The sequence below is a fragment of the Castor canadensis genome, chromosome 10 (assembly GCF_047511655.1).
Source record: "Castor canadensis chromosome 10, mCasCan1.hap1v2, whole genome shotgun sequence".
Taxonomy (NCBI): Eukaryota; Metazoa; Chordata; class Mammalia; order Rodentia; family Castoridae; genus Castor; species Castor canadensis.
The window spans coordinates 50,142,651-50,286,829 of NC_133395.1; the positions used below are offsets into that span (position 1 = coordinate 50,142,651).

General features: G+C 33.0%; 1 protein-coding gene and 1 long non-coding RNA gene across 4 annotated transcripts; one reads left to right on the forward strand and one right to left on the reverse strand.

The window, feature by feature from the left end:
- Positions 1–302: 302 nt before the first annotated feature.
- Pcdh17 (protocadherin 17) lies at positions 303–97,490 on the reverse strand. 3 transcript variants are annotated; one of them, XM_074043290.1, is made up of 5 exons: positions 92,415–97,490; positions 59,596–59,654; positions 59,290–59,459; positions 20,158–20,241; positions 303–4,970 (listed from the first exon to the last, which is right to left on the reverse strand). In XM_074043290.1, the coding sequence occupies exons 1-5, from the start codon at positions 94,980–94,982 to the stop codon at positions 4,288–4,290; spliced, it is 3,564 nt and encodes a 1,187-aa protein (XP_073899391.1). In that variant the 5' UTR covers positions 94,983–97,490; the 3' UTR covers positions 303–4,287. The 3 variants fall into 3 exon arrangements, with proteins under 3 accessions (XP_073899391.1, XP_073899390.1, XP_020009985.1); XM_074043289.1 differs by having other exon boundaries at positions 59,290–59,462; XM_020154396.2 differs by lacking the exon at positions 20,158–20,241 and having other exon boundaries at positions 59,290–59,462.
- LOC141411454 (uncharacterized) lies at positions 60,523–90,077 on the forward strand. Its single transcript, XR_012436213.1, has 3 exons — positions 60,523–60,656; positions 66,263–66,420; positions 89,208–90,077. It is a non-coding gene; the product is annotated as an uncharacterized lncRNA (long non-coding RNA).
- Positions 97,491–144,179: the final 46,689 nt, after the last annotated feature.

Consider the following 144,179-nt stretch of genomic DNA (forward strand, 5'->3'; position numbering starts at 1 on the left):
GCAAAATAGTTTCTGCTGGGTATTGCGGGGGGGGGAGCGGGAGGGGGTGGAGTGGGTGGTAAGGGAGGGGGTGGGGGCAGGGGGGAAAAATGAACCAAGCCTTGTATGCACATATGAATAATAAAAGAAAAATGAAAAAAAAAATAAATAAATAAAATGTATAATGATCAAAAAAAAAAAAAACAAAAACAGTGGTAATGTCGCATTCAGTTTTCCAACATAATTATATTCAGGGTTCTTGTGGTATGCAGTGTGCAACATACCAGTTCTGTGTTAATGAACTCAAGAGAAAGCACCACCACTATTAGTAATAGCTTTTATTCTGAGTCCTCATTTTCCAGATAGGTCACATTAAACACAGCCATTAAACAATAGCGTTGAGATAAATCCATACAATGTATGCTGCTTTTGATGTTGTTGTCCTTGTCCACCAATCACTTGGTGCAACTAAGAACCATATGGAGTGATGGGGTTGAAAAATGGGAATAGCTAACCTGCAAAAAGTCAGACTTTAATCAGGTCTCATTCAATTATATTTTGAATCAACACATCCTGATAACCAAAACTCTCATTTGAATTAATGCTCTAAGTGCTGTCTGTTGTCAAAAGATTATAATTAGATAATAATGAGTGGTCATATATCATGCCAGACCTCAGTCTATTTGCTGACCTCAACAACTTCTACTCCATTAGACAACAAACAGCTTTTAACCTGGTTCTAATACAGCATACTGCTCTATTACTACATGACTTTTTATGGTGCCATTTTTTATACTGAGCAGTGTCTAGATCCTTTAAAGGGAAGTCCTGCTTCACAAGATCTCAGTTAATTTTAGAGGAAAGAAAGTCAATTTTCCAAATAGGAATTCAATTAATTTATGGAATATGGCAACAATTTTTGTATGTTACCTGCAATAAGGATAAGGGGATCGGGTTTAGAAACAATGTGAAAGCACTCTTTCAGATTACATATGTCTCATGAATGCTTACTTTGGTGTAGTATAACTAACACTGATACTTATTTTAGCTTTGATTAAAAGATTTCTCATCATTAACATCTCACAAAAGATTATTTTATTAATGATTTTTTATTTTTAGTTCATCAGTAAGAAATTTTTAGAACTTTGGGTTTCTTACTAAAATTTCCATAAATGGATTCTTTTTCTGTGCTTGACATCAGTTAGCTAAGGACCTAAAAGAAAAAGTAGTATCAAACTTTCCATTTTGAATATGTGGGTTTTTTTGAGAGCTTAGTATTTGAAATATTTAAATTAAGACTTTAAAAATCATTCTTAATTATGGTGAAACCCCTTTAAATCTCATTGATTTTGTGCCACTCATTAGAGCAACTGATCCCCAAATGTGGGATTTTGGCATCTCATAGGCTTTCTTGGAAGCCAAGCACCAGAAGTCTGTGATAAAGGCAGTTGCCAGGGAATGAATAAGAAGCAAGATTCCCTCAACTATAAAACCTTAGAGTCCTGACTGCTGAATTACCACCAACTTGTAAATAAATAATCACCACTAAATACAGATAATGTGTTAAACAGCTAACACTAGTAAGTCACTGGTGACAGAGAGCCTAAAGGTAATTCCCTCACATGTTGGCACAACCAATTCTTAGAATCTTATGGTGTTTCTATGTCTTCAGAAACATATAGTAAATTGAACAACTGGTTACGTAGTGTTAAGAATGTTTTAAAAATAAATCCTACTCTCTTTGTTGATTTCATTTACATGTTTTCAATTTTACTGAGTGGTTTTCTGTCTAGTAAGAGAGAGGCAAAACACTTGGAAAGACTAAATGGAAGTCGGTTTCCAATCAAATTTCAATTATCAAGCGAAATGAACCTGTAGTCTCCTGGCAAAAATGACATCATATAACAGAGACAACACATTTCAGATACATAAATTGTCCAAAACATACTCATTTAGGTTTCACATGTACAAGATCCCTTCTTTTCTAATTTAAACATTTATGAATGATACAAACCAAGAATAGAGCTTTGGAAAGGCTGTTACTAGGAACCAAATACAGTTCTCGAGAGAGTAAGGCTGATAGGAGCTGCTCACTCTTCCCTCCCAAAGCACTTTTGCAAGTAAGGTGCAATCTAAAATCTTGATGTCATTTGATGGAAACAATTTCAGTAGAATTTTTTTGAGGTTTGAAATTACAAAAACTTAATTTAGTTCAATGTTTGTTTTTTATTTTGCTTTTGTTTTTAATATAAGGGTCTTATGACATTTATGCTGTTTGTATACTGACTGGGTGGCCAGAAAAGAAGGCACAGAATTCTCCACCAGTTTGCAAATAATGCATTTTTCTTTTGCTCCAGTGCGCAAACAGCTTTTATGTAACTCAGCACCACATTTTGTAAGGTATGGGCTCAAAACTGTTTGCCATGAAGCTATAAAATGTCAATTTTTTTAAATTCTGAAGAAAAATGTCAATCAAGGCATTTTCCCATCTGCTACTACTTCTGCAAGTGCTAATTTTATTATCCTAATTCCTGAAATTAGAGGTTTCTTAGCCTTATATGGAAGTAAGTTTGAAACTTGCTAAATATCACAAGAAAAGGTGCAACCAAACAATGGAATAAAAGGTGTACTGTACTCAAGGGACACCAATAAAAACAGCCAGAGGAGCACTGAGATAAAGGAAAACAGATTTTAAAACCCAGATGTCTTGAAAAGCACTATACAATGAACATGCATTAAAGCATCTGTCATGTTTTTGAAATATAATGGGAACATACATCTGAACCACTAAAGATACTTTTGAGAACCAACCCAATGGCATGATATCTACATAAGCAGAAGCTTTGTCATTGAAAAGAGCATGAAGAAGGTTCAGGTATTGGTACAAATGTAATTCTTGTGATTTAGCATGACTTTAATAAAAGCTTCTACAAGGACTTGCACAGAACCATGACTGATGGAAGTATCTTTTGACCTTTCAGTTAGCTCCATCAGCTCACTCAAACACATTTTGAACAGATTATGTACTGTAGTACTTGGTAGACTATACATTAAACAAGAGACTTTGCTCTGAGGCACTGCTTCCCACACTCCATGGGGAAAAGGAAGCAGGAAAAAACAAAACTCATAGAGTTCGACAGCTACCGAGGCAACACTTGCCATTTACAATATAAGCCCAAATATTTTTGCAACACAACTATATATTAATTTAATAAAATACACAATATAGCTCTTATACACTCAACAATTTGGCTCATATGCACGGAATCTGCAATAAATCAATAAAATATGTCATTTGATGTAAACACATTGAATCTTCTTACATTTGCACATTTAAATGGTCATGTGATTTGTGTATGTCTAAGACATTTTTCACTTTCCTGAGCTATTTTAGTGTCCACAAATGAATAAAACATCATAATCATGTTGATTTTCTCTGAATATTACCACTCATAACCCTTTTTTCAAAGCTTTTCTCTGTCAATTTAAAACAAACTCATCATTATTTATATCTTTGTTGGACACTAAAATGCTAAACAGGCATTTTAAATCTTGAAATTTTCTTCTCCTTTAAATGAAGTGAATTAGTCTATGTGTGTGCAGGACAAAATGGACTATATCTTTTTACATTTAACTTTTATAGGACATGAGGTGTCTTACAAATGACCAAGTTTTTTTGTTGATTTTTTTTTGTTTTTATTTTTGACTAATGATATGGAATGTCCTTTTTGTTTATATGTGTGGCAGGTAACTTTATACAGAAATGTTTACCACAGATATGTGTTAATGTTTGGTGTAGCTTAGACTACTGCAAGGTCTTTTCGGGACTTTCAGTAGAAGCCTGTGATGACTGCTAGAAATCCACCACAGATCACAAATTTTGACCCTGCTTTGTGTGGGGTTTATAGGTAAACAGTTAAGTCAGCATAAATCTCGGAGGACAATCTTAGAGTGATCAGAAATACTTCAATTCGCACAGTGCATACCTTCCTAACAGATTGTCAAAAGGTTACGTGTCTCCTTATCCTCCTTTTTTAATTTTCATTTTCTTCTCTCTCTCTTTTTTCTTTTCTCTTTAAGCATCATTAATTCTGTCCTAATATAAGTTTGGTCAAAACAAAATCATTGTTATTTCTCAAAAAGAAACAGCAGTGAAAAGAACATACTGTGGGCACTTCAGATGTTCACTAAAAGCCTTAAGTAGCATTGGTCTTTCTCCATCCCTGTAAAATGGGTTGTCACCAGAAGTGATCATTTTTAACTCAACAGAAGAGATAAGAAAATGCCAATGCACTTTTTTTTTCCTTCTCATTTTCTTACAGCCACAGGGTCATTCCCTCGGCAGTCCTGCAAAAGCTTATCAATTTCTCTCACAACTTCCTCTGCATCCATGGACTCTCTGCCCAGATCCCTGTTGGGGTGTTCAGGCTGCTCCAGGACAGCACCAATCTCACTGGAATCCCGGCTTGCTCTGGAATGCACATCTGCGAAGACCCTTGCCATCTGATCAGAAGCCATGAAGGGAGGGTCTCTCGGTTGCTTACTGGGTGACAGATATTGACTGTCAGTGGGTAAGTACTGACTGCTTGCTTCGGCCAGGGCTCCAGGTTTTGCTTCACAACCATCCAGGGAACCTTTTGTTGAGGTGCAAGGCTCGATACATGCCTTGGTTGGGCTGCTGGATGCTGAGGGGACCTCTTGGAGGAGAGGGCTCAGGGCACGTTTGGCTTTTAAATAAGGTTTAACATTGGCAATGAGAATAGTGTGCTCTCGTTTGTCTTTTCCAAATGTACAAAAAGTCTTTTTCCCAGTGGGATTCACAGTTTCGTAAGTCTCAGTCTCAACATTAGCTTCAACTGTTGGTACAAAGAGATTTGTGCGATAATCTGCATTTTCAGCCTGATTGGCTGCAGGGAACTGTGGCATCCAACACCTATCAGAATGACCAAGCACTCGGCATTCATCTGTGCAATTAACACACTCTTCTGGTTCTGCAAAACAAAAAAGAAAACAGCAAATACAATCATTAGGGTTTACTTTAAATTTCTACTGAGGTTTTGATCAGCTCTCAGTGGGCTTGCTTGACCTCTGGTCTCTTAATTAAAAAGGAAAAAGAAAACAACATTTAAAACATTTCAGGATGGTTACATAAACCTACTCGTTGAGACAATGGTTTTATTTAAGTTTATTCTCTAGATATTAACGAATTCCCATAGCCTGGGAAGAAGTAAAAACCGGCCATTGGAGAATCATTCTCAGGAGAATAGAGCATTCTTGTAATCCAATCTCTTGGGGCTGTCAGTTAGTCTTTGTTCTGTATAACCCATCCTGGAAACTGTGAACTTGAAAAAGGATTAATTTTTCAAATCAAGTAATGGAGCAAAATGTAGATTCAAATGTTCATAACAAGTCCTAAGCTGCTTTTTTAAAAAAATGTTTTACCCTTATTTTACCTGTAATTGTTATTTTTGTGACAGATGTGAAATAAAAGGTTACCTTTCAAAACCTGCTTTTCCTACTGAGAGTGACAAATAGAGTTTTCTCTCAGAGTATATTATGAATATGCTTGTCAAAGAGAGTACATTCCTCTTGTATTAGATATGTGTATGGATCCTGTAAGCAGTTTTCCTCACTTCAGTTACTTGTTTTTGGTATAAGTAGGTGAAAATGGATTTACTCAACAGGTGTAGTTCAGGATAAAAGACAAATGTGGATTTCCAATTTTAAACAATAATGCTTTCTGTGAGAATTTTTATGTCTTTTCTTTACTAATAGACATATGGAGAATCTGTTTCAAGCACTGTTTAATGATTTCTAGTTTAAAGACTTTAAATAAGGAAGAATAACAGAAATTCTTTCATTATGACAACCACTGCATACTTCCATTGACCCCTGACATTTTTAATAATATCTTTGAATTACATCTTCCCAGTGTTGTTCCTTTCCTCTACAAACCATTGTTTCCATTATGTTTAATGATTCTTTTTAAATCAGAGACTTTTACTTTCAGGAGAGGATATTTACAGTTTACTTCCTTGTGATGGGAATAGAGTTCCCTTCACATTTAGGAGCCTGGGGGATTACCTTTTAATTGTTGTTAGATGATCCCTACATAAATGTATAGTGTCCTGTGCAAGGAAAAAAAAGTCTAAATCAGACATATTTGAAATAGGAAAGAGCTAATTCAATAACATTCTGAAATTTGTACAATTATATCTCAAAGTTACATATAAAATCTGAGGTTATATTTAAAGCCCGTATATAATTCCTTATTAAAAAAATTCACAACCTGTTTTATCTCAAAAAGTTTCAGCCATAAAATAATTTCCTAAGAGACTAAAATGTATTACAAAGTATCAGAATGGTATCTTGACAGGACAAAAAAAAAACTGTGGTATTTCATAGCATACATCTTTTGCCTTGTGAACTGCTTTAAAAAAAAGTATTTAGATAGCTTGCATCTATTTTAATTTGTCATTTTTAAAAAAATATTTTCCTAGGAGAAAACTAAGTATTTACTTTTAAGTTCATTATGTAATACAGGCAAGAATGATGAAAGAAGTCTCAAATTGAATTATGCACCCATAGAATCATACACTATCTCTGACTGAGAAGTCTATTAGAGGGACATGACCCCAACATTTTTAACCAGTCTAGACACATCAAATCTTCTGGGAAGACTTCTTATGTATTTAAATTAGATCTGAGTTTAATTTAAGAAGAAACAAAACGATGTTAGAAATGTTCAATATCAGCTGTCTATTTTCCTTACTTACTCTGAGTGGGAATCATACATATTACCTCTATCTGTATCTGTCAGTAAGTGCCAAAAACAACAAAATCATTTCATTCCATCATTTCTATTCTTCAAAAAGACAATAGAATTCTTTATAGCCTGTTTCACTTGCTAATAATTTTGCATCTTTTTTTTCCCTTAAATACATTTATAACCAATACACTGTCTTTGAAATAAGCCAACATAGTTTTATATTCCAATATTGACTGGCTAGTTGATTGGTCAGTGCTGAATGAATTCAATATGAATTTAAGAAGAGAGAGAAAGAGACTAATGCAGATGTAAGAAAATATAAATCGACCTGAATTTGAAACCACTAACATAAAATGACTGTTTGAACTTCGCTGCTAAAAATCTACAGCTTTTTACTTGACTCCATTATATCACATTCAGGAGAGCAACTTTTGAGTATTGATTATTATACATTACAAGCTGTTCACCTTCTGATTAGACTGTAATTCTGATGCCAGCAGTTCACAGACAGTGAAGAAAATCGAATGGACATTTTTATATAAACAGCAGAAACTATGAGCATGAAGTGAACTATAACTGCCAAGGGTCTAGTTAGAATTTATGAAAGTAGAATCATTTCTGAAAGAACATAAATAAATAGATGAATGGTTAGGTACAAATGAGACATGGGTAATCTATGATAAATGATTAGCTAAACACAAAAAATAGACAAAGAAAGAGGGCAGAAGGAAAAGCAAAGAAAAGGAAAGAGGGAAGGAAGGAGAAAGCAAGGAGATAGAATAAAGCAAGGAAGGAAGCAGGGTAGAAGAAGCAAGAGGGAGAGAAGGGTAAAGGAGAGAAAGGTGAAGGAGAGATAAATGGGTAATTGTTGGAGGGGAAGAAAGGTTGCTACAAAAGCAGCCATTTAAAATAAATGAGTTACACTAAAAGGATTTTGGCCCTGTGTACCTCTTATATATTTTAAAGTACTCTCACAAAGCTACATGCATATAATAAGGAATATTAGTGAGGACTATTTTCTCAAGCCTTATAGATATAAAGGTAGATAATCAAAATGCTCTCTGTACCTTAAAGAGCATGGATCTGAGAACGGATGTGGAATTATAAGCTATAGAAATAAGAAAAAAGCACACCTTCTAAGATAATCACTATTTGCATAGATTTTAGTATTTGTATCAGAAAACAAGTAAAGAAACAGTGAGCAAAGGAAATCAAAACAAAAATAGTTGATCCAATATTCAGTTTTTTCTTCTGCTCCACTCTGAGATTACCAAGACATGATTTGTCCTTATCTTCATCCATATCTCAATACAATGTCGTCACGCTTTCAAATAATGTACCCCTAGCCAATAAAGACGGCATAATCCAAATTATGCAGATGAGAGAAATTGAAAACTAAACATGTATATAATACACAGAAAAAGATTTTGAAGTCCAACAAGTGGAACTCTGGGCAATCTTCATAAGTTTGTCTAATCTCTTAAATGTTTGCTTCTTTAAAATACGATGTGATTGGACATTGGTCACATGATAAGGTGAGAGCACACAAGGGAGGTGTGATGATAGGTAGGTAACCCAAAAAAACAAGATAACACTGGATGTCCTCAATGCAAAGGATCTAATGCAGAAACTTTAAAGCAACAGAGGCCAATAGGAGAAGGGGACCAGGAACTAGAGAAAAGGTTAGTTTGACAAGAAACAATCTAGAATGTAACACATATGTACATGGAAGCAATGCTAGGAATTTCCTGGTATAGCTATCCTTACCTCAACTAGCAAAAACCCTTGGTCCTCCTTATTAATGTTTATACTCTCTCTTCAACAAAATTAGAGATAAGGGCAAACAGTTTCTATTTGGAAGAAAGGGGGTGGGGGGTAGAAGGAGGGGGCATAGAGAAAGGGAGGGGACGGGGGGAAGAGGGGAGTAATGACCCAAACATTGCATCCACATATGAATAAAAGAAATGTAAAAAATACTTTGTGAAAATCAAATAATGCTAATCACTTATTCATTATTAAGATTCATTTATCAACTAGACACGGAAGTGCACACTTATAATGGCAGCACTTGGGTGCCTGAAGCAGAGCAATACAGTTCAAGTCCAGCCTAGGCTATATAGGGAAATCTTGTTCAAAAAATATTTTCTATCCTCCTATTTTTCATCTTATGGTAATACATGCTCAGAAAGAGAAGTATTTAAATATAACAGTCAGCTCAATTTTACATATGAATTTATATGTTTTTTTGCAAAAGATATGAGTCAAAATAACTGTAGAATTACTGTAATAATTTCTTTTCAGCTCAACCATAACCCTCCCATACTCATGTATAGACTTTCATTTGTATATATGTGATAAAATTGCAATTTTTCCAAGACATAATCCAAACATTTTAAAAAGTTTAAATGAATTCCTAAGTATTACTATTAGCACTGCCATAAGAAAAATACAAAGTTCTATATTCATAATATGAGATAACGTAAGTATTTTATTACTTATGTAATACATAAGTAATAAAGTAATAATAAGTAATACTTATATATTACTTATGTTAACAAAATATAATTGTTTACATATTGACAAAGTCATTATATATAAAGGTACATATAGGTATAACTCTTTGGAATTATAAACATCAACAAGTCAGAATGGTGATGGCATGCCTATGATCCCAGCACTCAGGAGACTAAGTCATTAAGGATTGTGAGTTCAAGACCAGCCTGGGCTAAAAATCAAGACCAGGTCTTTAAAAAATAAACCAATAAATGACATTTGAATCTTTCCTTCTTCTCTATAGTCATTGGGATAAAATCTATGACTGGCTCAACAACTTAAGTTCCTTCAGCAGTAGAATATTATATAATTAAAGCACCAAATTATCTTCCCTTACATTAATGGATCTTTAGCATTCTACCACAAAGGTTACTGTAATTTAATTTTTATATTGTGATTCTAATTTTATAATGTCAATGTCATTAAGAACACAAAGGCATTTCAATGTTGGGTGAAAGAGGCCAGCAGCTATCATATGTAAGATTAAAATCTGGTCAAGATATTATTGAAATAAGTAAGAATTAACAAAGATTAATTGAGTCTCTGTCAAACATATTTTAGAAAGCTGGTGAAATCTGTTCATGCTATGATTTCAGGGTGTCCACTATGAAGGAAACATGTTGAGGAACCCATCAAAAAGTTTCTCACTTCAGAGTGAATCTACTACTTTATTCTTTTCTGCCTTGCTCTCAGGTAGGAATTTATCACAAATCAGAATTTTAAACTTATTTTCTCTGTCTTCAAAGCACTATTCAACACCCTCAAGGAAAATACTTGAAACTAATTTGTTACCACTTAGAGAAATGTTAAAAAACATAAAAGGATTTACTATCCTTAGTTTCAAATTTACCTGCTGCCTCAGGAGCTCCCATGCTTCTAACATCTGAAAACATGCATACAGTGTCCAGCATTAGAGTTCCGTACACCCATTTCGGATCTGCCTCTGGTTTGCTTTTTTATACTGAAGAAATAACTGTGTTGTAAAGGTTTGCAAACACAAGTCCGTAAATAAGGGCCTCAGCAAAGAAGTTCTAAAATGATCTGGCCATGGGAGATGAATATTTAGGTTTTCTGTGCCTTATGACTATCAGCAAAATGGTTTTATTTCTGTTTTGTAAACAGTCTTAAATAGGTACAGTGCTCCTCTATTACTCTGGTGGTTGGTACTGTTTTTAACAGCATCTTAAAATTAGAGTTGTTTCCAAGTAGAGACTCTATAAACGGAAGTCCATTTTTTATTTGTTCTCATTTTTCTTTTTTATTTTTAAGTTACCTGTCTTTCACAAATGTAAGCTTTTATAATACCTAATTAGCTGTCTGGAAAAGCAGGCTAGGCACCCATCTCTTTTTATAGCTGATACAAGTTGCTTTGTAGATTAATTCTATAGAATCTAAACTATGTGTCCATCACAAATTATCCACATACTGTGAACCACAATAAGCAAAGACTTTTGACTGGTAGCTCATGCCAGTGGTCTTCTATTGAAAGGTTTTAATAGAGTAACAACAGCTTGTTTTGACTCTTTTTCTTTCACACCACACGCACATGTACGTGTGCACATGCTTCTCTATGAGCACAACAGATTACAATTTATCCAGATATATTCTAACAAGTCAGAGAAAGCTATCAATGTTAAAATCGAAATCTTGTCAGAATACAGTCCAACAAACCTCTAATAAAGTGGGTTTTTCTTTCACTAAGTTGGCATTATTTGCAGCATCCCGTGAAATGACACTTCTCTAACATAAAGAGTTCTTTCTTTTTTTGGCTATGTTGATTATTATTCACTTACTTCCATTGGCCATTAAATAAAACCCTTGTACTTGCTGTGGTGATGGCGTGAGTCATTCCATATAACTGGGGCCTTAATAATCTACATTCATACAAATTGTTTCTAGTTGTGATGTCTGTGCCCCATTTACTAGTTTATTAGATAAAAATAAACCTGGTTTCACTCTATCTGCCTATGAGAGAAGTACAAATTTCACTTCCAAAATTATTTATAAACACAGCACAGCAAAGCTATGTCAAAACCATTTTTCTCATATAGAATAAAAAAGAAAGAATATTATAGTACTACTATTTTATAATGTGCATGTTTATTTTTGCAAGTGTTCATGTGAATTCCTGGTGTTATTTTAGCATTATTTTTAATAACTTTGGTAAATCTATTATGCAGGAAAGAATAAGGACAAGGAAGGAAAAATATGGCATGGAAAATTAATCACTTTTATCTATTGCACAGTTTTTCTCGTGTTTCTCGCTTGCACACCAAGATTATGTTATTTTACTAAACAAGTATCATAAGAGATATGTATATGCATATATATCTGAGGTGAGTTTTTGCTTCTTTGATATTTTAATGCAAGAGGTAAGTATATCTTGTTACAATATGCTCATTTCCTGAGGATGTCTGTTCACACAACAGTGATATAATGAAAAAGTGCAACATATAGAACTCTAGGAACTTAAATTATCTTATAATAATCATCCACAAGGAATGAGAATTTGGAAGCATAGTTTACGAAGAATATGTATGGAAGAAATATACATATTTTAGACGGATGCACTGCTTGCCAATCTGGCACTCAGATTTTATATTAGTTGTGAAATGCCATTCTCTCTGCTTTTGATAAGGCAGAAAGTATGTTTTGAAGAGGAAGTTATTATAATACCATCAAATAGCCAAACCATGGCAGCACTGAAGTACCAATCTTTGAGTGTGCACCTGCATTGCATAATGCTTCTGAATGTATTGCCACAGTTGCATTCAGACACCAGAAACCACTGGCCTATGTCATATTCAAGTGAATCCAATTGTAGCTAGGTATTTCCAGCTGCTTCAGGCATTTGCACTTACTATTCAGCACACCTGCACACCTTCAGGGATGGTTTTAAGTGTGACCTTTTGGACATAGTAAAATACCTCCCAGATTGTCATTTTTGGCATATGTATTGATGACACATAGTACTATGAGATGAAGAAAAGACAAATTGAAATGATATTTATGTTATGGAACAAATGTAAAACAGTATAAGAAAATCTAGTATGGAAGCATTAGATAGATAAAATAGTGAGAATCTAAACTATTCATTAGAAATTTATGGCACAAATATAATTGTGTCCTATGGCACAGTGCACTGAGATTAATATTTAAAATTTAGCTGTCCTCTGACCCCAATTCCATTCCATTGGCCAAGCCATCACCTGGGGCCATGGCAGATGCTTGGAAGGAAACAGGAAATGGGGCTATCTCTTTCCTAACTGGTACCCTGAGGAGACCTGGCACTCAAGCTCAATAGTGTACTAGCAGGACAGAGTTTGTATTTTCTTTAAACAAAGAGCATTCTCATAGAAACTTTCAAAGAGAACAGTACAACCCAATTATCCCAAAAGACTAAAATTCTGTGGGTGTGTTAGTTGTGTGTAGGTCGGGAATTGGATTAGAGAAGTTGCACTCAGTGACTCACTAGGTAAAAAAGCATTAAATATTTTCTTTGTGCCGAGGCATTGGAGGTTGAAAACAGAGATATCTGTTTCAACTTCCAATGTATCAGGCAGGGTTTATGGTAAATGAACCTAGGTCTATCCATCTTTAAGTTCTCTAGTTTGTAAAACTACAAGCAGTTTGCCAAGGAATTTAAGCTTTGAGTGGAAAATAGATTTGAAACCAGGGTAGGGAAAATAATTTTTGAGCAATTACAGCTTGAATTGTGTCACAGGAATATCAAGTAACAGAAATCCAGAGAAAATAGTAGATTTTAATGTTGTAAAAAACTCTGTAGAAGAAATGAAGCTTGATCTGCAATTCAGAGGATGATCAGAGTTTCCATAGGATGGAGAATAGGAAAACTTCTCTCCACATAAAGGGATTAGAAAGAGAAAAAATATTACCACTCAGGAATGAGCATTTCACAGGGATCAGTTTTATAGGTCCAAGAATTTATGCTGCAATGCCCAAAAAATGAACTAACAATGTAAATGAAATTAGCTAGCACCTGTTTTTTGGTTTGCAGTACTGGGCATTGAACCCAGGTACTAAAACATGCTAGGCACCTGCTCCACTACTGAGCAACATCAGCAGCTGATATGTTCTGAATAAAAGACCAAATTTAATGCAGCAGGCAATGGAACACACCCTGTTTGAGCAGGTGATCACATGTCTCAGTCTTGAAATATTTGAGTGCTTAATTGGAATGACTTTGTCCAACAATACAAAGTTGGACATCATTACAAAATTAAGATAAATTAAATGGTAAATTGCATCCAAACCAGCATTATTTCTAGAAACTAATACATCTAGAGTCTTGAAACCTCTGGTAGATACACTAGGACCTGACATCATTCACTGATCCCAAAGCTATTCATTAGAATAGTCAAGATCCCAAATCTTACCTTTTCAGTTATTCCTCTTCTCCTGCACTAAAGAAAGTCTTAATGTGAGTTGGTCTAACTGATAATTTATATTGCTGGTATAAATTCTAAATTTTATAAATCTGCATGAGAAACATACTACTTTTTCCTATTTCTATGTTATTTCTCTTCTCTTTTTCTCTTTCTGTTATTACTAACCAAACTTAACGGTCAGATGTGATCACATATCTCAATTATTAAAGAGTTCTTTTAGAAGACAAGAAAAGACAGAGTTTAAAAGAAAAGAGATCCTTATTTATTTAGGAGAAAAATGATAAACACTTCAACAAAGCAAAGACAGTGACAAAAAATGAGGTAGACTTTGAATATCAGAAATCTTTTAAATTTGGTACTTTATATCATGAAGAACAAATAATTAGATAAAATTACTGAATGGCTTCTCCAAAGTGACTAAGTTCTATTTTAGGTAAATAAAATGTCATAATTTTCCCAATGTACTGCATATTCTAGCATTGTTGCCTAACTTTTATTATTTCTTAATCTGTTTGTCTCATTGAGATTTCTATGCCACTTGAGGCTCATACACCATGACAAACTTTCGTCTTACACATACACATTACTTCAAAACACAAGTATATATACTCAACACACACTTCCAAACTCAAAATACTATGAATTTGAATAAAATGATGTAATCGATGTAATGAACATTTCAATTTAAAAAGTAACAAATCCTATTGGTAATCTAAAATAGAACCAACTATTTCATACAGATTACTTATTGCTGAACCATTCATTTGTGAGCTTGTAGCATCAATTTTTAGAATGACCTCAAGACTTAAAAAAGTTGTGCATAATGGCTCTCCATTGCTGTAGCACATACATTGTATAAAGTTACATACATTCATTGTGTTAAAAACTGTGTTTATATAAAAATTCAAAGTTCTGTATTACTACTGAAGATATTTTAAATTGTAAGATAAATAAATTATATCTGAAATATATGCTACTCAATTTTGGAGTTCAGAAGGTTTTCTCCTTAGAAATTATTTAAATCAATGACACTGTTATTGAAATTGAAAATTTATTTAAATAATTACCTATTTATAATTTTAAATTATGGAAACCAGTAAGTATCCCAAAAGCTTATGCCTCAGCATTTATAGGTTTCTTTCTTCTTTTCTAGGTTTCTTCTTTTGCTCTTTTTTATCTATTATTGTGCTGTATAAAACTAGCTAGCTTTTATATTTTAAGTTAGCTGCTTTTGTATTTTACACCTTATCTGAAAGTTATCAACAATACATAAATTAGTTAATAAGTCTTTATAACTGTAGGTTGTGAAAGAGTTAACTCAGTTTCCAAAAGAACTTGATTTATATGCAGTGAGAAACCTATGCTATGGTGTGCAATAGTTAGTAAAAGCTGTTTGGTTTGCAAGGACAAATTTAAACTCTAGCTACTTAAATAATTCTGTGAATTTCAGACTCAAAACTATGAAAATACACTACTCTTCTTCATCTTCAGCGAAGACGATTTCCTTATGCCATTATTGCCTCTGTTAGCTAACCCCATCTCTGACAATAACACCATTTTCAATGACTTGGATGAATACATCTAAAATTCAAGTCATCCTTCTAGCGAAGTGGTAATCCTGTAAGGGGGGAGGGTCAATAAAAACATACCTATTAAGCCAAACCCTTTGTAGAAGCAAGCAGGAGATTCTTATTAGTATTTTTCTCTTTTGCTTGCTATCTGACTCCTTTAGGGAGATATATCTATTTACCAATTTAAATCCTGCTTTTCATCTTATTTCTAGCATTTTTTAAAATTTCAATTGCTATAGACAAGTAAACAGAATTGCTGTCATTTTTAGCATTCTCAGAAAACAGTTAATTCACAGACAACTAATCCTCGTCTGCTTATTATTTAATATTCAACACCTGTCAATAGGATATGGGAGTCCTAGAGGATGGATTTTTAAGAAACATTTTAATACTTTAATATTTTCAGTGACATCCTAGGCTCCAAAAGCTATTTATTAAACTCAAAAAACTCAGTTCTAGAGATAAAGCTAAGGTTTCAGTTGTTACCTTAAATTAGATAGACATGGTTCCAAATGAACAGATGGGTGCCCTGTTCAGATCAGTATTTCAAAATGCAATCTTTTTTTTTTTTGAAAGAAGTAATGAAATTTTTTTAAGATTTAAAGCAGCAAGAAGTATATGTGAAACTACTCTTCTATAGAAATGATAGCTGAAAGAACACTTACATTACAAAAGTCTAAAAATAAAATTAAGTATCTTTTGTGTGTATGTTTACATGTGCACGCATACTCATATACACACCTAAATGATAATTTACATATTTTTATTAAACTGGCTACCATGAAATGAAACATTTCTGAGGGAATATTAAAATTGAGTGTTGAGAGATAACATCAGAATAAAATATAGGAAGTTTGAACCTTAGTAATTTGGCCTTAATCGCTCTAAAATAAGAAAAACCCTTACCTCTAAGTTGCTGATACTCCCACAAGTTTTGATACAATGATATTAGACAGTCAAATATATATAAAGAATAAGAAAGTGAAAGTAACTGACATTTTAAATAAGTGCTGTTCTAGAATTACTTCCTTCAAATCATTCTGGTCTTAGTACATGTAAGTATGGGATAAGATTATTGGAAGCCAATGTTTTTATTCTGTATGATTGGGTCATCCCAAGAATGAAAATTTAAGCAAAATCAATACATTCAATATATTCATGTTCTAGAGTACGTATACAGAAATATTTCTTATAATGGATTTTACTGGCAATGACAATCTGTTTTTCTACTATCCGCTTTAATATTTTGCAATGATTAAAATACACTGAAGCAACAAAAAAATTGGAAAAAAAATCAGGAAACTCACATATAGCAAGATAAGAGATGTGGCCCTCTGGATTACTCAGCTATGTAATCAAACCAAAGGTCAAAAGGTACTGGAGTTGCCTATTTCTGAGTAGCAGAAAGAAGAATGTGTTTATGGAAACAATTCCACTCGTAAATCATCACACATATCAGAAGGTGACTAAAGTGTTGTTTAAACACTTGCTGATCTTGGAAAGTATTTTCTGTGATTTAACTCTTCATCGACTAAAGCCAAAACAAAGAACAAATAATAATAGTGATGTTCATCCCTATGAGTAATTGTAGCAGAGAAACAAATACAAATATATGAGACCTTACTTTATTTTCAGACTTATCATCTTAATATGATCTAAAATTCATATATTAACAATACAAGGAAAACTCATTAATGTAATCTTTGTTAATTCAGGCATGCTGTATTTAAAGTTTTAAATATGTATGGCTCAGTCCTAGGAAAAAGTGATCTGTTGTTATTGCCAAAGCTACTTTCACATAGCTGTTTATAACTTCCAACATCCTTACAGAAAAAGGATGTAGTACATAGTACTAAGTTTGGTGTTCAAAGCCCTCCATAATCTGGCCTAATAAAACTCTTTAGGCACAGGAAAAAATAACATTCTAACAATTTTACACTTGCTTTCAAGTAAATCTGTTTAAGAGTGTTTAGGACAATCAGAGTAATCTATCTAAACCCTAAAATTCCTTGAGAAATGTAATTACATGAGTTAGTCTGAATGTGAAAACCTATTAAATACTTAGGAAGAATCACAAAGCCTCTGCTCAAAGAAGAGAACAACTTGAATCTGAATGTCCCTCTAATCTTAAATTTGTGACTTAATTTATCAGTTCCAGATGAGTTTATTCCTTAAACTGAAATTACCCAGCATTAAAATCCAATTTCTACCCAGATATAATATAATAGTACAGTATCTGCTTGATTTGGAAAGTTTTTAGTAAAATACATAATATCCATTCATTAAGTAGATAAAAAGTATATATGAGTACAAAGAAAACATATCTAGCTTTTGTCATATTGCAAAATAGAAAAAAGTATCATACTAGGAGTAATTGACAAATAGAAAATTCTTTTCTACTGTTATTATTGAGTCTGGGTGTTTTATTATTAAAAACAAATATATTTGTACATACTATTATGTAAAATTCCAAAAAGAAATGAATTGATAATATTTGTTGATCATTTATTTTAAAAAGTACACATTTTAAATGTATAAATTATCCATCTATTTATTACCAATAAAACATAAAGGTTGTACAGTTATCCCCAATTGGTAGTTATGAGATTAGATCCATGATGCCCTGAAGAAATCAAACTTTGTGGATTTTTCAGTCTCCAATATAAAATGGGGTATTATTTCATAAAACCTATACACATACTCTTGCATGTTTAAATAATCTTTAGATTACCTGTAATACATAAAACAATTTAAATTCTATTTAAATACTGGTTTAATTTATTGCTTAGGTAATAACGACAAGAAAGAAAAAGTCTTATATATATTCAGTACAGATCCAATATTTTTCAGAATATTTTTGATCTGAGGTTAGTTGAATCCATGGATATAGAACCCATGGATATGAGTAAATATATATGCAAAATTTAGAAAAGGATTCCATTCTTTAAGTAAACTTACATAATTGAGCTCTAAGTTGAAGAGTTTTATTACAGTGTATATGCTAATGGAAAATATTTGCAAGCTTCACTATGCTGATTATCTTGATACTTTAAATGAAAAGATGACAAGATAATTTTAAATAATGCATAATTGTCACCAAAGAAATGTAACTAAAAAGGAAGCATGCATATACTCATTTACACCCTTTGTACATGGGATGAAAAAAGAAAATTTCTGTGCTAGATGGAAATGAATGGAAGGAATTTTGACTGAAGCCAAAAATCTTCTAGAACTATTTAGTACGTATTAAGAAAAGGCTGAATCGACTTAACCAGAGCTTTTGATTTTCCTGGTACTCAATCAAAACTCCCAGGTAGCTCAGTGTCTTAAGCTGGTAAATGGCCCTGGTTAAGTAAAAGTGTGTTAAGCACAGGTGTGTTTGTGTGTATGTGAACATGCACCAGTGAGCAGCCATGTACACTTAGGCAGAAAATGAATTTCAGCTCAAGACAGAAATATATTTCAGAACATATGAAATATTGCCTGGAAATTTGCATTCTGAAAGCTAACATTATTCATTGGTATAAACATTACCCTTGAATTTAATTTTTACTAGATTGAAAAATAAAACTCTTCTTCCCAACTGATTATAATTTAACCAAATTAAATACCAGCTATTTAAGGAGAAGGAAGATTTTATATAGGTTGTGCATGTGTTTGTGTGCACACACACTCAACTTTTCACCATACCAGCCAAAAATCAGAGACAGGTATAACTTGTATCACTATAATGTTATCTGCTTAAGGTCTTTCCTTGTATTCCACCTCTGGTTTCCATTCATTTCCATAAAGGAAATAAGGCATCCTTTCCTATTTTTTTATGAATAAAACAACACAAATAAATATAACAATGATATGTAGATTGCTGTCATGTACACATATATTTTCCAACACAGAAACAACTTCAAATAAGCATTTTCTTCAGAGGATTTACTTTCCTTTATGTAGACATCAAACTACTCGGAAAGCAACCAAATCCCTCCATTATATTCCAATCTTTCAGAGACTTGGAATATAAATGCAGACATAGAAAAATATAATATGGTAAACTAAAATTTACCTGAAATAAAGATACTCTTTACTGCTTTTCATTTAATTCACCTAGTTATTTCAAATATTAATGTGTTTTACCAAATTATCTAAATCACATCTGCAGTATATGTAGACATTAGAATGCAATAATGAAATTTATCTAGTTCAGAAAACTTTAATATTGACCTTCATCAGGCTATTATAATTTATATGAATTTGGTTCTGCCCTACCTCTAAGAATCTATGTTAAGATGATGTGTAAAGATCTCAAAAAACCAACATATAAAGCAGCCTTTAATACATTTTCATAAAGGAAATTTATCTAATATGACCTATAGTTGGCTGTCCAAAGAGGTAGACTTGGAGTACCCAGTTTGTCAGGTGAAACAGTTTTATTTCAATAACAGTGGAGCTGTTTGCTGTACACCCACAACTTACAACCAAGAAAAATAACCAACCCCCTCTTTCCTGCACAGCCCAGTCTTCACGCTTTTTCTTCCTTAGCATTTCCTATGTTATTTCTGAAGTGAAATTAGTAAAAGTGGCAAACTTTCTTTATATGAAATGATTAAAAATTGGTCCACTTAAACTCACTTAAAAACAACAAATATGAAAAACCCTGATTTAAGTCAATATTTAGAGTTTAATTTCCACCCTTAACACTACATACTTTTTCCTAAAATCCTAGTAATATCAATGCAAAAGTACCAGAGTAAATCATTCTTTTAAAGAAATAAGGTCTATAAATTCTGCACTGCAAATATATAGTTATATGAGTGCCATTATGTAACAAATAAAATTCGGACCACAGAGAAGAAAGCTAGCAGATGAAGAGATTGCTCACCTTGAGGAAGCAGATCAACAGACTGAAGTCTAGTTGTGATGGTGTGTAGGGTGAGGATAGCAAAGGAAAGCAAAGTCGGGAATGCTTGAAAAATAAAATATTTTTTAGTTAACAAACAGAAAAACCAAGTGGGAAAAAAAGGGCCAACTGAATCATGAATCCTTCTCTATTGATTTTAATATCTACATCAAAATTCCTGAGATTGAAGTTCCTAAAAGATATGATCATTGACATTTTCCCAGATACATAAAATTTAGTTGTACTGCAGGAAAATTATTTTTAGGGAGTTTTCCAGGTTAAATGAGAAGGAAATGATGCCAAGTAACTATATGAATTCCTAGGTCAATGGGAAAAACACTCTTGTCATGATGATGCAATCACTTATTCAAACTGAGATAAACAATGTTCCATAGTAGTGACTAAAAGATGTAAACAAGAAATACACCAAAATTAAAGTCAGAAACAGTCTGTTCTATAATATTCTTGGAGACCAAAGCTACAATGACAACATTTACTACATCTTAGTATTAGTTGCACAATATATGTTGTTTGGGATTCAAAACAATAGACTGTGTAATTTTGCCCTTTAATCAGTTACCTAATATTTTAGAGTGTATTTTAATAATGACTATATGTGTGTGTATGTGTTTGTATTCTGTTTGGTAGCAACTTCCATACTTTTTGCCTGACATGAAAGATGTGTGTAGTACAAAATTAAGGACATGCAATGTATTTTTCACTTTATTATGCTTTTTATGAGCCTCTAACTTAGGTATATTATGAACATGTATAATCGATGTACTTCTTAGACTAAAGAAAAAAAGAAAGCAACATTTTGTTTTGCATCAGTGTTATTGAAATGTGTGGTGAATGTAAGAAGTCAATTGCTGTCTAATAAAGTTCTGCCAAAAAATGCCTGTTGGTGAGCAAATGACACTTCATCTTTAAAATAATCTCATTTTCTAAGTGTCAAGCTTTATTCAACATGTATTGCTTTCCCTTCCCCACCCCAGAATTTAATTGTGCAGGATTCCAGTGTAAAACAGGCTGGAGTAAATACAATAGGCAGTTCAAACATTTTTCTCACTGTTGCCCTACAGATATTCCTTTAATTTCTTTTTCTTTTTTCCCCTGGCTTCATGTTTAATTTGTGTATGTTTCTCTCTTATTCTAAAAGTATACTACCACAACAGATGGGAACACCTGAAAATAAGTCTGCCTCGTACATATGCTTATATTATGTCTATTGTGATATTGAACATAGTAAAGGGAGCGTTAAACATACGGAATATCTGATTAGGGTTAGGAAAAATAATATGTAATTCACATTATTACCATGGTCAACTTAAAAATCTGTAGTTCTTTCCAAAGATATATACAGAAAAATTTATAGTATATGAACTCTGTTTATTCTTATTCTGTTATCAGAGTAATTGTCTTTTCTGCATGTGACGTGGTTCTCTTAAATTTTCAATCCTATCAACAACTAGACATTTCTTTATCTGATAATCATTTTTTATGCAGAAAAGCTATTTACAGACACTTGGTAACAATTCAAATTCAATAGTTATCAATATCTAATGTATTTTTAGATACATTAAAATGTAATAGTTTTAAAATAATATAACTAGAGTTACATAAAGCATAGAACTACTTTAGTCAGAAAAATACATGTTGTCTAAGTTGGAGGAAATCAGCCCTAAGCTGTGCACTAAATTGGATACTGAATCTCCAAAATTAATGTCCACCACCCAGAACATCAGAATATGACCTTACTTAGAAACAGGGTGTTTTCTTACATAATGACATAGGATGAGGTGATGGTGGATTAGGGTTGACTCTAATTCAAAGAGTGATATAAGAAAAGAAAACAGAGACATGACACACATGGAGAACACCATGGGGCCATGAAAGCAGAGAATGGAGGAGGGTGTTCTGATAACCACCAGAAGCTAGGGAGAAGCAAGGAAGAATCTTCCCCTAGAGCCATTGAAGAGTGCATGGCACCTTGATTTCGCACTTCTAGTCTTCAGATTTGTGAGAAAATAGACATCTGTTGTATTAAGCTACACAGTTAGCAGTAGTTGCTACAGCAGCCTAAAGAATCTTATATAGGTTGTCAAAAAAGAAATGTTAAAATATAAAATACCCCCAAAGGGAAGAAACACCTGTTGAGAATGGCAATGGGACAAATTTTTAAAAAATTAGATTCTGGAAAGGTGAAATAATATTGAAATGACAAAATGAAAATGTTATCTTTCGTTTTATAGTCCATAAATTAACAATTTGGCCATAAAGATAAGAACAAAAGCTAAATGGATATCACTGACCATAAGACCTGACAGAAATCATCCAGTAAACATACACATAATTTTTCTGAATGATACCAAATGTTTTGTATTACAGTCTCCAGATTATGATAGCTCATCTTATGATTTTTTTTTACTTTAGGAGTGTACAAAAACAATATGAATTCAGTGGATACCATACTTTAGGTTTTGAATTTTGATCTTTCCTGGACTAGTGATAAACAGTATGATATTCTTGTACTAAGTCACAGTCCCCAGTCAGCCATCTGATCACAAGTGTAAGGTGAACAATAAGTACCTTATAGCTCACTGTGTTCCCAACAGTGATGTTTAGTAGGGTAGGTGAATTAAATGCATGTTTCAATTAATGTTATACTGAACTTTGGGATGCTCATGTAGGATTCCAACTACAATGTAAGTTAAGGAGAATCTATAGAATTTTTTTTCCTAAGGCCTATAAATTAGTGGTTCAGCCTGCTTATTTTCTAAGACTGCTGAGGCTTTTCCTTTCAGCTTGTATTATTGATTTTATGTAGAGCATATCACGTTTTAGGGACAACTTTGCTTAGGATGTTTCCTCATGTACTAGCAGTGATTAAATAAAATTTCTAACTAAAGGTGTGTGTACATATGTGCAAAGCTATGTGGGTTAACAACCAAAAACATCACTTCAAAGAAAACATACTCTATATTTGTAATTATGGCATCATACACATGCATCTTCTTAGTCAGAAACTAAATATGGACAATGTAGAAGGATGACTTAAGTAGAGGATATTCAGCATTCTCTTAAAACAGGCATTTATAACTTTTCTACATTTTGGAAAATGAATGCTTGAACAATAAAGATGTTCCATATTTACACATTTACTGGAGACATTTGACTTCATGGAAAAAAATAATAAGATATATTTTCCTTTAAAAATATGATGCTGAATTTCTGCACAATATATTTCATATTAGCAATTGTTATACATATTACTAGCAAAGACATTTCTAATTTTAAAAATTGCCAAATATTTTCAGTCTGTTGTGGACTGGTTACCAAAAACCTTACATTATTTTATAACTGATATATAATATTCACATGCTCTCAGTAATTGTAGAGCCCAAGAATTGATCTAAGTTATATAATACTCCTCAAAGTATTGAATTTAATGGTATTTTAAAAGCAACAACACTATCTAATATGCAAATGTAAGAAAATAAGTCTTATTGTTTTGTGCTATTGTTCACAGTAGAATGTTTCTGCCATGTTATTTTAGTTTCTTTAAATGAAAAATCAATGCATGCTTTATTGTAGCAGAGCAAATTACCCCTTGTCACTTGCTTCAAACAATGCCTTCCAAGTACCGTGCCCACATCTTAGATCTCAGTGGTTTGAGGGGTAAAAATTTGAGTCACAGAACCAGGCTTTAGAATAGGGAATAGCTATTAAATTAAAATTATTCCTAATATTTGTCTATCAATCATTTTGATGACCCAGAAATATACTGGCAAATTTGATTTAAAAGAAAACAGTTTATATTACAAGAACTATAATCAAAGAAAAAAATGTTCAATGATTTTTGATTTTCTACAGAATTTCTTCTGCCTACTGGGCTGCTTTAGTGAGCAGATTTCGTTATCTGTAATGCCTACCAGAAAGTCATGAAGACATAATAAGCCATATAATCATCATTATCCCTGAAAATGGCTATAAAGAAGAGAGAAATCACTAAAACCCTTTCACTTTGATGTCAAAACAAAATAGCACAATGACAGGTACAGACTGGTTTGTGATTAAATTTCAGACTACAAACCTATATAATTCAATTCACATTCATTTAGTCTAAGATTAGGACAGGTATCTAAGAATGTAAAAATATCTAACAAAGTCATAAATAAGTCTGTGCTAATAAATCTTTAATTTTCTTACTCAACAATAGCAATAACTGTAAAATGAAAAAATTAATCAGAATTTTTATTCTGACAGTATGCACATGTAACTGCTGGGCTGTGCAATCAGAAATGCCGAGCTTATAAGAATTCTACAATTAAAGTGAGTTACTTTCTGAAGTTTACTCATCATTCCAGTTTTAAAATTTAAAATTTCACAAACATAATCAAAATTTTGCTACACAAAACTAAGACCAACATAAAGAGTTTGCCAGGCACTGGTGGCTCACGTCTGTCCTAGCTACTCAGGAGGCAGAGATCAGGAGGAACGTGGTCAGAAGCCAGCCCAGATAAATAGTTTGCGAGACCCTATCTTGAAAAAAACCTTCACAAAAAAAGGTGCAAGAGTGGGGTTGGGGGTGTCTGGTAGAGTAGCTGGAGGTGTAGGCCCTGAGTTCAAGCCCCAGTACCACAAAAAAAAAAAAGCTGAGTTAAATAGACTTCTAATTTAGCTTGCAAAAACATGAAAACATGCTAAATTCATAAGATAGTTGAATTGTGGTAGTCAATAAAGTAGTAAAACTAGCTTGAGATAGTTAATTTGAATTCCTAGCAACATAAAAAATAAAGCATAGTAGGAAGTAGCAGAGAGAAATACTAGATCCCTCCTCCGAGGCGCAGACATGATGATCTGAAGATGTATGAAATGAGTTTGATTTTCTCCAATTTTCTTTTCCCTCCCTTTTCTTCATCTTTTTTCTACATAACACTCTTTCCTACATCCCAAAATTTATTTGATTTTCATTATTATTCCAGTTGGAAAATCCTATCTTGGCTTATTTACTACCTGTAGAAATTCTCTGTGCTCCCAAAATTACCCATACGATTTTCCTTTCTTAAGAAAACTTTCTTTAATGCCAGTCCTGATATAATATTGAATCTAAAAGCAAGTGCTGATTAAATTATATCCTAAGTCATGTGATTTACAAAAATTAACAGGCATCTCAAGTCATAGAGAAAAAAGCACATAAAAATAACTTTGGTGACATAAAACTTGAACAAGACTGAATACACGTATGCACATGTGCACATATATCTCACACACACACACATACACTGGGAGAGACTGAATATACATGCACACACACACACACACACACACACACACACACACACACACACACTTGAGGAGAGAGAGATGCAAGAAAGGCCAGTATAATCTCAGCATCCCTGGCTGTGTCATTTCTAGTAGCTACTTCCTTCTTCCCACCTTTTGAACTCACTATTAGCCCTAAGGGTTCAGGACAAGGCAAAGATAAGGAGAATAGAAAAGTGTTTTGCTAGGAGTCTATGGGTCATTTAAAATCGATGTACGTGGGCCATATACAAGTCAGACATTGCTAGTCTTGACCCATACTGCTGTGAGGGTTTTTTTCTGCTGACTGTAGTATGTAGAAATGAAAATGGAGGCAAGGAGACAGTAGTCAAACCATCCTTTCACTCTAGCTACCTGCTCTGTTTGAGATGAAAATTTCAATCCTGAGAGAAAGATTTTCACAAATACTGAACAAGTGTTTTGCTGTATATTATCCGGGAAGGGCAAGATTGAATTTGACAACCCCCCAAGTTCCACTATAGGTGTTCTATACAACATCTCTAAAGCTCTAAATTAGTTCACTTCCTCATCTGTAAAATGGGGAAGCTGCTCTAGGGTTGCTGTGGGGCCCAAGAGAATGCACATGTGCAAACCGCTCCTTGAAAGCACTCAGTAAATGCTATGGTAAACTTATTCTGTGGTAAGATTGACAATTCAAGAAAAATCCAATGTAATTCAGACAAAAACTCCATTTGAGTGTACACCTTTTGCAAATGAAAGTTCTTTATTTTTGGACCCCAGTTTCAGTATCACAGAGCAAAACACTTGCTATGCACCAACATGCCTAGCATTTTTTCCATTGAGGTGGGGTTTTGTGAACTTTTTTGCCTGTCCTGGCCTGGAACCATGATCCTCCCAATCTCAACCTCCCAAGGAGCTAGGATTGAGTAATCACTGACATGTTTTACAATTTAAAACATGAGAATCAAATACCTCTAACAGGTGTTAGAAAGCCCATAAGTACTCATTTACTATACTCTGTCTTCAGGTATCCTTAAAAGGCAAAATCTGAGAAACACCAGAAAGGTTGATCAACGTTTAGAAAGCATGTCTGATGTGTACTATAGGAATTCTTTTTCCACTCCTCTGTTTATGAAACAACAAACAGGGAAGAAGAAAACACAAGGTAACCCTGTGACAATGTAATTTGATAAACTATGAAAGGTGAGACAATATCGAAATGCATTATGTATGTGCAGGTAGAGGATATGATATGTATAGAAAGCTTTTGAATAATGGGGGATGGGAAAGAAGGGATTGGGACAGTAATGGAGGGGTTGAATGAATCAAAGTAAAGTATACTTACTGTGAGGATATATCGAAAAACCCCTTTGAACAGTGACATAGGAATTAATAATGAAAGACAGGACTTAAAATGGGTACCATGTGTGTAGGGGGTACTTAAGGAGGGGGAAGGTGAATGGAAAAGATGAAGGTGAGAAAATATGGTTAATGGTGTTCACATACATATATGAAACAGAGCAATGAAACCTTCTGCAATTGCTTTAAGTGGGGTAGGGATGAATTGCAGGAGTGGGGGGGAAGTGTGGAAATGACCTAACCAATGTATAAAGTAAGGACATTTGGAATTGTCACAATGAATCCCCTTTGTACAATGAATATATCCTAATAAAAATGAAGGAAAAATAAAGATGATGTTAGATGTTGACTTTGTTATGATTATTAAATTTTCTTAAAATTATTAGCATATAATAGTTGTACAATGGGAGATACACTGTGATATTTACATAAGTGCTATCAATATATTTTAATTAGACTCACTCCCTCCATTGTTCTCCCTGCCCCACTTCTCAGAACAATTTCAACAAGCTTCCTTATCTTATTTTCATACATAAATACAAAATACATCCACCATATTTTCCCTTCTTCACCCTTTCCTTATGCCCTCCCCACTCCCATTGGTCTCACCCTTGGAATGAACCTGCTTTACATTCCCTTCCTTTTTTGTGTATATTGTTAGTCTTAGTCTTATTTTATTACTCTCTTTTATTATTCAACACAGTACATTATGTTATATTATCTTCATACATAGATGAAATGTTTCAATATTTTTCACTCTCTACTTTGATATTTTTAGCAAACTAAATTCCATCTCTAAAAATTCTTTTCTACCAGATCTTATACAGAAGGAGAATAATGAAGGTTTGTTTTTAATCATTTACATTCATTATCTGTACATGTTTTATTGACACTCAATGAAATAGTCACAGAAAGAAGTATGTTATTTACCTTTTAATTGAACTTTATGGAAGGAATCTCATTTTCAGAGTTGCTTGTTTTGAATTTTTCTACTCTACCAAATTCAAGTTTCTATGTACTTAACTGATTTCTCACATACAGAATGAGTTATACTAATATGTGTATATTTTTCCAAAGGTGTTTGGGTGATATTGACACAGCTCTAACAAATAAAGAAAATATCCATTCCCACAACCCAACTTCTTTTATGTCTTAAAACAAACATATCCAGGTAAACTTCTTGATTTGAAGCTATTGTGTAGTTTGAGTATCAAAAGAGATTTAATTACTTGGGAGAGTTTCATGTTTTAGGGATGGGAGGAATGTTGGCTATCACGCAATAAAATGTCTGTTTTCAGATAAAATTAAAGTTAAGAATGATAAAACAAAATTTATTCTCCTGATGTCGGTCCTGGTCTTTCTCCAACATTACATAAGCCAATATGTCACGTTGGTACAGTCACACATAGCAACTTGACCGCACAATGTATTTTCTTAACCAGGGCAATTTTGCAAGTGACAGGGGCTACAATTAATAATCATGCTGGAAAAGAGGTATAAACAAACAGAGATTTTTCTGTTTTTTTTTTTAGATTTGCTTTTTTTTTTATTGTGCTGGGGTACATTACAGCATTTAAAAAAGTTCTTACAATACATCAAATATATAACACTTGAATACAGAGATTTTTCTGAGCAGACCATGGCATATGATAACCTTACCTAAAAGGTAAAGAAATACCAAATCCATCAATAGCCTTTGTTTTGCCTGAAAAGTCATTTTAAGGAAATAAAACAAAACTTTCATTTGGGTCCAAAAAGCTTAACATTTAGGAAGTAATATGAATTTTTAATGTGTTAAATTTGGAAAAAAAAAGTTGTAACTATATTGACTGACTAGTTTCTATCTCTACACATAGAAAACCATGGTAGAAGTGTTCATTGTGTTTACTGGAAACAAGAGGTACTACTCTAAACAAAATGAGTAGGAAAAGCTGTATAAAATATTAAGGAATATATTTTTAAAAAATTATAAAATATAGCAATAAAAATGTATCTTGCAAAGTCTAGTACATAGAGCAGCTAATAAAGAACAACACATTTTAAAAAATAGGTAAAAAGAACTTGGATCCAGAATGAAAATATTAAGTATGCTAAAAGACTGGAAATTAATTACATGAAACAGAAAGGAGAATATAATGTACAAATGTGATGAAAGGATTCTTGTGGCACTCACTGAATAATCAAAGGATGACAGATCAATAATTAACATTATAAATATAGCTAAGAGAATAGTTTCTTGAAAAGTCAGGAGATTAACCAGAAACCTACATCTTTTTTCTAATTTAGGGAAGAAAAAAACAGGAATATGAATTGTTTAACACCTACACGCACACACATACACACATACACACATACAAACTTTAAAAGCACAAATCAATGAAACATAACTAAGTATAAACTTTCTAATGTCTCTTTTGACACATCAATGCCTACAAGGGAATTCATACACATTGCAATAATATAAGCCAAAACGGTTCAGATATACAACAGCTAGTAATTATCTAGGACACTAAAAGATCCTGGCAATAGTTAATCTAATGAATCTCCCATTATCTCTAATAGTTCAGTTTTGTGCCTTGAGCTAAACAGTTGTCAGACTGGAGCTCTGTTTACACATAACTGAATCAGAGTAAGGGAACAAAGATGTCAAGTCTGGTTTAGTTTTTTTTCTTTCAATTTTTAACAAGGAATAGTTAACTGGTATGATATTCTGATTTTTTATGTAATACTAAAGTTCGCCTTCTTTTGCTTCCTCGTGAATATATACTTTATAACCTGAAGGTGACTGCACATGAGTTCTTCAGTTCTGAAAGCTGACTTTGGCTGTATATAAGGTATCCTGATTTTCCTTTCTCTGTGAACCAAATGAATCAGCTTCAGAGTAAGAAGACAATATACTGGAATATTTTTGAACGGGACACAGTATTCAATGGTTTTTGTGTAACAGGTAAATTCATTTCATTATATGGTACTCAAAAGGAGTAATTGAAATTGTGAAAACCACACAGTGCTATCTGGTGTTTTTCAGTGGCAGGAACAGGAACAATGGTCCAAACTGTAATTGATCTCTGTTTTCCAGGAAAAGCAAGACAAAGCAGTAAGATTTTTTATAAACCACGGAAGACTAATATTTGACCTATACTTTTTTTACTTCAAATTATGAATTTATGTACAAGGGATTCTATAGCCTTAATTTTCCTATCTGGTCAGGACATTTTTTCCCCAGAAATATCTCCCACAAATGGTACTTAAATAAATAATACAGGAAGGACGTGGGGTCATTAAAAGTAACTAAACAAAACAAAGAAAAATATTCTGCTGTATATATCTCTCCATATTTATATGTAGAAATGCAACCAATTCAATCAACTCAGAACAGTTTGGAAGCCTATGACAGACAAAATACATCAAAAGTTAAAGTAAAAATCTTACTTGATAAAATGCCTGTGCACAATTTTATGCCAAAATATACTTTGCACTACTTTACCAAGGTTATAGGTGGTCAGTCACAGAATTCAGGTGCTCCACTGTGTGATATGCTCATACATGGAAGTAACTAAAGAATATTTGCGATACTAAACTACGTTTTAGTGTATCTGAAAGAATTATGTAAATGCAAAGTAGAATTATGATCTATTTGATTTCATATAACAAAGACATTTATATTTATTTAATATACATTACCCCAGACTAGGAGATCTGGCCTTGTGTTTTATTTTTGATCCCTTCGAACTTTCATTGTAACCATAAACATAGCCACTTGTGTTTGAGGCTGTAGGATGTTAAACATATGGACAATGTTGTATTTCCTTATTTGTATACAAAAATTTTTTCTTTAATTCCGTAACATCTGACTTTGAAGCTAGGTAAAGTATGTAAAGAGAGTTATTTTTATCCAGGCAGTATGTTTTGGTAACAGTGGATCACAGTTACCTTGCGAGAAACGTGTCGTTTTTAAGTCCAAATTTCAGGTAATACAATAAGAGAGATATTCACATCATGAATATAAAAAGCAGATTCTTAATATCATTTAACCAATATTGCTTGTTTGGAGAGATCATTGCATTATTTTATGTACAAATTTTACACATTAGGTGTAAACATGAACATCAATCCAAAAGCACAACTTTAAAAAATTCTCTAATATCTCTTCAAGAGAGGAGCAAGTCACCTTAGATTTCTAGCATGGAACTCTCATGCACAAATTTGCTGCAACATGGCTACCTGCCTAAAAATAATTTTTTATGAGTAAATAAGGACTACTTTGTATAACCATGGACAAGAAAGAGTGGAAAGCCAGACTAAATCCATGGGGTTTTTCACTTGCTGCAAACAAGCTCATGCACTGAAGGAAGAGTCATCAGAAACCTTAAGCAAATGCTCTAAAGGATAGAAAATTGTCTCCCAAAACATGGACTCCCTACCTTAGAAAAGCACATGGTCACACTTGAAGCAAGAATTTCCTAATAACTTCTTCAAGTCTACTTAACAATCCAAAAAAATTAAGAATTATTTAAAACAAACGAAGTGGGCAATTATCAGTTTGTTGAGAGTGTCAATCACCTGAAGATGTGGGAGGAATTTAAACAGATGAAAAGCATTGCTCACCTTCATATTTGATTCCTTTCTTCTCCTAACAGGCAAAAACTTTAGCAGCTTCCCTGCCATTTAAAAGGAAAAAAGGCTTTTTTCTCATTGTGAATCTCATTTTATAAATCTTTTCTAATCTCTATTGTTATTACTTAAAATGTGTAAAATCTTGTGTCTTGTTCAAAAAAGAGAACCACTAACATCTTTTATCCAGTGAAAGTGATAAAAATAATTTTAATCTTGCCATTAATTCTTTGAAATGTGTAATATTTAACTGTATACAGTTAAGATAGTCTGCAAAGAATTAAATACAAGGCATTTAAAAATAGTCTGATTATTTTCCTCAACTGTTTTTTGTTTGCAAAAAGTATGTATCTGTATTTCTATTTGAAAAAAAAATGTCATTTTCTATTTTGCTGTGGTTCTTTCAATTAATATGGTTTTCTTTCTTTAAATGTTGGGCTAAATGCAATTAACTTATATTAAACTTTAAATCTAGTGTTTTGAATATGTAGAAAGTAAGAATAATTTGACTATCTAAAAATAAAAATTTAAACTATGTTATATACCATCTGCAAATTTTTCTGCCTTTTAGAAAATAATAACCAATATTTTCACCCTAATGTTGTCTATTGAAATTTATAAGTAGCTGGTTTGGATAATCAAGGTAGCAGTTACAAGTAAAATATAAATATCAATTCCTATTTCTAGCTAAGGAGAAGTGTTACAATAATAATAAAAATGATAATCATAATATCACCTATATAGAGTTATAAGGTTTACATAAATATTCATATATATCAACAGACTTGAACTTCATCTCAGAGTCAATTGCTATTAGCTCTGCATTTTAAAAAACATCCAGAATCCAAAGAGCTAAGGGTACTTGCTCTGCATCAGAAGCCTACAAAATTAACCAGAACCCAGGTTTTCTGTTTCATTGTCTTATTGAAACAGCAAGATATACTGGGTACAGCAGAGACTTTAAGTTACAAAGAGTGCTTGCTGAGCTATAATCTATCTCTTTTTTTTTTTACTAAAGTGAGAATAAGAGCTAATTATGAAGACAAGTGATACGGATAAAGGGATCGATAGAGACACAGTAAATTTCAGATATGTATTACCTCACATTGCATCATAAACTTAAATTTGCCCCAATTTCTCAATCCAAAATTTATGTACTCAGAGAAGCTTAATTTTTTGAGGAAGAATGTTAATTGCCAGACTACAAGTTAGTTGATTTCCTTTGAAATAATTGAAAGAAATACACTTATTTCCACTGAAAACACAATTTAACTTTAGAAAACAATCTTCTCCCTCCCTCTCCCTACCTTTTCCTTCCTTTCATCTTTTCCAGTTCTCCCTTCTTTCTTGTCTTCCTCAATTCCCCCTTCTTTCTTCTCTACTTTCTTTTTTCTTTCTTCTATTTTATCTTTAATCTCAAACTTAACTCAAGTGGTGTTATATTTAAACCTGATTTAGTAGGATCCCAAAACCAAGAAGGTAAATTAAATTTGCTAATTGATAGTTGATAATTTAGAAGCAAACTAATCATGATGGTATCCCTCCTTCTTTACAATTACTTAATTTTTTTAATTAGTAAATTATTCAAATACTTGAAGTTATTGTTTTATACCATTGATTCTACAATAGAGAGATGATAGCTCAACCTTCCCTTCTCCATATATTTTATTTTACTGATGCTTTTGGTTTTATTTTTCCCTTTAATGTTGTTAGGGGTCAGAGTACATTGTGGCATTTACAAATGTTCTTACAATGTATCAAATATATCATACTTGAATTCACCCCTTCCACCATTCTCTTTTATCCTCTTTCCCCCCCATATACTTGATTTCAAATCATTTACAAGGAAAACATAATTGTTTTCATTTTTTCAGGTAGTGGAAACTTGTCAAAATTCTAGTCAATTGGATAATTAAGACTTTCGCTTACTGTAACAAAAGTGTGTTCTACTTGGCAGGTACACAGAGCAGCTATCAAGTGGTTAAAATACAAAACATTGAAGTCTATATGGCACAAAAGGCTAGTATCTTCCTCATCCTCCTCAGGGAATTGCACAAACAACTCCTGACCCAGCTCTTTGGGCACAAAGGAGTTGCCACCTAATTCTAATCTTTGATTAATATACTCCAGGATGATACATCTGTACTTCTGCCATGGCCTATATAGAATATCTCTGAGAGCTGGGGAAAAATAGAGTACTAAATTGGAGCAATTATCTACCATATTCTGTAACTGTTTTTTATTTTGTAACAAAATAGAAAAAAAAAAGTTAACATTTTTAAAATAATCAAACACACTGATCTAAGGAGAAAAGACTTCATTTTGAGAGGATGTCAAAAAAGAAAATAAAAATAATAAAAAATAAAATTTACCATTATTCAGTCTTTATAAAAACTGAAAGTAGTATTGGGTGCATTTATTCAATAACACATGAATTCTCACAGATTATATTTTGGGATAAAATTTCCTTTTGACTTCAGAATTTCCTAACAATTTCTGGACCTACACTTTTTATAGATAGTACTATATATGAGAATGCACATTAAGATAGTCCTTCAGAAATCAAAAACTTGAATGTGGTTGATGTGCTCACTGTAGAGGAATGAATATAGTAACCTTAAATTGGCAGAAGTCACTATGGGAAGGGGACTAGGAAGTAGTGAAGAAGTCTGGTAGAGAAAAAAACAACTTGGGTTGTAATATACATATTCATGGGAACAACACAAGGAATCTCTTTGTATAGCTATCTTCAGCTCAAATTAGAAAAAACACTACATTTTTCTTTTTATCTTATATAGTTTTTCTGCAACAAAGTAGAACAGGAGGGCAGAACAGGTTCTGACCAGAGGCATGGGCGGAGGGGACGGGGAAGGTAGCCCAAATAATATGTACACATGTAAGTAAATGTAAAAATGATAAAAATAAATTAATAATATATATATATGAAATCAGAAATAAAAGGTAGCCATTCATTCTTTTCAAAACATTTTCATAGTTATTACTCACTAAATTCTAACCATTACTGTTTATGCTAAGTATGCAAGATCCTGCTGAATAATCTTTATTAGGAAGGAAAATCACTGTGTAGCTATCTTAAACAAGCAGGAATGTCTTATTTTTTTTCTTTTTTCTTATGCAAAATCAGAGAACAGGAAGGCAGAAGAAGTCCTGTCTGGGTGTTGGTACCAGTGGGGTGGGGGGAGGTGGGGAAAGGGTATAGGAGAGCAAATATGGGGCAAATACTGTATACACATGTGTGTAAGTGGAAAAATTATACCTGTTGAAACTATTTCAGGAATGGGGGGAGATGAATTTAAGCATGATATATTTGATATATTGTAAGAACTTTTGTAAATACTACAATGTACCCCCACTTAGCACAATAAGAAAAAAAGAAAAAAAAACAGAATCTTTATAAGAAAATAGTTATTATAATGTTGCATTTATATTTTGTCCTAAAAATTATTACAAGGATAATCCCTGTCAACAGGGAATTTTTAGCAACAAAGACCTTTGGCTGAGAAAACAGCTTAGTACTTATATACTTGGAATAATTTACTCACTTCTTGCTTTCACATCTTGACAACTCAGTCAATATGCAATTTTGCACATCAAATACAACTTTATTTTTTATATAACTTATCTAAAGAGAAGTATAAATTTTTAAACCAGATGTAGTAGTACATTACTATAGTCACAGTATTTGGGAATATAGGGTCAGCCAGGTCAGCATAGTAAGAGCCCATATAGCATATACTTTTCTCTCCATATATATATTCAGATAGTCTAGATATAGTTATCTAGTCTATTTATATCTAGACTATCTGTCTGAATATACACATATAAAATATTTATAAACACATAATACATATATATATATATAGAGAGAGAGAGAGAAAGAGAGAGGGAGAGAGAGAGAGAGAGAGATATTATAAATATCCAAGATGTGTTGCTTAAACTTTGCTTGTATGCGATTCTTTATGTGGTTGGCCTAAAAAGAAAATATTTCATTAAATTCTGCAATGTGGTCTCTGAGATTTATGTGCCTACAATTCATAAATTGGAAGTATCCTTGCAAACTATTTTGATTTTAATTGGTCCCTAAAGACATAACTAGCATAATTTTACAGGAAGAATGGTACTCTAAAAACTTAATAGTTTGTAAAAATTGAGAAGAAATTCAAAATTCATGTAACTGTTTTTTGAAGAATATGCACACTTCAAAAAGATAATAGCAGATTATAAAATGCTTCCAAAGAACATTAAAAATTCCTAATCAATTGAGAAAATGATTACTTGGAATGAAATGTTGTGCAATAATTTAACCACTCATAAAAGATATTTATGTGTAGCTGAAATCATTTGAAATATAAAACCCAAATGATTAAACTATTTGATTACATTTGCCATTGCCAACTATTATACATAAGATCCACGTGAACTCTAACCTTCCTGTAATACCCCAGTAATGTCTTGAAACTTAAAAATAAAATATGAGAGAGTATCGCAGAATTTTTATAGCTCTGAATCTTGAAATTGGATAAATTACTTTAAGGAAGGGATTTTTGGGTCCTAACTCCCACATATACCTAAGAACTTAAATGAACATATAGCATTTTTAAAAAAAATGGTTTACTTCAAATGCTATTTCATTTCACAATGTATTATCACATCAATACGGAAAAAAGCTGATCGGCATTTTAGTGTTAACCTTTTCCACTTCAATGAGAGCTAGCTTCCTTAGCATTCGAAAGCTGGAAATAGGTAAATGTGGAAGTACTGGTAATAGGCAAGACCCTTGAGATGAGTACTCAGAAACTGTGATCCTGCATTCAGGTTGTATCAGGGATTTCTTTTGGGCTATGAGAAATCTGAGAAATTCCAGTGTCTGCTTCTTCAACTGAAGAAATCCTTAAACCTCCTACAAGTATATCTGTGTGTTTATGAGAGAAAGGGACATATAATAATTGGATTTTTGAAAAGTCCAAATAAATATAAATTCAAAGATTTTACCATATAGATAATACTACTGCAAAATGTCTATATGTCTGTGTTCATAATTTGTTTTTCATTGAAATGGTAACTTTGAAAATGAAATTTACTTTTATGAGCTAATCTTGGAAAACAAGCATTTTTCCCTTTCACTTTAAAAGGAAAGGCTTGAAATAGAGGCTGAAAAAAGAAGAGTGTAAGAAACAGAAGAGTAATACTTAATTTAAAATAGATGAATGTTAAAATTAAGGCTAGTTTGTGGATTTCTCTTTTGTTCTGCATTCTGCTAATTCATTTGATTTTGCATCTTTTTGCATTGCTACTTTCAGGGGTGCATCCCATTAACAAGATATAAAATTTAAAAAAGCATTTTAAAACTGTCAGATGGAGCTCTTATAGATATATATATTATATATATAAATTAAATTATAGAAATAGCTGAACTAGCTTATGGTGAATCTTCACTGTTTTAACACGGAGGCTTTAAAATTTTATTTCAATGTGAATGAAATCTAAGAGCAGCAATGTCGCCCCTAGTTTACCTATGACACAATAAAAAGTAAAACTTTAACACAAATAATTAGCTATTGATAAACCAAGATATAATCTAAATTAATAGTCAACTGATATACAGAAATGAAAATTAATAGTGTGTTTTTTGGACATACTTAAGAAATTGAGAATTTCTTGTTACAATAGCATGAAGCTTATTATTCAATGCATGCAAAGCGAAATATCGATGCCTCTATACCAAAAAAAAGACAATGGAGATAAATAACATGAGAAAATGTTATCAGCCAGCACCATGAAACATTATCAAGTTAAAATTATCATTCTGAATTTTATAAGCCTTTTAACATCCTGTTCTCACTGGCATTTATTAAACAATAAGTCTCCTTAAATTGGCTTACTTGTATTAAAGTTTAATAAGCTCAACTATACTTTCAAAAATAGAAAGACACAGTCTTACATGCACTCAAACATAGGTTTGCTTTTATTTCAAAAACATAATTACCTTTATCAGGTGGCATAATAGTAATATGTTTAGTAATTAGCCGAAGGCAAAATATTTAAGGACAATATACTTTCCTATCTGTGGCAAATAAAATTATTCCTGATAGGTCTTTTTATCTATGAATTAAAATTTAAATGATTTTCTTTATCACAGATTACCTTTTAACTACCAATTCTACTTACAAATATACAAGGGAAATATATAAAGATATTTGTAAAGCTATTAAACTTTTAATTGATGTATACATACATGAGTAACAAAAATAGCTTGCATTCTTTAAAAAATTTAAAACATAAATGTTAAACGCTTTAATGTTAAAGAATGGCCACAAGAGAACCAAGCAGACAATATTTGATTTAGCTTCTTACTTTCCATATCTCTATTACAGACATATTTTGGTTTCTCTGTGCAAATACTATTTATCTCCTAATTTAAAAAATCTATCTATCTAAAATCACTGGCCGACTCAAGTAAATTAAACATGTTTCCAACTGTGCCCAGCTCTAGATGTAAAATGATGCACAAGAAGTGGTTCTTATACACGTAGGTCACAACACAGGAGACAGGCGGATCATCCAGAATTTGTCAGGCAGAATGATCAGGGAGGGTTTGGTGGCATGGCTCAGTGGTAGAGCTCATGCAGGCCCTGAATGGTCTGTGAATTGGCGACTTAATGGATATCAGCAGGGCCAAGCATCCTCTGAGGACTTCAGGGAATAAAAAAAAAAAAAAAAAAATCTATCTAGAAGTGTTCCTTTTGCCATCAAACTTTTTACTGTTTTGAATATGGATAAAAATTATATATGATCAATCTACTAAATACTGTCACTAAGTGCTGCAAAATTGTTTATGAACTGAATAAGCGAAGTTTCTTTCAAATAAAAATAGCTTTCTTAATTTCCCTTCTGTTTTATTTCACAAAAGAACAGAATTTTTGTAGAAATAATTAAATGTTTGACCATATTTATTTCATATTTGATTATGGAAAATACTTGAATAATGAATTACTAAGCAATTAGCAAAGAATTATTAGCTTATTAGACTTCCAATAAGCAAAAGTAGATGAAAAACTAATACAGACATTTTTGTAAGGATGTAGTTTTTAACTCAGATGCATGTAACTTAAATGTCTGCAAAATGCTTTCGCCAAAATGTTGATACATTTAAAAACCATACGGATACCATTTTTAAAGGTTATAAAATTACACTGTCAAATAAAGGGCATGAATTTAGCTAGTCAGAGTAATGCAATTAGTGAACATGTTGTGATTACATTGTTGTGAAAAGAATACCTGGCATAAGGCAATGACATCACTCGTATGAACAATATAATAACTGTTTTGTATTATAGGTCATGTATTACACCATATTTTTCTATTTCTGAGAATTTTGGTTTTTTCAGAAGTTATATTCTATGATTATAGCTACACACTAAATATATTATTTTACCTACCAGATACTCATAATTTTGCACAGGTTTACCTTTCCTTTTCAGTTTCACTTACGTAATTTGATAAAACAATATATATTCATTTGTGAATATCTTACTAACAATTTAAATTTTCTAAACTGCTGAATTTAAAAACTGAGTTCATTAAATTATATCTTTACATTCAAATTGACTAAAGACCTTTGAACATAATTCCCTCAACTTTTCATTGCATTAAAGTATTATAGTGTCCTTAAAAAGAATTTGTGAAAACACTTTCTTCCAAATAATGAAAATAATATAATAAAACTCCATTATGAATATGGTTAAGATGCTGGTTGATCTAAAGTTAAAATAGCTGTTTGTGTACATGATTCCTGAAATCAAATTAAAAATGAAATGTAAAATTTTATTATGTTTCCTTCTTTGTATTTCCTTTTTGAAAACTGGGCTGCTTTTGAGCATGGAGATTCTGAGGAATCTATAACTAGTTAATTTTATTCTAATTTTCTATTCCAATTTTTATCAAGAATCCTTATAATATTCATATTCTTTGAGAGAGTAATTTTGTTCCTAATATGGAATACTAAGGACATAATTAGAGATACTATTGTAAGAGATATCTGTAATAGTTTATTATTTGTAAGTGCAATTAGAATAGTCCATTGTTTATAAAAGTAATTATAAAATGTGTACATGTATTTTTTCCCAAAATAGCAACATGCATGCTTCAATAAAGAATTTGTCAACCAAAATTTTGAATACATGCTTAGAGTTGAATATTGAGTTGAAGAAACTTAAGGATAAAGGATTTATTGAAGAAATAATACTCATTGTTACAAGAAAGGCACAAACTATATATTTTTAATGACTATTTTTATGTGCAGTTATAAAAATTCATTGTATTATGTGTGTGTGAACATGTATATATAATATTTTTATGTGTGTATTCTCCTCCTGAGGAAATGGACAAACATATTTACAAATATTTAGGTAAGTTTGGTTATAATCTATGGTATTTTATTTAAAAGAACCTGATATGAATTAATCTTTCAAAAAACAAATTATGAATATCATCAGTAAGGAAATTAGAAATTATGTCATTATTTTCTATAAGGTCCTATACCATCCATTTTCCACCTTTCCCCTTTCTCTCTGAAGTCTTGTCCTACTTCAGACTTATTCTTTGCCCCAGCCATGTGAACTTCATACTTTTTATTCAACATGGAGACAAGTGGGAATCTTGCTGGTGATTTTTTCAGCTTGGAATTCTCTCCCCAAAGAGCTGTTGCCCATACTTTTCCTTATTACTTTCATGGCTGTCTTCCCTCACTACCTTCAAATATTTCCAAGAATGACACATTCTCCATGATGACTCTTGTCTACCCATTTAACAATGTATCTCTCTTATATTATAGCTACTTAGTAAAAACTTATTAAATGAATGAAAATTACTGTTCAGAAATAATTTTCATTATTAACATATTATCATCATCTTAATTATCAGCATCAGCAGTATTACTGAAAATTTGGAAAAGCACAAACAAATTTCCCTTCTAAAGAATCCTTAGTTATTAATATTATCCATGTAAAATAAATCATGGCCTCATCTATAGCAAGAAAATAATTGGTGGAATTTGAGTAGAGGTTGTCACATCAGTCTTACAATGACAAGTTTACAGTTTCTACATATGCAGCATTATGACGTGGTCAACTAAATTAGAAATAACCTAGTTAGGTCTTTCCATTTAAGGATAAGACATTTAACACATGGCCAAGTTGGGGAAGTTCTTTGCTAAAGACATAGATATGCAGCTGGTATTATTACTCAGTTAACATTAGAACTAAATCTACTGATTCTAGATCTATCATTCATTATAATAATGCAGAAAATTTTAAGACTTCTGCTGTGCTCTTGATGATATATCAAAGTACCTCTACAACATGTAGCACTTATGCAAATACTTATCCAACTCTGAAACTGTTAGGCGGCATTTGAAAATCATTATGAAGAAAAGTTTGAATAAAGGATTGCCTTCTTGAAAATATTCACAAACCTTACCGATTTTCTGATGAAAAATTTAATTAATTGCATTAGTATATGTTAAGTAGCAAAAGAAAAATTTTATATTTATAAAACAGTATCTCCCCTAATTTAATTGCCTCACTGACATAACTCTCCCAAGAGGGAAGTCCAAGAGCTCTAAAGATTTTTTTAGATCAAATGGGAAATGGTAGAAGGATGATTTCTTCATCAGAGGAAAAATTTTCCAAGATGCTTGTACTTCATTATACTATGAGTGATCTAATATCAGTTTCTCTCGATATAGTTTATCTTGACTAAATACCTTCACATGAACACAACCATTCTGAAAATGTTTGCCCCCAAGGGAGAGGAAGAGAATCTATCTAGTGTGAGGAGTTAGTCCCTTTGGGGAACTCCTTCTACTGTGTCAGTCTGGACAATGGTGTTAGTGGTGAATGAGAGAACATTTATCTGAAGAGAGTTACTGGCATCCATCCTCTTGTATGGAAAAATATTCCATTATTCCTTGTAGGCATTCATGTTTAAATTGGTGGTCCAATATATTCCCTTTTTTGTTTATTGTAATCATAATATTATGTAATACTTTACTGGATCCAAATGAAAGGCATACTACAAGTCAATAATAAACATATTCATTTTTTATTTTTTTCATTTTGTTAAAAAGAGACGTATTTCATAGCTACTATTTTCATAGTACTTGGAGTTTTTTGTTTTTTTTTTTTAATAGAGTTGCCTTCTTTAATAAGAGAGTAGAAAGCTTGTTACCAAGGGTTAGGAAGCTTAGGGATAAAGGATACAGGGAAAGGATGATCAAAATGCACTAAGTTACAGCTTGATAGATATAAGTTTTGGTGTTCTATTGCACAGCAAGGTGATTATAGATAATGACAATGTACTCTATATATTAAAAAAGCTATAACAAAAGACTCTAAATATTTTCACCACAAGTAAATGGCAAATATTTAAGGAAATAGATATGCTTACTTGGTTTGAACATTACACAATTAATGCATGTATTTAAACATTATATCATTCCATAAACATGTTTGATTCTATGTGTCAATTAAAGAAAGCTTTTTTAAAAATGAAAAAGAATGATCCAAAAGATTCAGTCAAATATACAAATGCAAATTTAAGTCTAATTGAGATTGCATTTCACCTATTGGGTACTTCTAAATTAACATTTCATTCTAAATCCCCTACAAAAACATTATAGGATCCTCCATAAACATCAAGGGTATTGTTCCACACATCTGGGAATGAGTTTCAGCTTTCTCTCTCTAAGTCAATAATGGTATTGTGTGGGTCACTTTTAATTTCTAAAATTCTAGCCATTTATCCTTCTTTTAAAGTTTCAGAAGCATTTTATTTTATACTTGTGAAATATGGAAAATTAAATTACATATAATAATGACAAGTAGAAATGTGAGAATAAAAGTTGACTACCTAAAATTTCATTTTATGAAATCAAATCAGAATTACAAAATATTCCATTTTAGACTATTATAACCACTACTTAATATTCTGGATACATATTAGACATTATTGATTGAGAGTCTAATACCTGCAAAATATCTAATTTTCCACCTAACCCATAGTTTATGTGTTAAGAGGATAGTCCTCACTATGTGCTCATGAGAAAATGCTAGTATTTCAAATAACACAACGATCATAGCAAAAAGATCTGTGACATTCTCGGTTCAAAAAATCCAAATATTCCTTGTTCATTGCAAAAGATGTCAAATTATTTAACCATAGAACCTTCCTGGAGGAAATCATTAAATTTTCATTTAGCATTGGGAATTCAAATACATATTCTTTTACCCTATCTTGTTTAACCTCAATAGCAACTGTAGATTCTATGTTTAAAAAGATATATTGCCTTGCTATTCCAATTCCAGTTTAATATATCATAAATTTCTTCTGTAACTTAAGCATTTTTCTCCTATAGACTTCATATTCAAATAGTTATTTATTTACAAATACTGTTAATTATTTACAAACATTCTCAAATCTTTATCTTCTCATTCACGCTAACCGCCACAAAAACTCTAGTCTTTATCTCTTTATTTGAGGGTTCTTGACTGATGTTGGTCTCCTTCTTATCACCTTTTCCTCTTAAAATTTATTGTGTAGTCATAGAAAATGTTCCCTAAATGATGGCATTAATAATGTTATGCTCCTGTCTGTATATTTTTGGTAGTGTCCTACTGATCATTACAAATGCTCATATTCTCAGGTTATATCCAAGGTTCTACACAGTATGATCTCAGTTTTTCTTCTGCTACAATTAGTAATTTCTTTCAATAAAACTTTCACTTTGGAATAATTTTAAATTTACAGAAATATTTAGAAGATGCTACAGAAGATTCCAACTACTTCATACCTCGTTGGCCCTGTTGTAAACATTTGTATGGCACATTTGCCACAATTAATGAACTAATATGATTCCTCATTATTAACTAAAGTCCATACTCCATTCATATTTCCTATTTTTTACCTTACATTCTCTCTCAGTTTGAGGATACCATCTAGGATCTTAAGTCTTACTTTTTTAACCTATATGGAAGGAATAAAATTCCTTCCTATAACCTCCCACATCTACAGATAAGATCAATTTTTACCTTGTCCAATTTTTTTTGTTTATTTATTTTTTATTATTGTTGTACTTAGGGCACATTGTGACATTTACAAAAGTTCTTAAAATATATCATATTTGAATTCACTCCCTCCATCATTCTCCTTCATCCCTCCTCACCCATTCCTGGAATAGTTTCAACATGTCTCAGTTTACATTTTCATTTCATAAGTACACATATTTCCACTATATTCAGCTTCCTTCACCCTTACTTTATATCCTCCTCCCTCCCACTAGTACCAGCCCCCAGACAGGATCTGTTTCACCTTCTTTTCCATTTTTTTAAAAAAGAGCATTTTGCTCCCTTGTGACATTTCCATGCATATATGTATTATAACTTGAATTGGTTCATCCCCTTTATTTTTCCCCTTTCTACCTTAGTTCCTTTCTTATGGTGCTTTCAACAGGTTTAAGAAGTCTATGTCCATTCTTGTACAGAAAGTACATCACCCATATTCACCTTCTTAACTTCCTTCTTTATCCTCCCTTTACCATTAGTGACTTCCCCTTAGCATAACCTGTTTTTCATAATATTCCTTATATTTTTATTGTGTCTATTTCCTACATATGAGAGAAAACATGCAACTTTTCTTTCTGAACCTTGCTTACTTCACTTAACATGATAGTCTCTAATTGTATCCATTCACCTTCAAACCACTATATATATATATAGTAAGAAAATCTTTAATCCATTCATACTCTGCCCAACTTTTATTGTCAACTCTCATGCATTCATTGACATTCACATGGTATATATAAAATGTTTTTTTGGATAGGTGTGTTTCACTAGCACATCAACAAACTGAATATTTTCCCAACAGCTTTGCTTTTAAATTTTATTTTTTTCATTCTTTTCAGCATTCAGTATTTATGAAATAGTGGTTAGTAAAACATTGTCATGTGTACATGGAACTAATTAGGTTGATAAATAATGTGTTTTGAATACTCTTATGTTAAAAAATGTATGTGACTATCCATTACTATATATTGTTTATACATTTTGTAATTCCAAGAACAAGTTCCTTGCAACCTGATATAGTTTCTAGGCATGATTACAATGTATTTGACAAGCTAATGATATTTTGATGAATGTAGCCTAGGTGCAATTTAAAAAATTAAAAAGCTTTTGCCCTTTAAAATTCAAAAATTAATATATGTACGTACCAAAACCCATGCATTTTTCACATATATGTGTGTGAGTGTAGAGAAAGTGTTTAATAATCAAAATACTGAAAGTCAAAGTTACATCTCATAAAAACAAATCTGAGAGATGATTTATTTCCTAGGTTTTAGGAACCTTGTTTTTAATAATCTCAACACATTACAAAAGGAGCACGCCTGCAGAAATGCAGTGCTAGTATTCTCAGTAAGAAGCAAGAAGGAACCTGAAAAACTCTGGCCTCTAAAGAGTTGTTCCTTTAGTCATTTTTATTTAAAATATACATTCTCCTTAAACCCCATGGGATCTCATATCATGCTCTGAAGAGGTACACTTACCCCTTTCTTTAAAAACTACTAAATAACTTTTCTGTTATTCCTTTTCTTGGTGGTGCTTTATTATCCCTTCTGGCAAATTTTTCATTTCTACCATTATTTTCATAGCATCTCTATTGCTCTAGATGGATCTACCTAAACTGATGGTTTTTGAGATCAGTAAGCATACATGGCTAACTGTACCAGTACTTCACAAATAAATGAACACTACTATCTGGCTATTCAAATATGATTATTTCATTACAAATATGTCCTCTGGTTCAGGTAATATGAAGTACTACTCTGAGTCCTGTGACCTGAGGTTCTATATTGTATTTACTCACAGGATAAGCTTTTATTTTGTTGACTTGTTCCTGTGTTTCATAGTGTCAATTTGATTCATTATTTTCCTGAATGTGTCAGTTTATCACTGGCCCTTTTTTGTATACAATTTACAATTGAATGTTAGGAAATTCAAAATGTGATTTAAATGTATCCATCTTTTTCATTGTCACACTATATTCTAAACATCTGGAGTCACATATTTCAAGCAGAGTCACATGTTTCAAAGTGAACTGTGTCCAGTTTTTACTCTATCACTTCTTTTTTTTACCCATTCTTATTGTATAAGAATGTTGCTGGCCAACATTATCCAATAGCCGAGTGATATTACTAAAACATTTTGGAGGTTCTAAAAACTGAAAAAAATATGAGAACTCTCTCTCACTCAAGAAGTTAAGACCAACCTTTATTCCTCAAATATGATTATCTTAATGTCTCCCTCTTACCTATCATCTAGACTAGTTAGAATATCTTTTTTTGGGAGGGGGGAGGGGCATGGTCTTTCTATGTAGCCCAGGCTGGCCTCAAACTGGAAATCCTTCTGCTTCAGTCTCCTATCTCCTGAATGCTTGGATTACACTATTTATCACAAAGGCTAGTGCCACTGTGAAATAATGAAAAGAACTATGAAATTGAAACTAGACATCCTCAGCTAAAATATGACCTTGGCACATAAAATTTCAGTGACTTTAAATTTGTTAGTTCCTCTTTTCAAAATGGAAGCAGCGATTTACAAAACTGTCAAAAATTATCCATGCTAAGTGAGAAAATTTAGGTAAATATGCATGACGCTGTTGGATCTATAGGAACTGGCATCTCTAGGTTGTAAATATTAATATAATGTCAAGATATCAATTTTTTATCACTCACCCAATGACTTCAGGTTCTCTAAAATCTTCCCCTCATCCAATGTTTTATTCCCTAATAAATCACTGTTTTTCTGTCCTTTTAGTTTAACTAGACATTGAAGACACATTGCAGAATAAGAGAACTCACCCCTTCCCACATGGAGAAGGCGGGCTATCGGGGAAGGCAAGTGAGTAAGATCTTGGTGCTGCTTCAGAGGTTTAGTTGGTGAAGTGAAATGATCTAATGCACCTCTCAAGGAGATTCCTATTTTGCTAATGACAGGACAATAAGGATCATCTGAGGAAACATTGTGGTGATAAAGGAGGGGTGTGGGCAGGAGCAGCACACAGGAAGTGCCATGAAAGGAAGAAACTTCCAGTAGAATTCAGAGGAAGTCACAACTGGAGCTCAGGACAGATGATGAGATGGAGAAGAGAAAGGAAAAGAGAAGAGATCTTTTGTTTCTAACTGGAATGGATAGGTAGAGGATGGTAGGATTATAAAAAGGAAGCCAGCTGGGAAGCACTTGCAATGGAAATGGAGATAAAGTGCTGACAGGTTTGTCAAGGGAGAAAAATGAGCTAAACGGAACTTAATCAATGGCCTTTTTGCTCCATTTTAATTATGCAAAAATTCTGATCAAGAGCTACAGAACTGCAAGATGTCTTAAGAATACAGATGGACTACAATATCTTGCACATTATAGATTCTCAATAAAGTAGAATTAAATTTGTTTATCTAACACATATATGTCTGTGTAGTCTATGACAGTTCTGAGCATAACACTAATGCTAGAACTTTATAAATACAGAATTTTTAAAAGAAAAACAAATTTTATTTATTTCTCCAAACTAGAAGAAGTGCTATTCTGACAAATTTCAGAGTTACTGAATGGAAAAGCAGAACATATATTTAGCATTCTTATATCCAGTTTTTGCCAGTAAATAAAAATTAATAAGATAAGCCTCACAAATGAATGTATTTTTAGGAGTAGTTCTTAAACAAATTGGTCAACAATAATAATAATAATATTAAGTAATTAGATGGCTGTAGGTGACATCGAAGTATGCTTCATAAATTTATTTATGTAGTATAGAGAATCAAATTCAATTCTTTCAAAAGTAACATACCCTATTTTAAATTTAGTTATACTGGTATTACTGTACTATAATTTTCCCCTTAAATATTATCATTGAGACTGTACATAAGAAAAAAAAGGGCAAAAGTGCAAAGAGTGCTAGGGCTAAGAACATTGATGTAGTCAGGTTATTTCAGTTCTTTAAGGCTCAGATTTTCATATCTGCTAAAGATGATAACAATCACATCTTCAGCTGGAGAATGAATTTGCTTAGAAGTACTGGTGCAGTGCTTGACACATAGTAGATGTCCAATAAATGGTTTTTTTTCTTTCAATCCATTATTACTATTACCTGATTTTTTGTTATCTGAATGAATAGGTTCACAGTGTTTGCCATATACTTATAATCTTTTAACATTTTCATTAAAATCACAGTTAAGGTTGGGTTATTCTCTCTCTGCAGAGAAAAAGCAAAGGGAGCCAGGCATGGAGGTGGACATCTATAATCCCAGCATTAGAGAGATTGCGGCAAGAGGAGCATGAGTTGTAGACCAGCCTGGGCAGATAATGAGTTCAAGCCACAGCAAAAGAATGAGACTAGGTCTCTAAAAAAAAAAGTTGCACACACACACAGACAAAATAAAATGGTAAAAAAATAAAATAAAATAAAGTAAATGAAAGGAGAATTGAATATTTAAAATAAGAAGAAAAAAAGAAAAAGGAAAAAAAAACAATTTTATCACCACCAACAAAAAGGAAAGAATGTATTTTGGGTTATACAATCTTTTTCTAGGTTATCTTTATTACTCAGAATAATTTTAATAAAACATGTCCTGGGCACAGTAATTATGGTACAGAAAATTAGAAAGTAGCAAACACACTATTGCACTTTTGAATAACCATTGAGCTCTTTTGCTTTCCATCTGTCTTCTGGTCCATCATTAATTGATCACTATAAAATGTAAATCAGCTCAAGTAACCCCTTTCAAAGTAAAGTTTTGAACTAGAGAATCAGATTTAAATCCTTTAGTATGGCACTCAAGATCCTTCATTATCTGACCTTAACCAGTACCTTCATTCCAGTTTATATCCATTATATTCTACAATACCTGTTCTATAGAATTATTTCTACTGCTTTGATATTCCTGTATTATGCTATGCCTTTCCACATCTCTAATTCCTTGATGATACGAATACCCCACCGTCAAATACTCAGTGTGCCTTTTGTCTGGTAATCCTACTCAACTCTCAAGACCCTATTAAAAGCTCACCTAATTTCTGAAGATATTCTTTATTAATTTCTGCAGAATTAATTTTTACTATAATTATTATATAAATGGCATATACATAGGATAGTATTTATCTAATGAAATCATAGCTAAATAGATAGAGGGTTGATATTCCCAAAGACTAAATACCATGACAGCAAGAAAATCATCTATGTGAGGGCCAAATTGTTGTAAATTAATTTATTCACGTATTTATTAATGCTAATTGTGCCTCTCCCTGAGGAGAGACATAATATAACCTCATGAGTGAATAAAAATTCTTAATTTATATTTCCTAAAATTCAGTCTATTGTCTACTATTTTCTAACAAGGTATTACTTTGTATACATTAAAAATTTCTAAGGATTTCTTGCCATCTTCTCTTAAATCTTCTCTTAAATCTTAAAATATTGCTGGGCAAGGTAAAAGGTCAGCTGTCTATATAAAGACTATCCTATAATAAACATAGTTATTAAAATTAAGAAGGAAATGACTCAGGACAAAGACACAACAAAATAATTTCATTTACCAATATGTCTCAAATACTCAAAGAAAATAAAATCCAAAGCAGACAAATCAATTTCCATGAAATATATATTTTGTTTCAAAACATAATCCTGTATCCTAAAAGTGTTACTCAAAATAATCTTATTTTTGGATTAAACATTTAAATGTGCCTGATATTTGTTATATTGTAAGAACTTTTGTGGATGCCACGATGTACCCCCACTGAGCACAATAACAAAAATTATTTTTAAATAAACGAAGAAAGTTAAATGTGTCAAGATTATTTTCTAGCACCACAGGCAAATGTTAATCATATTAAAACTATTATAGGAGTGAAAGATTGTTTTATATGTATCCATTCTGAAGCAAGACTTCAACTGCATACTGGTATTATGATTTAATAGAACATTGGACAAAATAATCTCTCTTGAAGGAAGCTAATCTTTTCATTATACTGCTATTTGAATCATTATCACCATCATAACTTAGTCTCAAGAAATTAAGGAAGAAAAAGCCATAACATAAAAACTAAATACAAGTCCACATATTTCTTATCCACAATTTAAAAATAGAAAGTATTCATTCGGTGTTAAAAACTGACTTACACTGATGGGGGCTTTTTATATTATTCATTTAGTTCACTCAGTGTGAATATTCAGACTTTTTGCTATAAAAATAAATATGAGTTTTAAGTACTGCCACAGATTTTCAGTAGTATCTTTCTAAGATCTGAAAAATTCTTAATTCTAGAAAACATGTCATTCTAGGAATTGTAAGGGTGTATATTATAGCATCAGCTTTCAACATGTAGTGAGAGCTGTGCTTTAAAAGTAAAGAAGAAATTCATTTAATATGTGAATGCATTTGGTTAGATACATTATAAGTTTATATTTCTTGGTTTTAAACAACTACAAATATGAAATAATAACCAAATCTGTTTTTTACAGATTTGACTAATATCCTTAGTTCCTCTGGGTTTTGTGTTTTTTTTTTTTTTTGCATAGCTGAGTGTCATTTATTTAATAAGTGTTTATGTGAGGAAACAGACTGGTGAACTCTGTTCTGCATGTTACAGAAAAAGTCTGGAGCCACCTGTTACGAGCTCCTGATAATTATTTTTCTTTTATATCCACATTGCTGTACATCTTTTCAAATTTGTTTCTCATTTCCTTGCTTTACAGAAAGTTTGCATTAAAGCTTGCATCCTCAAGCTTCAATGAGTACTTTCTTTAGTTCTGTCCTTCAGACTTTCTTCTCAACTTAATCACCTGCTTTATGGTTCTGATATTCAGTGGCTTCAAATAATCAAAACGTTTTCCATCCAAACATTGCCTTCCTTAGCTATGTTCATTCCTACCTCTACTGACTTTTTTCCAAAATTTTCTGATCACCTTCAAAGGATAGGGAACTTTGTATCTCTAATTTCTGACCATACTTCCATAATAAATCTTAACTCTTCTTATGATAATTAAGAATAATCTATCAATTATATGCTTCCTTGAACCTGATTTTCTTGGAATTCTCTAAAAAATTAACATTGTTTTTTCTTGGCTATCTTTGACTACTGAGACAATAAGCCTTCCTACCTCATCAGCTTCCTTACTGACCTTTCTTGTTGTGACTGATACCTCTTATTCTTCCTTCTTCCTGTCCATTCTCCAAATACATCAAAGTATTCATTATTTCTTAACATTATATGAAATATGAATATACAATGATTGCATTTATTCTGTTTGTTGAGTTTGTTCTATTGCTCCAGGTAAAAATATGTTAAGTTCTAGCTCAAATTTTGTCATATGAAAACTTCTTTGAACAATTAACAGTATTTTATCTTACTTCTTTGAAAACCTCAGGTTCCTCTGCTGATACCCAAATATCAGCATCTTATTTTCCACCTTTTAATTAAAATTTTAATGTTTTATTTCTATTGCTAGACTATAAATTTCTTTAAAATGATTCATGATTCCGGAGAGGGATCATAAAGAAATTTCATCCTCATTGGAATGTTAGGCTCCATGTAAGCAGGAATATTTGTTTCACTTACCCTGCAATGCTTACAGAGCAGTGTCTGGTACATACCAGAAACCCCAAAAATATTTGTTGAACAAACATTCAGCACAACAACTAAGATAGTCCTATGTGTATAATAAATATTATACAAAGTTAATCATTCAAAACGTATTCTTCCAAGTGAATGTTTCTTCCTTCAAAATAGAGTTAAGTTATACTTTTATGCCAATGATGTCAGATCACATATTACAGACTTTTTCAGAATTAGTTTGTGGGCCACTAAATATAACCATTTCAGTATAATTTTGCTTTTGACAAAAACATCATTATCCAGTTAATATATTGCATTTAGCCAATGATGAAATCTGAAAACTCTAGGACACCCATCTAAAGGTGCCCAGATGTTGGAATCACACAGAACATACCGAGTACCTTTCTTTTTTTTTTTGGCAGGTTGAACTATTATTGAATTCTTCATCTACTCAATTTCTACATGTAGGATTCTGTCCAGGTTTTTATTTCTTTTCTTCCACTATTCTGTCTCATCAATTTAAGTTGATTTAAATATAACCCTTTGCCTTTGTGTCTGTGACTTCCAAATGTCTGTGTCTTGACCTCTCTTATTGCCAAACTGCAATTGCCAGCTGACTCTTCTAATGCTTCCGTATAAGTGCTTCAGACATTTCTAAATTAGCTTGTGTAAATCTAAACTCTTCTTTTCACTGAGGTTTTCCCAGCAGAACCTCATCCTGTCTTCATCATATTAGTAAATTGAACTTTTTTCTACTCAGTCATTGAAATCACACTCATATAAGATTTTGCAACGTACCAAGTTTTATACTGCCTTACTCTTTTCTGAATGTTGTCTCAAAGATTTGAAGTTTTTTCTTTTTGTCATTTTTTTCAACTTGCATCTCTGCATCTCTTTTTTAATATTATTATTACTTCTTTCTTTATTTATTTTTTAGGTGGTATTAGGGTAAAACTCCAGACCTTTTACTTGCTAAGCAGTCACACTACCACTTGAGCCATTCTTCCTGCCCTTTTTATGTTGGGTATTTTTTAAATAGGGTTTGGAGAACTATTTGCCTGGGGCTGGATTTGAACTTCAATCCTTCTGATCTCTGCCTCCTGAGTAGCTAGATTTACAGAAATGAGCTACCAGTGCCCCACTTTTTTTCCTAGCACCTCTGAGTGGCAAAGTTTCAATTATATAAAAGTAAGCACTGGTTATTTAGAGAAAATTAGCATATAAATGTTTGAAAATTTTAGCATTTAGTTCATATATGTTATGAAAACTTTAATCAATGCATTAAATAGCTCAAGTGATTTTCGATTTATTTCAACACTTTCTCCTTTAGAACTTCTTAACCCCAAAGCAATTTCAAATGAAATATTAAGCAATCCATGACGACTATATAACAATAGTTGTGTATACCAAAACAAGCTTTTATTTTTTTACTTTGTTTATTTGTTACCTCTTCACTACACTGAGCCTTATCTTCTCCTGCTTGGAATGACTTCCCAAGCTTCGTAATATCCTCCTTGTAGCTTTAGCCATTGTCAGGAAAACATCTCTTTAACTTTAAAATGAAAGTTTGAAATGTTACATCCCAAGCACCTCCAATGATTCTCTAACAGGCTTTACATCACTGGGCTTGTAGCCACCTCCCCAGTCTCACATCTGCCATTCTTAGTCTCACACCTCGCTCATCTGCTCCTAACTGCAACTTTCCATACATTGCTTGAATTCATCTGTGATTTTGGGAGTGTCCTGTCACCCTTCCTTCTCCAACTTCATTCTGCCAAGTGAGAAGAAGGATCAGCTCAGATGTCTCCTACTCCAGAAATCTTCAATCTGTTAAATCTGGGCTTGGTTTTCATTTTCATGACTCCATTATTCCTGTGGACATATGTCTTGCTTTACTCACCTCAAAGTTTATACATTAAATTCTCTGACTACAGTGTGAGTTCTGTGAGGACCCAGTTTGTGCTTAAGCTCATTTTTGTATCCATTGGGACAACTGTCATTTATTAAAAGGAAAATGAGTGAGTGAATAAATGAATACAAGAAAATCACTACTGTAGTTATCATTTTTCAGTGTTTTAAAGAATCAAGGACCAATAGTTGGGAGAAGTTTAGATATTGAGCATACATTGAAGAAATGCATATAACCCTAATGTTTAATGATAAATAATGCAGTTGTATCAATGACTTACATCTGGTATTTTATGTCCTCTTGGAATTTTTATTCAGTATATGGTATGAAATCAGAATCAAGTCATCAAACATGATGAGTCAGAAAGAAATAGAAGATGCTGTATAGATCTGATATGCCTGTTGGAAACTTTCAAGTCTCAGTTGTTATAGGAATTGCATGGTAACATGGAAAGGGCTCTAATGTAGAAAATACCCAGAATGGGTATTACCTCTGCCGCTAACTTGAAGACTTTTCAATTTGTTTATCTTATCTCCTATAAAATGGAGGAGATATACTCCATGCTTTCTTCTTACTGTAATGTTGTGTAATATGGCCTTCAAAATGAAAGAGAACCACTAGTACTGCAACATTCTCTCAAAGTAAAAAAATAGTGTTGGCAGGATATTTTAGACCTATTAACATTTCTTTCTTTTTTTTTTACATTTCCTAGTTAACAGGTGAGCTGAGAATAATTCTGAATGTTTGTAGTGCATAGGCACACTCCTAATTTCCTAAAAGTGTTTTGAATATTAGTAGAGGATTTTGCCTACAATGTCAAATTCTCTGGTTTCATGGGAATATTTGAGCAGTAATATAATTCAAGGCAGAGGAGGGTGCTCTTTGAGACTTTGGAAAATAATGGCTCCATATGCCTAAGTGGAATGTTTAGGAAAAGCCATTGCTATGCTTATTAAAAGAGGAAATTCTCAAAACCACATTGAGTCTCCAGTAAATCATTCAACACTTGTTAGGAAGTTTCACAATGAGCAACAAATGTGAGGGTGATAAAAATTATTCTCATGATGCCAGCTGCTGAGTTCTAGAAACAGATGTTTGCACATGAGAAAACAGAGATGTCATTGAAACTTTAAAAAATTCAGTGAACTATGGGATTGTTGCAAAGTTTAATGAGCAAAAATAAATTGAAGGTGATAGTAATTTGGTGACTACTTTAGCCAAGAATACGTAAAGCCAGATAATTCTGAAATTCCTAGAAGACAGCATCAGAGTATGAAAATATTGTTATCTAGGTGCTATTTTATTAATACAGTCTAATAAAACCTCACAGGGCTTGGAAATAGAAAGTCCTGGCAAATGATACAATTTCTTAAATGCCACTTATGTGGATTATGTAGCAGTGATGACTTTAAAATTTTGTGTATGTATTTTTTTTCTGAACTTAAATTTTCAACCATTCCATCTCATTCACCATATGTGACAGTAATTTTGAATTTCCTTCCTAAGATAAATTTATTTTTAATAAGTTTATACTGGCATTTCTTTTAAAAGTTAGTTTCAAAAAGCAACTTAAACATAAATCTATTATCTTTAATATATGTAGTTTTCTAGAATGTCTTCAAAAAAGAGGGAAAATAATCCTTAAGGTAATATAGCTTTAAAACTGGAATTAATTATAGCAAACCTAGGTTAATTGGTAGTTTTGTTATTCTGCATTTCCATGGACTTTTTAACAATAAGATTTTACTCAAGTATTCCAATTTGAATTTTTTTTAAAAAACCTAAGATATAATTTTAAAAGAATTTCTAACAGTTGAGAAAGGACAGGGGACCCATAGAATTGAATAGAAAAATAAAAATTTCAAAGTAATTAAATAAAATAGGAAATGAGAAAGACTGAGTGAAACAATTCCTAAGAAGCAGAAAGTTCTGAAATGTAGTCACAAGGAAGAGAATGACACTGTCCCCCCAATAGTTCTTTGATTTGGTGATGTACAGGTTGTCAATAGAAATACAATGAATAATTCTATTCCATCAGCTTCAGGCTTTAGGGACAATTAGGAAGACATTAGAGGATTGGGCTTCCTTAAAATATTGAGAACTTTCACTTGGTCATTAACAAGGATCTCAGAGAAATTGCTGGTAAACATTTATGAAGATGCATGTTTGTTACTCAGAAACTAATGGAGACTAACTGAGTTTTAGGGAACACTTTTTAAATCTTTTGAGATGGAGAAATTATTGCTAATAATCAGTGTCATTTCCAAAGCTTCTAGTAACAGAAATTCAAAGATAAAGTATTTCTTTAAAGGAGTCAAAGTATGAGGAAAATTTTGATTCAAAAATAGTAAGTTAGCTTCTAAAACATGAGTTTTATTCTCTTTTTCCCAAAATAACATTATGTGTATTTTATTATGTATTTATTATGTGTGTTTTAGTTCTTGATATGTCAGCTTTCTTATTCTAAATTATAAAATCAGTAAAATAAAGGCAAATGTATTTTGAACAACTTTCTGTGCCATTTTTGATAAATAAGTGGCTTAATAAGAATATACATATTTATTTTTCTTATTAAATAATGTGCTATTAAAAAGTTTTGGATTGCTTATCTACCCATTTTCCTATCTACCTACCTACTTATAATATTTGACAAGAGACAAAGGGAATATGGAGAAAAATCTAAATGTCTAATGCAGAAACAGGGCAGAAAAATGAAATCAGATGGAACTAAGCACATTCTTTGAGGATTTTTTTTCATCATACTAAAAGAAACTAAAACAGCCTCTTTTCTACTAGGGGCTTTATTAACATAAAATCCTTACAGCTATCTTCAGCTGCAGTGCAGTACATCACACCTTCAATTAGCTGCTGAAGCCTTTCAAATGTTTTTGCTAAAAAATGGGCAATACATACTAGTTACTATGTCTTTCAAATTATTAAGCTGATGGTAGCAAAAATACAGAAATATCAGGAAAAAAATTAAGTCCATAAAAGAGGAGAAACAAAGTAATATTTCAGGTAATAAAATAAAATCTCAAGCAGAGAAAGTAACTTTGAAAAAGTGTGGATTAATTTTGAATTTTCAGTATTTATAAATTTAAAATTTTTTATTTAGACAGAAATATTAATTTTCAAATTGATACCTCTGAAATGGAAAAATGGAAAAAAATACAAATAAAATAACACAAAAATATAAAAATATATGTTATTTATTTTTTATTGAAATCTGCATAAGACACTATTACAAACTTTAGTAAAAGACAACAAACAGGCTTCCTTTTATTTAGCTCTTAGCTTCTTTCTCCTAAGAAGAAATTTACTTATGTTTTTAGAAATCTTGGAAAATAATAAAAATTAGGATTCAGTGTTTGATACCTACATGAAACGATTATGTGGATCTGAAGGCGTGTGTTTTGTTGTTGGTTTATTTTGTTTATGATTTCTAATTCTACTTTCACTAATTATGACTATACAAAATTTTTTTTAAAGTATTTAGACCTATTAAATGAGAATAAGAGTACTTACCTCTCTGTAAATACTATGAAAATTAAATGGATAATATATTTTAAATACTAAGCAAAGTACAGGGAATACTTGGTTGTTCAATCAATGTATCTGAGCTATTTTTATTTTCTCCCCTTTGGTTTGCGTACATCAACTCAGGTTTTAACTTACTCTTTAATGAACACTTGATATCTTGTCACAGGAATAACTCAAATGTCTATGTGAGCAAATTATTTGAAGACAAAGTTGTATAAAAAAGGCACAGGTTTTGTCCATACTTAAAACTAGGATTAAGTTTCTACTTGCTATGACAGTTAACAAGCTATTAAATTTTAATAAGCTGTACTTTCTCATATGTAAGATAAAAATGAAAATTTAAGATATTGCAGGCTCGATAGCTGATGTTGGAATGAAGTTTACACTGTGGATGGCGATTAGTGAGAACTCAACAAGTTCTAATCCTCTTCTCTGAATCTAGATAGGTATTCAGAAAAGCATAGATACATAGATAGAGAAAAGGCAGACAGACAGACCAAGAAGATAGATTACAGATGATAGAAAGAGATAACCAAATAGATAAGTGATAAGAAGACAGATGACAGAGCTAATGAGAGGTGAAAGAGAGAGAAGTTTAGAGAGATAAAAACAAAGAAAGATCTCCCATCTCTACTATTTACATATGATTACTTCAAGGCAGTATTCAATATTTTCTTTTTTGACATTCCTAAATAAATTATACCTTTCCATATATATATTTGAAATATTTAATACTTATTTATAAAATTAATGATTAAATGAAATAAATAGATAAATCTCTCAAGTAAAATATTATTACAGGTAACTTTTAGAATTTTTTTTAAATTGAAGTTAGTTTTTCTTTTCTACATAACTCATAGATTATGTAATTCTAGCATTCAGAGTCATAATAGTTTTTGTATATTTATTAATAGAGATGTGCACAAACTACTTGCTTTAAATGAGACATTTGTATTGGCATCCTCATTGCTAAACCAGCAATTATGTCATATGTAATACCAATTAAAACATATACCAACTTTGGCCTTCATTTAAGAATGACAGTCACTTTCCAAAGATACTATCTTTTGATATCAAAATTGATAAATAGCTTTTTTTTTACAACTTACATCTTAACACGCGATAAATGAGATTTTGTTAGTTCTACAGGGGAAAATACATCAAATACATTCCCATCAAATACATGGCTTAGTTAATGGATGAAAAGGAATCAAAGTTAATGTGAACTACAAGGTTTTCAAGATTTTTGTCTGTTGTTTCGTTCTACTAATTAACAAAATTCTTTTTAATGATACAATATATGAAAACTGTTTATGCAGCTTTACAAATACTACAATGAATACTTATCAATCATTTTATGTGTCATACACATAGGTGGGTCAACTTGTAGAGTGATTCACGTATTAAAATCTAACATTCCATTATTTAAAATGTGTCTACAAGGCTTATGTATGTTATAATATCACAGAGGCACACCCATCACTTTGACTAAAATCCATAGTATAGGAACTGTGCACACTGGACAAGTTCTAATTGCTTCTCTTAAAAGTAATTTTTACTATAATATTGCATTGTTAAACAGAAAGTTGTATGGTGAAAGATCACAAAAAATGACAATACTCTAATACACTTAAACAGGGTTTTTGTGAGGACAACCAATCTTAAGTCTCAGAAAACTATAGTGTATAAATATTAATATATATTTCTATACTGAATATATATATGTATGTTTGTTTTAAATGTATGTAAGCAAGTATATCTAGCATATTTACATATATGGGTGAAAGTATGTTTGTTGTCAAATTTAAAAATGATTCAAAAAATTAATAATGCTATACATATTGCTTTATATATGCTAGGACAGACTGCATTATAAAAATTTTCTAAGTATCAGTCAAAAATTGGCCTATAAATTAGGTTTACTTGGATTAATTGTTTCTTAGTTTAGAATATGAAATAAAAAACAAATATATAAAAATACTATTAATATTTTATCAACTGATCTAACACAAATGTAATGCTAAAATATGTTATGTACAATAGTTCTCTAAATTTTTTAAAATATAATGTAAAAAACTTATTCACCATTTGTAAATATTACATATAAGAGCATCTTAATTATCTTTGAATGAATCCTTAGCAGATATTTCATTGTGTTTGATAATGTTGGTATGTTAAAAGTATGAAAATTATTAAAGTCATATTAAATGAGCATATTGAAAAATGACTTAGAAAAACAATATGTGTTTATTTACTCATATATCTTATTACCTCTATAGGACAGACAAGTTCATATTTATTTGATATCTATGAAGATTCAAAAACTATTTTGAATCTAAAATGCAAACTCAAAACAAGCTAACATAGGTAAGAGATACAAAATTCCAGTCAAGTATTTATTTCACCTATCAAGTATTGCGTTTACTAATTTTAATATTGTAAATTAGCATATCAAAATGCACAAATCTAGCAGATACATGCCAGATTTTCCATGTTAGTAAAACCCAAAATAGGAAAGATTAGGCTGATATTCAAGGCTTTCCTGTTTCAATGTGTCTGTGATATTGAATAATTACTTTTCATCTGGGGTAACCATTGGATTTACAGTTTTTTTTTATAAACTATCAATGTTGTAGTCCACCTTGATAAACTTCAACTCTGGTACTAATAGGTTTATAATGATTGCTTAAACTTTACACTTTGTAAGCAGTTAAAGACTTCACTCACCTTGTTCAAGTGGTTGGCTTTTAGTTGAAGTAGTTTTCATCTTGAGTGCCTCCCTAACAGACATGTCACAGCAGGAGCCTTTGTTAGTGTCTTGGTCACTGTCAGCCTGATCACTGTCCCCGTGCCCACTGTCTCTCAGGCTGGCTCTTTCTGGATCCTTAAACGTGGAGCTACTGAAATACATATAAAGAAAAAAAAGAGAAAGTGTTGTCTCTACCAGTTTAAATCTGAAGTGTAGTCTCTTGCAAAGCAATTTTGACACGAATGCAAATGGGGAAGCTGAGAAAGTTATTTAATAGGCCTTACCTTTGAACAAACTGCTGCCTGCTGCCCATGTAATTGGGCTCTGCGGGAAAATTGTCTGTCTGTGAAAGAGAAGGAAAAAAATACGTATAGTTGTACACTGGACAAATCTCCTGCAGAGCAACAAGATTTCCTAGTGGAAAAATGATTAATAATTCAAAAATTCCCTTAATCTTCAGATTTGTACATTTTAATTAAATTGGAAATTGCTGACATGTAATTATGTACTCAGAACAATTAAATGATTCCGGTCCACAAATTACCTGTTAAAGTAAACAATGAGCCTGTCATATCTGGCATTCTCTATTAGTACCAGGATGGATAACACTATCTGTCTTGTTTCATTACTTAGATATTAAGATTGAATATTTGTGGGACGAGTGGGAAATGACCTAATTTTAATTTCTCCAAATTAAAAGTGTGAATTATTTAATAATTCACATTTTTAAACATAATTACATTATCTGCTGGGATTCTAGGCTCTTCTAGATAAAATATCACTTAAAGTTGTCTACTCCTCAATTAAAAGATATGGGTCTTTCCTAAAAATTTTGCTAGAAACACAGACAAGCATGTCACACATGATTAATCTCATCTCTAAATCACCCTCACCTGTACCCCAATCATGGAAATTATGTTCAAACATTCCAATGGAAAAGGCTATCACTTTTTGGTTCTTAAAAATAAAGTAAAATAAAAATAAGAAAAAATTACTTAAAATATCAAGAGTAAAGACATTGAAGAACCAGTCTTTTTGTTGTGGTTGTTTTTACTGCTTCCAAACTGACATGGAGGTCTGCCAAAAAGAACTGAATTCTCCTTGTATCATGGAACAGAGTCTTTTGGGAGAAAGAGACTAGATCTTTCATGGATCTCCCTATACTGTACATTCATACACGTTACTTCTTCTTGCAGCTGACTCAGGGACAAAGCTTCTCCTGTTTTCTGCATCACTTCATATCAGCCCATTATGCTCTGAAGCAGCTATGGGTTAGTACAAGACCATCCAGCCTACAAGTATGGGTGACACAGAGAGCAGGCAATTCATGAGCAGAGGGCCCAAGGTAAGACTTAATGTAGTGCAATATGTGCTTTCTTTATAAATAAGGGTAATATAAAATAAGAGTATTCTCTTTTGCTTTCAATGTAATTTTTTAACTTATTTGGTTTTATGAACTATTACCAGGGTAAAAAAGACATGTTAAGAAAAATTACTTATCATGTAAGTTTCATTGCCCACTAGAAGTTTGGGAGCAGGGAAATCCAACACAATTTTTTTTATTTGTAATTTTCTTAGACCAAATGACCTTTATCAACTACATGCAAAAGGAAGATTACCAAAGTGAATTTATTTCTCAGGCCTCACCATCTTTAACTAGTAGTTGGTAACAGACATTTTCATTGACATGTTGTAATAGTGAAGCATATTAACTTTTTTTCCCATAATGACAAACTACCAAATTTTAAGGATAGCAATGTCTTCAAATAAAATTAATAGTACTAATCTACACAAGTGGCAAAAATGTCTGCAAAGGAATTTTGCAATTATTAAAAGTATAATTACTTGGAAACTACTCATACTTATAAAATTTAGTTTATCGTATGGATTGGTTCAAAATTGTATCCCACCTATTAATGCAGTCAGGTAATAGCTAAGTATAAGTGTCTTAAAACACTTGAAGAAAACAGAATCTTGGGTAAAAAAGAGAAAGTAAAATGCAAAGTGAAATTGAAAACTCTAGTTAGAAAATATAGTTGCTAATGTAAATATTCTTGTGATTTTTAAATGGTTTCAAGTATGAATCCCTAATCAGTTAGACACAGGAAGGAAGACTGGCAAAGGTTTTCCTATCATTGTCTTATGAAGGACAATTTCTAAAAATGTTTATGCATTATTAAAGTTTTAAAAAGTTCTAGTAAGAAACAAGCAAGAGAATAAAATACATTTTTCATTTGAATGATGAACTATTAAAGATTATATGTGTGTACAATCATATATGTATGCATCAGAATGTTTGTAGCATACAGTGGTAGTGCTAAAAAGCATTGTTTTAATGAAAATAAAAAAGAAAAGAAAGGAAGAAAAGGAATGATTTGGAAAGAGAAAGAAAAGAAGAAAGATAGAAGCAGAAGAAAAAGCAAGAGAAAAATACAGAGAAAAAGGAGAGAGAGAGTAATAAAAAGATGTGTGCAGGAGGAAGAAGCAGGGCAGGGAAAGGTGAAAATAAATGTAGAAAAAAGAAACAAAGTTGGTCTATGATCATAGAATTTCACAAGGCAAAATTTAAAAGTTTATAAGTTAATCAGTATCTGAATATAAGAAGTTTACTAATGTTATCTGTTCTGTCTCATTAGAGTAGACAAGAATGTCAGAGACTGTGTGAGTGTGTGCATAATTGAAAAATGAGTGAAATAATGTTCATGAAATAGTATTAATGTACAATAATATATGAATATATGAATGAAATTTTATTTAGTCTTTAACAAAGTTACAACTAATTCACTATAAAAACTACACTGGTTAAATATAAAAAGTAACATTTTCATTATCTAGGCTACATGGGTGTCTGAAATTTTATTTAAAATAATCTAACAATATTTGCATGGAAAAATGAATGGAGATAAAAAAGCTATGTGTATCATAGCATCCTTTAATTTAAAAGTAGAAGAGCATTCAGATATTTTGTAGCACGTTACTTTTAACAATTGAGTTCTAACTTGTACATTTATTATCCTTAAATCTTAAGTCTTGGAAGAAAGTAAAATATGAGATCAGACACTTATAACTACTTAAGTCTCAGTAGAGAAATTTGATATAAATATTGATGTCTTAAAAACATTATCCTCTTTCAGGAAAACCAACAACTAAGGATATTTTCCCCTCAAACTAAATTCAAACACAATAACTTTTAAAAGTATTACTTTAAGAACATATAACTTAACTTTATCAATAAAAAATGTGTACCATGAAAATGGATAGTAGATACACAAATATCTGTAATTAGATATTTTAAAAATTTAGGATATAATGACCTAGTCAATCTTTCCAAAAGCCAGAATAAATGATATAAAAGTAATTTTTTAGAAAGTCATTATTGGAACATCACAAAAGACATTTAACTAGCATAAAACTAAATTGCCTTCCTGGTTTTGTTTTGTTGTTATTGTTGTTTTGTTTGTTAAAAATAATAAAAATTTAGACATTACAAAACAAACAAAAAAGTAAACAACAAAGCAAGCACACATTTGAATTTAACAAGTCTGCAGGATATGACAGTTTCTTTGATTGTTTGCCTTTACTTATTTCTCAATTAGTACTCAGTAAATTGTAGTACATTAATCAAATTAAATTGATTTGATATTCAGATCTGAAACTTTATCAGCAGTAATCAATAATAGACTATTACTAGATAGGCATGCTGGTATATACCTTCAATTGTTACACTTGGAAAGCTAAGGTAAAAAGATTGTAAGTTCAAGGCCAACTTGGGCTATATTTGTAGTTCCAGGGCAGTAGACATTGTGTCAAAAATGAGTTAACGAATGAATAATTCTTAAGATATGCCATCGTTTACCACTTGCTCATCCTAGTAGTTCTCTGAAATACAAAACATAAATTGAAAAACAGGTATCTCTGATAAAGATTAAAAGAAATAATAAACTATGTTAGGTAACATTGGGAAAGCTCCTTATTCATAAAAGATTAATTTGATATGGTCACTTAAAATGTACCTTAAAAAGTTGATCTGAAGGTGTATAGAAAAGAAGTGAAAATGGACTTTTTGAACAACTAAAACATTAAAATAGAAATTTTAAAGGTATATCAAGCATTTGATGGAAATCCATGTCAATTAATGCTAAAAATTCTTAGCAAATGAGGAATGGGAGAAAACTTCCTCAACTGGATAAAAGGAATCTGTTTTAAAAAAGTATAGCTGGCATCACACTTAATGATGAAAGACTGAAAGCTTTTCCCCTAGGCAAGGAGGCCTACTCTCATCACTCCTATCCATCATTGTAATGAAAAGCTTACCAAGTGCACTAATGCAAGAAAAATAAATAAAGGGCATACAAACAGGACAGATAAAAATGTTCTCAGGCAGTATTATTGTATTTATATACAATATTATTGTTTAAGTGGAAAATAGTAAGAAGACAAAAGAAAACTTCTTAGAACTAATAAATGAATTAAACAAGGTTGCTACATTTAAGGCCATCACACAAAATTCAATCATATATCTAAATTCTAGAATGTACTATTGGAAATCCAAAATTTAAAGGAATGAACATACATGAAATACTTAGGGAATCCATGTATGTTTTATATATATGGGGGTATAAAGTATATGATCTATATGTTGTAGATTAAATGGTAAGATAATTAAATGGAGCCTATCACATGTGTATGGATTAGAATAGTCAACACCAAAAAGATGTCAATGTCCTTCAAATAATCTACACACATAGCATATTCCATGCAAATTCCTCACAGGATTTTCTGCAGCTATAAACAAGATGATTCTTAAATTTATATGGAAACAAAAATGAGCCATAACAGCCAAAAAACTTTTGAAAATGAAGAATCAAGATGAAGGAACCATGCAGCCCTGTAAATTGCCATGGTGCAGCCTTTAATGAAGCTGCACTAATTAAGACAGTGCAATATTGCCAAAAGAATGGGCACATAAATCAATAAAACAGAAGAGACTATCCACAAGTAGACTCACACAAGAATGGGAGAATTTGCAATGTGGCAGAATACACAAGTATAATTCTACAGACAATGCAGTGGAAATGAACTATTACCTATACTTCACACTTAAAACACACATTTCATGTGCAAACACACACACGCTTAAACATGGATCACAGACATAAATGTAAATAATAGAGATATAAAAAATTAGAAGAAAAACCAGCAGAAAAATCTTTGTTAACTGAGGATAAATAAAGTTCTTAGCCATGACACCAAAGCATGATCCAGAGGAAAAAACAGTATTGGGCTTTATTAAATTATAAATGCTGGTTTTGCAAAATGCACTGTAAATAATATTTCAAAAAGCTACTGCCTGTGAGAACACTTAATATTCTCATTAACATTGTGTGCAAATATATAAAGAAGTCTCAAAACATGTCAAGTAAATAAAAAAGAGTTGAACAGACCATTCACCATATAGAATATACTGATGTCACATGTAAAAATGAAAAGATATTCACTGTAATTTAGCTATCTGGGACAAATGAATTACAATTACAATGAAGTGTTACTTTAATTCCATTTGATTAAATGGAATTTTAAAATTTAATAATACTAAGTGTAAGAATTATCACAAATTTGGTTGAGAATTTACAATTGCATAGATACTCTAGAAAACAATTTGGCAATTTTTTATAAAGCCAAACATATTTGTAAACCTACTAATTCTAGGAATTTATCCTAATGAAATGAAAGCTATGCTCACCAAAAATTGTACAAGAATATTTGCAGGAACTTTCCATGCCAAAAACTGGAATCAACTCAGATGTCTTCAAACAAGTGAATAGACCATCATACATATGCAAAATGAAATACTACTTAGCAATAGAAAATAAATTACTGGTACTAGGCAAAAGATTAATACGATCTAAGTAAAACCAAAAATGGAGGAGATAAATCAATTTGGGTTATGGTAAATTGTACACATAAAAATGTCATAACGAAAATCCCTATATAACTATCTTAAAGAAACAAAGTGTCTTTTTTCAGAAACAGAGAACAGGAAGGTAAAACAGGTCCTGACTGGGGATTGGTACCAGTGGGAGGGGGAGGATACAAGAAAAAGGTGTAGGAGGGTGAATATAGTGGAAATATTATGTATCCATATATGAAAGAGGACAAGAGGGATAAAGGAGAATGAAGAAGTGGTGAATTTAATTCAGATATATTGTAAACACTTTTGTAAATGTCACAATGTGTTCCTAGTGCAACAATAATATGATAACAAAAATATAAAACAATGAAATAAAGATAAATGAAAAGGTTTGGTCTTGAAGAAAAAAGAAAATAAGTTATTGGTGCAACAACTTGGGTGAGTCTCCAAAGTAATATGTACAATGAACAAAACCAGTTTCCACAAAATGCACAATGTGTGATTGCATTTATAAGACTTCTGAGTAAAGCAAAACTATTAGAGAAAAGATCAGTAGTTACCAGGGGTTAAATATGAGAAAAGTATGACAAGAGAGAACACAAGGAACAAGTTAAGGTGATAGAAGTGTTTAGTATCTTGCTTGTTTTATGAAGCTGGAGATGAATAAAAATTCACAGAACTGTATAACACCAAAGGATCATCTTATTATATATTTCAAAAACAAATGATAATCTCCAAAATATATCTAATGTCACCATCGGCATACCTTATGCTGAGTATTTTACTGCCTCATACAAAATAATTATGAAATTATACATTCTTTTATTAAATAGTCTCTATAACGAGTCTTTCTGAACTTGCCTTTTAAAAAAACTAGCCAACTCTGAAACTTAGGAAGAAAGACCCTACTCACTTAAAGGAAGTACAAATGGGTGAGACATAAAGATCTATTAACCACATAAGCAAACCAAACCAACAGCTCTATAAGATGGTCTACCCTAAGTATGAATTATTTAACCCCAGCTTCATCTTTTTTACAGATTATTTTTCTTGTGTGAATTTCCTCTTTACTCAGCCATAAAATAAGTCCTTAAATAAAGATTTGGGATGGCATTTCCTGCAAAAGAGCACATTCCTCTTTAACACAGAAAACAAACAGGACTGGATCATTGCAAACTGGGATCCACCTTCAGAAAGGGTAATTATTTTTTTTAATTTAGAAAAGTTGACTCTAAGTTTGGAAGTAAGTTAATAAAATGCTTTTGTAAAGACTCAAAAGCCATATAAATGTAAAATGATCTACATCTGAGAGATACTCTATATCTAAAATAGTGCAAAAAATAACTTTATGACATTGGTGGTAAAACTTGGACAATACTGTTCTAAATGTGTGGTTGCATGTTTTTCATGAAACAATGTGTGAAAATTTCTCAGCTAAATAATACAACTCTCCATTATAACTTCTTTTAGTTTTTGAATCCTGTGTGCAACCTGATTGTGATCACTGCATAATAATAACCAGAAGGAAGTATGTTAAACGTTAAGAGTATTTTTGGGTTTCTATAAAGCAAGATACCTGTAGGGTGAGAAAAAATAAAAACCTTATCTTTTGACTTTCATTTGTAATGAATTCTAAAAAACAATATCAGAATACTAGTCTTCAATTGTATGCCTGCAAAAGGAAGAAAGAAGAGTAACATGAGCATTAAGAAACTGGATTCCACCGTCAGTTTTTCACCATCATACACACCATTTAAGCAAACATTACTAGAATTCAATCTTGGATTAGTGCTAACACACTCTGATAGTTAAATACATAAATGATAATTTCAATATGTCATTAGCCAGGATTAATTTTATACTACCCTCTATAGAGTCATGAGACAATCAGGAAATTTCCTCTGAAAGGAATATTTTTTTTGTGCTTAGTAGGGGTATATGGTGGCATTTACAGAAGTTCTTACAATGTATCAAATACCCCATACTTGAATTCATCCCCTCCATCATTCTCCTTTATCCCACCATCACCCCCATTCCTGAAATAGTTTCACCAGGTATCATTTTTTCATTTACATACATGTGTACTCAGTATTTGCATTATATTCCTACATCCCTCTCCCACTAGTAACAACTTCTCCCCACCTACCCACCCCAGGCAGGACCTGTATAGAAAGTGTTGAAACCACCATAAGAGAGGACTAAGGTAGAAAGAAGAAAAATAGAGAAGACGAACCAATTTAGTTTATAATACATATACACATAGAAATGTCACAAAGAAACTCCCTGTGTAGCTATCTTAAAAAAGACAAAAATGTCATTTTTTTTCTTTTACAAAATCAGAGAACAGGAAGGTGAAAGGAATAATTTTGACACATCAAGGAGCTCTAACATTTCCAGAGCAATAGGTGTGAGGGCAAAAGATGCAGTAGATTGTAAACTGTTCCATTCTTTATGTCCTTGTGACTTTCTCTATTTCTTTACCAAACATGAGGCCTAGAGGAATGAGTCTACCTACACTTGTGCTCAGAGGGTAAATTCACTTCTCAGACATACATTTAATTAAGAATGTAGATGCAAAATCATCTAGCCTTAAACAATGTATGATTCACAATATCTGAGATCCAATCAGAAATTATATGTCATATGTAGAAAATATCACTCATACCTGGGGAAAAAATCAATCAATAAAAACACTGGTAGAGGTGAGAGAGATGATAGAATTCAATAAGGACCTTAAAATCTATTAGAAATATTAAAAATATGTCTAGGAATGTAAAAGAAAGACACAGGGATTAAGTATGTTCTTAAATTTTGTACTCTGAATACTTCCCTTGCCTCACCTTAATCTCAACTCTGGAAGAAAGATATAGAAGATTAAAAAAAGATACAAATAGAACTTATAAAAAAGAAAATGGCTTTATCATAAATTAAAAATACACTGGATGGGACTGATAGTAGATTAGACACTAAAGAAGAAGAGATACAGCATGTTGAACCAGGTTCTAGAATTATTTGCTTAAATGATTATATAAAGTAATCTACATGTTTAATGCAATTCCCATCAAAATTCCAATGACATTCATTAAAGAGATTGAAAAATCTACTGTTAAATTTATATGGAAACACAAGAGGCCACGAATAGCCAAAGCAATACTCAGTCAAAAGAACAATGCAGGAGGTATCACAATACCTGACTTCAAACTATATTACAAAGCAATAACAATAAAAACAGCATGGTACTGGCACAAAAACAGACATGAAGACCAGTGGAACAGAATAGAAGATCCAGATATGAAGCCACACAACTATAAGCAACTTATCTTTGACAAAGGAGCTAAAAATATACGATGGAGAAATAGCAGCCTCTTCAACAAAAACTGCTGGGAAAACTGATTAGAAGTCTGCAAAAAACTGAAACTAGATCCATGTATGTCACCCTATACCAAGATTAACTCAAAATGGATCAAGGATCTTAATATCAGACCCCAAACTCTTAAGTTGATACAAGAAAGAGTAGGAAATACTCTGGAGTTAGTAGGTATAGGTAAGAACTTTCTCAATGAAACCCCAGCAGCACAGCAACTAAGAGATAGCATAGATAAATGGGACCTCATAAAACTAAAAAGCTTCTGTTCATCAAAAGAAATGGTCTCTAAACTGAAGAGAACACCCACAGAGTGGGAGAAAATATTTGCCAACTATACATCAGACAAAGGACTGATAACCAGAATATACAGGGAACTTAAAAAACTAAATTCTCCCAAAACTAATGAACCAATAAAGAAATGGGCAAGTGAACTAAACAGAACTTTCTCAAAAGAAGAAATTCAAGTGGCCAAAAAACACATGAAAAAATGCTCACCATCTCTAGCAATAAAGGAGATGCAAATTAAAACCACGCTAAGATTCCACCTCACCCCTGTTAGAATAGCCATCATCAGCAACACCACCAACAACAGGTGTTGGCGAGGATGCGGGGAAAAAGGAACCCTCTTACACTGTTGGTGGGAATGTAGACTAGTACAACCACTCTGGAAAAAAATTTGGAGGCTACTTAAAAAGCTGGACAGCGATCTACCATTTGATCCAGCATTACCACTCTTGGGGATATACCCAAAAGACTTTTACTCCAGAGGCACCTGCACATCCATGTTTATTGCGGCACTATTCACAATAGCCAAATTATGGAAACAGCCAAGATGTCCCACCACTGATGAATGGATTAAGAAAATGTGGTATCTATACACAATGGAATTTTATGCAGCCATGAAGAAGAACGAAATGTTATCATTCGCTGGTAAATGGATGGAATTGGAGAACATCATTCTGAGTGAGGTTAGCCTGGCTCAAAAGACCAAAAATCGTATGTTCTCCCTCATATGTGGACATTAGATCAAGGGCAAACACAACAAGGGGATTGGACTATGAGCACATGATAAAAGCGAGAGCACACAAGGGAGGGATGAGGATAGGTAAGACACCTAAAAAACTAGCTAGCATTTGTTGCCCTTAATGCAGAGAAACTAAAGCAGATACCTTAAAGCAACTGAGGCCAATAGGAAAAGGGGAACAGGTACTAGAGAAAAGGTTAGATCAAAAAGAATTAACCTAGAAGGTAACACCCATGCACAGGAAATCAATGTGAGTCAATGCCCTGTATAGCTATCCTTATCTCAACCAGCAAAAACCCTTGTTCCTTCCTATTAGTGCTTATACTCTCTCTACAACAAAATTAGAAATTAGGGCAAAATAGTTTCTGCTGGGTATTGAGGGGGTGGGGGGGGAGAGGGAGGGGGTGGAGTGGGTGGTAAGGGAGGGGGTGGGGGCAGGGGGGAGAAATGACCCAAGCCTTGTATGCACATATGAATAATAAAAGAAAAAATAAATAAAAATAAATGATTATATATAAGATTAAATTTATGTTGTGTTTTTCTGTATAAGCTTTATACATTTGTGTCAGCATTGTCCTCCCAAGTTTGTAATATACTAGAGAGTAAACCCATGTATGTCAAATACAAAAAAGGATTTTCCTCAGGCTGTCAAAACAATGAAGATGGTTTTAATTGTAGGTGTATTGATATAGAAGAGGAAATACTGAGTAACAATGAAAGTGGTCTTTCACACTATTAAATCAACATTAAGAGATCAGCAGACCTCACAAACTAATGTGAGGTTGAGGTGTAGTAAATGAAACAGTTTTGTCTAAAAGTTATTGACTCAAAATATAGTGTTAAATCTTATTAATGGTTCAGTGAAAATGGATGTTCAGTGTTCAGGTACAGGGGAGTAGAATTTTGAAAAATCTTCTGAATTGGGAACATAAGGTTGATTGCATGTATTGATGCTACTGGCTTGAAAACAAAATAAGTTGAACTTTTCCCTTAATTCAGAGCCACTACTTTTCACATTGATAATAAGCATTCTTTTTGCAGCAGACTAAACACAAGGGAGTGTTAAGAGGTAAATAATTCATTTTAAGCCTTTTCATACCGACGTTGCTTGTGATAGCTTTGCCTTCAACAGAATATATGGTATGGTTCTTTCTACATTGCTGAAGTAGGCAATGGCATTTTAAGCCACTACTTATAAAGTTATCTGACAGCACCTATGGCTTTGGAATTTTTAAAGTGCATGAAGTATGGCAATAACTGTATTTATCAGTGGTTTTCAAAATAATACACTTAATACAAGTATAATATAGTAGACATTTGTGTTTTGTTACTAAAAGCATAATAAAAACATAGGATAGTCTCACCATAGTGAGCAAAAGCTATTATTCCTTTAAATTAAAAGTGGGAGAATAGGAACAGCTGTATCCTATAAATAAGAATTTTGACACTGCTGCTCTATGAATATGACTTTGATAATTTTAAGGTGATCTGGCTACATATTAAAATCTCTTGCAAATGCTAAATGTTTTATGAATGACATTGATAATGTTGATAACTTATGTGCCAGAATTTAATTATGTATCTTATAAATCTCAAAGAAAATCTTCCTTGACAAGATCAAAGAAACTTGAGATAATCAACCTATAAGAGGAGTGTTATTCGTTAGGTATAGAAGTGTACAAAGTACAGAATGCTTCTTATTCCCTTTATGTGTCTGCTGAATCCTGAATCCCAGGGGCCACCAAGGATTGCCCTTGAATGCCTGTGAATGCTACATGTGCTTTGGCAATGGTGTTTTTTTTTGCCATTAGTTTATGTCTTAGGAAAGAAATCCAAGCAAACTTCAGGGTGGCTGTCTCCAGGGCCCTCCCTTTCCTCTTTTCTTCTGTACTCAGCCTCCTCAGTGCCCTCTAACACCTGTCTTCCCTCTTTCAGTCCAGTGGAGGAAGCAGGGGAGGTCCAGAGATATTTTCTTTTCTGGTTTTCACTATCTTTCATTAGACTCTTTGACTCTTCCCCTCATCCTCTCTTTCTATCTCTATAAAGGATACTGAAGGATTTCTCCACTGGAGAGGATATTTAAAACTGGATTCTCTACAACTCGACCTCCAGCACTAAGAACAAAAAGATTGTATGTGGCCAGTAAAAATTAGTTGCAATTCTGATATAACTTCTTCTAGAAGTCTCAATATATAAAAAGAAAAAGAAAAAATGTGAGGGAGATAAATTGGTGACATTATTTTACTTTATTTCTATGAATGCTGAGACTTCTCTTAGGTACATTTCCTTAAAGTCATGTTATTAATTTGAAAGAACTTGCTAATATGTAAAAGGAACATTTTATAAATTGAACTCTTCCAATTCAAACCAATGTTCAGTTTAATTCATTAATTACTTATTGGCATGTTTTGAAACTATTCTACACTAAATCTTCATATAAGTTTCCAATGTCATTGTGTACATCCTTCAGTGGGAAATTTGGAGTACATTTTCTTATATTAGGATCTAAAAAATAGTATTTTAGGTATTTATTATTCGTTCTTCTCCATTGCTGGATGAGAGACAGCAGAGTTATTGTCCACATTTTTTTAAAAAGAGAAATGCAGCTGAGTGACTTTCACAAAGACACCCATCCTATACCCAACGCATTACAAAGCAGCAACAATTGCCAAAGACCGCCAGAACCAGTCAGTAGCTGTGCTTTCTTAGACATAACGGACAGAAACAAGGAGCATTCCTAAAAGTTTTGGAAATAAGTTGATTAGAAATCAATGTATCTCACCTTGAAAGTACTTTTTAAAAATTGTTGCATACTAAGCAAATATAGTATTATTCTTATCCCAAATTAAATCAGCAGAATTTGCACTTCTTTCTTTCTATAATTGAATGTTTAATATACTTAATATACATCTGTATGTGTATATATATATACATACATATATATATATATTTCCTTTGACTAATAACATTAAAAGGCAATAATGGTCTTCATTATCAAATATTCTAATGCACGCAGTGAGTTTAACTGTATTTTTACTTATCATTATTATATTCACATAACTTGTCAAAATGGTGTTTTTTGAGTACTTACCTCATAAGCACAAATGAAAATCAAGATATTGCCATTAGTCAATCATAATGTAAAATTCACAAGCAAAGAAAATATTTAAAAGGTGATCCAAATGTATAGTGCATTCTGTGTGGGGCTGGGGATTTAGCTCAGTGGAAGAGCGCATGCTTGCCTGGCAAATGCAAGGCCCAGTACTGAAAAATAAAAAAAAAGGGAAAAATATAGTGCACTCTGTCTGTTATATTTTTGATTGATTTATTTATTCAAAATACATTAAAAATGAAAACTTTATAAATGTAATGATTTTGATTAACACAATTCACTAGTCTTGTTCAACAAAATGTTAAATTATCAGTAAAAAGATGAACTTTATTATTACTTAGATATGGGCTATATTTTGTAAATTAATTAAAAAAAACTTCAACAGTCCACTTGCCTGTGTGGTATAGTATTAGTTTTTCAAATTATCACCTTATAGGTATATTCAATTCATAGAGGAAAAATAATGAATGGAGGAATTAAATATGAAGTGGACTGGTACAATATCTTTCCTTTTTCATTTCTATACATTTTGATAGATGTAGAGAGTTTTCTACTCTTTATAGTTATATGTAACAATTTGGCCAACCAGATAACAAATCAATATATCTTACAATAACTAGTGAATACTTCTGGGAAATTTTTAGGCCCCAAAACTTTAGACTTAAGGGCAATTCACTAGCTTTCTTCAAATAAGAATACAAAATTTTAAATTTACAAAAATTGACAGTTAAATTTGAATTTCTGGTTTCAAAATAAAATAGTTATTTGAAAAACAATTCTGGAGCCATAAGGCATAATATAAAAAGAATTGTAGATTTATCCTCAGAAATGACTATTGAAAATGATGAATTACTCTAAAATTTGAAGAAAAATTTATCAAATTAGTAAGTATTAGATTACTAGGCTAGCATTTTTTTCTGTCAAATACAAGAATATCATCTTTAAAATGTATGGTTGATTGGAAATAATCTTTTTTAGGTAGGCATTCAGACCCAAAATTAAAATTAAGCAAAGTATCTTTAACAAATGCTAATATTTTAAATTAAATATTATCAAAAAGTGAAATGAACTATCTGTATTCTTTATAAGAATGTCACTGATATCTAATTCACATACCTAACTTCACCCTGGTTGAAGACTTTAAATTTCAAAATTTTTTCTCCTCTTGTGAAAGAAGTGTTCTTGCTAATAACAATCATTGCATGTAACAATAGGCCTACATTCTTACATACATACTAATTTTGAGATTACAGACAATCATTTTTATTTTGTTAGGAACTGTTTATAATCTACATGATGTAACTTTTTATGCACACATGAGAGGGGAAAAAAAGAAATATTGGTAACAGCAATGTCTTACAAACGTGTTTGGTCCATTGTCTACTACGAATTTTACAAAATGAAATTCTATAAGAATTCAGCTATACCCATTTGTTTACATGTCATCTATGGCACCTTCATGTTTCAGTGACAGAGAAAAGTAGTATCACAGACTTTATTGCTCACAAACCCTGAAATATTTACCATCTGGCCTTTATAAAAAATGTTGTGGATTCATGACTTAGGAAGACCAAATCTCAGTTATTAACCATTAATAAAATAGAATTAAAACTTGCTCTATTCTCTCCTACAGATAAAATATGAGAAGGAATTTTTACATATTTTCTCTGCTTAATTAGGTCATAGCTTAGAAAAAACCCCAACCCATTTTCTTTTTGCATAGGTCACAGGTTTCCTTCACAAGACTGATATTTAAAAAGCACCTGAATGGAAAAACTGTTTCTACTTTTTAAGTGGACTTCAATGTTAGGTGATTTGTAGCATGTTTATATTCAACTCCAAACTACTTAAAACTGTAGGAACAGCGTCAGTATGAGAACACCTGAAAACAAAATGTACTTAGGCTTAGAGTAAGTACCTGCTCTTTCCCAGTGACATAGTTCTTGGTTACCTCAAACAACTCACTCTCTGCCCATGACAAGTTGCTTTTGTGAATCTATGTTTCCTTACCTATTTTACAAAGTGACCTCACCACTATATTGTACCACCTCCTAAATCATTATTTCCTTTAAATCTTACCTATAACACCATTATAATAAATATTTTTATGGAAGAAGAAAACAAGGCCTATGGAATTCATGAAAGGTTAGTTGGGGGTTTCAATATAAGTTACTATTATGAATCAAATTTCTTTGAACTATATGATTTATCTAGCTTGTGTGTATATTTATTTTTCTAGTTTACTGAATTCTTTTATGATTATCATCATATGTATTTTATTGACTTATTGTCATTCAAATAATGCTTTTTAATAAATGATACCTTGAGAGTTTCCAATGACAGGTCAGACTCCCTGGAATGACTTTGTTCCTATAACTGTTAATAGTTGAATTAGCATAACTAACACAAATAAAAACTATAAAGTTACTGAAAAATTTTTATTAGAATAAAAGAATAACAAATCTGAGAATTCTGGACTGCATCTGGATTCTCCAATATTTTTAACCTACAGGACCAAGCTAGAGAACCTCTTAAAACAATTGCTGAACTCCACTTTGAAATACCCTGTGGTACTGTGGTCTTTAATGCAGAGTCTTTAATGTTTAATATGTGAAAGCCTTAAAGAATTCTTCTTCAAATTTACCTGGAGTCTAGGAATTAAGTAAGCTTCAATACTTCAGAGCAGCACTTATTTATTTCGTATGATGTTCTTCTGTTCTACATATTCCTCAAGAAATACGTCAATTATAAGATGGCAAGTGGTGTAGGAGCAAGAACCCTAAATTCTGTATCAGATGGCATTACTTTTTAACTCGCTGTGTACATGTAAGTAAACCTCTGAACTTCAATTTCCTTGTTAGAAAAGGAGCATGAATAAATTCAGATGCAATAAAGCATACCTGTACTGCTAATATTCATTGTCTTAAAATTATTTGGTAGAAACATCACTTCAGTTTCCACATAGTGTTACCCTTTCTTTCCCCAAAGTCTTCCTGCTTAAAAAAACACAGTTCTTAAAGAAGACTTAATAACATCTTTTCATTATAGAAGCTTACTATGTTAGCTTAAGAAGTTGAAGATATCAGGAAAACAATTTTTGAAAGATATTCTATCAAAAATGGTTACTTAAAAAAAATAGTTTATAAAGCAGATACCTTAAAAGCAACTGAAGCCAATAGGAAAAGGGGACTAGGAACTACAGAAAAGGTTAGACCAAAAAGAATTAACCTAGAAGGTAACACACACGCACAGGAAATTAATGTGAGTCAACTCCCTCTTTGGCTATCCTTATCTCAACCAGTAAAAACACTTGTTCCTTCCTATTGCTTATATTCTCTCTTCAACAAAATTAGAGATAAGGGCAAAATAGTTTCTGCTGGGTATTGAGGGGGTGGGGGGAGAGGGAGGGGGTGGTGTGGGTGGTAAGGGAGGGGGTGGGGGCAGGAGGGAGAAATGACCCAAGCCTTGTATGCACATATTAATAATAAAACAAAAAAAATATAGTTTACTGAGAATTAAAACAAAAAGGAAAAAATCTGGCTTAGAGAATGTAAATTTGCAATTTGCATTAAAATAAATTAGCATTTCAGTAAATTACTTCTTAATATTTATATGTATTCTGAAACAATTCTGTTCTTGTATGATTATACTATTTAGGCCTAAATATCCCCCTTTGTGAGGAATATGTCTCCTTATCAGTACCAGAAACTTTAACTGCTCCAGAAAGTTTAATGTCATTTAATTAACAATAGAAGTGATAGGATTAATATTTATTTATTCAATCTGCAGTATAGAACATATTCTTTATATGAATAATCCATTTCATCATTATTTGTGACAACCACTCTAAGAATAGCAAGTAATTTTATATCTCATAAAAAAAGAGGAAAAAATCCAAAACAGTGATGCAACTTGCCCTGGACTAAAGAATTTTTTTTAAACCTGTAATCTTGGGAATAGAATCTCAGTGTAAACAATCTGTCTACAGAGAGTTACTGAAAAAGTGAATGTATCTATTGATTGGTGTAGAATTTCACCATTCAAAGATAATATGAAACAACACAACTGACATGGAAAGATGTCCATGGCATATTTATAAAATTTTAAGGCAAATGAAGGTCAATATTGCTTGTTTAGAATAAAGAAACTTTTTAAAAAATCTAGATGTAAATGAACGTGAGCATACACATGAAGAAGTGGGGATTTATACAAGTTCACAGTCTCTTTTCCAAAACCCTTTACTCTGCTATGCTTTGGAATAGCTAACACGCGCATTTTAGATAATATTGTGAGATATTTGTTGTGTATTTTCCATCCTAGTAAAGAATAGCAGAACTACTCAGTATTGAACATATTAACATTTCTACAGGGAAAATATGCTAACATTCACATTAAGTAGAAAAAAAAAGAATATAAATAGTATCAAATCAATTCAGGCCTGAGACCTCTGGATTTTGCAATTGGAAAAAAAGAATTGTAGGTTTGCACAACAAAAGGTTTGCAGTAGTTACATCTGAGTAGGAAATTATAGGCAATTAATCTTCATAAGTGCAACTTGGTCTATTTTCAGACAATTGTATAGTTCTTAGCTTGTAGTAGACACCAGTGTTTTAGGTAAATCATTTTTAGTAGAATTTTTGCACTAAGAATTCCTCTTACAATTAAGGAAATATCTCCCCAAAATAAAGAACTTTAAAAATTACTAACATCATATAACACTAGACATTGAAACTATTTCAATGCAAAAATATGCAGTTTTGCGTATCAGGGTTTTATGATATTTGTCTTTTTCCTTTCCGAAGAGTAAAGTGTCTTTATGTTGGGAAACTATAAAAAACTTGCTAAAAATATCAGACAAAAGAGAGTAAGTATCTCTGCAGCCAAGTGGAGGGGATCCATCCCTGGAGGCTGACTACAAATTCCCAGTTCAATGACAGTTAGCTGAAATCCAAACACAGAGACTAGCAGTGTCTGAATCTGAGCAACACAGGTCTGCAGGCACAAGGTCTCAGTGGAGTAGCCTCATGTCTAATACATCTGTCATTGTACAAAATCCAGGGTCCAAGAATATCAAATATTTACACATCAGCTGTACCTGAAGAACTTTTTTTATAGGTTCCTTATGTTTAATTTTTTAGTTATGTCACTTTCTTATTGGGACATTAGACACATTTTTGTGTAAATACAAGACAAAAACTATGCAATTTTCCATAAAAGAAATGAAAGAGAAAAAAATCTTTTATTTGATAGCTGCTTTCTCTTTTATCAAAAAAAATTTCAAAATAGGGAAATGAGGTTGTTACATACAGCTTGAAAAATAGGTTTCCCTCTCTCTGACAGTGCATGAGTTTATTCAAGTAGAGTCAGGTACTTACAAAAGTTGTACACTTAATATAGAAAAGATGATGTATGAAACTCCCTAGTCTAATTTGATTTAAGAATCATGATATTCCTTTTCTTGAGAGGGCAGAACATCAGAAATATAAAATGGTGTACCCAGTACCATTGTGCATAAATAGCTAAAGCTGAAAGCCTAACAGTAAGCTTTCTTTCCATTATTGCAGAACTAATAAATAAGCATAATGAAAATCATGACACATTATTACATTACTCTGTATTGCCTCTATTCATTAAGAAAACAGATGAGTGCATTTAAAATAATTCTACATGTCAAATGATAGTAAGCTTTGCAATCGAGATGATGCTAAAAGGAATATTTGTTAGGAGCAGATGCATGGTCTTATATGGCTTATATCAAGATTATACTAGCACTACAAGGGATCTGAGCAATGACTACTCCACACTAAAATGGTAGTAGCATAGTATTGTAGAACTTTACATCATTCACTAGTACTATGTGTTTTCTGTTTTTATGGTGTCAATAAAAAACAAAGTTTAAAGCATCATTGTCAATTAGCCCTTGGATATATTTTCCTGTTTGTTTGTTGATTTACTATACTAGATTATATTTTCAGCATTTTTTTGTAAATAAGGAATATCTGAATTTTGTTAATAGAGATATGCTGCCAAAATAATCAACTTCATAGTATTATGAAGTTTCTAAGTATTCAAAAAAACTGTAAAATGGGATTATAGGGTTAAATTGTGTACATCTGGCTTGCCACCACTACATAAATATTCCAGAATTTGATCTCATGGGCTGAAGAAACACCTGTCTAATCATGACTCTTTTCCAAGTTACATGAACTTCAGTGAGCATGCAGTGCACAAATGCTGACAAGAAATCTCTGACAATTTGCATAATGCACTTCTTATGTGAGGCACATAATTTTATCATACTTTACTCTTCTAAATGAATACACAAAATTATTCTAGAGGGGTTCTATAATATCATACTTATGTTGGCATAAAGCAACACAGAAAATTTCAAAACTCAGGATAGCCACCTGAAATTGTATATAGTTGCATTGACTTTTCTTATGCTACAAACTGCAATTATAGTATAATTAAATATTATAAGTAGAATTTTAGTATATTTTGGATCAGAGAATAATTCATGAGAGGTAGGTGGTAATGCATAAAATAACAGTAAAAATACGAGCAATTACTCTAGTTAATAAAAACCTTAATGAAGTTGAACATTAGTTGCTTTTAACCAGATTCAAGATTAAATAACATTGTTGACTCTTTTTCAAATATACACCAGCGCATTAAGCCTGATTTTAGTTCTTCAAAATTTGTTCAAAAAAGTAATCAGGTTATAAGTGCATTGGGTATATAGCTCTCAGAAAATTAACTTAAAATCTACAACTTGAAAACACAAATTTTGAAACTGTGGTCAAAAATGGCAGCTAAAGGTCATTGAATCAAATTTCTAATTATATTTCTTGGGAGCAGATGGGTGCAATGAAATCTAATGATTGAATTTTAAATGCTTTCATGCACCTTTTATCTGTTTCCCAACATGCTGAGTCTACCTTAATGCTCTAACAAGATAATAGGTTTATTACAATTAACCAAGTGAAATGATATCTCCACTTTCCGATTATTTATATCATATTACCTGGGGAAATTGAACGGAGTGCTTTTCCTTCTCTCACCCCTACCACATTTCCATCACTGATCCTACACTTGCATCAGAAAACCCAAAGTATAATATCATTAAACAGCAAATATTTCCTAAAGATTTGATTTCGCTATTGAGATCATGAGTATTTCACATAAATACCAACTTGATGTTCACTAAGACTCAATGCAAAATTTCAAATAAGAATAAATTTAAGTAATTTCTTAACTAAATTTAAAGTTCCTTTCATTATGTGGTAAACTAATATATTAGCATACTCTGATTTGCAAGTCAGAAACAGAAAGAAAACTTGGTAAGAAGTAAAAAAAAATATATCATTCTCTTATTCAGGAACATCAAATGGAGGATTTTATCTTCAATAAATCTTATCAGCTCATACTCTTGTCTGAAGAATAAGAAGAGAAAGTTATGTTGGGAAGTTTATTTCTTTTATATAAAATAAAATCAATATTTTTTATTCTTAAAATATATACTCGAGTCTAAATTAATGGAATTTGAAGTAGTTTTTAAAAATGTAACTAAGATATAAGTTCTGGCTTCTTAAGTGCATTTTTAAATGCCAAACATCACAATTTAATCCAATTCATAATTACATATTTCCACTATGTAAAGTCAACTATATGGATCCTGGGTACAAATGTGCATCTTGTTAATCTGGTGATAAACAACACCATGTTTTATCAACATAGATGTCTGAATTTTTTAAATATTTACCATATATGAAAATATACAATGTGTTACTTAAATATAGATACAACAATATTTTTTCTATTGGAATGTTATAGGAGAAAGGCCACATTGCAAACATAAGAATAGAGTGTGAACAGGTCAGTTTAAGACATAAATAATTGCTTTCCATAGCTTTATCTCAGTATTGCATGTTTTAGAGGGTACAGTTCAGACTTCAAAGATCTATTCAGATTTCAAATGACAACATATTTTTTAAGATTATGTAGCTTGATGTAAAGACTAACAAATGTTTAAAACTTGGTGTATTTGCAAAATGTTCAGATTTTTATCAACATTGTAATTTGCATGTGTGTTAGTTGTCTAAACTATATTTTAAAAAAAGAAAGCATGTATATTTATAGTAGTTTAAGAAAGAGTCCTAATTTGGGAGAAATGAGTAAAATGCAGACAGATTTCATGGAACCAGGTTCTGGTCGGCAGTCTCTGGTAGAATATCTGCTCTGGCACAGAGGCAACTTGAAATAACATAAAACCAACACCTATCCTGGCAGCCCCTCCATCTAGATTGAGTAGCACTGTTTATGTGTCCTTCTTCTAAATATGACACTTCAGGGAGAATTCACAAATAGACTTGAATTCTAATGTTTAAGCAAATGCGGTATAAAAGACTACATTGAACATTCACAATTTTCAAGCTAAACTTGCCTAATATTTATAACTAATATTTACAACTATTAGTTTAATCTTTCAACAAATCTCTATCTTGCTTATGAATGTTAAGAAAATTTGTTAACACTTTTAAATTATATTTCTATGCTCCTTTTCCCTCCTTTTGTCTTCACTTTTTAATCCCAGCTACTTTGTCAAGAGAAGATATAGTAATTTTTTTTTCTTATATTAGTAAGAATTGAACCTAGGGCCTATGCATGCTAGGCAAGCATTCTATCACTGAGCTGCATCCCAAGCCCTAAATGAATTTTTAATATGGCTTGAAACTCATTTTGTTTAAAGCTTTTATTCTATCAAACTTCATCATTTGGTATAGATTTTGCAATTAAACTTAAAATTCAGATAAATAGTAATTAAGCCCCAGAACAGCTTAAAAGAAGTAAACAATTTCAATTGAATGCTTTTAGATTATTTTAGCATTTATTCATTGGATTAATGATTATAGATTAAATAACTCTGCCGGTTGGGGCTATATTTTAAATGACACTATGGAAATGGGCAACATATTTATATAAATGCTTAGTTTATGTTTCCTCAATATGGCTATAAAAATATCATTACCATCTACACAAGAAGGATTCTGAAATTTTGAGAAAATTTGTAAATTGGTTTTTTTATGTGTGTGTGTGCAAAATAAATGTCAATATTATTTTCTTCTCCTATTATGAGATGTCAGATGATAAGTACCAAAGTGATTAAATCATAAAATCACACACCAACAAATGAAAATAGGGGTAATTTAACAATGATTATGGTTTAGCTATGATTTCATCTTATTTAAAATTATTTAAAAATTTTATTTAAAAAATTATTGTTTTAACAAATTATTTAAAAATAATACAGAATGGAAGTATTTACACATTACTGAGCATCTCCACAATTATAAGTATCTTAAAAATACTTCAAATGTAAGCATACAGATTATTTATAATTTACTAAAGCTAAGTGAGACTTACAGCTTTAACAAATAGATGGAACATCTGAATTGCATTATTTTAATATTCTATAAACCATAGCAAAGAAAGGAAAAATATATGCCACAATTCTAAATAGTATCTTTTGACATGCTATATACATATGCATGTGTGCATATATCATATGTACATATAAATAAATGTAATATAAAGAAAGTGAAAACATGATGATCATAATTGAGAAACTTAATTGTCTACCTTGATTCTCCATGAACTCGTGATAAATCAATATAATTATATTGTAATTTTTATTGCAGTTATTAAAAAGATATCAAGTAAAAATTTTTAAATTGTAAAAATATGCCACTTTCAAATTGATTATTCACTAACATGCCATTATATCAATATTATCTATATATCTTTATCTATATATATTCATAGCTATTTCTCTTAGACTTTGGCCATTGTCAGGCTTCAGCATATATGTGATCAGTGATCACTGGAAAAAAATAAAGAAGCCTCAATTTCCTCACATAGAATTTATATTTTTATTAGCTTAGACGCTAATTTACCACACTTTTCTTTTACCTGCTTGTTTAAGTCCTGCTTTCTCAACAATGCCAAATGGGTCTTACTTCATTTTACTTTAAACTATAACCGGGCTATAGAGGAAAGGGATGGAAAATATTATCCAACTTCTTTGCTGAGATGTTACATGTCAGCTTTTTGCCTAGAGCAAAATTTAATGGCTGATTTGTGGATCTTTATTTCTAGAGATTTACTATAGAAACACTGACATAACGTTCAACTAGAGAAAACAGAGCCACTCTAATAAGCAGGAGACACCAAACCTAAAAATGCAATAGGAACAGAAAGATTTTTGCAGGAATTGATCTACCACTTTCACACATCTGCCCAAGGGAGGTATTGTAATTGCAAAAATTTACTCTAAGACTGCTGAGACGCATAGTAATTATGTTTCTTTTTTTTAATAGAAATAGCCACAGGTGGTAACAAATTGGGTTTTGAGATGGGGAACTGGGCATGCATTCTAACCCAAATTAGTATGTAATTGTCTTGATTATAAAAAATTATGGAAAATCTATTGCTCAAAATCAGAAGAAAAAAAACGACTCATTAAATGTATTCCTCATCTTTTTTAGTTTCTCACCACTTAGGCATATTGCTTCACTTCTTGATATTTGTGTTTATGATATAAAGGCCACATTGGAGAATAGGCCTTGGCAATCACTGTTAAAAATTTCTGTGAGTGGGATTTATTTAATAGGATAGTTGTCTTATTTCCATCCTTATTATCATCTAGGGATAAATAATAGCTTTCCTAAGAAGGTCAGGACCTGGAAACTTAACTAATAATTACTACCCATGCTTCTGCCAAAACTAAAAGTGTAAGGCTAAAGACATTTTCTTCAGCCTATGAATTGCTATTGAAATGTTTGCTGTTTTTGACTTGTATCTGCTCTCATTAACCCTATATCTTACTTGGCACTTAGGTTTATGCAGCAGAAACAAAATATTTTTACTCTCTTCAAATATTATAAAGGTATTCCATACATTCAATGCCAAATAAAAGGTCAATGTATTCAAACATACTTTTTAATCAGGAATTTCTGCTATAATCTGTCAAGATTAAAATGTGGGATAAGATATTTGTTTAGCACAACTAGGAAAAATATTCAATAATGCAAAATAAGGTCATGAAAAGCTTCAAATAATAATAATAATAATAAAGCAAATAATCAAATGTCTTTCCTTGAAACCATGTGAGGATAATTTTCTATGTAATCCTTAATTTTACCTTAATTTAAATGATGATCGAAATGAATAATTCATTTATCTCTTATTTTCTTTCTAATTACAACTCCTCTCATTGACATTCTTAATATAATAAATCGATTTGGGATATATAATTTCAAAAAATAGATGCAAAACTGCAAAAGCAAAAACATAAAACAAGATGTGTCTCACAAAGATACCATAATAGAACTCACTAAATACTTAAATGGCATCTTGCTTTTTACTTATAGAACTATATGAATCAATGTAAACAATTTTTAAAGTTTTTCAGAAAGTTTGTATGACTACTATTTATATAAAGATGTTTCATTAAGCAATAATCAGATTTGAGCTAGAAAATGTCTCCTTTTAAAGCTAATTCCCCTATCTTCCAAAATAATGAAATGAAAACATTTTTCTTGTAAATTTTGCAAAGATTTTAAGCATGTCATTTGTCAAACGTTCTAATTTCTTATGTTCGTTTTATCTAATGAACTGAGGAACCAGTAAGAAGCACATTCTGCCACTTTAAACGTGTGTTTATGTAATTCATGTTATAATAATCAAAGGTGAACTGCTTTTTCATAAGAGAATTTCAGCTCAGTTCTGAATACCCGATTGCTCCACTGCTGTGAAAGAAAAAGCAAAAAAATATAACAAATACTCAGCAATAAAATAATATCAGGATACCATACTCATAAAACATACTTGTGAAAAACAAACAGCTTTTAGCAAAGGTACTGATGTTGATGACTGTGATTTGAAAAAGTATGTTGTAATTTAAGGATGAAAATGGCAGTGTTAGGATTTCAAACTGATAACACATATTTACACTGAAAATTCAAATTTAAGAATTTATCAAAACTAAATATCTAAGACTTGGAATATAACAATATGAGGGATAATTAGCCCCCTTCCTGAAAGCATTTCTACAGGTAATAAAATACCTGTTGCAACTGGAATTTAGGCTAGAACTAAATTTTCATAGTTTTACATGTATGCGTTTTGGGTTGACTTTCTGTTCTTAGAAGACATGAAAAGTTCCATGTATACCTAAAATTATTAAAGATTCAGTTAAAAATGACACAAGTAAGTATATAAATTCATGGCTTATATACAGATTACATCTTTAAGGAAGCTGAAAATATATTTAAAGCACCAAAGTCACTGGAAAGAGATTAATTAGTTGTGAATAAGTCTGTTGTAAGTCAAATCTGCTATTTTAAATCATGCATGCTATTGAAACAGCATTAGAACACTTCAGAAAAGAAAGCCAATTTCTACATTGTGTATTAATATAATTTACAAATACATAATCAATGTCTCTTACAAACAGTAAGTATCTACAGAACAATTGTGAATGTATATCTTTGAAACCCGAAATTGATTTTTAATGCTTTGGTTTCCAAAGTCTACAGACACTGCTTTTAGCAGATAAAGGAGTAAATAAAAAACTGTCTTTCAGATAGTTCTTTTAATGCTTACCAGTAATTAAAACTAATAAAAATCATTTGAAGTTTAAAAAGACTTAAATATTGTTCATATAGGGTGTATTTCAGAAGCAAACAAAACTGTATTTGTCTTTACCTTGCTCATGTTTATACAATGCAAAATGTGGTTCATGAGACTTTTTATAGGATAGAAATAAAAAGAAAATAAGATAATATAGGTATTTAAATATTTCAAAATGATTGATAAAATGCATTTCTAACACCATTAAATTATTTTAATATATTCTACTTCTCTAATCAGACCATGGTCTATTTATGTAGATTAGTTACATCTGAAGTTTGATTTATCCAACTTGTATTTATCCTTTGATCAAAGCTTGTTAACTTAAACATCTTTTATTGTTATGATTCATTTTTCCCATAATTATTCTGTTTAAATCCATTATTTTATGAATAAATATATGCAAACTTGCCAATCATATTCAGCATGGTATGCTAGGTGCTCAATGAACCATAAGAACCATTTTACTACAATAAAACTGTCTGGAATAGATCCAGGGCAAGGCCTACAAATGCCAGTAATCAAAAGTCACTAGGACAAGAACAGACAAACAGAAGTGTGTCACACGTATATCAGTAGATTATCTAACTATCTGAAATCAGTTTTATAGTCTGTTGTGTAAGAATGTGGTACATGCAAGTGAAAAGTGCCTGCCATATAGCCATAGTTTTCCATCTGTATTTTGATAAGATTTCTTTAATGCTATATTTAAACATATCAAAGTTATACTTCTGCAGTAGCAAAGAAGCAAGAAAATCCTTCTGCTTAGTCACAGTAAAAATGTTGATATCATTAGGACTTCTTTATTATAGATGATTTATTTCAAGAGACCAAAGGATACAAATATATCACTGTCAAAGCCAGTGGTGAAAGCTATGACTTGCTCTAAAATACTGTATGTCATTGAAGGGAAGTATTGTCAAAGTCTCCTTTACTGAAGTAGGCTGACATTAGATTAGTGTAGGTCTGATGAACTTTGAAAGTGTTTTATAGGTGGGTGGCAGAAGTCACACTATCTTTAAAATGATAGGCAAATTGAACTTTATGCTCTTCTCTAACGATTATACAATCATTGGTTGAAGGAATTTAAGACAAAAAAATATCACTTCCCTAATGGTTTTACTAAAATTATGACTTTAAGATAATGCCCTGTGGGATTTATTAAACACAAGTGTGACCGAGGGGAATACATTCTAGAGCAATGACTAATACCATAATTAGAGAGTGCATTTGTAAGAATTTACCCACTATTGAGTGTGTTGCAAGACTCTTAACATCAGGGAGTTAAGTTTTATTTCCTAACTGGCATAAACCCAGCATTAGTGACTTCTTCCTCCTCTTCTTTCATCATCAGGTTCACAACATATAATTTAACAGTGCATCCAGCCTCCCAGTCATTTTGCAAAGTTATCAGAAGCTTGCATGACACTTTTTTTTCTCTTCATATATATAGAAAACTTTCAATCTATTGCCCACTAAAGGCCAAATGTTCCTTAACTCTTCTCTAAGATGACTGGCTCTATTTTATGGAATATCAAGTTTTGGAAACTTTAAAATAGTAAAATCATCAAGTTTTTAACATACGTTAAAAACAACAGAGGTTCTAATGGTCCTTAGAAAAACAATTGCTATGAACAATTGTTCATAGCAATGTTGCAATATTTGTGGTTGAGTAATATTTGTGAATTACACTGAAATGTAAAGTTTATATACACATGCTTAATTTTGACAAAAAGTTCCTTCTTCATATTTTCATAAATATATCATGAGCCAATCTTTGTTGCAATAAATGCTAGTAAAATTTTATTAATATTAAGAAAATGTGACATAGTTTGCTAATTTTCACATTTTATGTTCATAGAGATATTTCTATTGCATTAAATTACATAAGCAGCACTAACAGTGAGAAATTTTTAATCTGAAGCCTGACAATAGCAAACATGAAAAAGTATAAATACTATAATTTAGACCAGTATTTACTAACATTTGATCTAAAAGATTTTGAGGACAAGGGGCATGGTTGAAAAGGTAGAGCCCTTGCTGACTAAAGCTGAGGCCCTGAGTTCAAACCCCAGTACTGCCAACAAAAGAGCTAAATGAAGCAAATACACACACACACACACACACACACACACATATGCAAATTTTGGGGCATGGCTCAGGGTGGCAAGCACAAGACCCTGAGTTCAAACATCAACACCCACAACCAAAAAAAAAAAAAAAAAGAAAGAAAGAAAATGACAAAAAGAAGATATATAAAAGATTTCGAAGATTTTTGTCCCACTTAAAACATATAAATTCCATCATTTCTTAACAGAGATTATAACTGGGGTTATTTTCAGAATAATATATAAAAGCTGTTTCACTGCATTATAAGCAAATGAATAATGTATGTTAAAGCATTGAATTTATGGAAAAAAGTCCTGGAAAATATGTTTTTTTGTGTGTTTTATTCTGCATGGCTTGAACAAAAAAGTTAATGTTTACTATCTACTTTTGAAAATGAAAGTTATTTTGTAACTAAATTCAAATAAGAATTTTAGGGCATACATTTCTATGATCACATACAACATTAAAGAACAAATAGATGCCCAGAATAGACTTTAAAAATTTTTGTGTATATGAATAAAAGAAAAAAATTCTTGTGTAGACTTATATATGATCATATGCATTGAAAAAACATAGTTTATTCATACCACTCAAACAAAACTAAAAACCATCTAACTCTTACAAGTTTGAAAGCCTGATTATCAACTCAGTATAAGGATGAGAAAGTATTTCTTAACTGGCATTTTGGAAATTTTATTCAAAACTACATGGTAATGGAGTTATTACCTTATAAGCAGTTACATCAACTATTTTTTAAAATGAGTCTATATTTTCCAGTTCATATAATTAAATGTTACACTTTTCATTTTCATTTATTGTGAAATAGAAAAATGAAATCAAATTTACATAGATACATGTACAATTAAGCTTAAAATATGTCAGTATTTTTTAAAAAATAAATTAAGTTTATTACTTTATTTATACTGTGTTTAGTCCATAAAAAGCAAAAAGGATTTGATGATTGGGCACTCATTACCCTTATTTACCCTCTAAAGTAGAAATTACTTCTATCTTTTCAAAACCTTTGAGAAAAAAGACAAGTGTATGAAATACTCCTGGAGGCATGCAGTTAAAAAAGGATGTCCCTTTCCTGCTCAGTCTACCATAAACCTATAAATAGAGATTATACACAGTTTGTGGAAACTACTGTATGGAACTAATCAAGCACTGGCTTCTTAGCATAAAATTGCAACAAAATGTCTCCAAATCTGCATATGGCAAAAGAAACTATTGACATATTATGTTGATATATTATTTGTGGTTGAAATCAGTAATACAATAGAGTGTGTAGGAGTTTGAAAGTTCCTGGGAACTCATCTGAATGAGTCTGTATAGTTAAGAACCTCTTATATTAGTGAAGAGGGAATAAAGACAGGCAGTAGATAATGCTGTCATTAAAAATAGATTTCTACTTTCACCTTTTTCATTCTGAAATACTGAGTTTACTGCTTGTACTATTATACTTTAGTCCTCTACACTTCAATCTCATTTTTAATGTTTGAATTGGCTTTAGGCATTTACCATGTACTTAATTCCTTTGTATTGAAAAGGCCATGCACATACTTCAAAAGAATTTAATCTTCCCAGCATAAGTGCTCTCAAGTGAACTCTGACATGAATCTTGTCAAATTAACCAGCAGAACACTAAATAAGAATATATTCATGTAAACTTTTTTATTTTAGGGACTCTTATTTTGCTGCTGAATACATTTTCTTCTCTGAGAGTATTTTTAAATGACTTTTAGTAGTACTACAAAAATGTGAAAACAGATCTTCAAAGAAAATTGGAAATCAGAAGTCCCCAGCCTCCTTCCCTCTGCACAAGGAAGATTTTTATTGGAAACACCTGTTGAGAAGTCACCTGAGACTTAATGACTAATTCTTGATAAACCACAATTAGCAGTTATTTTTTAGAACTAGTAATGATCTCTGCTTAATATTAGAGTTCATATTAATACATGAAATGATTGACATGGATATTGTTCTAATGGAAAGTGATTTTATGAATTTGTGTAACAATCTATTTGCTTTACAGACCTGTTCTCCTATTCAGTTCATAAAGCTATAAGCTTTAAAATGAATAAAATATTTCGTTATAACTTTGTTATATTATAATTTATACTGTTGTAGCTATTTTAGTCACTAATACATTGTTTAAGCACTTTGTAGGGTGACTTTAATTTGTTTGAGGAACTTCATGAAATTTGATAAAAATAAATAAAACCTCTCCTTCAAAACCTCTGTTTCTTTACCTCATGATTATTTTGTATCCATATTCTGTAAAAAAACACTCTTGTGCCTAAGAGGTTATAGACATCATCCTTAACATTTTAGAGCCCACAAAGTGCACAAAATATTTTGGTGATTAAACAAATCTTAATGTTAGCTGTAATGTGAGTCTTTCAGTTATGAAGTTCCTAGATTTCATATTAAAATATTATATGAGAGTATTGCAACACAATTTTGAAATTTTTTCCAACCCATTGATAGATATGCATAATGTATACCTTCTAAACAGCACACAAGATGCTGGAAAATAAAGATGAACCAGACCTAGCAGGAGTTAGTGGAAATAGATTTGGGGGATGAAAAGTCTACCTGAAGAAATACAAATCACATTACTAGTAGGTTTTCTTTGCAGAACGTATTACTTAAACACACTAACAAACACACTTGAAGTAAGATTATGGGATACCTGAAGGTTTTAAGCATGACACTTAAGTTTCTTTGCAGTAAACCAGTTTTAAAAAAAGAAAAGAGAGTAAATAGCTAATTTACTATTTTCTCCATAAGACGACTCACTGAAAAAGAAATTAACATAAAGCCTGTTTTAGCAGTTTATATTAAGGATATTCCAAGAAAGAACCAATGTGGGAATTTGAACCAATTTGAAAAAAATTTCACAAACTTAAAAGTAAAACTTATCTCATAACTCAGTGGCATGGAATAAGATTTTAGATGAAAAAGAATAGCAAGATAGCTTGACTTTTGCTTTCTTTTAAAATTGTGTGTGTGTGTGTGTTTTGTTTTAACTTAAATTTTACTGCTAATGAGAAGAATCATCATTTTTACACAATGACCAGCTTCAAGGACAGTATATTGTAAATATAGTACAGGCATTACTGTCCCTCAAAACCTCTGGGTATTTCAATTCAAAATTATTCCTCACTAATCTGACCAAGAAATCAGACTTGCTGAGAACTCTACTGTGTCAACTTAATTTTTTACTGGAAACATTAATTCAATCCATAGCATTTATAGTGAAGGATGAAGCATTAACCCTCTGTGACATTGTCTTGTCAGAGGTATAAATACAAGATATAAAATGACTTCATAGATCTAGAAATAAAATATTTCAACTTATCTCTCTCTATAGAGATATTGAGGATTATAAATACCAATTTTACACAGTCACAGAAAAACTACCATAGAAAACACCATTTAAAAAAAAGTTGGAAATTTCTTTTTATGTCTTATATAGACCTCAAAATATTATGATTGCTGATACACAATAAGTGCTATAAATTTGGGATTTAACACTACAGTTGAAACTTTAGTATTCAATTGCAATAAGTATAATGGTCTGTTTTGCAAGCACCTTATGCTATTGTAAGAAAATACATATTATTAAGTAACAGAATATGGAACACTTGTTATGTTAAGAAGGATAAGATTATAAATGTACTACTCTGTTTTAACAATAAAAACATTACTGAGTCAAGTGTCACTTAAAGTTATTCGCTTTTCAAAGCATAATAATATGGACAAATTACTTTTCATTTATCTCAAACTAATCTTCCTCCTGAAGTGTCACTTTCAGTTAAGCTCAATTTTGAATTTCAAGCACTGCTTATCTAGAGTAATTTGTAACAACACATATTCATAATAAGCAAGAGTTAAGTTTTCTTCTGTGACACAACTCAATAGAGAATAAAAGAATCTAGACAGTAACTAGACATAGTCTGCAATGGTCACCTTTTAAAAAAATTGGTGTCCATGCTTTGTCATTTACTTTTTTGCCATATATTAATAACTTTGAATTACACTACAAAATATATTAAATATCATGGAGATACACTGAAAATACATACTATGCAAAATAGAATTAAGGGCAAGTTTGTTTCCTATTTTCAGTAACAGAAAAGGATCTGGTGACACATTGTTCATTCCTCAATGACTCCACGATACACAACAGGAAAACAAACAATTTTTTCGTGGATATTTACTGGTCACTATCCCCAGCCTGCATATATGCAAACTTTTGAAAACACTTCAGAGTGTAACTCAAATTACAAAAGTTTATTATGCTTATGAATTATGCTGCAGCTTCAGTTGTAGATTAAAGGAGATTCATGCTCCTAAAAACATTTTTAAAATATAAAACTGACTTTTTAGAGAGTGAAAACTTCGTTCAAATTGGTCCAAGCTCTAGAATTCTAGTAGTTGCTATTCTGTACTTCAAAAAGTTAACTTAAATTGTGGGCATGAAATTTTCATTTTTGATATCAAAAAAATTAATGGAATTAAAATTTCTTTAAAAAAATTTTTTTTCTACGCTGGTTATCCAGTTACAGAAAAAACGTAGAGAAACAAAGCAAATAAAATTTGAATATTGAACCTACTATCACTTTCGAACTATAAAAAATAAAATTTAAAAAATGCAAAAGAAGTAAGATATATACGTACTCTTGTAGATTTGAGACTATATTGGGAGGGTTTATGTGTAGAATGTGATGAACACACAATGTCAAAAAGTGTAAACCATTTTCATTTAAAAACATTTCCTTTCTCACTGCTGCTGGCAGTGTGGCTTGTCCTTTTCCAAAGGTTTCAGGACAGCTCCAAAGCTAGTGATAAGGTGAAGTTCCAGTTATGCTAAAAGTTTCCTACCTGAATTATGGACATCCGAGTGGCGGGGGTCTCGCTCGAATTAGTCCCTTGTCCGGTGAAGCTGGTGTGGCAGCCTGCGTGCCCCTGGGGGACAGTCAGGTTGTTGGAGGCTGGTTTAAGATACATCACCTCCGATCGGGGTGAGCTGAGGGGCAGGCGGGTTTGGTAGTCGAAGTACATGGGGGAGGTGGCCAGGGAGGGACTGCTCACCACGTTCATGACGTTCATGGCGTTCCTCTCCTCCACCTCGCTCTGCACCAGCATGATATCATTTTTGTTGATTTTCTTCTTCTTGCCCTTTCCCCCGCCCAGCTGCGGGTGGCTGTACTCAGCGATGCGGCAGTTGTAAGTGCGAATCTCCTTGTTCTCGCGTTTGCACTTGACAGCGATGGTGATCATGGCCGCTAGGAGGATGATGGAGATAGTGCTCAGAGTCACGATGAGCGGCAGGGACACGTCCCAGTGGTGTTGCTCGCCGTTCACTCGAGGCACTCCCTCGGGCAGGGAGCCGCTCACAGAGCGAATAATGAGCTTGGCCACTGCGGACAGGGTGGGCTTGCCGTGGTCTGTCACCTTCACCACCAGTTCTACTACGGGTGTCACGTCCTCCCAGAAAGGGTGCAGGGTGCGGATCTCGCCACTGGACGGGTCGATCTCAAACAAGTGGTCGTCGTTGCCGTCCACAATCTCATAGGTGAGACGCCCGCTCTCGCCAAAGTCGCTGTCCAAGGCGCGCACTGTGCTCACCAGGTAGCCCAGGCCAGCGTTGCGTGGGACCTGCAGCTCCGCCGTGTCGTTCTGCAGCGTAGGCAGCACGATCACTGGTGCATTGTCATTCACATCTAGCACCGTCACCCTCACCGTGGCGTTGCTCTCCAAGTGCGCGGGCGCTCCTGAATCTTTAGCAAGCACCTTGAACTCAAAAGCTTTAGTCTGCTCATAGTTAAAGGAGCGCAGAGCGTATATGGCTCCATTCGTGGGGTTTACAGACACATAGGTGTAGATGGACACATCGCCGATGTGAGAGGGGAGAATGGAGTAGGACACTGTGCCGTTTTGGCCCAGGTCGGGGTCCTGGGCGAGCACGGAACCCAGGTATTCTCCTGGAATATTGTTCTCATGCACTTGAAGCACATACAGCCCTTTGGTGAAACGAGGAGGGTTGTCATTCTCGTCCAGAATCTTGACTGCAAACGATTTGGTGGAATTGAGTGGAGGCGAACCTCCGTCCCGCGCAATGATAGTCACGTTGTATTCGTCCTGTGTCTCGCGGTCCAATGGACGGTCAGTCACCACGGTATAGAAGTTGTCATAGTTCTCCTCAAGCTTGAAGGGGACAGAACCCCCGGGCCCACCAAGGCCACCACCGCTGCCTGTCCCTCCTCCACCCAGGACTCGACACTGCAGTTGCCCATTTTTGCCCGAGTCTCGGTCAGTGACCCGAACCAGGGCTATGACTGTGCCGGGCGGGGCTGCCTCGCTCAGCGCCCCCTGGCGCACGGAGACGAAACCGATGGACGGCGCGTTGTCGTTGCGGTCGATGAGCTTGACTGTGACCTTGCAGTGGGCCGGGATTGGGTTAGGTCCCAGATCTCTGGCCTGCACGTCGATCTCCAGCATCCCGTTCTCCTCATAGTCCAGGTTGCCCTTAACACGGATCAAGCCGGTCTTCGGGTCGATGGAGAAGAGCTCCCGCACGCGGTCGGGCACGTAGCTGCTAAAGGAGTAGAGCACTTCACCATTGGGGCCCTCATCAGCGTCGGTGGCGTTCAAATCAATGACCACGGTTCCCAACGGGGCATTCTCGGGCAGTTCCACCAAGTAGGATGGCGCCTCGAAGACCGGACTGTTGTCGTTAGAGTCGATCACCTTTACGTTGATCTGCACCGTGGCGGAGCGCGGCGGCTCGCCTCCATCCAGGGCAGTCAGCACCAGTGTGTGGTGGTTCTGCTGCTCGCGGTCCAACGCCCTTTGAATAACCAGCTCTGGGAACTTGGTGCCGTCGCCGCGGGATTTTACGTCCAGTGCAAAGAGGCCGTGGTCATCGCGCGTGAGCAGATAAGTGCGGAGACCGTTTTCCCCCGCGTCTGGGTCATGAGCACTGGTAAGTGGGAAGCGGGTGCCGGGAGCTGCGTTCTCCGAAATGTCCATTTCTATCTGGTCCGAGGGGAAGGAGGGAGCATTGTCGTTGATGTCCTGAATTTCTACCTTGATCATACAGATTTCCTTGTCGTTGGCGAACACCTCCAGAGACAGCTGGCATTTGGCATTGTGGCGGCACAAGGACTCACGATCTATGCGCTGCTTGGTGTAGAGGAGCCCGCTATCGGCGTCCACGTCCAGCAGGTGCGGCGCGGAGTTCTCCAGCACCTGGTAGCTGCCGGATTTGCTTCGCCCGCCGCTGCCACCGCGCTCAGCCGGGGGAATCCCGGGCTGCAGTCGAGCATCTTTGCCGATGTTGCCGATCACCGTGCCGGCCCCTTGCTCCTCCGGCACTGAATAGTTGAGGTTTTTGAGTGTCAGGGCAGGGGCCCATAGAAGAAAGCAGCAACAGATGGAAAGGTACATCCCAGACCGGTGGGGTGGGGGCAGGAGCAGCCGGAATGGAGGGGCGAACGGATGGGTGCGCGCCAGCCTAGGGCCCGGGAGGAGCTTGCGCACGCGAAGCCAGCCACAAGTCTGTAGGTCCTTCCTTCCCTCCGCACCAGGGCTGCGGCACCAAGCAGTCTCTCCTTATTCCGCTCAAGTTCCCCGAACCTGTTGATCTACAGCATCCGCACTGGGCTAAGATTAGCGGCAGAGAGGAGCTGCAGAGGCTCGGAGCAAGGCGGCGGCTCCCTGCAGTTCAGGGCGAGCCCGAGGCTTTGTCTCTCCCGCCTGGACTTCAGAATGTTCAAACTTGCGCGATGACGCCGGCGATAAGAAGGAAATCGAGTCTGGGAGGGATGATAATGAGCTCAAGAATCCGTAGGTTTTCCTCGCTCCCGCTAGGGCGCTGCAAATCCACTCCCGCCGGTTGCCTACGGAATACTCTTCACATCGGGTGGGGGAGGGTTTGGGGAGGTGTGTCTCCAGGCAGATCGGAAAGTGAAATCCTTACTTGTTACACGTTTCCCTTGATGAAATTGATGAGAATGAGGAACAACGACGAAAAGAGTCACAGACAATTTTTGAAGCTTCGCCGGTGCACTGTGAAATGTCTGCTTCCTGCTCAGGCTAGTCAGTTTTCAGGCAGTGTTTTGCTGCATTTAGAAATCTAATCTTGCATTGCTGGCTGTGGCAGCAGCAGCGGCGGCCGATTGCATCTCCCAGCCAAGCGTATTTTTTTCTTATTTCTTTCTTTCTCTCTCTCTCTCTCTCTCTCTCTCTCTCCTCTCTCCTTTCCGAGCAGCCAAAGGGAGGGGAGGAAATGCAGCGCAAAGAACTAGTGTCCCGATTTGTAGTTTCCTCCCCCTACCAGGCTCCTCCCTCTCTTCCTCGGGAAAGGCTTTCCCCCAAATCAAGAAAGCCACAGCCTGATCAGCTTTTGCGGTGTGAGTCTATTGGGAGGGGAAAATATACAGATATATCTCTCCGCCTCTGTTCGTAGAACACACTCTTGTCTCTATGCCAAGACAGTAGCCACCACTACCATCCCATCCTCTTCCTGTGATCAAGGACTTCTCTCCTTGCAGTTCTAATTCCAGTTTGCTTTTCTTCCCAGGCGAAAGGAAATCAACAGGCAACTCATGGTTGGACGTGCAGATTTGAAGGGGGGAGGGGGAGGCAGAATAAAAAGGAAGGGGGAGCCACCCACCCAGTCCTCGCACACACACTCTCCCTGTCTGTTGGATAGAAGGGAACACTCTGCATTCACAGGGCTGGGCTGTCAAGTGCCTCTCTTTTCTTTCTATTCAGCATCTCCTTCCAACGGCTCAGCCTCCCAGTCTTCTTCATTTAGAAAGGAAAACCTTGGCGAAAAATAAAAGTGAATATTTGGAGAGAATAAAGTACAGGGTTCCCCCCCAAACACACTCCCTATTTTCTTTTTTAAACAGTAAGGGGAGTGGGCTGGATGAAGGAAACGCATCGAGGTTTGGCGTGATGCATTCTGCAGTCTCGTTCTCTCACAGTCTCTCGGGTGGACTGGGGGTGGGTGGCCAGGGGGTGCAGAGCTGCGGTCCAGGCAAGGTCCTGCCAGGGGTGCCCACCTCGGGAAGCTAGCTACCTTCAAAGGGAGGTCAGGCACAGCTTGGTCTACACATTATTTTGGGTTCTCAAGGCGCCTCGAAATACGGGAATGACACATCCAGAAATGCAGGTGTTCTGATCTGCGGGATGAGTCAGAAGCGGTGGAACGAATCGTATTCACTCTGGCCTCACGGTCCTCCCTTCACAGACATTAGTTGCGGCTTCTTCCTAACGCTTTCTCTGACTCACTCAATAGAAAGAAGAAGAAGAAGAAAAACAGATTCATATATTGGGGTGGGAAAAAAAAAAGAAAATGAATACGAGGAAAAGGGAAGGGGGGAGCAAGGCGAAGCTGATTCCAGCAGCACTTTTACTCTACCTCTTTCTGCAGAAGTCCGAGTCTCTGGAAACAAGGCGTCTGCTTTCCTAGATGTATGTATGTATGTATTTATTTATTTTAAAAAATAACCTTTCCTCTTGGTTAGGCTTGAGGCACCCCAAAACCTTTCAGAGTCTTAAAAAAAAAATCACGTTTCCAGTAATGATTCACAGCTTAGCCCCGAATCATAGTTCAAGATTTTCCTCTCAGTGTTCTCTATTCACAAAGTCCAGCATCGGTGTGCATAGCTAATTGTGCAGTCTGTTGTGAAGGGCTTTTTTTTTTTTTTAATTCCTCCTTTTTCTGTAACGGGTGGTCTCTTTCAATCTGGTTCTTGTCAGGATCACCCCAAAGCCTGAGAAAGACGTGCGGGTTTCAAACCAAATAGATCCATCTCCGCAAGCACAGCCGCGGAGGAAATACAAGGTGAAAATTCAATTCAACAGTTGGAGTAGCGTCTGTCTCCCCAGCCGCCCTCCGCTGCTGTCGCATCCGCCGGGCTCGCAGTCCCTGCTCTCTCCCCAGCGTCTCTTGCTGACTGACTCTATTCACCTCACGCCGCCGCTTAAACATTGATACTGATTTCCTGCCAGCCAATCCGCGCCAAGAGCCAGGCCCTGCCTCCTCGGCCCACGCCCAATGGGAGGCGGAGAAGAGGCTGGCGGGGGCGGAGCCAGGAGCCCAGCGCTTTAGAGTCATTGATTAGATCAGTTAGATGGGAAACCAAGCCCAGCTAGCGCAGCATGCGCTACGCCTTTGGCAGTGGCGCCGAGGGCTTCGCCGCCGGTTCTCCTGGGTCTTTAACTCGTGGGAGAAGTGCAACCACTGTCTTCCTCCGGAAAAGAAGAATTAAAACAAAAAAAGTTTGACAGCGTTTTAATTTTTTTTTATTTGTCGATTACACTCGGGAAGAGGAATAGCAGCAAGCATGCACAATTAGGCAGCTGCGATCTTCCTGATGGATTTCGGTACACACACATACACATACGCACGCCGCCATCGCACACACGCCCAGGCCTGGGGAGGTGCGGATTTCCTGACTCTCCGCGGACCCATGTGAGTGAGGGTGTGAGTGTGTGTGTGTGTGTGTGTGTGCGCGCGCAAGACTTGCCGGGTGCCAGGGAGCAAACACGCCGCCGGCTACAGCAATCACTATGTAACTTTCTTCATCCTCGGAGAACTATCAGCTGTCCCCAGGCACCCACGCAAGGAAAGTCACTTGATTATGAAAGTGTTTCAGAAGAAACGCAGACGCCTATAGAAGGAGAGGCCTTGTCTCTTCAGAGAAAAACAACCTTTCTTTTAAGAAGAAAGGCTCTCACAGTCAACAAAATCTTTTTAGCTTGTTAAAACTCAAGTCTGGCTAAGTAATTCTTAGGGTTTTACCCTGTCATTTCTCCCCTCCCATCTCAGACCAGCTTCCAGGTAATCCGAAGTCCCCTCCGCCCCGCACTCCCTACCCAATGCACAAGAGGTTTTTTGTGTGTGTGTTTAGTTCACTTCCATCCTTGTTAATAAGGTTCCATATGGCAATCTGGATTTTTATCTTGTTAAGACCAACTAGCCACTGATACTCCACATTTGCCAAAAATCCCATGCATAGAAGTTGAGTTGTAAAAAACATGATAATAAATCGGTAGGGAGTCTTTACAGATTCCTGTTTTATAACTAAACACACACATACACTCCAAATTCCTCCTCTTCTCCAACTTCAGTAATATCAAAGATTCTTTTTTCTCAACTATCATCCCCAACATCCACAAGTGAAGACTGGTTTGCTCTAGATCCAGCCATTCTGGGAAAGAGTTAAGGCAAAAAATAAAATTGAAGTATTGAAATAGAAAAGGTGAGTGTTTTGATTGCTACAATATTGATTGCAATTCATAAATACTGAAGTTAAGTTGCCATTTATAAATTGTGAATGACTAAACGTGCAAATCTGTAACATGAATCATTCAGGATTCAAAGAAAATCAAATCCAGACCAATTACAAGAAACTCCTGAAGAGTGGTGTTGGGATAATTGCTTAAAGATTCAGGTAAAGAAGCTATTTGTTTCCCGGAAGCCTCAATGAGATAGCCTATAGTCTGAATTTGCTCTCTTATTTGTATCCAGATTTATCACTCCCTTAGGACACTCAACAGTTCAAAACATTCAAATACATCCAGACCTTCAAGTTCTAAAATGTCTTTGTCTTATACCCTGTTGCTAACCCAGGAACCTAAGAGTTTTTGTAGGTTTCAGGGTTATTATTGTTGGGCAGTGTGGTTCTTAACAACATCTACTTGCAAATCTCCAGCTTTATTTCACTTTGGGGTTAGTATTTCTGTCTCAAAACATAGACTTTGAAATTGAGGCTTTGTGTCTTTAAAAACAGCACCTAATGTAAACAAAAAAATGCTTCTTCCTTCATTGATTAATGTGGGATAACATTCATAATGGGATCAAACAAAGCCTTGCACATACTTGACAGAAGCTCTCCCACTGAAATATATAGCTAGCCCTATTTATCATTACCTTTTTAATATGACAAATTTACATACTAATTCAAGGAAAGTCATAAAGTATCCTTACTTGAGGTTCATCAGGACACAAAACAAGACAATACAAAATTTGCAAGGAATGCCTTATTTTTTAGCCTTAATTAGATGTACGGTTGTGCAATTGAGAGGAGATTAAAAACACAGTGTCTAAGAAGAGATCCAATAATATGAAAATGCATCCTCATAGTCATAAATTTGCTCAAACCCCTACAGAGTAATTATGCCATACCTCCCCCTGGTGTACAGAAAAAGAACTGTGCATATGGTGAACACCACAGGGCATTCACAGAGTAGAAATAAAGCAAATATTGTTCTTATATTTTACTTAACTTGTAGTATTGAATTTTGTTGCTGAAGACTGACATGCACCCAAACGAATTAATTTTGTCTTTGTGTTCCATACTTACTTATCATATTTTATTTTTACACGAAATAGACTCGACATTCTATTCATGGTTTGGCTTACTTTTTAAACAGATATGATAATCACATTTAATTTTTAATCATCTAAGTCCTATCTTTTCCCTCAAAAAAATTTTATGTTTATAATACAGCAATTGAAGACTGCCTTTTTGACTATACTTAAAATATTGAACTCAATTTTTTTAAAAAAAGAGTTGATACAAACAAGGTTAACAGTTCAAAAATCCTATTGGTTTTTATACCATAGAACACTATAGACATATAACATCAAGTTAGGGAATGTAGAAAATAGCAGTGTGTATAAGTAAGGATGTCTCACACTTCTCAAGAAGAGCCTGATCAATAATCATTCAATAATTATAAATCATAATTTCAACTTGAAGCCAAAATTATATTATTCTTTTTAAAAATACACATATACCTAGCAACTAAAGATTTTGCATTATGATTTGAAATCTATGTGTGCACACTCATTAATTAGTATTTGGAAAGACATATAACATCTGTTTAAAAATACTAGTCTAGGTGAGTTTTGAAAATAAACTGATGGATATGTTAGAATGGCTTCAAATAGAGAAGTACTAAAGTCTATTTTTATAGACTGATAAAGAATTACTAATACTGAAATATTACTGTAAGGATTGAATTAATAACATTATTACCAAAGAATAATCTTAAAATGCTATTTTGTGAAATTTTACATAATTTATTTAATTTTGTCTCAGAGACAGCACTTAAAATGTGTATTAACTAGTTTTAGTTGGAATTTTGAGAGTTTACACATGTAGCCAAAATGGTAGCAGTTGTAACATTCTTCCACTTCTTGTCCTGGTTGTTATAATGTCAAATTCAGTAAAATACAATTCTTAAGAGATATTTTTGATGCTGATGTTTTCAACACAACTATTGTTTATATATGAAAAATGCTCTCTCCACATTTCCTTCTCTATCACTTTTGCCATCATTTTACTACCTGGTTTCATACACTTTTGTTTGTTAACAGAGAATATTAAAAAATAAATTTAATAACTAAACACCGAGGCATTAGAAACATCAAAGGTTCCATATCACATTTAAATTCTTGAATGAATGACAGTATTGTATCTACAGCTCATTGTCTTAGAGACATTTGTAGCTCACATCTAATGCACAGTATTAACTATTTATTGACTTAAATCAAAGCTTTATCTTTTAACAAATGAGAAATCCACACCACTAAGCAGGAAAATTTCTAAAACTTATCTTTCTTCTGAATGATAAGTATAAATTATAATAAGCAATGTAAATGAAGTATACTTTTGAAACTTCAGGAGAAATGTTTTCTAATTTAAAGATTTTTAAAGAACTCAATCTCTCCTACAAACAACAAAATTCAGAAAGTATAATTTATCCCTATAAATACAGTATTTAAATTTTCTAATTTTTATTAAAATTATGCAATACTGCTATTAGAAAACACTTAAAGCAGGACTATATTTTGTGTATTCTATTTCAACCATATGATATGTTACAATATTTTAACATATTCACAAATACGTGCCCTCCTCCTTAGTGTAGTGTGTGTGTTACCAGGGAACATTCAAAAAGTTTCAGGATTAGTGGAGAAATCACAAGCAAGTTGTACCTACAGAGAATTAATTTGTAGTTCACACAATGAGCAAAATTTATAAATGGTATCTGTATATTTTCTATACATTTGTAAATTTGTAAATCAAAAGGGATTACTCATAAATTAGTAATCAATCATCAACTCTTAAATAGTGGCAAATTTTAGGACAAATATTCTGAAGTATAAGGACAAATATACTTAATTTAAGAAGTTAAGAATTTTGCATTTAAGTCACAATTAAACATTATTTCATGTGGTTAAAATAAAGCATTGTGTGTTTGTGTGTGCCTGTGTGTGGTCTAGATTACAGAGAAAAAGTAATTATCAGACCAAAAAATATTACACTACTTCAGAGGCATTAATATATATTAAAAGGGGTAGCTGAAATACATAGTGAAAATGTAACGCTGAGAAAAATTATTTTGATCTTGATACATTCCAGATGTCATATTTATAGCTTCTCCTGAGCTGTCAGCCCAAACGGAAAGGATTTAATTCATCATACAACCTCAATGCTCCTACCCCATAAAACGTTACCTGCTAGCTCCCCCTTGTGGTAACTTTGACACCACAGATAATATAGTTGTAAAATTTACTGTATAGGAAAATTAGATTTGCTTAATCTTTGTTTATTTCTTTTATAAACAAATGAAGAGCTTGTGAATAGTTAATTTACAAATGTGACTTCTGGATCGTTAAAATGAAGTGGTTGAGGCTGAGAGCAAAGATAATATCATTATTTCATGCACAGTGCAGTAATCCCATTATTTTTTATAGTTAAACATGTTAGGACAAAGCTAAGTCTGGGAGGCTAGCCCTTGGAGGGGACCTGGGAAATCTGATTCAGTAGGTGGCACTCTTCCCTCAGTCAGTTTTACAATGGTGGCCTGAAATGTTTCAAAATGCTGTGTCACAGGAGGTCCCGCCTTTCAGGTGAGGCAGAAACCAAAAGCTTATGATCACTTATGTTTATAACAGGTTGCACATTTCCTTACATTATTCTAAGATATTTAAACAGCCTGTTATATAGCTATCACACAGAGATCAATGAGAAGAAAAGGCAAGAACTGTGCTGGCTGAACTCTTTAGAAAACAAGTAAGTGCTCTGCAAATCCTCTGCATTTTAATTATTATCATAATCATTAACCCTCCCAAGTTTCACTGACAAGGTCTTACTTGGATAATTATGTTCTCCTTATGTAAATTCCTCTTTTACTGTGCTAGTCATATTGTTTCCTCTTATCTTTTAAAGATCTAGGAGCAGTTCAATTGAAAACCAAGACCTGTTTAAATAGGTATTGCCTGGCACCCTGAAAATAGCACACTACTGTTTTTAAGTAAAGCACCTTTATTTACTCCCTATCCCAAACATACACAAACAAGTACACATCCAATAAAATGATTTCTAGGTTTGCTTGCTTGTGTGATGGTTTTGGAATCATGTTAAATAAAAGAAATCACTGGAATGAAACATCTTCAAAATCGCCATGACTGAATTGATTTTAAGAGCTTCTGAAATTCAAATACTTGAAAATTGTCCACAGCTTTCTGGGGGTCAGCATCATCTGTTTGTAGAAAAAAATAAGAATATACAGAAAGAAAAGCCATATCATTTACAAATTACTAGAACTAAAAATAACAACAGAATGACATAATATTTTAATTAAAAGTTTAGGGATTTAAGTCTAAACTTGGTAGATGAGTGAGACATCTTTCTCACCAAAAGTGGTTTTTATTGTGTAAATTTGATATGTAGCAATTCTAAATATATAATTTTATGTATTAAACAAAAAGAATTTGTATGTTCATTTACTCATTTAACTTTTAGCCAATAATTCTGCGAACAATATAGATTAAATATACAAACATGCAGATTGTATAAATAGATGGGTCTGGGTGATATGTTTCCCCCTCTGAAATGTGCTCATGGGATAGTAATTAGGGAATGGCATAAAAAAGAAGGCTTTAAAATATGTTGCACTGCTCAGTCATGTATACAAATATAAATTAACAGTATTCTGAAAGAATGTCAATAAGAACAGTGGTAATTAAATTATTTTGTGACAAGGATTCATTCAGGAATCTGCTGACATCTATGAAATCTCTTCTCAATAAATTTGATGGTGACCGATAAATTTAGTTTCTACAAATATTTTCATGGACACTTGTAGGAATTACATATACTTGACCAGCATACTAGTTAAGTACAAATATTACAATATCTTATACAAAAATTTCAAAAAGCAGCTTTTCTTTACTAATATGAAAATCTTAAGAGAGGTGAGATGGACTGGTAAAATACATTGCATTATCTGAGCATATTTTTATACTGGAAAATTTCAAAATTTAAAGGGAGAAACTTTCCTGTGCTTATGACCAGAAACTTCATCTGCAGTGGATGCTGAATAGATTATAACCATTGTGATGCAAACGAATCTCACAACCAGCAGAGAAGAAAAAGATCGCCCAGACTGCAATCTTTTCACTTTTTTTTTTTTTCAGGTTTAACAGCAACATGCCCATTGAGATATACAGATCTTTCTCACTCAGACTGGTGAACGATAGATGGTATAATTCTGTCTAGCTCAATGTAAGGTTCACTGCTGATGTGAACAGATAAAAGCAGTCAGAGACAGGCATAAAAAATGGTGAAGATTTCAAAGTTTATGGTCAACACTTCAAAAAATATAAATTAACAATATTCTAAAAGTAGTATTTAGATTCTTGAGTCAGGGACTTTCCAAGAATCTCCTGCATGCACTTAAAATTTAAATGTATTTGTAGTATATTTTCATATAAAACATACATTTGAAATATTACCTTAATGTGCTTCAATATTACAATTATTTTCAATAGCATTCATGAAGGATCAACTGATGAAATTCCTTGTAATCCATGGATTCCAGAAGAGAAGATTTTTAAACACTTTGATTAGCACAGTGTTCCATACCAACTGAGTTAAGGGGATGTGTTAGACTAAAGACTTGTTAGACTGAAATGCACAGGGAGATAGATGAGATGATGGAGGTATTAGACTGAAAGAGGCACAGAAGAGATAGCCCTGAGACATCTCAAAAGCAAGCACAGGATTTATTCAGGGAGAAACATTGCAGAGAGGAGTATCTAACCAATGCCAAAGTCCCACTATAGTTTACAGACTTAGAGTAGATACAGGGGAGAGGTCTGGAGGGGGAATCTAGCTGGGTGGGAAAATTTTTCTGGGGTTAACAATTGCTAGGGGAAGCTATAATAAGTGGTAATTAGGTAGATTGTTTCAACCAGCTTCAGGGCTTTCTCCTCCCCCCCTCAAGATGAGAGTTTGTCATTCCTTGAGGCCAGATGCTGTTCTTTCAGTAAGTGTTAGAGTGTTTCCAGTGTTTTCCTGCTTCTGGGGTGAGAGGGCCAGGGAGAGGGATTTGATCCTAACATGGTTTCCCTTACATTCACCCTAACAATATGTAGTTTTCATCTGTTCTTTCCTTGCCTCAAATCTTGCTAAACAGCCATTATAAAAACAAAGAAATTGTGATTTACTCTAGAGAGAATGCCAGTGATGTACTTGAGTAAGTAACAGTTTTATGAATACAGGTACAATGGTCCTACATGGAAGATTTCTCAGACCTTAAGTGCCCAGTCACTCCCTGGGAATGAGGAGAGACGTTGGAAAAATGTAAATATGTTCATAGAAAGAAGTAAAAGGGCAAAGTAGGGGAGGGGTGGTTACATATATTTTTATTTTATTATATTATTTTATTTGTAGTAATGGGAAATACACCGGATGACTAACATCTGACTTTTGTTTGCATTTGATCCAAATCTGCCTCCTCTCAGGGAATCTGTCTTTAGCATAAATGAACTTCCTGTTTGAAAATTAATAGGATAAGTGTATTATTCTGGAAAATAAGTACTACATGATCAGATATTGAAGAGTCAAAGCATATGTTCTTTTGGGAAGTAGAATTAATATAGAAACAGAAAAAAAAAAATCCTGAAGATAGCAAATCCATGAAAGCTGGATTAGGTAGTCATGAAGGAAAAATAATATAAAAATTAAAACACCATGTCTGTAAGCAAGCCACCAGTGTTTCACACCTGTAATCTTAGCTACTCAGGAGGCAGAGATCAGAAGGACCATGGTTTGAAGTTAACCGGGGGAAAAAGTCTGCGAGACCCGATCTTGGAAAAAAGAAAAACCTATTACACACACACACACACACACACACACACACACACACACACACATAAACACAAAGGGCTGGTGGAGTGGCTCAAGGTGTAGGCCCTTAGTTCAAGCCCCAACACTGAGGAAAAATAAAAAATAAAAAAAATCATGACTGTAAAATGTAAAACTCTAGTAGATGCAGCCAATAGCAGAAAGTATATTACAGAAAACCTAGAAAACACATGAAAAAGTTCAGGTATTTTTCTAAAGCTCAGAGCAAACAGGTAGATGAGGGAAAAAACTAAGACAAATGTAGGATATTATTACCTAAGTATAGTAACAAAGCCGAGAAATTCTAAAAGAAGTAAGGTAGAATAAAGAACATCTGTAACCATGAAAATCTGAAGAAAAAAGAATTTTTGGAAGATATATAATGCTCAGTTTTATTATAAACTAGAATACCATGCTAAATGTACAAACCAACAAAAACGTATACCTTTGATTGTTGAACTTCAAAGATGGTGAAAAATGTATTGTTAACAAGTCACTCTACCTTAGGCACCCCCAGTGCTACTTGGGTGGTCAACACCTTGTGGGCTGGGAGCAAGTTGAGTAGAATTCTGTTAAATTTATTCACAATCCAACTCACTCATCAATATAAGAAGGGGCTTCTTCCATTTCCAGGACATGTGAGGTTTGTAGGCAGGAAGGCTGATGAAGAGCCAGACAGCATGAAAACTCAATTTCTTATTGCTTGATTTGTGGGCAAACCATTTTGTCTTAACCATAGGAGAAATCACGATTTCTACAGTATCCCAGAGACTGTTTAGCACTTTCACTGAATCTAAAATTTTTGTATAGATAACATACTTTTTTTCCCTTCATGACTACACTAATTACATAAAAGTCATTTTATACCCTCCATCTCCACCCAGAACCAGGAGAAATGATTTAACCTTTTTTAACACCTTCACTCACATATTTAAGTCCTTCTGTGTCATGTCCTATTTATGTACCTGAGTATGAGCCAATTTCCAGAGTTCTGCATGTTTCTTATCTTTATTGTGTTTTTCTTTCTGTACGATTTGTTGAACAATTATTTTTAGTAACTCACTTTCATGCCTTTATCTTCTCCTAAATTTCTCATTGTAACAATACTAAATATTTAATGTAGAACTCTTAGCTCATATAAATCGACAAGGGAATTAAATTATCTCTAATGGAAAAAGAAAAATAAATCTCTACAAGTGACATTAAAGAGCAACCTATAAAAAAGAGAAATATAATTAGTTTATTCTTTGACTAAGAAAATGGGGTGAAAATTTTAGGGTTTTGAATGTAATACAAACAAAGTTGACAAGAAGCTTCTGACTGCTAAGTTCAATTCTATGAAGCTGCAGCAATGAGGTCCCCATATCCTTGTTGGCTCAGCCAGGAGAATGACGAAGTTGTATCTTTTTAAGACTGAAATCCATCTGACTTCTTGTGAGTCGTCTCATTGACTTCCAGCAGGAGAACTTTCTGTGCTTATAAGTTTTCAGGTACTTAGATTGGCTATACTCAAATAATTCAGGGCTGTAACCTTAGTTACATTTGAAAAGTCCCCTTTTCTATGCAATGTAACATGTTAGCAGTCAAAGACTAAGACTGGACATCTTTGGCGACAGCATTCTGCCTAATCACAAAAGAATTGGCTAAGTAAATTGCAGAATCAGATAAATTACAGAAAATATTTGGTCCACATATAAATTGCTAAAATATTTAAAACTAAAATTTACATGAAAAAGGAATAAAAGTAAAGTATATGATAGAATATTCTTAAAATTTGTGTATACATGTTTGTACATAGAAAAGTAAGTGGGGAGGTAAACATAAACGCCAAAATGTTAATAAGAGTAAACATCAGCACTGGATGAAACAGTGCTGGGTGATTTCTTAATATCTTCTATTTTTATAAATTTTGTATTGTGAATGTATATAATTTATGCTAAAGAATATATATATATAAATATGTAACTAAAATAATAGCACAATTTTTCTTCCTCACTATCTTTATTTTCTATTACTTTACATGTTTTCATAATAAGCAATATTATTTCCATGTTTACTTTTTCTTTTTAAATCTTCTTTCTCACAGAAAATCTCTCAGGTCTTTAAATCCCTACAGTTCTACAAGCAACTGATTGTTTAGACTACTTTCTCTTGCTTTACATTATTATATTTGCAGTAAAAAATTTATTTTCCACATAGGATAATGGCATCCTTGGTGTATGTTCTTGACTAACATTCTCTTTTCTTTTTTTCTTTTAAATGTATCTTTGAGAAACTAGTTAATGAGACAAACAGGAAATAATTTATAAACAAAATAAGAAACTATTGATTTGATATGCTATAATTTAAAGTGTCAAAGGAAAAAAAATATTTATTACTACTTCCCATTTTTATTTCTGTAAACTAACTCTTCAGATTAGCTAAAAAAGGTCATTATGTTTCAATGTTACTATATATGTAAGATCCAATATCTTATGTTTTTCTTTAATGAATCAATTAGATTAATGCCACATTAATAAAATATTGCTTTTCTTATAAAATTGTAGCGATCTACACTATTCATTGAAACTTACAGTTGTCTTTGCATATGTTCAATTCAATACATTTGTCATTTCATTCAGTCTTAGTGAGCATTTTCAAAGAAGTATTAATAAATGAGTTGTCTCAACAACACTTTCGTAAATAAAGCCATACTACATAATAAAAAATCTGGGATCATTAGCTGCCTTTAATGTGCCTAGATTTTTATAAAACTCTTGGGGTGAAGTACGGGTGGGCTGTTTAAGGTAGAATATTTTATTACTGATTTTGAAAATGTTATCTTAAAGCCTTGGTTTTCACCTAGTTCTAAAGTCAAGCCAGTTAAATTCACAGGAACTAAATTTTTGCATCTCAAAAATAGTAATAAAATATTTAATGTCTCTTTCACATTTGTGGGGACAAGATAGTTTTAGGACAAATTTTGCTAACTCTAAAAATCAATTCTTAACTTTGCTATGGCATTAAATCATTTCTGGCTAAATAGTGACAAAAATGGATATGGTGAGCATTTAATAATTATAAATTTTTGATAAAATATTGAATTATTGTATTTATATATAATTACTAATCTCTTGATCACTTGTATATAATTACTAATCCCACATACAATTTGTTATAAAGTGTTCTAAATGTTTCAAAATGTGTGTTCTAGGGTGATACTTTATTTTTTTTGATCAATTCATTAAATATTTTAGATATTTGAAATTAACTGGCTTTGATTTATATGTTTATCTGTAAATAGTTAATGAGGTTATATTTTTACTTTTTTTTTATTTGTTTGCTTCTGAATGTGTGGCAGCATAAACACAGCTATAAAGAGCACAGATAAGCTCTCAAAATATTACATGACATTTTAGCCAAACATCTGTCAAGTAAAAGGTTAGAATTTTTACTTGCAAAAGAAAATATATACCAATTAACCGCAGTAGTCTACTCCTACTACATGACTTTGACAGGAGGAAACTGACATGCTTGCACACTATATACAGGACATTTCTACATGTGATTATCTCTGTGTTAAATGCCTCCAAGCTGATTCTAAAGGTAACTTCTACGCATATTTTAATACTTATTTGATATATATATAGTTAGTTTCAGCATGTAATTTGTCTGATCATATACTAGGGAAATCATAAAAAATTATCCATTAAATTAATTAATGATAATTCTACATATTCTAAAACAGTAATGAATGTTGCTTTTTCATAATTGGTAAAGGGAACTTGATATTAGAATATATATATTTATATTAGAATACATATATATATTTTTTTGTGGTACTGGGGTTTGAACTCAGAGCATCACACTTCCTAGGTAGGCACTCTATCATTTGAGTCACTCTGCCAGTCCAATAGTCTCATATTGAATGCAATTCTTGAAGCTATAACACTTTTTAGGTACCATTGAAGTTGTTATAAATAACGTGAACAAAAAATTTCTAACTTTTTTAGAATACAGAAGAGATTTTAAGTATTTAGATAAGTCTTAATATAATTTGCATGATACTTTAAGGTTCTTTTGATACAAAATAATACAATACAAATTTTTCATGATGTGGTTCAGTTTTTATAAACACAATACCTAATAAAATAGATAGATTATATTAATCACATTTTTATAGAATTTATTTGTTTCACCATAATGAGAAACCAAACACATCTTTCTACAATAGAACATTTTGCTTTTCAATGGATATGTTAGATTTCATTGTGTAGATGCATTAAGATGTATATAACCAGTTCTTTCTCAGTAGATTTATTCTGATGTTTTACTTTTAAAATATTGAAATTGAAACAATTATTAAGGTATTTATATGTATTTGCAGAAGGCATTTTCACATAAATTAGCAAGGACAGTTGTAGTGATTCACACTTGTAATCTTAGCTACTTAGAAGGCAGAGATTGGGAGGACTGAAGTTCTGTGATTTTTAGACAAAAAGTTAGTAAGATTCCATGTCAACAGATGGGCTTGGAAGGCTGGTGCACATCTGTCAACCCAGCTAGGTGGGAGACAACCAGAAGGATCCTGGTCTAAGGATGGTCCTGGGCCATACTTGGAAAAAAAAATAAATAAATAAAACAAAAATGGACTGGATCACTGACTAAAGTTGTAGAGTGCCTACCTAGTAAGGGTGTGCACCTGAGTTCAAACCTGGTACTGAGCCCCAGGAAATTAATTAGCTATATCAAAAATGTGCATTTGCTAATAATAGATATGTCCAACAGAAAGTTGTGGGAACTACATGCTTCAAAAATGTCAGTGTCTTAAAAAATAAAGGCTATGTGTATTCCAGATTAGAGGAAACTAAACAGACATGACAATTAACTGTAACACTTAATTCTGAATATATTCTTTAATGAATTTAAAAAATGTTATAAACAACATTACTAGACAAAATAGCAAAATTAGAATACATATAGTTTATTAAACAGAAAAGTTTCATGTTACATTTTTGAGATTATTTAAGGAAACATACATTAACATGTTCAGAAGTAGATAGGCAAGATATATAAAACATATTTTAGGATTATTCAGGAAAAAATGCATAATTTTTCTGAAACATAATTGCATATATTCTTCTGTAGATTTATGTATACACATGCTGCTATGTAAAAAGGAAAAGGAGAGAATGAGAAAGCAAGTGTGGCAAAATGTTTACAAAACCTAAATCCAGTGAAGAGTTTATAGGCATTCTTTATAGGTGGGCTTACTTTTATTGCAGGTTTTTAAAGTCTGAAATTATTTCGAAGTAAAGAGTTATGGAAATCAATAGACACTTTTAAAAATAGTTTTATTAGAAGATGAAAATGACTGTATGTTAACTTGAATACCTAGGTTGCATAAGGAGATGTCTGAAAATTCCTTTTTTGATGTTATTCAGTCTCTAAGATATGATCACATTCTATGTATCTTGTTCTTTCCTCAGACCTCTAACTGCAGCCTGCAGTTGAACAAAGACATGGCTCAGTTTCCCTTCAAAAGAGATTAGAAATTAAATCTCCTAACTATCCAAATTGCTTGGAGTAAAGGCACATTTGTATAGAGAGCATGTCTCAACACACATTTTAAAGAAGTTGCCAGTCTGAAAAAAACACCCAGCATGTGAAATTACTTAATGATTTAGTTGACATTAGATTAGATGAATTACATCTAATTAATTAAACTGCATTACATGACATCTTGAAGTCCTTTCTAGTACTATAATACTACAGCAGGTATTTTTTTTTCTGATAATGGTTCTACTGAGATATAATTTGTATACCATATAATTCATCTTTTTGAAGTGTGAGATGTATAAGAACTTTTGGTATATTCAGTTTTGTGACCATCTACACAATCAGTTTTAGAATGTTTCACCCCTCAAAAAAACCTGTAACATTTAGCTATCACCTTACATTTCTTTATAACCTCCCCAGTCCTATGCAACCCAAATCTACTGTCTGTCTCAATAGATTTTCCTATTGTGGACATTTCATATAAATAGAATTGTAGCTGGAAGAGTGTCTCAAATAGTAGTGTCTGCTTAGCAAGCACAAGGCCCTCTGTTCAACTCCCAGTGCTGTCTATATAACAAGATTATGGCAACAAACTTCTGTTTTCATCTCCATTTAGTATTATTCCAATTTTTCATGACCTAAATAAACAAAGCATTATTTATGCCCAAACTTAGATCTCCAACAATTAAGTCTAATATTATGATCACGAAATAAAATAAAGCCAAACAATGAATGCCCATGTGAATAAATGAATAAAAATAAATAAATAGAAGAAATTTACTTTATCAGTCAATGACTTCAATATGCAATGGCACAATCTACCTACAAAATTAAAAGAAAAATGTGACTTTAAAAATCATTTATCTATTGAAATATTTCTAATTATAAGTCCAAAATACACCATAGTAAATTGGCCTAATATTGCATTTTTTTCTCATAGCTTTTCCATTGATTTTGCAAGTATACAGTTACTCAATAAATTCAATTCTAAGGAATATAGTTGATACAAAATATGCAAATTTTATTTAATCTCTATGAAGTTTTATAGCTTATATACTATCTAAGGGAAACCAAGGTTTCCATTATAGTAGCAAAAGGGAAAAGCAACTAATATAAAAATATGACTTATGAATGATTTTGTAAGTCATTTAATATAATTTTCAGGTGTCATTTTAGAAAGACAATAGACTATGTACCCAATTACATTCCCTTTTTTTTCAGACAAAAGTTTGCAATCAGGAGAATGTGTGATGAGGTTTAATCAAGGATTAGAACTTTTTAATTAAATAGGGCCTTTTGTGACTAGTCATTTGACATTAATTACTGTTTTACTTGGATTCCTTTTGATTTGTAAAGGGCCCTGAGCACTGCAAAAATTATATTGCATCACAGAAATTGTTGATAATTAAAACAAAAGCTTGTCTTCATCAACCCGTCACACACCTTAAAAAGGAACATCATTTTAAATGTTAAATGGCTGCCTTAGATAAACAGACTAAAGGGTTTTAAAGGAAAAATAACAGATGGCATGTCAAGCCAGTTGCTTTGGATGGGCAGTTTGAAGGTTGTTAATTGTAATGATTTATAAGGTGTTTTGAAATGTTCAGTCACACTTTTAGGGGCTAACTAATGATGGAGGGATTCATGCAGTTGTAAAAGCTCACAACCCTATGGGAATCACAAACCTAACCCACACCACTGCTATAGCTAGAGATCATTCATCAAACTCAACACTGAAACAGAAACTGACCTATAAGTTCAAATAATATTTTCATTTGTGGACTTATGAAAGAAAGAAACAAAGCTGAAATTCGTTGTAAGAGTTCCAGACCTTGATAGACTATCCACAGTAATAATATTCACATCTTTATGATTTAAAAAATATATGCAAGTGTTATTCAAATTAAAAGATTAAATAAATTACAGGAATTCAAACTAAAATGATGTGAATATCAATGAACTAATTGTCTCAAAAGAATCTGAGGAGAAAGGTAAGGACTTATACTGATAAAGATAATTAAAAATAATGTGCTATTTTAAATGTAAGACTACAGTGATTTAAACTGCACAGCTGTGGACACTGATTTTTTTTTCCCATTTGTGAGAAAAGAATTACATATATTCCAGTCCTGACTCTCTTGTAATAGAGGACATTTAATTTTAGTACAATTTACCTGAGGATAGGGTTATCCTCTATGAACGGACTAAAACTAATTGGCCTGAAAGTCACCCATGCCAGTGACTTCATTAACAGCATATGCTAACCAACTGAGTTACATACATAGACATGTAGTGATACAACATAACTTTAAAATTACATAGTGGTATGAACAAAAGATTTGCGATTCTGAGAGTGGGACATTTTATAATTAATTTTCCCTTTATTATACTGTATAAAATCTGTTTAGCTAAAATATTATGGATATGATTTACTGAACTATAATAAAGAAAACAATTTCTCATAATAGCATGTAACTTATTCACTTCAATATCCATTAAAATGAAAATTATAAATACAAATTTATAAGAAGAGGCAACATGTTCTTTAGATGTATATATATACATTTGTACTTTTATTAAAAATATTTCAAGTTTATATTTTAGGCTATTTTCATGTCCAATGAAGACTTTATATGAAAATATCCAAAAGAAGAAATTAATTGCTCATTATGATGAATAACTTGTGAGTGTTAAGGCAACTTTTTGACCTTGCTCGTTTTCCATATAATAATAAGGAAAAAGTTTGTGCCATGTTAATATGCCTCACATATCACTAAATAGACTTTCTATCTAGCAAGCTGCAGAAAGGAGAACACAATTAAGAGATTAGAGAGAATGTTATTATAAGTGATAATAATTGTCATTTATTTATAGCTGTTTATCAGCCATTTACACATGTCATGTCTTTAATTGTCCCACAACATTTTGAAGTACAATTATCCGTGAGCTACAGATGAAAAAACTCAAAGAAGTTAATAAAATTTCCAAAAATGACAGTCAGCAATAGCCTAGTTAATATTTAAATCAAGGTCATATTTAAGCAATAGTAAGATTGAAAATAAGATTAAAAGATCAAAATTTTTATTTAGTATCTTAAATAGATTACATTTGTCTTAAATGTGATTTATTGCATAATGTATGGAAAACTGGGTTAAAAATATTAGGCAAGCACAATAAAAAGATAGAGGTAGAAAAGACAATAGTACTGGAAATGGATTTGTGCACTGAAGCCCCCTAAGTACAAATCAAAGATTCCTCTTCTAATGATTTATTTGCCTATTTAATCAAAATCTGTCCAGTTCAGCCTTCGGCTCATACTTCCTGGGCAGTCTAAACCTATGAGATTCTACTTTGGCTTTTCGTCCCTTATCATAATCAATGATATATTCTCATTCTCTCTGACTTTCTCTCACATAAACATAAATGTCTCTTGAAAAATCAAGCCTCCAGCCCTATTTTCATTTCACAAAAGAATTCCCCAACATCATTTGGTTTACTATAGAACCCAAAATGAAAAGAATTCTCTGTCTTTGGGTTCCCTTGTTTATCATGCTGTCTAGCCTTCTCCTCCAGCTTGTCCCACAAGCTCCATTTGGAATCACATATGCAAGTTTCCCTTTCAAACAAAATCGAAGCTCCCTTAATGTCCCTTAAAAGCACATATCCCTAACCCCTTCAATATCTATTTCCAGGAATTTTGTGTTCTTACTCTGTGCTAGTAGGAAAACAGTTTATGAGTTTCCCTGAGGGTCCCTTTGCCTTTAGATTAAAGAACAATGAGTTGAAAAAAATTAGCAAGCTCTCAACAGAAATCTCTATGCAATGTATCTGTAATTTGTAATCATAGGCATTTCTTTTTCTTCTTATAAGTTAAGTGAATGATTTCAGAGCTTCATGACAACCATGTTTGGTATGGCATTAATCAGACCAAGGCTGAAACTGAAGAAAATTCCTCATCTTGGTGTCAAACTTCATTGCTTCATTAGAATTGCCTTTTTCCTGATCAAACCGTGAGACTGCTAATGACCTCACACTTCTTTTTCCTTTTGTTCCCCTGAGAATGAAGAAAACTAAAAAATAGAAATAATGGAATTTTTTTTATATAACTTATTTTATTAGTTCTATTTTGCTATACCCATTAAAGGCAGGTTCAGAGCTAATCCTAGCATGAGATTAAGCATGCCAAACATGAAGGAGTTAAATTTGCTATTCACAGGTTGCTCTGTATTTAAAAAAAGAAAGGTGCTAAATTGTTTCATTGAATGTTTTTAAACTCAGAAATATATCTCGTTAAGGACAATTAAGTGTAAAAATCAATAATTATCATGAAAAGCTTATTTACAATAGAAATAATTAATATTTCCCCTTTGAAGTGTATTTGGAAGACTTTAAAATTAAAACTGTATTTGGTATTCTTTGCATTGCTTATTTTCCTGTAGAAAGCCTATCAGTTAAAATGATGAATTTTAACCTTTTCCATTTCTCCCAGAGAACATTTAATTCATATTCTTCAGGCTTTTTGAAACTGGCTCTCCATACTGATGAAAAAATTATTGTTTTTATAATATTTACTAAGGCCTAGTTACTGAACTTTCGTCAAGGACATTTCATTTACTTTGTGTAAATCTCTGAGAATCATTTGGAAGAAAAGCAAGGAAAATGCATTAAAATATGCAGTTAATTGTGTAGTTTAATGAATTTGAATTAAGTCATAATATATTATACTCAGAACAGTGCATGTGGTGAATAGGAAATAAAAGGGTCATGGGGTCTAAGAATAGTAGGATCAAGAGCTAGAATACTAATGGATCAAAAATGCCCTGAATAAAATGTCTTTTGCTCTGAGTCCCAATTTTACCCTTTTCAAAGTCAAAGTTTTCAAAATGACTCAATATAGTGAATTTACTCAATAAGCTTTTGTAGTTTTCTGTGACTTCAAGAAATTGCAGCATTGTGTTATATGTTGAAATCTGCTATTTTCAGAAATAATTAGCTAAATGACAATACTCTGGACAGTAATTCTCTTGAATATGCACAATAAGCAATAATTAAGAAAACTTCTAGACTCTTTACAACTGCAGACATTGAAAGATATTGCTCAGAAAATGTTGAATAGTGTAGTGCAAAGTATCGCTATTTGATGGCAGTCCAAGAATAGAGACCAACAAGGTATCTGTGGAACAATGGTAATAGAACTTTTCCAGTCACTTCCAACCTAAGTAGATTTTCACTTAAGAATAAGGAGAAAGAATACCCTCAAAATCTTTGCCCCAGGATCAGTGTTGTATGATTTTATGATTTTTAGTAGGACAAACCAAGCTACCTATGCTATTTTTTTTCTAAATCATGTCTACTACCTCACTATGATAATACAAGACCAAATATTGTTTACAATAGGACTATATAAACAGTTTGATGATATAAATTTTATGTCCCCAAAGTGAGTTTAGAAATTTAACATTTGCCAACTTAAATGGTATATATTAAGTATTTTATTGTGCTGGTACACCTTTCTAGTTTCTTTTTTTAGTTTCTCCTCTTGGTATAGTTGTATGAGGATAGACTCAGGAGATATTGCCTTAATTAAAATCTGTGTCTGCCACTAACTAACTATATGATCCTTCAGAAATTTGTGATTTGAATTGGCGATCTGTAAATACATATATTAGTTAATAATACTATAAAAGACAATTTGTGTTACCCAGTTTATGAAAGAGGATGCCACATTTTGCACAGGTGATGAAGTTGAGCTGAAATCAAGTTATAGATGCAAAATGACAAATTCTGGAAAATGGAAAAGCCAGGAAATAAAATAGAATAAAAGATTATGTACTCTTTGTGGTTCTTGAAATGTGTTTATTAACATTACAAATGAATAAAAGTTCTTCAATTAAATCCTTCTTCCTGATATAATGTAAACATTAACTTTCAAGACATATTTATATTAGCTTATAACCCAATAGCAGTAAATATTGATTCTAGCATGTCTGTCTCAGATATTTCAGAGCAAGCCACTCAAGTCAAGACCAGTCTGAAAACCTAGTTATCTTAAGTAAGTGCATAGTGTGAATGCAATTGTGAGCTATACCAGATACAGCTTTTCCCTTTTCCCAATCATGGTTTGCCAGTATACTTACTGAGTTTGTAAATGATGGACAATTACGGTGTCCACTTGAAAGTTCTTTGGTTTGGCCAAATTGTTTGTTTCTGCAAATGTAATAGTGCCTCATAGTTTGAACAATTCTATGATAACTAAAGAGCCCTATGCTTATTTGCCACAATTGTATCAAGGATAATATTAGCAGAAGGATCTAAGTATCAGATAACATCTTCTCCTAGGTAATGATGATGGGATGGTATAAAAAAAGATGCTGTCATTAAGTTATATCCCTCTTGCAATCTATCTATTAGATACTCATGGAAGGTTCTAGAAAGCATTTGGCAAGTATTGCTACAATTCCAATCATATATTTTATTGTTTTCTTTTTGGAGAATTTTTTAATAGCGCAGAAATATAGCTACATCCCATTACTATCAGGTGTGGCAGTCTTACAAAAACAACACATATTTAATTAACTCAGTGATGATGACCTTGCATGTTGTATTGGCATCACAGAAGAGACTTGTCCTTATACAAAGAAAACCTACAGGACTATTGTCACACTATTGAAGAAAGAGCATGTGCCCCTGATAAATCCTAGCTTTCCTTTCTTTTGGAGTAACAGTGGAATGGGAGGTAACAGTGATAACAAATCAAAGGGTTAAATGAAATGCTAATCTGATAAAGCATACTGTACTTTATTTGCCTTTCTGATTCAGAGCTTTCCTTAAACATGCCTTATGCTAACGTGCATATTTCCCCTTTTCATTAGCATGCCTTTAGCATATCATCTCTTCCTATTAAATCACATTAATTTTATTATTTTACTTATTTATTTTGATAATACTGAAGTGTGAATTCAGGGCCTCACACTTACTAGGCAGAGGCTTCACCACTTGAGTCACTCTTTCTTAGACAGGACAATTTATTTATAATTTCTTATGACACACATTTTATTTTGTTTGTTATTATCATTTTTATTTAATTCTGTTTGTTCTTTCTCTATCCCCTGTGGGAAACCTTCAGAACCTGCAAAGTCTTTTGGAAAAGAGTGGAGTCACTGTAGCATTTGTGCAACAGCACTAAGAGAGATTGTAACAGTCCAAGAGGACAGTTGCTGAACTCCCCTGTTCTCTCTCTGTGTGGGACTGGGAAGACCCAGTCCCGAAAACATGATGTACTCCTCCCTGCTTGTCTGCACTGCTTAACTACACTCTTCAGAAAATAAACTACGCCATTGCTGCCCAGCACAACCTCGAGTTTGTGTCATTATTCGCCACTAGAGCACCCAAGACCAGAGTCAGAGCCCCCACTGCAGCTGGACTACAACAACCCCCAAATTGAAAGGCTTAAAGGAAAACGGTGGTTGTCCCGTCTCTGTATACCCCCACAGCATCTGGCACAATGTTTTGTAAATGGCATCCCTTCCATGAAAATTGAACTAAATTGTCCTACCTGTTTAGGAATGTCTTTGAGAGGTTTAAATATCTGCTGTCAGAGTGTTTAGTGGAACATCTGAGAATTCAGGAATGTGGACTTTGGTTATATTAGCTTATAATAAATCCAAGAGAAGATCTCTGAGATTATGGACTCCAAACTGGCTTCATCTTGTGCAGATAACAGGCATAGGCATCACTTAGTACAACTGGATCAACAAAGCACAGATAAGAAAAACTTTGATATTTGTGTATTACACTTGAGTTTACAAGTTAAGAAAGACCAAAATATGTCAACTTTGTCATTTATAAATCATAATAAATGAATAGCATCAAATAAATATAAATACATCCAAGATACATAAAAAATACTGGAGTCATGAATTAAAATCATCTTCTACAATCATTCATTACATAAGACATATTCTGTAAATTATATATACTAATATGTACTTTACACTCCTCAAATTATTGCTTAATTTTAAGAGCATTCATTTAAGCTTCTTCAAATATGACATGATAATCATTAACATAATTTGTATGAATAACAAATAACAAGGATGATACTGCAGTTCTTTTAATGAAATAATTCGTTATTTAAGCTGTCTAAGCATTATACATGACAGCTACCCTATCAACAGAGGAGTTAATTCAAGGCACATGGAAGAACAGTTTAAATATTAAGCAATCAATCAATCATTCTCTCATCCTTATTAATGAATAAGACTACTATTTCACTTTTTTCTTTCTACTGAACTAACATAATAAAATTGGAATTTTCTAGAAAATTGAAGCAAATAACTAGCTATGTTCCATATTCAGGTATGTTGACACATGTTAGAATTACTTAGAAATATTATTAAATATATTAATAAGGATTTAAACTTATAAAAGTTTTAGCTATCAATCTTTAGTTATAATCAATTCATTATTAACATGAGCAAAGCATTCAATTTAAATAACTTGCCTATATTTTATTAAAGGGAAGGTTTAACTAATGAACAAGAGTATTTTTTAAGCAAATATTGGATAGATCAGGGAAATTTTACTGTTTTTCACACCATGTAAGAATTTTGTTACTGCATGGCCCATAGGCTCATAGTATAGAAAAAGCCTGAGCTGCTGTAAAAATGGAGTGGTTTAACTAAGATCTTTGTTGACCTTTTGTAAATATATAATCAGAGAATAGTGTACATAGAGACAATATGTATTTCATCAGAGTGAAGAGCTGGAAATATTTTGACACAAAGACAGTGTGTATGCAAAATGGAATAGACTGATAGGCTAGAATTCGAAAGACTTATTGTTCATTGGAGGGTTTTTACAAAAAAAGCGATAATCATTCAGGCCTTTCTCAGAAAAGAGGTTATCATAACTAATTGGGGATCATTCTAATAAACTTACATTGTAGTATGCCTTTTTCTGCCAGAGGTATTGGTACAGACTAAGTGTGCAATAACTAATATATGTTTTTGTAATTAATACATATGATATACATCCAATTGTACAGAGTTAACCTTCATGATAAATAGTCCATTTTGTTAAGGATTCATTTCTATGTTTTTATACTGAAAATTTATCATCTGTTTAATTTGAAATAGCTTTATAAGAGAATGGCAAGGAAAAATATTCAAAATTATTTAATGATTATTAGCTACTCAACTAGTAATTATTTTAGACCGTTGATTTTATGGCATTAAAAATACAGTACATGATATACGAAAAGAAAAAAATTGATGAAATATTTTTAAATGTACAGTAGATTTACAATTTAAAACATTAATTCTGTTGAATTGATAGAATATAGATGAAATGATTTTCCTTCTCATAATCTAGAAGACAAAGTTGCACTAAACAGGGGATCATTTATTAGACCACAAATATTTCCTCCCACTTAATATTAGATATTCTCTGGTATATAAAATCAAAATTTTGTCAGTTATTTAATTCTTCATAATGTTATATTGCAAACAACCTACAATAATTGTACTATTTATATTTATAAACATAATATATACTTTCAACAGTCAAGTTGAAATTCTGAAGAAATATGAACGAGTTCATGAAAGCAAAGGAAATTACACTAGAGATGTGTAACTGCTGGAATTCTATGCAAAACAAGTTCAAAACACGTATCAAAAAGTTAACCACTGATGAAAAAAAGCATCCACTAAGAATCTAGATATTTACTTTTTATTTTTAAAAGACAATCTCCAAAAGAAAATCTTATTGCATCATCTCAGAATAACAACAAAAAAAATGGTGTTTGTTTTAAGTGGATTTACTTTGACTTTTTTTTCTTTCATGGAACTATTCTAAGATGATTAGGAGCTAATATATATAAAGAAAAAGAAGATTCTATCACAATATATTAAAACAAACTACAGCCAGGCACTGGGGGCTCATGTCTGTAATCGTAGCTACTTAGGAAGCTGAGATGTGGAGAAATAAGGTTCAAGGCCAGCTGGGGCAAATATTTTGCCAGACCTGTCTCCTAAATTACCAGAGCAAAATGGAGTGGAGGTTTGGCTAAAAGATCCTGAGTTCAAAGCACAGTCCCACCAAACAAACAAATAAAAATACAACTAAAGTATTCAACATTTGATCAAAAAGTTCTTTAACCTGTAATAAAAACTCTGAATTTATAGTATAGAGGATGAAACAAGAGAACAATGGTGATCTGCACCTTCCAGATGAAAACTTTCCTTCCCAAGTGTCCTTAGACAAGCTCTAAACTTAGTGTCAATAAATCTGACAGCAGCAGAACATGAGAAGAAACTGTATAAGTAATTCATTACAGAACTTTAATTAAAACATCTGAGCCAGCCTGAGCTTCCCTCATCTCACTCTACGGCCATACATGCAAAATCGGCAGAAAGTCTAGAAGCTGGATTTTGAACTAAGACCCACTGTATAAGTTAATGACAGGGATGCCTTAGGAAGTTAAAAATGCAGATATCAGGCCCAAGAAAAGATAGAGTCTAAGAATATTAAAAGTATGAGAACACCATCATCCTAGTAATGTAATGGAATTTACTTAAGTACTGTACTTAGGGTGAACTCCTCCTAACTTTGCATTTGGACTTCGTTCATATACCCAGACATTCTGCAGGAAACTTGCTGCTCAGGCACATGCTCTTAACTGATGTGTGGGATCAGCCTGGGTACTAGGGAAAAGATCTCTTGACGAAACAGACCCACAGAACTCAAGAGTAAACCTGATTCTATTCTTTCTATTAACATGGTCTTTTTTATTCTTGAAAAAATGAATCAAAAACCAACAAACACCCAAATATATACGGTTTAGTAAATACATGAAAAAAAAGAACACATTGATTCCACAGAATTCAAGAAGAGAACATTTAAAATAATATCAGCAACTTCTTCTGAATTTCTGTGTAGAGGTTTTATAGGAAAAAAATACACACCAAAAAAGATATTTAGCTGTAACAAGGTAAAGAGCAAAGAGAGCAGGTAAAATCACTTAAGTTTTGAAAGGGAAAATAAAATCAACGAATAAACTGAATGATATATTAGCAAGGCTAATCAGCAACTCCTTGATAAAATAAACTAGATATTTCTTTAATGGTTATAGTAGGCTTGGTATTGAAACATTTCTCACAACAAATTCATGAATTTTATTCTTTTATTAGCTCTAGCTCAAAAATGGAGAAACTGAAACTGTGACTTTGCTTAAAAATAAATTGCCTAAAATGACCCATGTTTGTAATAAGCACCTACATTTTGAATTCTGAGACTACAGCAAATACCAACCAATTTTGACCTTCAATGAACTTAAAGACAAAATTAAAGAAACTGCAAAAAGCTGTTAAGAGTTTAAAAATACAAGAAAGAAAGAATAAAGCAAACATGGTGAAAAGAATGATGAATCCATCACTAATCAAATTATAAGAATATAAGAAAAGTTTCCTGAATAAAAAAAATGTGAATCTTTATATTGAAATGTTCTGCTGAATGAAAACCACAGGAGAATTTTGAAAATCTACTCTTAAGTCTACCCAGGTCAAATATTGAAACACTAAGGAAATTGAAAAATTCCAAAAGTATCTTGCAGCAAAGCTGGGTTATCGTAAATATCACAAAATCCAAAATGACTTACCACATTTTATATCAACAGTAGTTGTATCTGGGGGAAAATAAATTTTTGTACTGATATGATTAGTAACAAACAAATATGATATTTAATGTGGTTTTCAAGGATCTATAAAGAAGATCAAAAAGTCTATCAGTGTTTGATATTTCTTAATAAAGTAGATACAAAATGAATTATGTTCATATTTGTCCTCTCAAATAGAGAGGACTGGGTATCCATCTGTGAAAACAAGTCTCTTAGAGCATCCCTTCAGTAATAAGACTTCCATGTAGAAATATCTTTTGAAAAAAAACCAGCAATTGCATAAAGCATTAACTGCAATGTTTAATTTATATTAAAGGTTACAAATGTCACATTCATGGAAATAATGTATGCTTTATCTAGAATGAAAAGGGGTCTAAGATCCAAGAAATAATCTAAACTGAGCACCAGGGCCTCATGCCTGTAATCCTAGTGACTCTGGAGGCAGAGATCAGGAGATAATGGTTTGAGGCCACTCTGGCAAAAAACTATCTTGATCTCAAGAGTCCCTATTTTGAAAAAAACTACCACAAAAAAGGGCTGGTGAAGTGGCTCAACGTGTAGTCCCCTGAGTTCAAACCCCAGTACCACACACAAAAAAAGAAATACTCTAAATTACCTAATTTAAAATAAAATTTGGCCTAAAAGAAATAAAGTAAATTAATAAAAATCAAAAGAATAATTTGAAACATTTCCTGTGGTACTAACACAATACAATCATTGTTATGGTGACTTACTATTACATCAAGTTCCAAGCTTAATAAGCACAAAAAAATTGAAAACAGGGACATCTTTTGATTGCCTTTTATTTTCAATTCTATTTGTAAATATGTAGTCTACTCAACTGCCAAGAACTGACACTTTCTGGGATTCAAACCTTAAAATCCTAAGACATAAGTAAGATTCTTTCAGGTAAAATAAGGGTAGGAATGAACATCAGAATCCACACCTTTATAATAGCTACGTATTGTCACATTAAGTATTCTAAAACATCCACCATTCTCCACTCGATAAAAATTATAATAGAGTTTAACATACTAGTATCCTTTGACTGCTAAAAGCATTAGAATTGCTCTACTGAATATATTTTAGAATCCTCAGGGGGTCTAATATAGGGTGAGCTCCCTAGTGCTTGATTAATACTTTGTCTTCTAAAATACTGTTAGGCTTACGATGTTTTTATATAGCCATTCCACTCGTAGCAGTGCCAAATAAGCAGAGGAGTTTTGCTTTGAATTGGTACATATACTTTACAACAGTGATAGTAACAGAGCTTCTTAAAATTCCACCAACAAACAATATACCATAGAGGATCATTCTCTACACAAATAAATGAGATGAACTTGGGTTTCCTGTCCATGGCCAGTTTTGTTTGATGCATTTGCCTTTTCTTTGGAAGAAGGAAGGTATTATATCCTTTAGCTTTTGTGAAACTAACTTTTGTGGAGGATAAAATCTGACACACCAGTCACATAATTATTTATTTTGAGAACTACAATTTCTGTGTTGCAATTTGAACACAAATTTTCGTTGCAGCATTTCTTTAACAGAACTTTCAACTATATTGTGCTCCAGAAATGAAATTTAATAAACATAACTCTAAAGTGGTATGCATGTATATTATTTTATGTTTCAATGTAATGCAGAGAAAATATTTTGTAGACATTTGACTGTTCTTATGTCTAAGAAAATCAAATTAAAATCATTAATATACTATCTTCTCAAGAAGAAAATTTAAACTTATTTAGGAAAAGATCTTCACATGTAGTATAATAAATTCCTCACTAGGCAAAATGACCTGTGAAAAGTAAAAGTTTGTTTGAATTTGCTTTTCCATTTAACTTTAGTTCATTTGATCTGAGGAAAGATAAATTTGTGTGTAGTTTGGAAAGGCTTTAAAAAGCTTTTCCTAAAGATGTAAAATTACTACAATATTAGCTTTCACTATAACATTACTTTCCAGTTTATAACATTTGATTCTCTTGAACTTCTGTCTGCAAAATAGAGATCATGATTTTCATAAGAACAAATTCATGCAATTTATATTAAGTGATTAGCTAATCTTACAAATACTGTGTTTGGATTATTTCATAAATCAATTTAGGGTAGCAAAGGGGTAATTATAGAAAGTTTTTGTAGGAACCAAACTCTGCTTAAATTTAAATCTTGAAAAATAGGGACTAAAATACAAAAATACCTTAGAAGTTGAAAAAAAATTAGTACAAAGCATAAATGACATCTATTTAGCCTCAGTTATGTTTGAAATACTTTTTAAAACCTATTCCTTCATTCTGTAACTAGTTCAAATAGGGATTAAAACATAATCAATTACAACTGTCGAAGTGGCTACAGATAAAAATATTGTTGAATATAGAACCATAATTTGAACCCAAGTGTTTTGGGGTTGAACCTGACTTTAAAAACTAAAACTATTCTATGTACATATTTTATATCATAATGAATAATGAAAAATATTCTAATAGCTATTGTTTCATACCACTAAATTTCGGCTACCTTTTAAGGATTTCTAAGTTTATATGTTCCTACTTTTTACCAAGAGTGCTATTTTAAGAGATCTGCCTTTATAGGTGGCAAATATGCCACTACTTAACTTCTTTTGTAAGACAAGTAAGCAAAATTAGTTATTCTAAGACATTTTAAAATAATTAAATTTTGCTTAACAATAAAACTGGTTTTATACTAATTTGCTGAACCTTGTCAGATCCTTGACACACTTCTTAATTGTTTTTTATGTACCTTTAAAAAAATAAACATGACTTCTTTTTTAAGTGCTATTAAGTATTTTGGTGAACTATTCCTTTTACAAAGAAATAAGATGAACTGTAGAAAAATTCTAAAGCATCTTTATCTCATGTTTGATTTCCTGTGATGGAATTTCCTTCCTTGCCTGCTGAAATTCAATGTGATGAATGTAATAGAGTCGTAGTCCTGAAGGCCACAATGATAACTTGAAGTTCTTCTAACTGTCACCCACAGTACCAAGGCCAGTATGTGTTCTGTCACATATTTGTCTTTTTTTTTTTTTTACATTTTCTATAACATATCTTCCAGATTTTCACTCTACACAGTATCCTGACTTAGCGTGGTTCAGAACAAAATGAATAGTCCTCAACACTTTACCTTTTCTTAGTGTCCTGAAATAAAGTTATCTGTATCTAAACAGTCCTGCTTTGCCCTTCCTCCTGTTATGTTATTCCTTCTCATTTTGCTTCATTGCTAGACTCTGAAAATAACAAAAACAAAATAAAAATATACCCATACCCATTTCCTCTAATTTGCATCTCAACAACTCTCTTTGACTTCCACTTCAAAGCTGTTTTACTCCTGAAATAACCTTTGCAAAGGCCTACTTTGAATCTTCATTACATGTCAGGGTTTGATGTTGCCACTCACCCACTAGACTTGTGAAACTCCTTTTTCTTGAATCTCATTAGTCTACTCTTCAATGCTTTTCTATCATAAATATAAAAGAATTTTAAAGGTTTTTTGTTATTATTTAATCTGTCCAAACATTAAATAGAATATTTTGATTTATTAATCCAGCATTTAATCAAATGAATTAGTCATTGTAAAAAATTTCTAAACAAAAAAAATTTGTACATAGATTCAAAGTAAAGTCTAATGAGCAAAGACTGGGCAGGTGAATCTAAATATATGGAAGAATTACTTTTAAAAAAATAATCTTGTGAATTACTGTCTAAAAATTCCCACATTTCTTGTTTTTGAAATTTTAAACAAGAATAATTATTGAAATACTTTTAATTTACATATTTTCCATTAAAATTAGTAAGATATTTGTACTTTTTTATTAGCATATTATTGTACTGGGGGTAGACTGTGACATTTGCAAAAGTGTTTATAATATATCTTAGTTAAATTTATCTCCTCCATCACTCTCCTTTTTCCTCCTTCATCCCTATAATACCTTTAGCCGGTCTCATTTTTCTGTTTTCATATATGAGTACATAATATTTCCAACACTGTTTGCTCTCCTGCACCCTTTCCTTATGTCCTCCCCCTTCTGACTGGTAACAACCCTTACTATTTTACCTTTCTGTCCTTCATTTTTGAAAAAAGACATTTTGCTTTTTAAAGATAACTATATAAAGAGTTTCATTATGACACGACATGGTTATATGTAGTATATCCTGAAGTGGTTTATCCCCTCTATTTTTCTGCTTTCTACCTTAGTCCCCTTCTTATACTGACTTTGATAGATTTAAATAATTTATATTCATTCTTTTTTTAGATTCTTAATATACTTCTTTCATTCTTCACATTGAATAAATTTTGGTTTTCTGTATTTATTCATAGTTCAATGTTTTGATCCAGATGTTGCTGAATGGTTCATCTTTGCCATCATCAATTCTTCTGATTTCTAGTCTGTGGATGATCATTGTGTATTTACTTTTCTCCTATTCTGAGATCCTTTGCTTTCTGTGCAACTCACAACCTATAATTGACATGGCTCGATCTAAATCAATTACTTCTAAATTGACTTGTAAATCTTGCTTTCACTCTACCTTCTGTTTTGCTTAATGGTATCATTGAAAACTTAGTTTTACAAGTAAAAATGATCAGTGTTGTATTTCACAAATGTTTAATTCAAATAAAAAACCTCTGGCATGTTAAGCTCTCATCTATTTTGCAGCTGATTTTCCCTACAAGTCTTCTGAGTAAGATTCATATCTTACTTAGAAAGTATAATATGGTATTAGATGTTTTTATTGACTGAATTATGTTACTCAATATTTATACATTGAAGTTATAGCCACCAAAGTGATGATATTTTAAGACAGTACTTTTAAAATAATTAAGATTAAATAAGGTCATCATGATGGTGCCCAAATTCAGTATGATTGGTGTCATTATTAGAAGAATGAAAGGTATCAGAGATACCTCCCCATAGGAGAAAAGCAATGCAAGAATGCAATGAAGGTGATTGTCTTCAAGTCAAAGAGAGAGATTGACAGAAACCAAACAGGTTGGCACCTTCATCTTAGGTTCTGGGCCACAGAACTGTGCAAAAATTATTTTCTATTGTTTAAGTCATCCTGTCTGCTGTAGTATCCTTAGCTGATTAATACAGATCCATTCATAAACTGAAAATGCAAACATAAGGTCCATTACTCTTCTAGAAGTAAGTTCAATCTCCAATTCTGTTGCTCCATATAGAGTAGAATTTATTTATGATGATTTAGAACTACTTATAATACAAATAAATGTAAAAATTAAATTATTATATGGTCAAATGTTATGCATTTATGTTTCAATCTTTATTTTCTAGGAATTTAAGACTAGTTTATGCATGGACATACATGTCCATGTAGGACTAGTTCATACACAATAGTTTATGCATGGATATTTGTTAATGAGAGAGACTAAAATTAAAAATTGGATAAAGATCAGTAAAATTAATATTTTTTTGTCCAATCTCACTTTGATCTTTAATAACTACATTTATTAAGATTTGAAGTTCAATCTATCATGTTCACAAAGATTATAGTCTTGAAGCTATTTTCGTACGGTACTTTATCAGTACCTTATGTCTGTAATTATAATATAGGAATGCAAAATTTATCCACCTTCTAAACACATTTACATTTTATTTTTACAAAAAATGTTTTAAATAATTTAAAACAACACTTGCAAAATGCAATGCCTAATTTGGTAGGTCATCTTTTCCCCTTTTTCTCACACTACAATATTGTTTAGGAAATACGAAGGAATATTTAAAAAGCCAAACTTAGGAAACAATAATAACAGTTTGAGAAATTTACCTCCATTATAATAAATTACTATAATGTAACTAAATAATAAGAGAAATAGAAATCTTACCAACATAAGTATAATATTGCAGTTAATAATTTGAGTTTTATAAGCAGTCCATTATTTTACAGAAGTGTTTTTTGGTTTTGTTTACTCTCAGTGCAATTATTGAGTGTCTATCTGCCAACATTGTACACAGTATGAGACTTAAAGATAAAATGATAGCCTAAAGATATGCACTAAATGGAGTTGTAAGCACTGATAGAGTAATAGACACACAGATCACGATGTTCTCTTTAGAAACATGTGGACTTGTTAATATGCTTTAACGAGCTATTGCATTTTAGCACTACAAAGCAATAGGATTTTCAAATCTTCCTTATGGCTGTGTCATATAAATCTACCATTGATCTTTTTATAAACTCCACTTATTATTAATTACTAGAATTGGTTCACCAACAAGTAAAATATTAAATCCTACTCTGATGACAACTCACTGCAAAGTAATTCTACCAATATCAATGCTTCACTTTACTATTTATTGTCTTAGACATTCCTGGATAATAATAATGGTTAATAATTAGCCAATACTCGCTATGTAGCTTACATACATACCTAACTCATTTAATTATCAACACCACTCTTAGATATCCAAAAAGGTTAACTATTTTATAGACATTAGATTTAGTGAAAATTCACAGCCACTGAGTAATAAAAGAGGGTTTTAACCCAGGTCTCCGATACTAACACTCTTTCTACAAATAACAGTATGCCTAGTTTGTAAGGCAAAGAGCATACATTCCGTGAAACTGTCTAGTTAATTTAACAGTTTTCAATGGCATAGTAGTGATGTGAAGACGAGTAAGACAAAACCTCTACTCACAAAAGAACTGCATTATAATTGGAAAGTAAGCCACCCAAGTTATGTTTCAGAACAATAATGTAATGGTGGCCTTGTGGATATATTGGGTAAATCAGTAGTGATAATAAAAAGATTACTAGGTAAATGATAAGAAAGAAAAGTTTACGATCTGAATCTTAAAATATTTGCAAATGACACCTATAATAAAGTATATCTATCATCTAACATCTATCTACATATTTACATATCTATATAGCCTAGACAAACATGAGCAAATCAAAATATGAATTATTTTATTTTTAAAGACCAAAATGTAGTCAGGAATGTACACTGAGTTAATGCTTTTAATATTAACAATGCAACTATGATTGAATTCTACAGGAGGAACCAGGCAGAAAGAGATGCAAAATTATCAAACCATAAATGTTCCAAGTTAGTCCAAACAATATAGAAATTGCACAGTTGCATAAAGAGAAAGCTGAGCTCCTAAGAAGAGCCTAGTTAACTTTAGTCTACTCTAACTGCTTGCTCATTCTAGGGTCCAATAGCTGCACTAGAAAAATGATGTAATATATAGCTAAGAGAACTGGTATAATACATGCTTTGTATTACCTTTTCATTTCTAATTGTATTTTAATGTATTTAAATTTGTTTTAATTTTTATTGTGTATCATATCAGACAACATACATTGGTGAAAATTTGTGAGATTATTTATAGTTGATGGGCCTATAAAGGAACAAATCCAAGCTTTTGGCCAAAGTAATTTGCGGGACAAAATGATGCTTTAGCACAAGTCACAAATTCCCACAAAAACAATACAGGCTATAGATGGCTAAATGACTTCAAATCCAGAGTTTTACTATGACTATAGAATATGAGGTAAGAATTTATTTTGCCCTATCAATTTTATCTTCATTGTATCATTGCATTATTTTTTGATTTAAGCAAATTATATTTATATATGCCCCAAATTATGTTGAATTCTGTGAATGATCATCCACAGGAGAGAGTTTTGTCCCGAGAAGGTTTTAGCTTTCTTGAAATGACAATAGTCATGGAAATAGTAGGGGAGTGACAAAGAAGAACGGGATACATTAAAACTCACCTGCTTTGTTACAAGTAAAACTCTAGAAAATGTGTGGTGGGGCAAAGAAAAATATGTAACAGAAACTTTTCTGTACATTGAGTTACTAATTTTTCAGCTAGGAAGAAAAAACAAAACAATAATAACTGAAGAATAAAATGCAGCATCAAAAGTTGGCACTGATAATGCAGATGGCTGAATCAGTGTTATGTGAGGAAAATGTAAGAGATAATTGATTTTTTGGAGAAAAGAATAGAAACAATTGAGCAGAAACAACATTTAACAATATAGTGGAAAATTAAAGGTAGTTGGCAATAAATTGTTTTTATAAATCTGTGTACAATGAAAAATAATTGATAATAAATCATCACTTAGAAATATATTGAACTAAGAATATGTTTCTAACACATGAAGTGTTGGATGATAAAATCTTTGAAGAGAAATGGTATAAACAAACAAGTAAATACTGTACACTTTCTGTTTTTTAGGGGCTGTGGTGATGAGAAGTTTGTACAAGCATATTAAAATGTGAACAATTTCAACAAATATGAAACCTTATGCTCAACTTTATAACCAAACACTCCAAGACAATTTAGTTGAGGAAAACATGGGCTAGAATTAAGCACTAGTGAAGGATAAACTGTGCTATAAAACAAGTTATATCAAATAAAAAAAGGAAGGAGTAAATGGTAGATATTAGATATGTAGCATTGATAAAAGTTGTTTATAAAATGTGAACTGAAAGCTTATTTTTTAACATGTCATAATGATATCTATTGACATTATTTAATTTTACAAAATAAGTCTGTTATTGCATTGGTCTTCAAATTTCATTCACTGTGATGAGATAAGAAAATAATAAGAAGAAACCTGTTGTTTATCATCTTAAAAAGTAAGATATTCTGTACAGGAAGGGCAAGAATATTGATTCAGACTTCCTCAGGAATGATGAGAGATCTGCTACAAGAATACTTTTATAAGTATAAAAATCAGTAATTTTATCATGTTTGACAAAATTTATTAGATAGAATATTAAAAACAGGGTCCTCTGTTCACAATTGCCTGAAAATATAATTGAAAATATTTATCAAGAAATTTAAATTCCATTAGAATTGACTCACACCTACAATTCTAGCTACTCTGAAGACAGAGATCAGGAAGATCCTGGTTCAAAGACAGCTCAGGCAAATAGTTCACAAGATCCTATTCAAAAATGACCAGCACAGGAAAGGCCTGGTGGAATGACTCAAGTAGTAGAGCATATGTCTACCAAGCATGAGGTCCTGAGTTCAAACCCTAGTACCACCACATCACACACCCCCTCCCTGCAAACAAAACCCAGTAGGATCCAAGCACTAGAAAAATGTCTGTTTTCTGTTCCAAAGATCACTCACTTTAATGTCATATGTTTATAATAATTAAATAATATTTTAGTTAAAACTTTTCAAATGACTTGGATGTGATTTACACTGTACAAATGAGCAAATGGTCAGGTCTTTCAGCTCAATCCATATTATAATGACCTAGGTGGAGTGTACTATAATTAATGGATTGTATCCTGTGTCAGAAACTACTTCAGATTAACAAAAACTGTCATAAGTTTCCTAAAATATGGTCATTGAAATTTTTATAAATTTTTATTAGGATATATTCTTTGTACAAGGGAGATTCATAGTGACAATTCTATTAGACTTATATTGTAGATTATTTACATTGCACCTATCATCTCTCACCCTCAACCCCCACCACCCCACTTAAAGCAATTTCAAGATGTTTAATTCTCTTTCATATAGGTATATGAAGTTCATCTGCCATACACAGTCACTTTAATTTTCTTCCTTCACCCTCTCCCCTTCCACTAGTACCACCCCCCCACATACACACTGTACCTATTTTAAAGTCCTGGTTTTCCTTAATACTTAAGGTGATGTTCAAATGGATGTCTCAATGTATGCGCACTGTGGGTGTTCTTTACTATGGTTCATTCAAACCCTTCTATTATTCTCCATTACCTCTTTACTTCCCTCCCCCATTTTTCAACATCTTTCAATACATATCCTTATATCCTCTACTTCACATCTTATGTTATGTGATATTACTGATGACCTATTATTCACTTTTCCATTCTCTCTTTCTCCAAATTTCATACAATAGTTCCACTGTTACAAACATGTTCTATATCTGAGTTTGTATATGATCATGCTTGGTTTTGTGTATATGTTTATCTTTGGATTTATCTTCCATGTATGAGAGAAAACATGTGGCTTTTGTTTTTCTGATCCTGGCTTACTTCATTTAACATGATGTCTTCCAATTACATCCATTCACCTTCATACCACATGTCATTATTCCTTATGGCTGAGTAGTACTCCATATATATGTATATGTGTGTATATATTTATATAAATTTCTTGATCCATTTATCACTTGTAAGGCACCTGGGTTGTTTAGAAAGCTAGGCTGTTGTGAATAGTGCTGCAGTGAACATCAGTGTACAGGTATCTCTTTTTTTTGTTTTTTTCATATGTGCATACAAGGCTTGGGTCATTTCTCCCCTCTGCTCCCACCCCCTCCATTACCACCCTCTCTGCCCCCTCCCTCTCACCCCTACCCCCTCAATACCCAGCAGAAACTATTTTGCCCTAATGTCTAATTTTGTTGATGAGAGAGTATAAGCCATAATAGGAAGGAACAAGATTTTTGCTGGTTGAGATAAGGATAGCTATACAGGGAGTTGACTCACATTAATTTCCTGTGCATGTGTGTTACCTTCTAGGTTAATTCTTTTTTATCTCACCTTTTCTAGTTCCTGGTCCCCTTCTCCTATTGGCCTCAGTTGCTTTTAAGGTATCTGCTTTAGTTTCTCTGTGTTAAAAGCAACAAATGCTAACTAATTTTTTAGGTGTCTTACCTATCCTCACCCCTCCCTTGTGTGCTCTCGCTTTTATCATGTGCTCAAAGTCCAATCCCCTTGTTGTGTTTGCCCTTGATCTAATGTCCACATATGAGGGAGAACATACGATTTTTGGTCTTTTGAGCCAGGCTAACCTCACTCAGAATGATGTTCTCCAATTCCATCTATTTACCAGTGAATGATAACATTTCGTTCTTCTTCATGGCTGCATAAAATTCCATTGTGTATAGATACCACATTTTCTTAATCCATTCATCAGTGGTGGGGCATCTTGGCTGTTTCCATAACTTGGCTATTGTGAAAAGTGCCACAATAAACATGGGTGTGCAGGTGCCTCTGGAGTAACCTGTGTCACAGTCTTTTGGGTATATCCCCAAGAGTGGTATTGCTGGATCAAATGGAAGATCAATGTTTAGCTTTTTAAGTAGCCTCCAAGTTTTTTTCCAGAGTGGTTGTACTAGTTTACATTCCCACCAACACTGTAAGAGGGTTCCTTTCTCCCCACGTCCTCACCAACACCTGTTGTTGGTTGTGTTGCTAATGATGGCTATTCTAACAGGGATGAAGTGGAATCTTAGTGTGGTTTTAATTTGCATCTCCTTTATTGAGAGGGATGGTGAGCATTTTTTCATGTGTTTTTTGGCCATTTGAATTTCTTCTTTTGAGAAAGTTCTGTTTAGTTCACTTGCCCATTTCTTTATTGGTTCATTAGTTTTGGGAGAATTTAGTTTTTTAGTTCCCTATATATTCTGGTTATCAGTCCTTTGTCTGATGTATAGCTGGCAAATATTTTCTCCCACTCTCTGGGTGTTCTCTTCAGTTTAGAGACCATTTCTTTTGATGAACAGAAGCTTTTTAGTTTTATGAGGTCCCATTTATCTATGCTATCTCTTAGTTGCTGTGCTGCTGGGGTTTCGTTGAGAAAGTTCTTACCTATACCTATTAGTTCCACAGTATTTCCTACTCTTTCCTGTACCAACTTTAGAGTTTGTGTCTGATATTAAGATCCTTGATCCATTTTGAGTTAATCTTGGTATAGGGTGATATACATGGATCTAGTTTCAGTTTTTTGCAGACTGCTAACCAGTTTTCCCAGCAGTTTTTGTTGAAGAGGCTACTATTTCTCTATCATATATTTTTAGCTCCTTTGTCAAAGACAAGTTGGTTATAGTTGTGTGGCTTCACATGTGGGTCCTCTATTCTGTTCCACTGGTCTTCATGCCTGTTTTTGTGCCAGTACCATACTGTTTCTATTGTTATTGCTTTGTAATATAGTTTGAAGTCAGGTATTGTGATACCTCCTGCATTGTTCTTTTGACTGAGTATTGCCTTGGCTGTTCGTGACCTCTTGTGTTTCCATATAAATTTAATGGTAGACTTTTCAATGTCTTTAATGAATGTCATTGGAATTTTGATGGGAATTGCATTAAACATGTAGATTACTTTTGGGAGCATCGACATTTTTACTATGTTGATTCTACCAATCTATGCACATGGGAGATCTCTCCACTTTCTATAGTCTTCCTCAATCTCTTTCTTCAGAAGTGTATAGTTTTCCTTGTAGAGGTGTTTCACATCTTTTGTTAGTTTTACACCTAGGTATTTGATTTTTTTTGAGGCTACTGTAAATGGAATTGTTTTCATACATTCTTTTTCTGTTTGCTCATTGTTAGTGTATAGAAATGCTAATGATTTTTCTATGTTGATTTTATATCCTGCTACCTTGCTATAGCTATTGATGATGTCTAGAAGCTTCTGAGTAGAGTTTTTTGGGTCTTTAAGGTATGGGATCATGTCGTCTGCACATAGGGATATTTTGACAGTTTCTTTACCTATTTGTATTCCTTTTATTCCTTCTTCTTGCCTAATTGCTCTGGCTAGGAATTCCACTACTATGTTGAATAGGAGTGGAGATAGTGGGCATCCTTGTCTGGTTCCTGATTTTAGAGGGAATGGTTTTAGTTTTTCTCCGTTAAGTATAATGATGGCTGTAGGTTTGTCATATATAGCTTTTATAATGTTGAGGAACTTTCCTTCTATTCCTATTTTTCTTAGAGCTTTTATCATGAAATGATGTTGGATCTTATCAAAGGCTTTTTCTGCATCTATTGAGATGATCAAGTGGTTTTTGTCTTTGCTTCTGTTAATGTGGTTTATTATGTTTATTGATTTTCGTATGTTGAACCACCCCTGCATCCCTGGGATGAAGCCTACTCGATTGTGGTGAATAATCTTTTTGATGTGTTGCTGAATTCGGTTTGCCATTATTTTGTTGAGGATTTTTGTGTCAATGTTCATTAAGGAGATTGGCCTATAGTTCTCCTTTTTGGATGTTTCTTTGCCTGGTTTTGGGATAAGTGTAATACTGGCTTCATAAAATGTGTTCAGCTGTTTTCCTTCCCTTTCTATTTTGTGGAACAGTTTAAGGAGGGTTGGTATCAGTTCTACTTTAAAGGTCTGATAGAATTCAGCAGAGAATCCATCAGGTCCTGTACTTTTCTTTTTGAGAAGACTCTTGATTGCTGCCTCAATTTCATTTTGTGTTATAGATCTATTCAGGTGATTAATTTCCTCTTGGTTCAGTTTTGGATGATCATATGTATCTAGAAATCTGTCCATTTCTTTAAGATTTTCAAATTTATTTGAATATAAGTTCTCAATGTAGTCTCTGATGATTTCCTGGACTTCCATTGTGTTTGTTGTTATCTCCCCTTTTGCATTTCTGATTCTACTAATTTGGGTTTTTTCTCTCCTCATTTTAGTCAGGTTTGCCTGGGGTCTGTCGATCTTGTTTATTTTTTCAAAGAACCAACTTTTTGTTTCATTAATTCTTTGTATGGTTTTTTTGGTTTCTATTTTGTTGATTTCCACTCTTATTTTTATTATTTCTCTCCTTCTATTTGTTTTGGGATTTGCTTGTTCTTGTTTTTCTAGGAGTTTGAGATGTATCATTAGGTCATTGATTTGGGATCTTTCAGTCTTATTAATTCTTATTAATATAGGCACTCATGCCTATAAACTTTCCATCAGGACTGCCTTAGCTGTGTCCCATAGGTTCCGGTAGGATGTGTTTTCACTTTCATTGACTTCCAGGAACTTTTTAATTTCCTCTTTTATTTCATCAATGATCCATTCTACATTAAGTAATGAGTTATTTAGTTTTCAGCTGTTTGCATGTTTTTTGTCTTTACTTTTCTTTTGAGTTCTACTTTTACTGCATTGTGATCAGACAGTATGCACGGTATAATTTCTATTTTCTTATATTTGCTGAGACTTGCTTTGTGCCCTAGGATATGATTTATTTTGGAGAAGGTTTCATGGGTTGCTGAGAAGAATGTATATTGTGTAGAGGTTGGATGAAATGTTCTGTAGACATCAACTTGGTCCATTTGATCTATTGCATATTTTAGATCTTGGATTTCTTTATTGATTTTTTGTTTGGATGACCTATCTATTGATGATAATGTGGTGTTAAAGTCTCCCACAACCACTGTGTTGGTGTTTATATATGCTTTCAGGTCTTTCAGGGTTTGTTTGATGAAATTGGGTGTGTTGACATTGAGTGCATACAGGTTGATAATTATTATTTCCTTTTGGTCTATTTCCCCTTTTATTAGTATGGAATGTCCTTCTTTATCTCGTTTGATCAATGTAGGTTTGAGGTCTACTTTGTCAGAGATAAGTATTGCTACTCCTGCCTGTTTTCAGGGCCCATTGGCTTGGTAAATCTTCTTCCAGCCTTTCATCCTTAGCTTATGCTTATCTGTCGGTGAGATGGGTTTCCTGTAAGCAACAAATTGATGAGTCTTCCTTTTTAATCCATTTTGTCAAGTGGAGCCTTTTGATGGGTGAATTAAGTCCGTTAACATTAAGCGTTAGTACTGATAGGTATGTAGTGATTTCTGTCATTTAGTTGTCTTAGTTCTTTGAAGGTTTGATTGTGTGTACTTAAGTTGAGGTTACTCTCTACTGTCTTGCTTTTTCTTTTCCTGTGGTTTGGTGCTTCCTGCCTTTTCATGGTTAAGTTGGGTGTCACTTTCTGTGTGCAGAATCCCTTGCAGAATCTTTTGTAATGGTGGCTTTGTGGTCACATATTGTTTTAGTTTCTGCTTATCATGGAAGACTTTTAATGCTCCATCTGTTTTGAATGATAGTTTTGCTGGGTAGAGTATCCTGGTGTTGAAGTTATTTTCATTCAATGCCTGGAAGATCTCACCCCACACTTTTCTTGCTTTTAATGTTTCTGTTGAGAAGTCTGCTGTGATTTTGATGGGTTTACCTTTGTATGTTATTTGTTTTTTCTCTCTTACAGCCTTCAATTCTTTCCTTAGTTTCTGAACTTGTTGTTTTAATGATGATATGTCGTGAGGTAGTTCAATTTTGATCTGGTCTGTTTGGTGTCCTGGAGGCCTCTTGCATCTGTATGGGAATATCTTTCTCTAGATTTGGGAAATTTTCCGTTATTATTTTGTTAAATATATTACGCATTCCCTTCGTTTGCACCTCTTCTTCTTCTTCGGTGCCCATGATTCTCAAGTTTGGTCTTTTGATGGAGTCGGTGAGTTCTTGCATTTTCTTTTCACAGGTCTTGAGTTGTTTAATTAATAATTCTTTGGTTTTTCCTTTAATTACCATTTCATCATCAAGTTCTGAGATTCTGTCTTCTGTTTGTTCTATTCTGCTGGATTGGCCTTCCATTTTGTTTTGCCGTTCTGCTTCGTTCTTTTTTCTGAAGTTTTCCATGTCCTGGCTGGTTTCCTCTTTAATGTTGTCTGTTTTTGTCCTGAGTTCAATTTTCTGTTTATTCATCGTGTTCTCTGTTTCACTTTGGTGTTTATACAGTGCTTCTATGGTTTCCTTTATTTCTTCTTTGGTTTTTCAAATTCTCTATTTTTGTTGTCTTGGAATTTCTTGAGTGTCTCCAGTACATTTTAGTTGACCCTATCCTTTATCATCTCTATAAAATTCTCATTGAATACCTGTCGTATGTCTTCTTTTAAATTATTCTTGTGGGCTTCATTGGCTTCTTTGGCATAGTTTATCTTCATTTTGTTGGAGTCTGGATCTGAGTACCTGTTTTCTTCATTCCCCTCTGGTTCCTGTACTATTATTTTGCTGTGGGGAAACTGGTTTCCCTGTTTTTTCTGTCTTCCTGTCATTGTCTTTGGTGTTGTTACTGGCCTTCTACTATGTGCAATTAAGTATTTTCTAGCTTGCTAATAATAACAATGGTAATATTTAGAATGGAAGGGTGAGCTGAGATGGAAAGCAAGAAGTAAAGAAAAGGGGAAACAAATACACGGACCGGAGGGAGAAAATGGAACAAGGTATCAGACAACAAGGTTTCAAATGTATAAACAGGGAGCTTTAGTGTACTAATCAACAGTAAGCTGAACAGACATTAGAGAGACAGAGAGAGGATTGAAAATCAAATATAAAAAAATAAAGATCAGAATAAAAATAAAAAATAAGTAAATGAAAGAAAAATCTATATATAACAATGTATTAAAATAAAATGAAAAGGTAGAAATTTTAAAAAAGCCAAAAAACCAAAAAACCAAAAACCTCCAAGGTCCAATGCAATGAAGTTTTAATCTTAATAATTTGGGTGTCCATCTCAGTCTCCAATCCTGGACATGGTGCCTCAAATGTTTTTCTGTAGTTGTCTCATCAAAGGGGATGCCTAAAGTAAAATGAAACTACACACACACGCTCAAAAAAAAACCCCACCAAGTGTCCCAAGTTCAAATGCAATACAGTTTCAATAAGTTTTTCAGCTACAGGTTTAATTCGGTTGTTCTCTCATCAAAGGTAGGGAGACAAAGAAAAAAAAAGAGTCTGGAGACAGTTCTGAGAATCGTATCTGCAACTGTGGCTTGCCTGCCCGCTGCTGACAGCCTACTGTTCCTGGAGGCATTATTTATGCAGATCTCTGTGGTGAGCTTAGTACTCACCTGGCCCTGCAGTTGTTATTTACTCAGAGTTTTCCTGTGAGCCTCTGCTACAAGCTTTCCCCTTTCCACGCACTGGGAAAGGTGACAATGCACCCGTGTTCTCAGGCCTGCATATTTATTTACAGTTCATGTGGGAAGTGGATCTTCCCCCCCGTCCTGTGCAGTTTTCCTCCCACCGCCACTTTCACATTCTTTCCTGCTCCTGATTACTGGGTGGTGTTGCTGCTCCTGCCAGCCACCATGTTTGTTTACAGTTCACGTGGGAAGTGGGTCTTCCCTCCTCTCCTGTGGAGTTTTCCTCCCTCTGCCACTCTCACCAGCTTTCCCGCTCCTGGTTGCTAGGCATGCCCCTGCTCCCGCCAGAGCCTCTCCTGCCTGCCCGGCTTGTTTATTTACGGTCCTGGGAAGGATTCCCTTCCCCCACTCTTCAGAGCTCAGGGCACCCCACCCTCTTTCCCATGTGTCTTTATTGCTCTTATTGCTTATTACTCAGTTTCTCTTTTTTCGCTGGGTGGAGGTCAGTCTGTCCAGGGGGTTGTGCTGCTCTGGCCCAGGCTTGTCTGTTGGAGTACCGCGGTACCACAAAGCTCACCTCGTCCACGTCTTCCCAAGCCTTCTGGGCACCGGTGACTGGCAGCCCGGGGGCCCTCCTGGTTTCTCCGTTTAATGCGAAGTGGATATTCTCTGCGCCATCTGGAGGTGTGGAGGGGTCAAAGCTATGCCTCTTCTCAATGATTATGCCTGCATAGTGTGTCTCCAGCGTCTCTCCAAGATTTCACTATAGGAGGCTCGCTTTCTGCTTCCTCCCACTAGCCACCATCTTGGAATCCCCCCAGGTATCTCTATGGTATCCTGTCTTATGTTCCTTTGGTAGATTCCCAGGAGCATCTACTGGATCATATGCAAGTTTTAGCTCTAGTTTTTTGAGGAATCACCATACTGCTTTCCATACAGGTTTTACTAATTTGCATTCCCATCAGCAGTATATAAGGTTTCATTTCTCCACATCCTCATCAGCATTTGTTGTTTTTACTACTCTTAATTATGGCCATTCTTACTGGGGTGATATGAAATCTATGTGTTCTTTTAATTTACATCTCTTTTATAACCAGGGAAGTTGAACATTTCTTCGTGTGTTTGCTGCCCATTTATACCTCTTGTTTTGAGGATTTCTTGTTTAATTCACGTGCCCATTTCTTCATTGAAGTTTTGATTCTTTGGAGGTTGAGTTTTTTTAGTTTCCCATAGATTACACCTATTAGCCCCTTATCTGATGAGTAGGTGGCAAAGATTTTCTCCCATTTAGTCTCTTGAGTCTTGTGACTGTTTCTTTTGCTGTGCAGAAGCTGTTTAGTTTGATGCAGTCCCATTAATTAATTCTTTCTCTTAGATGCTGATGCTTTTGAGTCCTATTTAGGAAGTCCTTCTCTGTGTCTATCTCTTCCATTGTATTTCCTACTGCTTCTTGTGGTTGTTTCAAAATTTCAGGTCTTTGATGCATTTTAAGTTGATTTTGGTACAGGGTGAAAGACAAGGATCTAGTTTCAGTCTTCTACATGTATAAATCCAGTTTCTCTAGCTGGATTTCTTGAAGTGGCTGTCTTTTCTCCTTCATGTGTTTTAGGCTCCTTTGTCTAAACCAGTTAGCTACAGATGTGTAGGTTACCAGTAGGCTACAGATGTGTAGGTTTATGTCTGTATCTTCTATTCTGATCTATTAGTGCTCCTGTCTGTTTTTGTGCCCAAACCATGCTATTTTTATCATTATCATTCTGTAGTATAAAGTCTGGCATCATGATGCTCCAGCATTAAACATTTTATTCAGCATTGTTTTGGTTATTTGAGGTCTTTTGTGTTTCCATATGTATTTCAAGATTGTTTTTTCTACTTATGTGCACAATGCCATTGGGATTTTGATCGGGATTGCACTGAACATGTAGATTGATTTTTACAGTATGGCCATTTTCATAATGTTGATTGTACCAATCCACGAGCATGAAAATTCTTTCCATCTTTTGATGTCTTCTTCAATTTCTCTCTTCAGTGGGTTATACTTTTCATTAAAAAGGTCTTTGGTTTCTTTCATTCAATTTATTCCAAAGTACTTGTTTTTGAGGCTATTGTAGATGGGATTGCTTCTTTGGTCACCCATTAGTTTTTCAGTAGTGTGATGTTCAGTCTCTATGTGTTTGAATATTTTCTGGGGTTTCTTTTATTGTTGTGGTCTAGTTTTACACCATTGTAATCTGATATGATGCAGGGGGTTATTTCAGTTTTCTTGAATTTGTTGAGACTTGCTTTATGTCATAAAATATGGTCTATTTTGGAGAAAGTTCCATGAGATACAGAAAAGAATGGATTAAGAAAATGTGGTATTTATACACAATGGAATTTTATGCAGCCATGAAGAAGAACAAAATGTTATCATTCACAGGTAAATGGATGGAATTGGAAAACATCATTCTGAGTGAGGTTATCCTGGCCCCAAAGACCAAAAATCGTATGTTCTCCCTCATATGAGGACATTAGATCAAGGGCAAACACAACAAGGGGATTGAACTTTGATCACATGATAAAGCAAGAGCACACAAGGGAGGTATGAGGATAGGTAAAACACCAAAGAAACTAGATAGCATTTGTTGCCCTCAATGCAGAGAAATTAAAGCAGATACTTTAAAGCAACTGAGACCAATAGGAACAGGGGACCACGAACTAGAGGAAATGTTAGTTCAAGAATTAACTTAGAAAGTAACACACATGCACAGGAAAGCAATGCGAGTCAACTCCCTGTATAGCTATCCTTATCTCAACTAGCAAAAACCCTTGGTCCTTCCTATTATTGCTTATACTCTCTCATCAACAAAATTAGAGATAGGGCAAAATAGTTTCTGCCAGGTAGCGAGGGGTAAGGGGGGCTAACGGAGGGAGCAAGGGGTGGGGGTAAGGGAGGGAGTGGGGGAAAGGGGGAAGAAATGACCCAAACATTGTATGCACATGTGAATAAAATAAAAATAATAATAAAAAAGAGCATGTATTGCCTAGTTTTTGGGTGAAATTCTCTGTAGATATCAATGTTGTCTATTTGCTCTAAAGTGTGGAGTAGTTCTGAAATTTCATTGTTAATCTTTTGTCTAGATGACCTATCTATTGGTGACAGTGAGTGGGTTATTCAGGGTGGGGTATTCAAGTCACTGTGTTAGGGAGCATCTGTGCTCTTAGGGCCATTATAGTGTTTTTTAATGTATGTTGTGTCCCTGTGTTTGTGAATATATATTAAGGATTGATATTTCCTCTTCATGAATTATTGCTATAGTTAGTATGCAGTTACTTTTATGTTCTCTGCTGATTGACTTTAGTCTGAAGTCTACTTTGTCAGATATGAGTATAGGTACTCCTGCCTTTTTATGGGGTCCATTTTCTTGGAAAACTTTTTTCCACCTTTCACTCTAAGCCAGTGTTTATTTTTTTCAGTGAGATGAGTCTCTTGTAAGCAACATATGGTTGGGTCTTGCTTTTTAATCCAGTTTGCTGTTCTATTTTTTTTGATTGGGGCAATGAGGCCTTTTACATTTAGTGTTAATAGTGAGAGGTGTCTGTTGTTTCTAGTCATTTTTACTGTTGTATAGTTTTAGCTATTCCTTATATACTGATCCACTTGCTGAAAAGGGTTTATTCTTTCTTTAATTTTCCTGCCTCACTCTACTTTCTTCTTCTAGAAAGTAAAAGTCCTTTAGATATCTTCTGTAGTGCTAGCTTGGTAGTTGTGAGTTCCTTTAGTTTTTCCTTGTGGAAAATTTTACTGTATAGGCTAGGCTAGGTTGATTGTTGCTTTCTTTCAGGGCCTGAATTCTGTCTTTCCATGACTTTCTTAAATTTATAGTTTGAATTGAGAAATCTGCTGTTATTCTTGTGGGTTTGACTTTGTATTTGACTTATCTTTTCTCTTTTGTCACTTTCAGAATTCTTTCTTTGTTTTATGTGTTGAGTATTTTGATTATGATGTGTCTGAGGCTGTTTCTTTTTTGGTAATGCTGGTTTGGTGTTCTGTAAGTGTCTTGCATTTGGTGACTCTTTCTCCAGTTTAGGGAAGTTTTCAACTATTGTTCTTTTGAATAGGTTGTCAATGCCTTTAGTTTGTATCTCCTGTTCTTCTATACCTATGATTCATAGGTTTGTTCCCAGATATCTTTCATATTCCATTTGTATTTTCTTAGCATTCTTTTATGATCTTTTAGTGTTTGGTCTAATTCCTCTATTTTGCTTCTGTTCCTAATACTCCATTTTCAATTTGCTCCACTTTGTTCACCAAGGTTACAATTGAGATTTTTGCTTGAGATACTGAGTTGTTTATTTCAGATTGATTATTTTTCAGGGTTTCCATATCTTTATTGATTACCTCATTCATATCCTGGATGGTCTTCCTAATTTCATTCATCTGTTTGTATTGTCTTTGAGCTTATTTAATTGTTTATTCATTTCCTCTTTGAGGTCTAATACTAGTTTTTGTGTTTCTTCTTTGAGTTTGTTAATCATTTTTACTATTGATTTTTGCAATTCAGTATTTGATAACTCTTCCTCTCAGCAGGTGTTTTCAACCTTACTGGTAGAATTGTT

Bases quoted from the DNA above. Each gene is read 5' to 3' on its own strand.
- Pcdh17 (XM_074043289.1), bottom strand. From the start codon at position 94,982: ATGTACCTTTCCATCTGTTGCTGCTTTCTTCTATGGGCCCCTGCCCTG. The intron at 59,655-92,414 runs GTAGGAAACTTT...TCTCTTTCACAG, and splicing joins CTCGGATGTCCATAATTCAG to ACAGACAATTTTCCCGCAGA. The intron at 4,971-20,157 runs GTGAGCAATCTC...TTTGTTTTGCAG, and splicing joins TGTTGATCTGCTTCCTCAAG to AACCAGAAGAGTGTGTTAAT.